This window comes from Daucus carota, chromosome 6 (assembly GCF_001625215.2).
Source record: "Daucus carota subsp. sativus chromosome 6, DH1 v3.0, whole genome shotgun sequence".
In the NCBI taxonomy this organism is placed as follows: domain Eukaryota; kingdom Viridiplantae; phylum Streptophyta; class Magnoliopsida; order Apiales; family Apiaceae; genus Daucus; species Daucus carota.
Window position 1 is genome coordinate 40,517,018 of NC_030386.2, and position 139,201 is coordinate 40,656,218.

Below are 139,201 nucleotides of genomic sequence, written 5' to 3' on the forward strand. Positions count from 1 at the left end.
TATATATATATATATATATGAATTTAAATGATATTATCGCAAGTTATGTGCATTAATATTTTGAAAGTTCAAATAACACATAAAATTTGATAATATTTCTTAAATTAATGAAATTTAGTCGTATATATAACATCAATAATATGAAAAAAATGAATTAAGAGTAATCTAGAGAAAAGTTATTCAATAAGAAAAAGTTGCGCTAAATAACTATTTATTTAGGAGTATATTAATTATTCGATTATAATTATTAATCCCTATATCAGTTTATGTAGTAAATTAAATAATAACTTTTAAAAAAGAATATCATTGAAAATAATTACAATCTGTATTTGACAATATTGTTCTTAGTAAAGCACATGAAGACTCTGTTTATCAACAAAAAACGTAAACAGAATTTAACCAAATCCACGTACATTTTCACTGATATATTTTCCCAAACAACAGTTTCTCTACCCGTAAAAGCAAACCAGCTTAAACCATTTTCCCTAAATTTCCTTCTTGAAAAATTAAAAAACCATGAGATTCTTTAGGTTCCCATATGTGAAAATTTAGCTTAGTTTTTGCAACACAAGGCCTGATAGAAGAACTGTTGTACTAAACATACTGCACTATTAACAGCTGGGATAAACAAGTCCTAAACCCTGCCTAGGTTCTTCTCCCTTCATCTTGCTGGAGGTTCATATATGTGTAACCACCATTGTACATCTGTCCACTTGGTTGCTTCAATCTCTTGGCTGGCCGATCTCCAGGTTCATGAAGAGGGGCTTGATAACTGGCTCCTGGACGATCTACAGCTTCAGGGATCTGATAAGGAGAACCATAGTCTAGCATTCCGAGCTGCAAGTCTGTATTTGCTTCTGGACGTACCCATGTTAATGGCCTCGCTGCAAGAATTGGTGCAAGCAAAGTACTTGGTCAAAAAACATGTAATATTTCTTTCCTTCTTTTTTTTTGCCAAGAACATGTAATATTTCTACTATTACAGTAACTCACTTCTTTTTACCATATTTCCAAATATTCATTTATTACAAAATATTTCCACTTTTTAGACACTGTACTTATCATGTGTACAGTAATAACAATTATCATGTGTGCACTCACGCACCTTGAGAAGATCCGGGAGTCCCCGAAGTACCCCCATCAGGAAAAGCAATACGAGGCGTTCTCTTTTTCACGTAGTTTTCCTGTAAAGGCCTTGGAATTTGAAAAGAAAATTGAGACATGGCCACTCCTTCCGCCTCGTCTGGATGTTCAAGCAAGTACCTGCAAATGAGAAAAACCAATGTTCATATTCACTGTCAAGCACAGGACTCACCAACCCAGAGAATCCATTATTTATTCATTTACTCTAGCACATCGTACAAATAATAAGCGAAGTCAACCATCAATTTTCAAGGAGCAGTTGGCAAACCAGTACTATACACAATTTTCAAATGGGCGCATAAAAGAAGCTCCCACATTATACTTTCAGAAAAAAGAGGCACGATATTCTGAACCTTGAAAATTACAAAAGAAAATTTATATATAAAAACAAAAGACAAGAATACAATTTAGATTATAACTCCACATCTTCAACTTCCTATAAGCCTGAATACCAATTAGTCAGCATTATAATATAATTTGGTGATCATGTTGCAACTATTTTGGACTCCTGTAGTAATATTGAAACGAAGACCTGCACATGAAAGCAAGATTACAACAAGTAGATTAACAACTAGAAAGCAAAATCACCTTTGAACTTCAACCATGGATCGAAGCCTCTTTCCTGATGGTGTGACATAATACCTGAAAGTATGACAAAGCTCAATTTCTAAACTGAAACACGCAAATGGCAAAACCTAAACAATAATTGAAACAGAATGTAAGGTGAAACATACACATCAGCAAATTTGGTTCCTCCGAAACCCCTAATCCTTAGAAGCCGTTCCCACCCCAGAGGGGCTTGGGCAATGTTAGGCCTGTCGATTGCCCATAGCCTGCTGCCATCCTGCCGAATATCAGGGTCATCATCGCATGATATCTCAGGACGCCACTCGCGAGCTGCTTCACATACAAATGGCTGCTCCAAGATGTGTTCACGAATTTCCTCGTATTTCTCCTTTGACGGAATAAGCCTCCATTTAAAACATTTTGCACACTGAACCGTAAAAGCTCCCACCGATGGCAAATTTCTGGAAACGGAATTCTGTAAGGAGTATAGTTGGGATGGTTGAGAGGGATTCATAAAGTTAATAGGTACCGCATCAGGACTAAATTCAACGTCATCAGAAACAGCATCAGGAGGATTGTAAAGAACTAGCTGATTCTGAGCATTGTTGCAATCTTGATCATCGTCGTCATCATCAATATTTGAGCTATTATCCCTTTCTTTTTCCAATGAATTGGCTTTTTCAGGTCTCGGAAGATTGTTTTCCTGCTGATCTTGAGAAGCTGGAGTATTGATGTCAATCCCTTCCTCTCTCTTGCAATTATGGAGAACACTTGCTGTGGTGCCACTGATGACCGCTTGACCACTTAAGCTGCTAGGCATAAGAGGCTCTGAATCATTTCGTTCTCCTTTTATCTTGATAGTAAATTTTGGGAGACTTGGCTGCATTTCAGAATTTTTAATCGCCTGTAACAAAGACAGTGTTAGCAATATATGTACTTACTCTTAAGATAATTGTCAACTAAAGACATAATTTACCTATATGCTATATAAAGAGTAACTACAAGTCCTTGCAAAGAAGAAAACTTACCAAGTTTAATTTAATGTGGAAAGTAAGCTAATTCATGGAACTGACCAATAAGATATCAAAACTAAATTAGATTTGCTGACATTTATGCACAACACTTTCTATCCAATCTCCAAATTAAACCTCAACTTCAGTATCTCCTGCCACATTTTCCCCAATCTAACCTAAATACATCTTTCTCCACCTATAAACTTCTAATTAATCCGTGGCAATATAACCAAAGAAAGTGTTAAAGCGCAAATTATATTGAACCAAAGTTACAAAATAAGAATGTGTATACCTCAAAAAGAATGTTGATCCAGAAGAAGCGGGGGCTGCCAACTGATGATAGATAATATAAAGATTACGCCTTTATTTTGGTAAATTAATGATAGCTTTAGCCTGCACAAAGAATTGAAATTCAAAAAAATCCCACAAACCCTCGTGAAATCCAAGTCAAAAATTACGAGTATACAATTTAGGAAAGGAATATAGGTGGATGAGAACATTGTGCAATGATCAAATACAGATTTTATAAGCTTGATATACAAATCAATCACCGAACAAATATACAGACCACCACATATACAAATTAAACTATCAAAATCTCAAATAAATTCACATATCTAAGCTGCAAGATTGCATTTAAAGCGAAGCTAGAACAAAATCTACCGGGGAGAGAGACTTACAAGATCTGAGGCAGAAGACGAAGAGACCCGATGGAAAAAGCGGGTAGAAGCAAAGGGATTGAGGTGAGGTTAGTAAAAAGTCATTTAATTTTGCCTCGGGAGATGAGATGGAGACGGAGATGAAACTAGTAAAACAATAACCAGATGGGACTTGGGAGGTGATGATAAAACACAACATTCATTTCTACCGGACATACATTTATATACACGCGCCTTAATTACTCTTAAGGAGATTATTTATATTTTCTTTCATGTCCCTTTTGTAGGATTTTTTTTTTGACTAATATGGCTTATAGCCTTACAAAGTGAATATTTGTTCGAAGATATTCTCGGGGTGAGCTAGAGGGACGACAGAGGATAAACCCTTAACCACTGGACTATCCGATCGTCCTCATGTCCCTTTTGTAGGATTTTAATATTATTCATACTATATATGCTCTTTTTATTTATCTTGATTCTAAATCATATTAGAGATTTTATTACAATATTTTATATTTGCTTTCACATGATAAAATGAAAAGTTGAAAATCTAATGGACCAAACATGTTCTAAATATAATTTGATTAATATATAAGTTGCAAATTTAAATATTATTTATAATATATTTTAACAATTATTTGTGCCATTTTCTCTCTAATCAAATGATACTTCATTTTTAAAATCATAACTTAATATTATTAAATTATATAATTATTAATATTTATTAAGAAATATTTACGATGTTATAATATTATATCACGTGTTAGCTTTGTTTTATCGTCATTGTTAAGAGTTAAAAATATGGGTGTGATTCGGGCCGATCTAGCCGAAGTTAATCGAGCCGAGCCGGCTCGTTTAACTAATCGAGCCTAAATCCCTGCCCGAACTTGATTCGTTTAATTTCATGAGTCGAGCCGATTCGTTTAATTAAACGAGACGAAACCTTTGCTCAAGCTCGGCTCATTTGACTAAACAAGCCGAGTCGAGCCTAGTTAAACGAGTTCGAGGCGGGCGAGCTCGCGAGCCGTCCTACTCGAATTACAGCTCAACTTAAAAGAATCTTAAATTTACTAATTAGTACTTAAGTAAAAGTTAGTGGGTGAAATATATCAACATTAACGATCAATGAGCGACGTGAATTTTTTTAATCATGATCAAGACTTCAATAATTTATCCAATTTAATTGTGATCATTTAATTCTTTTTTGAAAATGTAACAATATTTAAAAATTATAAAATAATAGATTTTACGTAATTGTCCATTATAATATATGTTTATGGAAAATATATTTAGCCGGTATTTATGAATATTTATTAGCAATTATTTTTATTTAAATATCAGAATTTTATTGACGAAGATCTTTATACATGATCATTATTTTTGATGAAAGTAGAGTTAATAAAAAGTATTTTACTTAGAGGAAAAAGTGTTTGCCAGTAGAAAAATCATACCAGAGAGCTCTCTATAATTTACATTTCAAAAATATAATTTAGTTGAAATTCACACAACCTGATTCCATAAAAAAGAAAAAGTAGTGTATACTTGTTTAGGGGAGAGAGAAGAAAAGCGGTGGGACGATTAGAAAGGGTGATAAGACCCAGATTAACATTTGTTTCTTCTTGAAGATGGGAGGAGGAATGGAAGCAAACAAGAATAGGTGGATAGAAGAATGGGGTTCTGCTCGCGAGAATCTCGAGCATAACTTTCGTTGGACTCGCCGTAACTTTGCCCTCGTCGGCATCTTCGGCATCGCCATTCCTGTCCTTGTCTACAAGGGCATCGTCAAAGAATTCGTAATCTCTCTCTCTCTCTCCCCTCTCCCTCCCTCCCTCCCTGTTTTACTTTGTAGATCAACACTTCTTAACCCCCCTCCCCGCCCTCCTTAGGATGACCCTATTTACTTTATTTTCATATTCTTTATTTGTTTCCGTTAGATTTCTATCCCCCTTACACCCTCTCGATATCTACTTCTGTAAATATTCTAGTTGTGATTTCCGGTGATTCTTCCTCTTCATATTTTAAATTTGGGGATACTAGTGGAGTGTCCACTTGACAATTTTGAGCATTATTTATGTCATATTTGCTTCTCATCTTTTCATCTGTGTGTTAACATGGTTTAGTTTTTACTTTCTTTGTTCCTACTTACCTGTATAATGTTACAATGATACTATTGTTGCCACAAAAAAGTCACCTGCTTTCGTGAGAATTCTGCTCGATACCCGCAGTAGGTATTTTACTTATCTAGTAATCTTACTGATCATTTTTTTAACGCATTGTCTGCGTATTAATCTTCAGGCTTCTAGAAATTAAAAATTATCAACTTGTTTAGCTTATTTAGGTAGTCAATTTCTATGATTAAGAATTTAAGATTGTAGGAAAAATTGGGGAAGAAATGGAGTGCAAATACCTTCCAAAATTCGGGTTAGAAATTCAAGTTCAACTACTTTGGAATGGGATGAAAGAAGAAATAAAAATTATCAATATTTTCCCCAATCCCCTGAATAAAGTACAGATTTCATTCAGTTCCCTCCACATTCTGTTTCCTCCAAGTGAACATGGCCTTGGTATTGTTTTAAAAATAACACTTGCTGAATATTTTCTAAGTAACACGGTTACTAACATTTTAGCATTCTCTTGCAACAGCATATGCAAGACGAGGATGCTGGGAGGCCCTACAGGAAGTTCATTTGAGAGCGCTGTAGTTATTTAATAATTCTGGGCATTGTAAAATTGGCTCTCTTCCCGATTGTTGGTCATGCTCATCTCTTACTTGCTGAAACTTGTCTTTCAGATCATATCTGTTGAAGCATTTTTAAGGTGTTGATTGTGAGTTTATGATGTGGTTTTTGCACTTAAATATCGATTTGGGTTTTTGATGGACAATAGTGTCTCTCTGCTTTAATAATTACTTGAGTTGGCACACAGTTACGCCTTCTGGTCCTCATAAAACAGTAACCTTACAATGCTATATAGAAATGCATACTTTTAAGTTCTAGCGTTGTTGAAGCTTGAATTGATACTGCAACTGTTTGCTGGGCAGTGTAAAATTTATGCTTCCACAAGTCTAGTGACTGCTGCTCGATTCTTGTGGTGTAGGGGAGATAACGAGAGATGTATTGGATTGCTAATTGAAAGAACAAATTTTTTAAACTATGCAATATCTTATCATAGTTCTGATTTTATCTTCTAGTTTAAGTAAATGATCTGGATGAGCTTTGAAGTAGAACATCGATTCTTTGATTGGAATTGGTACACATTAGCTACTCTATTATGCGGAATAGTCATACATATTGCCTCTTTACTCCACAAGCATGTCGAATCCTATTATTATTCCTTGCCCATCTCTTACTTCATGAAACTTCTCTTTCAGATAATAGTTGAAGATTTTTTTATTGTGCTGATTGTGAGTTTATAATGTGGTTTCTGCACTTGAATATTGATTTGGTTCCAAAGGAAATGGTATAGTGTCTCTCTGCAATAATAGTCACCAGAGTTTGCACACAGTTTTGTGACCTTATAATGCTGTATACAAATGCATGCTTCTAGAAGCGTTGAAGCTTGAGCTGATGTTGCAACTGTTTGCTAGGTAATGTAAAAACTCATGCTACTTTAAACCTCATGATTCAGTGAGTGCTGCTCGACTCTTGTGGTATAGCCGTGTAGGCAAGATAATGCGAGATGTCTTGTGGCTTGGATTGTTAATTGACAGAATAATTTTTCAAACTACAGTCTTATTAGAGTTTTGATTTTATCTACTAGTTGAGTAAATGATGTAGCTGAGCTTTGAATTAGAACATCAATTGTTGGATTGAATTTGGTACACATTATTTACTCTAAAATTTAGAATAGACATATATGTCTCCTCTTTACCCTTCAAGCATGTTAGGGGCCGTTTGGGTGAGTTTAAAATAAGTGCTTCTTGCTTAAAGTAAAAAAAGTGAAGTAGAAGTTAGAAGTTAATTAAGACAATTAAAGTGTTTGGGAAAAAAGTAGAAGTCAGGAAACAAAAGCTAGGAATCCTAACTTTTTATAAGTGTTTCTCGACTTTTTACACAAACGGTATGAATAAGTGTTTCTAACTTAAAACTCCAGAAGCGGGGCTTAAAAGCCTCACCCAAACACCCACTTAGAATCTGTATTATTCCTTGCTTTTGAGATTAATTTTAAGCGCTCTATCTTGGATTATCTTTTAGCTATTCAGTACAGGCTCGAGTTCTAAATTTCTAATATTTGGCCGTGCCCGCTAATATCCCTGCTTCAATATAGGTCGAGGAGAAAGCATGTTTGTCTGTTGAGTTTTGATATTAAGACAGGACACTTGGCTGTGTTCCCCACATACTAATATATAACACAAAAATCTGCTTGACAAACAAAATATTATAGGAACGGATACAGTAAATGCAAGGACAATATATAGAAGAAATTCTTTCTCCTTAAATGTAATTTTTCAGACAAAAAAAAGAAAAGAAAAGAAAAGAAGAAGAGTTAGCTATAAAATAGACCATGTACATGAATATTCTGATTTGGGAATTTCATATGATGATAATGACTTAGAGTGACTAAGGTTTGGGATGATGTCCAACGGCAAGCAATGCAGCATCCATGGCAACAGTGATGACCTTGATAACATCCGCCGCTTTGCAGGTATTCCCCGAAAATGATCTGCCTCTTGCCTTCTTAAAGTTTTGGACACAGTTGAGTAAGTTCTGGTTGCACTCTAGGTTTAGATAATCATCTGCACATGAACCATTACGAAACCACCAACCATGTCTTTATGAGTTAAAGCCACTAAAAATCTAACACACACAAAGATACGAAAAAACGGAAATGGGTAGCCTGGAGTAGAGTTGGAAGCGCTCACTCCGTTTGGATATAATGCAGGCGTCGTGTTTCATACAACAGGCGTCCAGTCCATCACAGGGCTTCTCTCCCGGGCATCCTCCATACAGAAGTCCACAGTACTTGCCATATCTTAAAAGTGGAGCCACTATAACAATAATACAGCCATGTAATGTATTACGATAATAATGAGGGTTAAGTTTTTTTTTAAGATCTGACAGGATTAAAAGATTTAATTGTTTAGTTCACTTTGTTGTACGTATTAGTTGACCTTCAGACACCACACCTTTCTTTGCAGAAATCTTAGGTTCAGTACTAGTGTCACAAATCTTAAATTCCTTCTCATAAACATAACTAATTTTGCGGAGGGGGAACTTCAGATTGGTGATTATAATTTTGTAGCCTTAAATTAAATACATAGCGAAATAAATGGTTTGGCAATGCACGGAAAAGAGGGAGAGCATATTACCACTGCAGAAGGATGATTCGCAAGTTCTACTGCAGTGTTTACCCTGCAGAAGACAATGGTAGATTATAATTATATTAAACACATTGAATGGAATCGCAGAGAAAACTAGCAAGTATTGCTAGATGATCAGAACCTGAAATCTCAACTTACGGAAACAAATAAAAAAGGTAGTCATGAGAGATTAAATTACCAGAGAGAGACGAGCTTTAGCACCAATTCCAATGTCAAGGGCGCAAGCTGGAGCGTAGAAGAAGAGCAGTTGGTGGATCAAGTAAAAGGATACTAGTAGCGACTTGAAGGGAGGCATGATATCGAGTTTTGAAAATTGAATAATATGAAATATAGTGAAGTTTTCTGCTTAAGAAATATAGCTTTCTGCTTCTGTAGACAGAATGCACAGCTAGCTGGTGGGCATGAGGATGCGTAAACGTCTGAGGCTGAAGCGGCACCGGAGGAGGGGGGAGAGAAAGAAGACAGAGTTGGCTAACAGGAGAGCCTTTGTCTTGTAAAGTCTCGTGAGCGGTGACGATGTTTCTTTTGTCTTCTTGTGTTATAATTGCTCATAATAATTCTCATTTTTTAATCTCCCTGGTCCCTCGGCATACCAGAACCGATTCATTACCGGTCTTTTATATCTAGAGTCTAGACATGAATATGTCTTGATCACTTTACGGACTTGCCTGCTTTCTTCTTGTATATCCTCCTCATATTCACATATAACCCACCTTGGTTGTGACTTGTGAGCCTCTATCACACATGAGCGTTTACAAGCAAAATTTGTCTTTTTCTTGACTCACTCTACTAATTCCTCACCGGATTCCTTTGGTAAAAAAATAAAATTACAATCGCGTAAAATGTTGAACTATTGCATTAGTTCTGTATACTCTCCCTTGTAAAATCATCTACTGCAGTCTGCATTGCATTTTGTCCTGTTAAGTGATTACTATATAATAAGATCTCGCTGTGATTAATTTTAGTATTGCAACAGGTAGTATGTTTAGTCCATAAAGGATGCTTAATCTCAATTGATATACAGAACTGATGACCAAGTAACCAACCCATTTCCACTATGAAGACAAATAAACAAGTGCGTGGATCCACGGGAAAAGCACGATAGAAAAATCAGAAGAAATTCAAGTCCAAACATACAAATAATGTTAATGATAGCTGACAGGAATCTAAACCGGAAGAAAAATACAGCGTTTCACAAACATAGACACGGAATTCCTGAATATAAATGCTAAGGAACTAGCTAAATTAGTAAACAAGCTAGTTACCATGACCCTTCTGCTCCAACTGTTGGATTCTGAAAAGCCCCGTATCCCCAGAAAGTCTTCAAGGAGTAAGGCTGGGAAATTGTCATACCCTCTTCAGTAAGTTTTGCTATCTGCACTTCAATATAGTTTCTTTAGGTTCAATACAATATTTAGAATAAAGAATCATGATAACGGATTTCTTGCAGTGCTGATACAAACTCTAAAGAAAAGATGAACTGGAAAAATGGCAAATGGATTATTCCTACTAATTTCAAATAGCCTATCAGCCTCAATTTCTCATTTTACCCTATAATGAGAATGATAAATTAATATTATTATGATTTAAGGAACGAATGCAAAAAGATAATTTTTTCACTTCCAATAGATCTGTAACTATCTCATAGAATTTTCTCATGTTTTCCGCCTCCATCCAACTTATCTTCTATTGTCCATACTATTCCATTCATGCTACACAAAATAAGAGTTAAGCAAAATAAAAGTCTACTTGATGCATTTGAATCTGTTGTGAAAAAGGCTAGTTTCTAAAAATATTGCATTAAATTTTTGAAGACAACAGTAAAAATAAAAAGCATTCAACTTTGTGCAATTATTTTGTCAAAATTAATCGGTGATATGAACATAAAGTACCACCGCACACTTTGTAACACGTCTAGCACAGAACCGTCTACAGGAGATATTACATGTCACATTAATTCCCGGTCTTTAAATATCATTCATATACAGTAGTTTGCTTGAAGACACAAAATATCTTTCTTAATGTAACAATTGCAGGGCATGTAACATTAAAACAACCTTGGGAAAAAAATTACAACCGGCTCATATTAATGTCACATGTAAGAAGTAAGAACATGATAAAAAAAATTTAAAAATGAAACTATGTTCCTGTTTGTAGTAAACTAACCAAGAACAGTCCGTGAAGATATATGAATTTGCAAAAGAAAACCATAAGGGCGCCATAAATTATGCAGAATTGTTTATGAGACTAACTGCATGCATATTAAGTTGCATCTCAGGATTACACTTGTAAATGTTATCAAGTGTGATATAAACAAACCTGAAGCTTGTTGACAGCTGACCTATCACGATACAGAAGAACACGCATGCACTTCTCCAGTAGCTTGACACCCTCTTCAAAACTTAAGTCTTCTTTCCATTCATCACGCAGAATCGGTCGTGCCAGATGATTACCAAAACCAGTGGCCACATGATTATCCTCAAAATGGACACCAATCATACTGACCTGCATTGACATAAGCACCGGTCCAATTGAAGTCTGCAACAAAATAAATATATATGCTCTTAATAAGAATCACATAATGGTTAAGCAAGTTTACCGATCCCAGATACTTTTGCCCATTCTTCACTCCACCAAGAACAAGGGAATTCCATAATGGGTTGAACTTGTTGCGACGATTATACATCAGCCGAGTCAAATAGTTATGCACCTCTTTGGGTCCCAGAGAATTACCATCATCCCACATGTTGTCATGCAAGCTGCATGGGTGATGACACAAATTAAGGTCTGTCAGGACTTATAAAGATACACGGAAGCATTATAAACGGCAATAGTATAGTTTTAAGGTTAAAATAATAACAAAGTAGTCTTCAAATGGTAAGCAATCCTTCAGATAAAGACTAAATACTTACATGAGCTCATCAAGATAACGCAAAATTTCCTGAAAATCACTAATTTCTCCACTAGCGCCTAGAACTGAGTGTTTTCCCACCGACTTCATTCGCTCTACACTCTTGTAACGCAATGTAGAGCCATAGGAGCCTGAAGATGAACGGGATAAATAACATGAAACTCAACCATATCAAATCTTAACTGGGCATGTATATTTCTAGGCTTTTACAGTTTTGGTTTGTATACTCAAATTGATACCATGAGCATTTTGGGGCGCCCTCAAGATATGTTTTCCACGGTATACTGCTATACAATTGCAACCTGTCTTTGCTCAATGGATACAAAACACACATGCTTTGGCACCCAGAGCAACAGCTCTGGGTGCAACAACAAGCACCAGTTTAACTTGGAGGGGGGCGGTGATTTAGTACCCGTGGGTGGTAAAGTGGCTTTGGTATATCACATTCATGCATTTACAATTCATGTGAAGGTATTAATACTTCTGAAGGGTGTTCTATTTACTCGTAGCTCATAATCTAATTACTGTTTTATTAAAAGAAATTTGATTGTACATCATAAACCCATGTAACATCTAATTTAATTGAAACAAACAGTAAATGGTAAAATTCTCTAATACCATTCAGCAATGCAAGTCAAATTAAATAAAAACATTTTTATATATACATTTTTCTTAAAAATAAACAGCATATGTATAACTTCAAATATAATTCCTATTCCTACGATGCTAAGAGGATGTCACCGCTAAGTGTTAAATAGAAATCAAGGAAATCAATTATTAGTCTTCTATCTACCATGTCTCCTACTTTAGGATCCACACGCACACATATCATACCTTAAACCTTTTAGAGCTATGGCCATGTTTGGACTTTGGAAGTTAGAGGTATGAGAAATAATCAGAGGAATGAGGCAAATTAGAGCTTTGACTAGATGAATCCTCTAATATTAGTGTTTGGTGGTTAGCGGATTGAAAAAAGGTCTGGACTCAATCAGCTAACTTTCAAAAAAGCTACTTCAATTAGAGGATTGCCCTGCGTCTAGTTAATATACAAACAACTAGTTCTAGCAACTAAACAGATTTACTCATTCTAAACAGCTTACTCAATATACTAGTCAAAACAACTAATTCCACCAGCTAGTTAAAAACAACACGATCATAACAATCAAACATTTGAGATTTGATGTATCAAGTGAACCTACATTTTAAAGAATGAACCATAAATCCAAGTAAAAAGATACATATGTTTTTTTGGTAGAACCATTATCTTAGGCATGTCAGAATAATATAAAATCGACATATTCATGTACTCCTATGTCACACCGCCATCTTTTTTAATCCAAAACAAGACAGACCTTAAATTCACACACTAGTATGCAATAGATGTGCATGAGAAAATTTGTTTACAAATACAGTATGGGGGAAATTATCCTAATAGTTGAAGCAATTGGGGGTTGTAAAACTAACCTCCCATATCAGCAGCCATGAGAATTCCATCCTTGTATTTGATGGCAACCACAGAAGTACCAGTGACATAAGGGTACCTGTAGGAAGCCGTGAAATAAAAAAGATAGCCAATTCCTAAAAAGTGTTACAAAATGTATACAAATGTATAGTATCTATTAACAGTTATCCGGGGCAACAAGTAGACAAGTAAATCATGATCATTCCAGAGTATCTTCACTATACCGTAAAATGGTACATACATTTATGTTATGAGATAGACGTGTGAGTGGTTAGGGGATAAGGAAAGTACATACAATGTTCTTTGAGACGATGCTTCGGGGTTTGTCAGGTTATTGGTAACTTGAACAGATTCTGACATCTGCAAAGAAGATGAAATTAGACTAAAACACATCTTTTAAGAAAAATGATTCTGATTTACATAAATATATAAGAAAGCTTACATTCATAATTGACACTTGTGAGTGTGCTTTAGTAGGCAGATGAGCCTGAGAAAGATACAAAGAAGAATAAGTTAAAATGAAGATATAAGGACAAATTCACTCAAAAATCGAATAGTATGATCTGTAATACAACAGCTGCTGCATAAATCTAATGAATACAGATATATAGGCGCATATATATACATACCAAAGAGAGGGATAGGGGCAGGGAGAGAGAGGGAGGGAGAGAGAACCTTTATTTTCCGATCGATGACACGGAGAGAGACCGGGAAAAGGAGTGATGAATCGAGTAAGCTTGGACAGGGGGAAACCGGAGTTGCAAAGTTCAACATCCATGGGCCTAGCTAGCCCTTTTCTTTGTCTTTTGGGCCTTGTCTTGGGTCTTCTGTTCGTTTCCCTCTATTTTCTTATTATTATTATTTTTGCTAAATTATTTTTTCTTATTAATTGAATGCAGTATTATTATTATTAGTGCTTACTGCTTAGATAAAACAAAATTATAACTTTAAATTCAGGTATATTTTTACATCCAATAAAAATGTATATTTTTTATATTTTAATTATGTTCAAAAGTCATGATCAGCTAATTATATATATTATATTTAATTTTTAATTGTATTTAATGGTGAAAATGTAAATATATATATGGAATATAATTTTAAGAATAATAGGGAATGTAGTCAACTATAATTGTTAATTGTTTTTATAATTTTAATTTTTTATTGATTCTTGTAGATTTTAATTGACTTCACTTCTAGCGACACGGAATTTATATAAAACTAAAAAAAAAAAACACTGATTTTCTTCATAATTTCATACACTTTAGTCACGCTCCAACATGAATAAAACAAATTAAACAAATTAAAATCCAGTATAACATTTAATCGGAAAATAAAAATATATGAATACCATAGAGTTTTATTTTAGATGATATATTCGGCTTGGTTTGCTAAAAAATTTACTCATTAATAAATATCAATTAAATTCAATTGATTTTAACTCTATAATGACTATTGTGAATCGATATAACAAAGTTTCACTGATAGAACTTTTCGCAAATACTTCAAAATCCACCGTACCTTCCTCCCTCTGTTTTTATGAAATAAATAAAGCGAAATGCATATTATCATTATTATACAATGATTACTGATTAAAAATTCGTATTATATATTCTTTCATACTACATTAATGTATTATCAACTATGGAGTTTTGTCATTTAATTATAATATCTATGAAATAAGCTCGATTTTTTTTTTTTGCAACATGAAATAAGTTCGATTATTTATTTAAATTTCAATTTAACATGTGATCCAAATTTTACTCATTCAGAATTTTTAATTATTCAGAAAATATGACTCAAATTTAATATATTCAAAAAATATGATTCAGATTTAATAAATGATTGTTCAATATCTTTTGGTTCACCCTGTCCGCAACTAAAAAACTTATCATTCAGATTTAATAAATGACTGCTCAATGTCTCGTGGTTCATCCCATCCCGTCCCGTCCGCAGTCCGCAACTAAAACTCATCAAAATTTAATATTTAATATTATATATAATCTCTTAATAATATTTGAATATTACTAAATTTTGATATATTTTATGAAATACCAAGACGGTTGCCGATAACAAAAATCTAAAGATTTCAAAAAATTATTATTGCTTTTTAAATCAAGATTTTATCAACAATTGTGACCAAAAAAAAGATTTATCAATAATTAATCAGGAATTTCGTATTTCAGTTAAAAAAAATTGTATTTCTTAACTTGAAAAAATTTAATGACTCGTCAATTTATATATTTACAAAAAACGGACAACAAATCCAAGGCGTTCTACAAAGCAGCAGAAGCCCGGCGAGCAAAAGCAGCGTCTTGTAAGTTGTATACCCAAGTACCAAAGTAGTGGCTTATTTCTTCTCTGAGGTACGCTTCTCCTGTTTTACTCGATTCCGTCAGATTTTCGTTTATTTCGATTCATCTTTACGTGCTGCCTAGGGTTTTAATTTCGATTCATCTTTACGTGCTGCCTAGGGTTTTAATACACTTTTTATATACTCGTTTACAATCAGTTTTTTATATATATATTATTAATATATTAATATAAATTGTTTGCTTTTTTAGGGTTTCCCCAATTCGTGCTGCTGATACACCTCTGATTAATTGTAATTTCTTTTCGTTATTTTCTCGTGTTTTATGCGAATTTGATGTTGTATCCAGTCGATTGAACTAATTCTGCCTATTTTTGTTTTTCTATATTGGTAAGGTACATCCTCTTTGTATAAACTTGTGATTTTGCACTTGACATGGATCGTGATGACTCTCCTGCTAGAGAGAGATGGGAGGGAGGGCATGATGACTTGGAAGATGGTGGAGAGTTAACACGAGACTCAAGTAGGCATCGAAGCACCAAGGACAGTGGTAAGACTAGTCGGAGAGATGACAAGACTCGTCATAGGAGTAAAGATCCAGAGAGGTCTAAGGAGTTGGAGAAAGAGCGGGTTTCAAGTAGAGATAGGAGGAAGGAGGGTAGAGATGAGTATAGCAAACGAGAGAAACCTAGGGACAAGGATGGTGATGTTGACAAGTACAGGGAGAGGGATCGTGAAAGAGATAGAGACCGCAAAGACTATGGCAAGGACAAAGAGCGGGAGAGGGAAAGGGATTCACTCAAAGACAGTGAACGCGGACATGAAAAGGACAGAGGAAAAGATAGAAGCAAGGACAGGGATAAAGAGAAGGAAAAAGATAGAGATGCAAGGGGTAAGGATCGGGAAAGGGAGAAAGAGAGGGAGAAGCATAAAGGGAGGGAGGACAGAGAGAAAGAGATACTTGATCGGGAAAAAGTAAAAGATCGAGTCAGGGATAAGGAAAGAGAGGTGAATATGGATAAAGAAAGGTCAAGAGAGAGGGATAAAGTAAGCCGCAAACAACGGGATGATGGGCATGAAAGAAGTAAGGACATTGTCACTGATGATAAACTAAACTCGGAAGCTGACGATGTTCACTATAGGGACTCGACCAAGCAGGTGACTGGCTTGCATACCGGAGCGGATGACGCTAGAAATCTGAAGCTGGATAAAAATGCTAGTACTGAACCAGTGGCTTCCCACACAGCAGCATCTGAGATTAAAGAGCGAATTTCAAGGTAAGTAGATTGCTTAATAATATTCACTTTGTTATAAATTGCTTACAGTTTCTCTGTGATCTTGAATCTGCAATCATATCTTAACTAGACTAAAAAAACGGATAGATTTGATGTTCCTTGAACAGCTTCATGACACAATAATGTTTCAATAAACATTTCTACTGTAACTATAACTGAAATAATATTTGAAATTTAAGAAAGACAATTGTTAATCTGCTAAACCTCTTAGTGCAAAGTATTTGGTAAATTTACCAAGTATTCTGGTTTAATATTTTATTTATTTATTTTAGTTTGAGATGAGTTAATACAAACTGTCAATATACATCTTTATTCATGTGCTCGCATTTTTTGTGGGTTACTTTCGTAATAATCTGTTACATAGTGAATGGTTGAGTTTCTGAGTTTCTATATAGTCTGTCCAATTTTTCGGGTTTTTCCTGAAAAATTGTATCATCCTTTTTATACTTATGGGATGAGAATGAATTGGGAGAACACGGTAAATGCCACTTTGCTCTTACACTTTTTTCTTCCATCTGTGTTACCAAATCAGTCTGTTTATACACTGCCACTTTGGGAAGAAGATTACTTTACCGGCTTAGACTTGGGATATTCTAAGTATCTACATACGTGGTTGAATATGAACCTTACTTTTGTAAATAAGAAGGGTCTGATGCCTTGCCCATAAATTGAGTAATGTGCTCCTAAGTTGCTAATGCCTAGCTTTTTCCTTTCTAATATGATTGAATTTGGATAATTATTAAGTGCTCCTCCGAATCGTAGTTATACAGTAAGTTCCCTGTCGAGTTTAGTACAGCAGCATCTTTTAAATGTGCTATCCTCAGGATGAAGGAAGAAAGATTAAAGAAAACGTCTGAAGGCTCTTCTGATATACTATCATGGGTTAACAAGAGCCGTAAGATTGAGGAGAAAAGGAATGCTGAGAAGGAGAGAGCCTTGCAGCTTTCAAGAGTCTTTGAGGAGCAGGTCCAACCCCTAGTCCGTAATAAATTGTTCCTGACATTGATTTATCAATGAAGGATTTGCTTTTGCTCACTTACTGTTGTCTGATTCTTGATTCTCAGGACAATATTAATCAAGGGGACAGTGATGATGAAGCTGCTGCTCAGCATACTTCTCGTACGAATTCTTTGGATATCAGTTTCCCATTGACACAGTATTTTATACAGCTTTATTTTGATGTCCAAAAAGACTATTAAATGAGAACTAACTTGTGATTTGGGGATCTTTTAATAGATGATTTGTCGGGTGTTAAAGTTCTTCATGGGCTTGATAAAGTGATTGAAGGCGGGGCAGTTGTTTTGACACTCAAAGATCAGAGCATACTTGCAAATGGAGATCTTAATGAAGGTGAACCTCATTTAGCTTTTTCTATTTTTTGTTCATTTTACGTGTCCACTATTGCTTTCATAACATTGAGTTGTATTTACCAGATGTTGATATGCTTGAAAATGTTGAAATTGGTGAGCAGAAGCAGAGGGATGATGCTTATAAGGCTGCAAAGAAGAAACCAGGGACTTATGAGGATAAGTAATATAAACATTCTTACTATATTTAAACCTGTTTGTGCTATAGAAATATAACTGATAATCTGAATATTTTTAGGTTTAGTGATGACCTGGGTACAGAGAAGAAAATGCTTCCACAATACGATGATCCAGTTGCAGATGAGGTAAGGAAGCAAGACATATTTTCTGTAAAAAAAAATGTGTGTGTTTGTATGTGTGTAAAGACATGAACTAAATTGTTTATTATTGTCTCTAGGGTGTAACATTGGATGCAGCTGGACGTTTTGGTGGGGAAGCAAAAAAGAAATTGGATGAGGTAACCTTTATTCTCAGCTTTGTAATTTACATATGGTTTTAGCAGCATTTCAGTAAAGTGCACCTTATATATGTACAGCTTCGGAGAAGAATTGAGGGTGTTTCAGCAGCAAGTCATTTTGAAGACCTTGATTCTTCTGCAAAAACATCATCAGATTATTATACTCATGAAGAGATGCTCCGGTTCAAGAAGCCTAAGAAAAAGAAGTCATTGAGAAAGAAAGATAAGCTGGATCTAGATGCTTTAGAAGCCGAAGCTGTTTCTTCTGGGCTTGGTGTTAACGATCTTGGTTCAAGAAGTAATGGGACAAGGCAGGCTCTTAAAGAGGAGCAAGAAAAATCTGAGGCTGAAAAGAGAAGCAGCGCATTCCAATCCGCATATGCTAAAGCAGCAGAAGCATCAAATGCACTTCGCCCGGAACGGCGTGCCACCTCACAGCCAATGGAGGAGGATGACGACACAGTTTTTGGTGATGATGATGATGACCTCCGTAAATCACTAGAAAGAGCAAGAAAATTAGCTTTGGAAAAGCAAGCTGAGTCTGCACCTTCTGGTCCTCAGGCAATTGCCATCATTGCTTCTTCCACAGCGACAAAATCAGGGGCAGACAATGAAAACCCTCTTTCTGGAGATCCACAAGAGAACAAGGTCGTCTTTACAGAAATGGAAGAGTTTGTTTGGGGTCTGCAGCTTGGTGAAGGTATGTTTTTGAGATTCCACTATTTTCCAACAAAAAACAGTCACATTGATTATGTAACAGAATAGGCTATATAGAAATGTCTTGAAAGTTAAATGGAACACGTTTATAGGATGCCCATTTAACCTATAATTCAGTTTCATAGTATGGCATGCATAACTTGTCCATAAACAGAACTTCTTTCCATATGCACGAGATATGTTATGTCAATGGTCTCCTAATCTTAAAGGTTTGATTTATATAGTAGGTCTTTTGGAGCTCTAATGTCTGCATGCATTAGTTAGTATCTGTAGAGTTTGGCTATTTCTTGTAAACAGTTTTGACTTTGATTTGGAGTTATGGTGCCACCCTCTTGCATAGAAGTATTTCGTTGTTTTATACTTGATTATATCATGATATATGCCTCCCATATTCTGGTTCTTCAGAAGCTCACAAACCTGAGGGTGAAGATGTTTTTATGGAAGAAGATGAGGCACCAGAAGCCTCTGTTGGGGAGAAAAAAGCCGAGGACGGTGGCTGGACAGAGATGCAAGATACTGCCAAAGATGAAATTCCGTCAAAGGACAAGCAGGAGGATATAGCGTTAGATGAAACCATACATGAAGTTGCGGTCGGAAAGGGATTGTCAGGAGCATTGAATCTTTTGAAAGATAGAGGTGCACTGAAAGAAAGCGTTGAATGGGGTGGCCGCAACATGGACAAGAAAAAGAGCAAGCTGGTTGGGATCTCTGATAATGATGGTAAAAAGGAAATACGCATCGAGAGGACTGATGAATATGGACGAATTGTAAGTACTCTGTTCTAAGCTATGATTATTGTACCAATTTGGTCTAACGAATATAAAATTCATTTAATTTGTACTATTTTTGGAAGTGAAAGGCAATTCGTGTCACTAATGTCATCTGGTTTAACTTAACATGGAGTTGCGAAGGTTGTTGAGGTTCATATTGATATTTACTGACCTAATGGATAGGAGTTAATCTAGTGCACCGTTGAAATTGGTACAATATATGATTGTTAAGGGTAGTTGTGAGTTACATTGAGAAGGGGAGGTCCTGATGGTAAGGAAAATTTAGGTGATGTCTTAATATGCACCAGTAGTATTCTTGAATTTGAGAAGACCTGCTATCTGTAGTTGATTGAATTGAACTTGTAGTTATCACTGGGCAAAAGATACTTTGTAATATTAATTAAATATCATTATATTTTGTGTGTTTGTCCATGATGAATCTTATACTGAGAACAATCATTTGTTTTGAAATATTGCAAATTATTTCTTGTCGTACCAATTTTTAAGAGGGAGGGAGTTGAGTCGGTGGGACTGGGACTGTTAGCTACTTAGCATTTGTGAAGGGAAAACTTCTAGAAATATTTTTTTGCTGAATTTCGGGTGAAGTAATTAGTACTTAGTAGGATGTTGGAACTGTCTCATGTTTATAGCTATTAAAGTGTATATATATATATATATATTGAAGTTTCAATAATTTAAGTTTGCCCCTGCATCATGTAAATTTTTGTGCAAGTAGTCTCGTTTGCTTTCTCAAAGTTATTCTATTTTTTAATCTGTTACCCTGAGAGTAAAAAAAACACTTTTTGGTTTCGATTAGGAAAATGTTACAGATATCTTCATTCTTGATGTATATAAAGTGAGATTATTTGTAATTACTGAAATAGTTGTCTGTTCTCTTATTAAGTTATTGACAAGTAAAATCCTTTGTTTTCCCCAGTTGACCCCTAAGGAAGCTTTTCGGTTAATTTCCCACAAATTTCATGGAAAAGGCCCTGGCAAGATGAAACAAGAGAAGCGCATGCGGCAATACCAAGAGGAACTTAAGGTGAAAAAAATGAAGAATTCTGATACTCCATCTTTGTCTGTAGAGAGAATGAGGGAAGCTCAAGCTCAGTTAAAGACACCATATCTTGTCCTGAGTGGAAATGTTAAACCAGGGTATGAATCTAGCATCTGCTCAATATGATTATATTGTGTAATCATTACCTAGTTGATATACAAGTCATGAAATTGCATTAGAAGTTCAAATTTTGAGTGTAAGGTATGTGTATTAATGGCAGAAGTGGATGTATAGCTCCCGCTTTAATAATTGGGAAATTTGTAAAAATACCCATGTTTTCAAACTTATCTTCAAAAATATGGTTGAAGTTGCAACTGAGGTTTCAACACAGTTGGGTTACAGTTGATTTTCAGGTTACTGGCATTGCAAAAGAGGTTGTACCGTATTTTTGAAAATAATTTCTGCAACTAGGGTATTTCTGAAAAAAGCTCTTGATATTTTAATATTATTGCCATTTTCCAAAAGAATAAACTAGGTGTAATGTGGTTATAGTATATGCCCTTAAAAATAAAATATTTGCAGAAATCTATTCAGATTTTGTATATTTTTCTTTTATGTCTTTATCTTCTATTTTTATTTATTAATATCGTCTGAATAAGTATTATTATTATTTTAAGTAATTAATATTCTCTTATTTTTTAATATGAATTATGCTCTTTTATATTTTAAGAAAATGACTCGTATATGATAATTCTGTTAAAAACATTTTTGTTTAGATAAAAAAATATAACCCTCACTCACCCGAATTTCTGTGTATGCCCTGGATCTTCGCCTGATATGTTATATACAACCCGCTATCTGGTGGCAGGTTGGTTGGCTGTACACTTGAAGGTACAATATGCTTGTCTGACATGCATATCGCCTATAGGCAATGGGCTTGTCTGACCTGCAAATATGTATTCTTTTCATGCAAAAAGCCCCCTATGTTGCATTGCATTTACTTACAAATTCTCCTTGATTACTTTTTACCAATTCACAAATTTGTAACTATATCAAGTCTGACACTCTCAGGTCGATACAGATACTATATATTAGTGAGTAAAGCGTTATCAAAGTTCCAAAAACAGTGAAAACACCTTGTACTTGAGAAAACCATCTCTGCATGCTGAGCCTCATATGAGCTATGTTAATTCTATTTTTTTTAGGTTGAGAACCTTTGTCGGAAACTCGACACTTGAATAATGTGTTACCTGCACTGCTTGATTCACCTTCAGAACTCTCTATATGTTTACATTAGACCTCAGTGTGGACAATCAACACTTCACAGCACTGACATGCGCAAAATTTGAATAATTTGGATTCATAACTTAACATATCCCTTTTGGACACTTCCAGTATAGTCCAGTAACATAACCAAGCATTAGGGTGTTTCATGTATTTGATTTGCTCCGGTGTAACTTATCCTATAAACATAATATTCGAAACCAAAAAGTCCAGTAAAATTGTCCTACCACACGGGGGAATTGCTGTTTCAAGCATCTTTACAGCTACTTGAGCAATACACTAATTTTCTTTTAATTCTAAGCAAAAGTTTAGATCATCCCCACTTGCAGCTGGGCTCAGGAGACCCAACTATGGCTCTCGGGTTGTAGCCCAGTTCTGCAACCGCCCGCTTTATACTGTCAAGGGTAGGGATCTTTTGATAAGACCTGTACCGGCAGTCTTCCAGCAACCCTATGATTGGGCGGTCTGATTTTGGGCTGCTAGCTCGTGGATCTGTTCCCTGTTTGGTTGTTGTTGTGGATATGTTATAGTTAATACGAAACTATGATTTGATAGAGTTCATGTAGCACTTCAATGCAACAGTTTTAAACGTGTCAAAATTTGCATGTTTTCATATGTATGGTCTTATAAAATATGATTATGTTTATATCACTCTATTATACTTGTGAGAATAGATGCATTAATCATTCACTGGAGTTCTTGTGTGTGTGTGTGTGTGTACCAACAAAATAAATATAATTATGAAACTAAAGTTTAAATTGAATTGTTCTTTAAATGAAATGTTGACAGGGTGACAACTTTGGTGTCAGGGAGCTTGCTAAGTAGCCCGTTTTATAATTGAAGGAGCAATGTTTTTGAACTCTTGATACATCTATTGAGCAATTATTTTAATGTATTTTAATACTTCAAGTATAAACTGTATGTAACAATGGTATCTTTTATGTTTACTACATTTTCCTATATGTGCCTTATATCTTATTCTCTCTGTCTTAGCTCTTATTTCTACTCGTGTTGGAGGACATAATAATTGGAACTCTTTATGTATCATATTAACCTATAATATGGATAATGTGCATCTTATTCAGCAGACAGGTTATTGTTACCATTTTTCGGCATGTTTTCTGAAATTAGCAGTACATTCATTTCTTACTTCATCTGTAAACATTACAAATAATTGGTTGTGGACTCTGTTTTTGTATCAATCTTCTCACTTCATTTCTCTAATTTTGGTCTATTTTATTGTTTGTAGGCAAACAAGTGACCCTAGAAGTGGTTTCGCAACTGTGGAGAAGGACTTGCCAGGAGGCTTGACACCCATGCTTGGAGATAGAAAGGTTTGTATTATACTGGGATTGTAGTTTTTATAAGTGTACTCGAAAAGATTGTGATTTTTTAATGCTAGGAATGTTGACTATAGCCGCCTATATATTGGGCATCATTGTTCTTTGCCACATTTTTAAATTTAAGATAATAGCCTCTTATCCAGGTTGGATAATGTTTGCCTGTTTGGAATTTATCAGCTTGTTACATGGTTAATCAATTAATAGCCATTAGCTCTTGGGAAACTATACTACACAGGCACAAACAATAAAGTATAATTTTGTTAAATGCTCTAAAATTGAACTTCTCGCTTAAGTGTGGACGGAATATATAGTAGCTGCTTATGGCCTTACACTGTTTGTACTACTTTCAAGTTTCATCATCCTATTGTCATGTTCAAATGTTATGCTCATGATTTTTGCTATCTGGGTTTTCTCATTGTCAAAGTTATGTGCACTGTTCTTTTTCATTTCAACTCAGCTGTACACTATTTAATAAAAGTACACATGATATTTTAGGTTGAGCACTTTCTGGGCATTAAGCGCAAATCCGATCCTGGTGATATGGGCCCACCAAAAAGGCCGAAGCCTGAAGGCTGAAAATGAGGCAGGTCCAGTGGTTTTATAGAACAACTGCTTGCCAGCAGGAATGAGTGTTCAGTTGTCTCCATGCTTGAGAAGTTACTGCTGCTCGTGTCGTGGAAGAGTCATTTTTTGTAAAATTGAGAGAGTTATTTGATTTGTCTTAACAATTAACATCGGATAGATAAATGCTTAACTGGCAATACATTTTGGAATATAATGATCAAGTATGGTCTTTATGTAAGCTCATTATGTTGATGGATTTATAAAGCTTTGTAAGTAAATGCTGAATTTGAAGGATGTTAATTTCGCGGGCCTTGTTTTTTTTGTCAAATATCGGGTTTAACTATGAAATTGGGATCAATAGAAGGGGAGAAACAGTGCTAGGGTTTTGTGATTAAACTCTCGCAAATCTGGATAGAAATTGTGCTGCAGTATTTGATGTATTGCTGTATGAAAAATGTTGGAAAACAGGTAATTTAACTATTCTTCGAGCTGTAAGTTGTCTGGAAGGCGAAGGGTAATAGCCTGTTTCTTGGTCTTAAACATTTTCCAGAACTGGGTGCAGTCAAGACCTACACATTGCAGAACCCAATTGAAAAATTATGTACAAATTGATAGCTAGAAATCGCGGCAAGAGCAGGATCCATCTTTAAAATGGTGAAAATAGCTACTGTCCTTTATTATGATCTCTCTGCCTAAAAGTTTGGAGGTGACCTTTGCAAACTGATGACAATTGCGACAAACACGAAGATTTTTTGTCACACGAATTGTTTCACCGGCTTGTGTACTGATCAGTCCGAAAGACATTGCCAGCAATTCACTGTGTCCAATAGGAATACATTCCCTCTCCTCGTCGGCATCATGCAAGCTGAAATCAACATCGGACATAATGCCGCCTTCTATTTTGTTCATCAAACACTTGAGTTCCCAATATATTTTCTCTGACCTTGGGTGAGTTACATCCCCTGTTCCAAATACATGAACTTTGTTCCTAAATTCTATCCAGCTGTAAGCTTTCTTTGTAGTCAAGCCCATGTCTCTGATTGTTTCTTTTAGTTTTTCAACCATATCCTGTTTCCCAACATAAGCATACAAATTAGACAGCAACACATAGTTATCTGCATTAAGAGGTTCCAAATCACAAAGCTGCTCAATGACTCGCTTTCCTACAGTTATATTTCGGTTGACCCTGCACCCATCTAATAATGCTCTCAGCACCTCTGCCTGTCGTGCAATCTGTTTCCTCTCGATAAAACTCCTTGCTTCGTCAAATAATCCAGCCCGAGCAAGAAGAGCAACCATTAAAGCACAGGTGGCTACCTTTGGTGACCTTATGCATTTGAAGACAGATTTACCCTCTTCAACCATAATGGCAGTACAACAAGCATAGAGAACAGCAGTATGTGTAATCCAGTCAATTTCTTTGGTTGAGCTTTTCACTATCTCCTGGAACAAGTTAACTCCAAGTTCTCCTTTTCCGTGTAAACCTAATCCCAGTATCATCACAGTCCACGAAATATTATCCTTCTCACTCATCCGTGAATATATTTCTGAAGCATAATTAATGTGTCCTGATTTCACATACATATCTGTAAGAGCATTCTGCACTCTGAGATTCATGTCAATCCCAGTCCTCAGCAAGTAACCATGAATTTCCTTTCCATTCTTATATGCTGGCATTCTTCCACAAGCTGGAAGAACACTTGAGATAGCGACCGCATCAGGTTTCAAGTATTCAGAAATCATTTGCCTAAACAATTTCAAACCTTCGTTGAACTCTCCCTTCTGCACATAACCACTAATCATGGCAGTCCATGAAATTTTATCCCTTGATTTCATCTGATCAAAAATCAAGCAAGCTTCACGAATACTCCCACAGTCAATATACATCTTTAAAAGTGAATTGCTTACCAGAACATCAAACTCCAGTCCACAACTTTTAGCAATTCGATGAACATTCCGACCCTCTTGCAGCGACTTCAATAGACCACAGGCACCGATAACAGTTGCCAGGGACAAAGAATCAATTTTAGCATCAGACCTCACCATTTCATTAAACAACTCAACAGCCAAGTCGGGTCTACCTTCCTTTACATAAAACTTAGCTAATAGAGTCCAAGACACCGAGCTTTTGGCAACAGGAGATTTATCAAACACCCATTTAGCAGCTTCAGCACAATCAAGTCGTCCATATAATTCAATGAGAGCAGAATGTACATAATGGCATGAAGCTAAGTCGTACTTGATGGCCTGCCCATGTAGCTGTTTGCCTAATCTTAAGCTGCCAAGAAGCCTCGAAACCGATAAAATTCGAGGAAGAGTGTGCTTATCAGGCCTAACACCTCTGACTAACATTTCCTGATAAGTTGTCACAGCGCGATCAAACTGGCCATTGCGAAGATGGGTCTGAATCAAAGAGTTCCAGGCAAAGCTTTGTTTTGAGTCAGGCATTTGGTCGAGCATCTTGTGTGCCATCCTGTGTTGCTGAAATTTAAGTGCAAAGTGATGATTAAGGGATGAAGGTAGCGGCTTAAAGTGGGTAGTGTTTGAAAAGGGTTTGTCCGGATTGGACAAGAAATGAGGTTGTATGTACATGGAGGAGGAATTAGCGTCCATTGTTTCTTCAGAATCAGAATGGTATGGTTATTGTTGGTAGTTGGTGCAAGGAATCTAAGGTCAAGCAGTACGGCAGCGTAACATGTTTGCACTTGCGGATGTGTAGATAAGATTATGTACTTGGATTTTCAACACCCCCGCCCCGTTTTACTCTCCTCTCCTCTCCAACAGGTTTAACGGAATCCGCCAAGTGTCATGTTGGCACCCTCTTATCTCCAGAAATGTTTCATTCGGTCCGGGTCAAGATTTTTTATGAAAAAACGGACACCCCTTTGTTTTGAATAAAAAAATCATTCGTTTTAGAATTTTTCTTATACTGGGAGTCTGGGAGTATGTTTATTTTTTTTTTTTTGAACAAAACGAAACTTTCATTCAACTAGAAACATCGTACATGAGAGTCTCCAACAGAAATCTAGGAGGAGACGTGAAAATATTGTAGCAACCTAACAAACAAGGAAATTTAGCCAATTCATGAGCCACCTTATTTGCCTGCTTTCGAACAAAAGAAATAGAGATTCCTGAAGATGCTTTAAGACGTTGACGACAACTATCAATGACGTTACCCACTTCCAATCTAATGGCTTCAGTTTTGGTGATGGCTTGGACTGTGAGGAGAGAGTCTGTTTCTATCACTGTGCGATGCAGAGGTCGAGAGAGGATCCATGACAGAGCTTCGTCCACACCAATAGCTTCGGCCTCGAACACAGAAACCTGGCCTGGTAGACACAAAGTTTTCCCAGCGACAAAAGAACCCATATGATCTCGTAATACCATTCCCACCTTAAAAGATTGAGCTCCTGGATGAACCGACGCATCCACATTCAGCTTCAAAGAACCTGGCTCAGGCGGCTTCCATTTCTGATCGAAACTTACCCCCCCGCTGCAAGACCTGGTCGTGGCTTTAACATGCTCTTGAGCTGTCCTCCAATCTGACACCTCTTTAGTGCTCCAATCCATCGCTGTAGATGCATGAACCTTCTTGTTTTCCCAAACTCTCTTGTTTCGCCAGAACCAAACACCCCAAAGGACTTTGACGATCTTCATAATCTCATCCGAAGAAGCCGAGCTGAGTTTATATAGCAGCCATTCAGAAGCAGAATTCACACCTTCCATATCATACACCAGACCTGCATAGTGCCAACAACTAGACGCAAACTCACAGTCAAAGAAAACATGGCACATATGTTCATTATCATTTTGACACATGGGACAAGTGATGGGGAGTGATACACCTTTTGAGCTTAAACGTGTTCTAACAGGCACATTGTTCCTACAGAAACGCCAAAGAAAAATCTTAATCTTGTGCGGAATAGGCAACTTCCAGACTTTACTCCAACCCATGCCCTGCGAAACATTTGAAGTGCCCACAACCTGCTCATGCCAGAGGTGATAGCCTGTCTTTACTGTGTAATTTCCATCCGTTGATCGAACCCAGGCCACTCTGTCCTTGACGTCTCTTTGAGGAATCGGAGTGTCCAATATAGCCACTGCATCATCTGGGTGAAAATAATCACACACCTTTCTCTCATCCCATAACTTGGTACCGGGTGTAAACAAAGACGCAACAAACATATTACCCCCTGGAGGTAAAACATCATGCTCAACATGAAAAGTTTCTTTATTGCGAATCCATGGATCTTTAGCAACCTGTATGTCTTTGCCATCACCTAACACCCACCTAAAGCCCTTAAAAAGAGTTTCTTTCGCAGTCCAGATACCTGTCCAGATAAAGCTAGAACCATCACCTTTATTTGCTCTCAGAAAATGAACATTCTCAAAGTATCGAGCTTTATACACACGTGCTACCAGAGTTTGGGGATTCTTAATAAAATTCCAACAATGCTTACCAAGGAGAGCGATGTTGAAACCGTGGAGACTACGAAACCCAGACCACCTTTGCTCTTCATCATGCTCATATTTTCCCATGACAACCAGTTAATCCCTCTTCTATCAGATGCACTCGAACTCCACCAATAGTTATTCATCATTCGTTCTATCTCCTGACAAAGAGACTTAGGAAGAAGAAAACACGACATACAATATGATGGTATAGATTGAGCGGCATTCTTAATTAACACAGTCTTTCCAGCACGCGAAATCTGTTTAGCCTTCCAGCCCTGAATGCGTTTCCACACCTTATCCTTGACGAAGCCGAATACTTTCTTTTTTGACCTTCCAACAAGAGATGGCAGCCCAAGGTAATGGCTATCACTTAAATTTTTATGCACTCCTAGAATATCAGATAGCACACCTTTCAGCTGGGGTTGAACATTTGCACTAAAAAAGATCCCAGATTTCTGGAAATTGACTGATTGCCCCGAGTACCTCTCATAAGTATTCAACAAATCTTTCACTGCCTCAGTTTCAGCCACTGTTGCCTTAAAAAACAGAAAACTGTCGTCTGCAAATAAGAGGTGAGTGATGCTTGGGGCAGATGTAGCAACCCGACACCCATGAACTCTCCCATCTGCAGCTGCCCTGTCTAGAGAGTTCGACAAGCCTTCAACGCAAAGAAGGAATAAATATGGGGACAACGGGTCCCCTTGACGTAACCCTCGTCTCGGAACAATTGGACCTATTGATGAACCATTTAAGCAGACCTCATAAGACACCGTCGTGACACACAACATCATCCATTTTATCCACTTTTGACAAAACCCCATTTCTAGCATCCTTCTTTTCAAATAATTCCAGTCGACTCTGTCATACGCTTTACTAATGTCTAGTTTGAGTGCAACTTCTCCTTCTAGGCCCCTATTCTTTTTCTTCATATGATGAATAACCTCGAAAGCCACAAGGACGTTGTCCGTGATGCTTCTTCCTGGAACAAATGCTGACTGATTTTCTGAAACAATTCCTGGCAGAATTGTTTTGAGACGGTTTGCTAATACTTTGGCCAAAATCTTATACAGAACATTGCAAATCAATTGATGTAAATCATTATCCATATTTCTTATACCCATTTTTTTTATTTTAAATCTAAAAATATCTATAATATGTCAAAGAATATGCTTCTGTCTGTGATGAAAACCATGTTTGTTATGCTGGTTTTTTTATTTTAAATTAAAAGTATTTGTCATAATATGTCTGAAAATATTTAAATCTAAAACTGATATGTATTTTTTATATGGATTTTTTTATTTTTTTTGTCAGGTGGATTGTTTTAATTTTATAATTTCAAATAATAAAATCTTTTACCATTATTATGTAACTTATTAAAATTAGACATTAATTGTGATTTTAATTACCATTTTAGATGCTGATTTAAAATTTTTACTTGTAATTTCTCAATAAATGAATTATAGGTTGTTTTTTTTGCCAAAAGTTTTTTTTTAATTACACCCAAACAAGCTCCGCATTGACACACACATATATGCGTGCGCGTTGATCGATTAATTATCGCTGATATTTTTTTAAGATATTTGTATAACTTATTCAAATTAGAATTGTAATTAACATCTTAATTCATACTTCAAAATATTATTATTCAAGCAGAAATTTATAAAACACGTTAATTTTTTAACATCTTGGATTTTAAAATTATATAAATGTCGGGTATTGATGAAGTGTCTTTTATTTTTTATGCATATTGAAATCTCATATAAATGTTAGAGTATTTTAACGGTTTTTAAAAGAAATAAGTGAAAGTCACAAATATATGAGTTAGAGACGAAATTAACAAATGTATATAATATGGATAAAAAAAATCCCGTCAACATTTTTAAATATTTAATAGAACATACAGAAAAATACTAGTATAAAATTGTTATAAAGTTTTATATTCCTTCAAATTTCAAAATCTATCTATAGCAACTTACCTTTTTTTTATTTTATAGGCCCCAAACCTCTTTTATAAAAGATAAAAATATTTTGGAGAGTTCAAGTGTCATATTTATATAAATATAAAGACTAAAATATAATATAATTTTTAAATTATAATATATGTTTGTCATTATATCGAAAATTCTAGAGGTCATGCCGGCTTCGCCCATCTACCATGGTCCCGGTATAAGTTGTAAGCACCAAAGGTGGAAGACGGATTAAAAATTAACTTAGCTACCCTCCAAGTACAAATTACTACTCCCTCCGTCCTCGCAATTGTATACATATGGATTGGGATTAAAAAAATATATAAAATAATGTAAAAATAGGAAGAAAGAGAAAGAAAAATGAGTGAAGTGGTGGAACCATCAATATATAATTGATAGATTTGGAAAAATAGTTGAAAATAGTGGTGGGGTTTTTATATTATAAAACTTGACTATTTTGGGAAAGGTTTGAAATGTATAGAATTGAATGAGACATAAAAAAAAGTGTATAAAATTAAATGAGACGAAGGAATACTACTTGTTGTAGATTGACACTAGTAAATTAAGGACTGTAATTCACGAAACTCGATGTACATGAGTGACTGATGTGAGAGAAAAGGAAGGTAGTTAAATGTTACTTGACTCACGATGCTGTAACAATCCTTTAACTTGCTCCTAAATTTCTGCCTTCCAATCCACCTCATTATTGTGTTCTACTCATCATTTCTTCATGCTTTCTTTGCATCGCAGGAGTGCAATCTATTTTAAGCAATTGACTTTATCACAAAGTTTACTTATATATATTGCACTTAATTTTCTTTCTATTCACATCTTCACATACTTAAATTTTATTTAAAACATGATATTTTATTCCACTGCTCCGCATTTTCCGGTCATTGTTTGTTTACTTCATTTTCAAATATGTCATTCGATTTCTTGACATGTAATTTTAAGTTTTTTAATCATTAATTAATATTATTATTTTAAATATTTTTTCTTTATATTAAAATATCAATCATACATTTTTAATAACAATCAAACAACCTTATATATATCGTAATCTTGATTCATATTAAACTTGATATTCATTCCTCTCCCCCTTTTTACACAATTTTTTCTCAAATAATTTCATTTTATTTTATTATAATTTTTTGCTCCACATAGATGATTATGCAGCCTGGGCCGAAACATGTGGTTTAAGTGCGATTTATCTTGATTCACGTAATTTTCATGTTATTGTGTGAGCCTGTGGAGTTTATCCAATGTGCGTAGCGACTGTGGATTCCCCATGATTAAAGAAAACACTCTATCTGTCATACGATTATTCATTCAATCAGTTCTATTACTCCCTCCATCTCAAATTAGATGAGCTCGTTGATTTCAAACACGTATTTTAAAGTTCATTGACTGAGTAGCTATATTACTCATTTTTAAAATTTTGTTTTTGTAAATAAAAATTTAAATATGAAATTTTCGCTTACAAAAGAAAATTTTAAAAAATAAATTTCGGAAATAGGCGGTCAATGCACTTTAATTACGTGCCCAAAGTTAACTAACTCATCTAATTTGGGATGTAGGGAGTATTTCAAGTTTTGTTAACCAGGCTTTATTTTATTATGGGCAATGCTAGAGACCCCAAATTTTTTCCCCAAAATTTGTTACCATATGACGTGGATAATAAGTGGCGAAATTTGATTGGGTGATTGATGAATCTGCAGGGGGGTCTCATTATTGTGGGAATGAATGCAACCAATGAAATTTCGCCACGTCATCTGGGAAAAAATTTTGGGATAAATATTTGGGGTCCCTAGCATTTTCCTTTTATTAGAGCATCTCCAACGGCGTTGGCTATAATCGTTGGCTAAACTGGACCTGTAAGACATTATGTAAAATTTGCTGAACCTATAAGATATTTTGCTTCAATGATACTGGCTATATTGGTTGGCTATAATTTAAAAATAGTATGTTATTAATATTTTAAATTGTTAAAATAGAATATATCAGTTCAATATGGTAATAAATGATGTACAATCTTCTTACAGACCTGTAGGGGTTCGACAAATTTAGCCATCCATAAGAGGTTGGCTAAATTTATAGACAACAGGCGAGTATGGTTGGAGTTGAGTTTTTGAAGTTGTTGGCTAAATTTTTTTATTTTAAGCATGCCAACTCACATTTTAGCCAAGGAGTTTATATGGTTAGAAATGCTCTTATACAATGAATTTAAACAAAAAAAATAGTATATTCAACCGAGATATCAATCAAAAATGAATATCAGATCTTTTTGAAAGTAGAATATCAGATCTGAATCAATTAAAATCAATCCTAAAATAAAATACGTGATGCTATTAGTTGGAGTCGAAATAGGAGTAGTAAATTACTTTTTTTTGGTATAAAAGAAGGGAAAGGTAGTAAAAACTAAAAATTACTCGTACAAAGTATAGAAGTCAAAGCGAAATTGACTAGCTACATATTCCGCCTTCCGAGTCACTAATTTGTTCTTTTGTATCTCACTCTTTGTTCTCTCTCGCAGAGCCATCTCTCTATCTCTCCCCGCGTCTCTCTCTCTGAAGAAATAGAAGTCTAGGCTGTGCTCCCGTTCCTCCTCGATGGCGTTTACGATGAAGAATGTGAACAAAATCCGCCAGATCGTCCGCCTGAAACAAGTAATGCAACGCTGGAAAGCCATGAGCCTCACTCGCGGCGGCGGCGGCGCTGCTTTTCAGGACACTCACAAACGCATTCCCTCCGGTTCGCTCGGCGTCTACGTCGGCGTCGAACGCTGTCGTTTCGTGATTCCGACGCGGTACCTGAAGCTGCCGGTGTTCGTGTCGCTTCTGGAGAAGGCGGAGGAAGAGTACGGTTTCCAGAGCGATGGCGGCCTGGTTCTGCCCTGCGAAGTGGAGTTGTTCGAGGCGGTGTTGAAGCTGCTCGGGAGAGACGAGCACCGATACGGCGGAATTGGATTGAACGAGTTCGTGGAATTGTTTTCTCAGGCTTCGTCGTCTGAGTGTGATTTCTCGTGTAAGGATCCCAAAGGTGCGTTTACGCCGCTGCTGCACCACAAAGCTAGGGTTTCAAATTGAGATTCCAATCCCAATTAATAGAGGGGGAATTCAAACAGTCAGGACGTCCTTGAACTCGTTGTTACTATTTGTCATACAATGAGTTTCAGTGTGATGTTTTTTTTTATTTTCCAGTGTTTCTCTTAATTTTATTTAGATGTATTGGGGTTTAGGTGATGATGACGATGAAAATGATTATGAATGTTAGTTTGCTTAATTTATTTGATTAATTAGCTGTTTGATTTTGGATTGCTTGAAATATGGCTTCATTTTGACTGCGTAAAGCAGATTAGCTAATTCCATGTAAAGTACGAGACATGTTTAAATATGTCAAGCTTTGAATCACCATGTCCAAAGGGGAAAAAGGCCGGACTTTATAAAGTGTATGACATTACCTGCTACGACCACATATTTTACAAAATAAAATTTGTAATTTTGATATTTAAACTGTAATTTAAGATAGTGATTTTGGATTAAGAAATGATTCGCGAGTAGTCCTAGTAATTTAATAAGACTTGTTAATTTAGTGATTAGTAAATAAATAAATGGTGGTCGTAGTTGAGGTACAAAAGAAGAGGGGTGATGAATGATCGATATTTATATTGGGTTATCGGAAGCGGAGAAAAAGAAGTGGGCTCATTGGTGGTAGTGGATGGGGTGGGAGAAGGAGAATATTGGGCCGATCCATGAAATGGGGCAAACGGATCCATGTAAGCCGCAGTCTAGAATATTGTAGCAGGGAGTAGAGGATTATTAGGAAATAAGACGTGTCAAAATATGTCAAGTTGGGGGAAGAGAAGAGAAAGGTCTAGAAAAATCGCGGGGAGGCGTATACAATATACATAGCCCACCCACCCGCCAACGCACAAACCACTACAGTCCACCCACACTTTTTGTTTCTAGGGTTTCAAATTGAGAAGACAATTGAAATTTTGAATGATGATGATGATGACTACTCAGAAGAGGAAAGCTGTAGATCAATTCAACCATGATTTCTCCGACTTCTCTCTTTCTTCTCCCGCTACCAAAATCCGGCGACTTGTATGTATCCTCTCTCTCCCTCTCCCTCTCTCCCTCTCTCTTTCTCTCTCCCTCTCCCCCGCCCAGTATTAATTAATTTGAATCCCAGGATCATGTGGAATTGGCACCAATAATAGAGGAAGAGGAAGAGGAACCACTACAACATGAAGATGAAGAACAGAGAATAGCAACAGAAGCAGGTGTAGACGTTGAAAATGAAGAGAGAGCTATTGTTTTGTTCAATCCCGCCAATCCTTTCATTCATTCCCCTCCTCCTACGTTCTCCCTCACTCCTCACATTCTTTCTCGCTTAAAAGGTAATTTTGCTCTCATTTTCATTGCAATTTATTTTGATGCGCCGTCGATTATTGATCCGAGCTAACCCAATTCCACTATTACAGGACAATCGCACCTTTCCAATTTATTCAACAGATCTTCTTCATCAAATCAAGACGAGGAGACAGACACGGCATTGGACGATGGTGTTATCATCTCAAATCAGTGTACGGCGGTTGTTCCTTGGGTCAAGTCTAACCTATCTCCTTGTTTGCCATCCAGTGGATTAGATGCCTCTGAGAGTACGATGATGGAAGCTGATGCAGAAAATCAACAAGAGGAGGTTGCTACGAGTATGGACATTGAACAAGGATATAATGCAGCAGTGAGCAGCGGTAATGCCACTGAATATGAGGGACATTTCCATCAGTGGCAACAACAACACTGTATGGTACCTTCCCAGCTTCCTCCTCCTCCTCCTCCTCACAGTGCTGCTGCTGCTGCAACCCCTGTAGTATGGTTCAATTGACCCGTAATGTAGAAAAATATTGTCCATCATCAAGGCCTTGGTTTCATTGTCTTTAGCATATGTCAAAAGCCTTGGGTTTTGGATATTCTCATCGTTGCCATATCATTCTACCTAGCTGTCTAGTACGGCCGACCAACTCAAGTGTATGGTGTCCAAATTTTTTTTATCCTTTTGTGCCCTATACTCTCTTCTTGCTTGTCTTGTGTTGAATGGTCTTTTAGTTTAAATCCATCCGAATCCCAGTACATTAAGATTTATTCTCAGAGCAATCAAGTTTGAGTTCCATGGTGGTTAATTGTCCTCTCTACTGCTGGATCATCCCTCTGAAAGCTTCAAATAAACTAAATTTTTATCACCAGCTCTGAATGTGAGCATCACTTTATCAGGGATATCATCCACTGCGAAAGAAAAATTCTGGCCTTCGGCATTACATTTTTATTTTAAACAGTAATGTCTCGAATATTAGATTCAAATTTAATTTCAATAATAATGTCGAAAATATTAGATCCAGAAAATATGATCTCAAATCTCATTTTATAATATTACATCGTGTAATGTTGAAAACGTCACTCCACTCGATGTAGTGTCTATGTTTTGTTTTAGTCCAGATAAATATCTGAAAATTCTAAAAAGTTGCATGATGCTGATGCAGAATAATGAGGACCTTTCAACCCAAATTATAACGTTGGGTTCTTTCTCATATTTTCGGATGCTAGACACTGCAGCTCCAGTTTTCACATAACTAAGATTTGGGCCAAATACATTTAAGCGAGCTATCTGGACTCGATTTAAGTAATGAAGTCACTTTTAAGCACATGATATACTAATAATTATATGAAACTGATGGGAGTACTGACTAATAATTATGAAACTTCTTCAACTGGTTGATAACCTGAACAAGATACTTATATCCGGTCACAATTTTATCTCAAATTTTTCAAGGCCGACTAAGTCGGCCATTCTCCGTTACACTTGAACAAAGCAGGAGCTAAAGCCCCCAGGTAAACATAGAGAGGAGCTCAAGCCCCTAGATAAACAAAAGAATTATTCAAGAATTAAATTACTTTACAAAATGAACCATGTGTGTGGTGTGCTGGTAGACTTTACCCATTGTGCCAATGGAATCATAGGAGAATTACAACAAAATTATCTAAAATGCTACCACTAACACACTGTATAGGACATCCTTCTACATCACCTATTTTCTTGCATCTTCTTATCCAGAATTTGACATGGTTGTTTGTGAGTTTCAACTAAAGGTAGGGAATAGCAAATCTGAAAAAGCTAGTTCAGGAGGGGAACTTCTTGGTGGTTTTTCTCAATCCCCAGTGATATATGTCTTCTGTGCATAATATTTTTTCTCGCTTGCTTCCTTCTTGGCATTGCGTTTCTGCACATAGGGTGCATCAGCGCTTGCAGTATGACGGAATATAAAAGAAGAATAACACAAGGGCAGACTACAATATAATCAATATGCTCCGGTAACATTAAGAAATTTAACAAATACATCACATCATCCATCAAAACAAAGTCTATATCAAGCAGCTCCTGTCTACTTCAAATCCAGTGATTATATGAACAAATATCCTAAATGTGTAAACTTCAGAGTACAACAGACTACCAAATCAGTGAGTGTAGCTTTTCAAACTAATTAAATAAAAAACATGCATTACAATTTGTGGACCAGTGGACCACTAATGCCTAATTTGCAGGATAAGGAGTAACATATTAGAGCACTCACATCTGAGTCCCCATCTCTATATTTATAGGGTAATTAATCACTTTGAGTTCAAATGCTTGCTCCATCCGAGTCCCCATTTTGGGGTTTGATTTTAGGGACAAGTTTTGAGTCCCCATGTTTGCAGATTACTGTACAATCCCTTTCCCCATCATCAAATCACCTCTCTCCTCTTTTAAATATATTAAATTGTAGTGGGTGAGTTTTGATAATTAAAATTTAAGTGAAAGAGAGAGAAAGAAGTAATATAAAAAGGAATATAGGGATATCCCGATTAATTTTTATGGGTTTGTCTAGACTCTAGTGTGTGCCCATGGCACATGCTAAGCATTAAAATCTATGAATTTGGATGGTTTTGATTGGTGTGGTTGTTGTAAATGCAAGGGGATCCATCATTATTAAAGGGCGTAAGCCAATCACAACCATCTAAATCATAGATTTTAGTGCTTAGCATGTGCCCATGGGCACACTATAGAAAAACCGAATTTTTATTATATGGAAAGGGAATCACTAGTAAATTTATTACTTAGACCTATTATGCAGAAACAGTTTTATGCTACTATCAAAACCATATTTCGCCTTCATATTCTTTTTTTGCAGATGCTCGAGGTACAGTCGCTGTTGGTTTGGTTAAGTATAGTTGTGGTTGGTTTGGTTAACTTTTCCAACAGAAGTTTAATAAAGTGCACCAATATATGGATGGCAATTATAGTTTCAACAAAGTGAAATATTTCACGAATGCCTATGATATACAGCAAGGCGACTTTACCAACTGCCAAGAAAATCAAATTATGACTGCAGTTATAAATGTTGCAAGACCTTTCCTCCTATGCTCCTGCTATTCTTTTTAGTACTAACCACTCTCTAAAATCAAAACTCAGATTTCTTTTTCGCATGTGAGAAAGCAAGGGTTACAGCTAGTTCATGCAAGAAAGTAAGAAACCCACTTAACTGGCTAGATACCTTGTAGCAAACATGCAATAAAGAAAACAATGAATAAATATATACCTGGTAAATTTCATGATTAACTACGATTCGTTGAGCTACTGAAGTGGTAGTAATATCTTTCGGGCTCTCAATCATCCGGAAAATTCCCATGCTTTTGGGAACCGCATAGGGATCTACTGCACCCTGCATCAATGCATTGATTTAAATTCAGAGAAGAGCTTCTAGATGTACTTCTACCAGTAGCAAGGAATGTCAAATGATACAAACTGATAGTGCAGTAACTTACATTCAGGGTAGAGTTTTTCTCAGAAACTGTTCCATGTACAACCATAGATATGTTGAATGTTGTTATCTGCTTGTTATGAATTTTGTAAACATTATTAGAAATATAAAAAAGAAAAGAAAAGAAAAGTCAACATAATAGATCTAGACATCCCCATTTGGCTAGACTTTTAAAATATTATTAAAATTACTTATGACCTAAAGTTACTGAAAGTCAAAGTGAAAATTTTAATTGTAAGTTATTATTTGCTAGGATTATTCTATTAATTTTATTGTTATGTGCAATTTATGAGTTAATAAAAATAAAATCGGTAAGTTATTACATTTGAATGATGATACTCTATATTATCCAAGAAAGCACGAAACTAAAATAAGTTCAATAAAAATACTTCATTAGCAATGACACATACAATTTTTTGACTTAGTCAAAAATCACTTCAAGTTTTTGGCTTTAAGCCTCGACAATATGCTAATATGTATAAGACACTCCTGTCTCCTTCCGTACAAATCAAGGTTAACAACATTTTTGAAAGAAAAGTTGTTTGTTCAAAATTATCAGCATCAAGGCCATGTTTAAAAGCTAGAGGTTTGGGAGAAAAATAGAGGTCTGGGCTATATTAGACGTATGACTATGGGAATCCGCTAACATTAGTGTTTGGTAGTTAGAGGATTGAAATAGTGGTTTGGACTCAAAAAGCTAATTTTCAAAAAGCTACTTAGAGGAGCTTTTTGAATGAGAGGATTGGCATGTGTCTAGTTAAAGTACCAAAAGCTAATCAAACAGCTATTTACCAAACAGTTTCACACAAAACAACTAATTCAATCCGCCAGTCAAAACAGCTACTTCAATCATCCAGTCAAAAATCTAATTCATTCCGTTAACACTAACTGCTAACAGCTAATTGTCAAACAGGGCCTAAACTTCTTTTGGGTTCTTAAGAGAAGGTTAATCTCGATATTTAATTTTATAGCGAAGTGAATAAGTATTCAGACCCGCACAATGGTATGCTGTATCAATAACACCATCTATTATGCTACCTGGTCCTAACATAAAATAGTTTGTTTAGTCAGTAGTTTCAGTACCAACGTAATGACTATGAGGATTTTTCTCTGAATAAAAAAAACATGCATTTATGCTGAAGTTTATCAAGTAATTTGAGGAAGATATGCAGTGTGTTTCGCTTCTGTTTGATTAGAATAGGATGAGAAAGATTGTAAGATGTCCGTGCCATTGGTTGATACTACTTCCTTTACATTTGTTAATTGTTTAACCCAAAACAAAATGTAAACATTTTCGGGTGAAAAGAATTAAACAAACCATGTCCTTCGTAACTTCCCAAGGTGCACCAATAATGACTTCATCCACATGACGACAGGCTAGTACACTAAGACTGCGTTCATGTAGATGCATAAGGGGAAAATGACTTCCCCTGTGCTCGCTGCATCAAAAACAACAACCTAGTTATTGTCATTAATTAGAAACTATAAATAAATTTCAAAATACTTATTTAATTTCATATGTATCATTAGTATTTCATTGAATTTATACACAAAAAGATATGACATAGTCAGCGGTAGCTCTATAAACATTATACAGGACAAGTAATCAGCAATGAGGCAAAGATTAATATATACCCTTGTTCAGTGATGTTAAAGATATATTGCTTGGCAACATATCACCTCAGTCGTTACTGTAATTGTAATAATTGCACAAAATATACTCCCACTGTTTTTTAATATATGACGTTTGACTTTTTGGCACACGCTTTTAAGTGCTTTGACCGGGTAGTTAAAAGTATTATTTTTAAAATTTTCTTTTTCTGAATAAAAAAATGTAATCAAAATTTTAATTCACAAAAAAAATCAATTGAAAATAACGATTTTTACTATCCGGTCAACCCACCTAAAGATACGTGTCCAAGTCAAAAGTGACATAAAAAAAAAAGAGGGAGTAGTATAGAAAACAGAATGTTACATGCAATTGCTGCTTATACCTGATAGTCTGATCCGCATAGATTCCGACGAGTAGAAAATCCCCAAGTTTCCGAGCATTCTTAAGAATCTGCACAATCGCGGATCGTTAAACGTTTAACAAAAAAGAAGCAATTTAGTATTCTATTTAAATCAAGAGTACTGTTACTATATATTAAAGGCAAATATTACAATAAGATGATACTAATAGTGCTGATTTCCTGTGAAATCTCTGTGCCACCTGATCTTTGTCTCTAGGCAGCAAAACCTAATTTAGAAGACTTGAATTCATGGCTGACTGAGTGTTTGCTAATGTCCACATATATAAAGAAGAGCGCTACACTGATAAAATTATCAAAAGTATTACCAAGTCAGGTCGCCATTTACCAGCCAAACATTCCATGGTTACCAAAAAAGATTTAAGTATATCAACCACTTTAGGGTTGAATATTCTTTTCCTGAGATTTGGCCATATGTGAGGATTTATTGTAGAATATTGAACATTTATACATGCCTATATGTTTATTCAGATATCCTTTATCTATATTTTAAAGTTCATCCAGCACATTAAAAGACTTGATTATATATTAAAATATTAAATGCAGCCCGAATCAATATAACAATATTTTTTTGGGTCAAACACGGATATGATTCATCATAGCTACAAACAAAATATCAAATGAAATTTGAGACCAAAAGACAAACCTCGACATGTCCAGCATGAAAAAGATCAAATGCACCATCAATGTAAACCACGCGAGCATTCGGTCCAGGTCCCTGATACAGTAACAAATAATAAGCTGGAATGACGAACGCGTCAGAGAACAGCAAAAGAATGACACAAACAGTTGGTGACTAAGAGCATCTCCAATAGTGCTCTTAAATCATTCCTTAAAAATAATACTCTCTCCCTCCCAAAAAGATTGAGCTTGTTTGACTTTCACGGAGATTAAGAAAAAGGTAGTAAAAAGGAGTAAATTTAGTTGAAAAGTGGGCAAAGTGGTGGGACCTATCAAAAATTAATAATAGATTTGAGATGGTGGAGGAAAGTAGTGGGTGTAAATTGTAATAGTGTTTATTTAATAAAAAAGATAGTATAAAATAGAGAAGTAGTGGGTGTAATAGTGAAAAGTAGTGTTAAAAATAGTAAGTATACCAGGTTCATTCTTTTTGAGACGTCCCAAAAAGGAATAAGGGTCGTTTAAAATGGGACGGAGGGAGTATAATATATGGCTCCTAACAAGTTAATACATTGAATATCGTGACAACTCCAACCCTACTCTTTATAATTGATCTTTATCCATATTTTGTTATTATTTGATAGAAGTTAGAGAGAAAATGAGAGAGAAGTAAATAGAAATAGAAGTAAGTGAGTATTATATTCAATGATATTAAGTTAAGAGCACCTAGATGCTTTTTAAAAGAGAGGAGAGAGAGTAAGCTCTTATATTTTTAAAGAGCCACTAAGAGCTCATTGGAGCTCTAATGTTTCACATCCTTTTTAAATTTAGAGTTGAGAGATTATTTGAGGAGCCCATTGAAGATGCTCCAGATGGCCCAAAAAAACACTGAAGATGTCAAATCTAGACTAGAATGTAACCATCAATTTAGCAGAGAACAGAACAATTTCCAACCAGTCAAGGCCATAAGATAAAGAAACAAAAGTGACATACCTTGCCATTTGAAAATTGAACAATTCTTCTAGATGTCGGCAGAAAATGAGACATTTGCTGACTGTTAGCAACTTTCTTATCGTTCTCGAGTTTGTTCATATTATCAGTTTCAGTGTGCTGAGATGATATATTGTCATCTTGAGAACTTTTTGAATCCTTATGAGAAGCAAGTATCCTTCCTACAAATAGTTTGCAATATATCGTGAAAAGAAAATTATTCATTAATAAAACATTAAACTCCAATAAAGTTCAAGCTGACAAGCATTGGGTTGTAGGTAACTAATACAAACTGATTTTACCCTGGCGCCAAAAAATTCAAGGGGCAAAGAAAATTTCAACAAAATTAGGCTCCAGGGCGAAAGCTTGAAGTTCCAAGATTTGCAGATTAGCACGTAAGAATTCTTAGACGCAATCTTTGGTACAGAATAAGATAATTGTAGTACCTACAATGTCTGTGCTTGAGACACCTTCAGTGCGTTTGATTTGCTTGTAACGGCCAGCACTTTTTGCAAGTGCATAAGCATCGGTTCCATCAGGAAGTAGGCAAGGATCATCACCATGTATAATATAGTCAATTTTATGATCATTGAAGAGACGTTTCATGAACTCTTCGGTAATCTCGTATGGAGCATCTGCTATAACTTCGTCTACCCACTTTAATCCACTTACAAGAGTGAGCCTGGAAATGAATCTTCATTAGATTAGAGATAAAAGAAGCATCAGCTTGAACTCTTAGTGCTCGTTTGGTTGCATCTCCAATACCCAGGAATTTCAACTTCCTAGGAAGTAACTATAGATGAAGTTGTTTGGTTGACAAAAGTAAGGAAAGAGCAACTTACATGGAAGTATAAATACCCATGATTTGTAGGAAGTTATTAACCCACCCCACCCTTGGTCATTGGAAATTCCCATGATTTTAAATTCCACTGTAACAACCAAACAATTTTTTTCACTTCCTATATATTTTAATTACCAGGAAATTACTACTTCCCATAGGAAGTTAATTCCCGGATGCAACCAAACAAGCACTTATATTTATATTACTGACAATGTCTTTTAATTAACATATTAATAAATAAGGGAACTGTTGACAAGTTCGATATCTGACTTTGGAATATAATAAAATGATCCATTAAGTTGAAGTAAGCAGTTTCACTACTACCTCACTTCCAATACCAACAAAAATTATATTGTCCAGGCTGGAAAATCTGATAATTTGACATATCAAAGTATTATATAGTTCAAATGGCTTATTCATCTTACAGAAAAACAAAACTATAGAAGGTCAGATTAACAGAATTATCTAATTGAACAGGGTTTTTTTTAATAACAAAACTGGGCATCATAGGGAACTCTTATGCTTAGGTCGCGTTTAAGGACATTTTACAGTAGAAACTTGAGAATTTGTTACCTTTCTTCCATAGATAGAACAGGGGGGCCTTTGTTTGCTACGATTTGCTCGTCGCTAACAACACCAACCACCAATTCATCGCCCAATGCTTTTGCTTGTCTCAATGCATTTGCGTGGCCATAATGCATGAGATCAAAACAGCCATCCATGTAAACGCGAACACGTCTTTTCTGATATTTCTTCTTCTGAAAAAGTCGTAAATCAGGGAACACGTATGGCAATTGTGGAACACTGATCCCAGCAAGATAGCTTGTGGACAAGCCAAGTAAAGCGGCAGTGAGCATTAAACCACCAAATAGGTGAGGGTGATAGTATACCCCATCCCAAATCGAATTGACGCCGTCGAAATCCATATGTCCACCCTCTCTTGTTCTTCTTCAGAGTCCCCGACTAAGAAAATTGAGGGGGGGGGGGGGGGGGGGGGGGGGGGTTCAGAAGAGACACAAACCCTGCAAGATAATTACAAGAAAGGTGCAGCACCAATTGGCAGATTAGGGATCTACTCAAAATGACAGCTCATGCAAATAATGACTTAATGTGCAAATTATTAAAAAAAAATATTAACAATGACAGGGAGGAGGTGAGAGAAAGCCAAATCGAGGCACCATCTTACAAAATTCAGAAAAAGAAATAAAAATCTTTAAACAATTCAGAAATAAAAATCAAATCTTGATAAAATTCAGAGATGTATGAGCAAGCAAGCTAATAGAGAAAAAAAAGAGATAAAGAATTTGACAAGCAGCAGGGCAAATCTGAATTGAGTTGGATTTAATTAAAGAAAAAAGAGGGGGATGTGATTAATAAAATATAAGAAGAGAAGATTATAGATAGTATGAAGAAGAAGAAAAACAAGAAATAGGAAGAGTAACCTTTTGTGTTGGTGTTGGTGTCTCCTCTTTCTCTCTGGGTCTCGTCTCTCTCGTTTGCTCTGTGTAAATGATTTCAGACAATTTGAAGCTTGTTGGGTTGTTTATGCATACACATTATACACACGTATTAATTAGTTGTATGTGATATGTACAGGTGTGTCTTCTTCTGCCTCTCAATGCACCACAAAGGAGGACTCCCTCTCGCCCAATCAAACATCTGCCTCTCTTCTTTTTATACAAAAATCCATTCCGTTCCGTTCTTTTATAATTTTTTTCGTGTCGCGTATTATAAAATACATATAAAAAATGTGACTTTAAATATAATTTTTCAATTTCTTTCAATAAATATTTAAATATTTTATTTAAAAAAAAATATTTTAATTAAATAGTAACGTTTTATTCAGGAAAAAATAAAAATAAGATATTATTGTATGCAAGATTTAAAATGTGTTACGAGCACAATTTATTAAGACAAAGAAAGTCTTATTCATGTCCACGATACATGATATTTCCACAATTAAAAAAGAAAGAATAATATAAATTATAGAAAAAGATTAAATTATATTACAAAACTAGTTGAGAAACCGCGCGTTGCGGCGGCCTATAAAAATTATATTAATGATTCAATATTAAAATTTGTAAGATGCAATAATTTTGTGGCTGTTTATAAAAAGTATATTAATGATTCAAAATTAATATTTGTAGGGTAAAATAAATTTTATATTATAAAAAGCTTGATGTAATACCAATACTAATATATAAAATTGCAAAATTGGACTATAATTCATGGTGAAAAAATGAAAATAAATTTCTATACGTAATTAACAATTTAAAGAATGACGGATCTTAATTTTATTTGTGTTTTTTTTATAAAAGTAATCATGTTCTTACATTGTCACATTCCTCCAATTTTTTTGGATTGATTGTGCACAAAAACATCTAACTTAAATCCGTGAGATAGCGGTCCATAACTATCCTTACTTGTAACCACCTTTATTTTTTTAATACTAACAGAGCAAATTTTGATATTTTTCATCTAAAAATTTCAGAAAATTAGAAAAATAGAAAGGAGGGATGTAAGAAGCGTCACCTACACGCCCCTCGCTTCTCCTTCATATAAGTATTTTCCTTGTATAGCGGTCTATAATGCATGAATAATATTTTCATATATACAAAGTAAATCATATAAAAATTAACAACAACAAACATGTTCAATGAACAAAACAAATATTAAAAAATAACCAACACACATACATCACTAATAGTTAATTTATTGATATTATTCATTTATATCATGTTAAGACTATATTCTTCTCCCTTATTTGGATTTGTCGACTCTCACGTAGCGGTCTATAACTACCTTTGCTTGCAACAACCTTTATTTTTTTAATACCGTATAAACAGCATTCAATTATCGTTGCAGAAGAATGACACCACCAAATTAGAAATCGAGCCAGAGAACTACCAGAGATAGGTAGGGTTGTGGTATTGAGAGATTGGAGGTTGTGTTTAGATGATCTAAAATCCTACAACATATAGAGGTATTTACAGGTGCAGAGAGACTTGTGTGCAACTATTTCCCATAATTAAATAATCTGAAACAAAATCAGATTAAAATTTTCAAGCTACTATATTCCATAGATAATCTGAAATAAAATCAGATTCTGAAACTTGCTTCTAATATATCTGAAACTAAAAAAGGTAGAATTCCATAAATAATCTGAAACAAAATCATATTTTAAAACTTACTTCTAATACATCCGAAACTAAAAAAGGTAGTTCCAATTTTTGATATTTTTCATCCAAAAATTACAGAAAATTAGAAAATAGAACGGAGCGATGTGAGAGGCGCCACCAGCTACTATATTCCATAAATAATCTGAAACCAAATCAGATTCTGAAACTTGCTTCTGATATATCCGAAACTAAAAAAGGTAGTATTCCATAAATAAAATCAGATTCTAAAACTTGTTTCCAATATATTTGAAACTAAAAAAAGTAGTTCTAATTTTTGATATTTTTCATACAAAAATTCCAGAAAATTAGAAAAATAGAACGGAGCGATGTGAGAGGCGCCACCTACACGCCCCTCGCTTCTACTTTATATAAGTATATTGATGTGTAGTAATACTCAATTGCAGAAGTGATAATATCAGTAAGTGTAAATAAGCAGAAGACACAGGTCTGAAAGTCTGAATAAGAAGATATGGTGGGAGATTGTATAAGTTTGGGCTTTTTGAGCCGTTGATGAAATTCATTGGCCCCAAATGTATCGACTTGAGCCCGTTTGGTAACAAAGAATGAGGGCTTATTTAGGTGTTTGGAAACCCAACGTTGAAGTGGGCTTACAGTTAACAACAGCCCAGAAGCCGATTAAACCCTATCTATCTCTTGGCGGAGCTGCTCTATAATCCGAAAGCTTCATCGTCATTCAAATTCATATTTCCGTCTCCGATTATCCCACAAGCTGCAGTTGTCTTTCTTTATTAATTATAAGGTACCTTCTCCATCATTCAAATTATATATATATATATAAATATCTTGTTTTGTGTCTTCTACTTTGCATATGTATCCAAGAATCAAATTTTATGGACTACAATGAGAAAGAATAGAAAGGGACAACTCTAGTGGGAATATTTCTTGGTATATGATTTTTTATGCTGTTTAGGAGTGGACTGACCCCAATGATCCTTTTAGTGTTTCAGTCTTCACAGACTTCACACTGATCCTAAGTTTGGATTAGGTACTTCTGAATGCGTCTGCTGGATCATCCTTGCATTGCCGTATACAACTGCTCTTAGTTTGTTAATCTTATTCAATTTAATTTACCATTTTCATCACTATAGAGCACCCATTTAACTTCCATGACTTGCGTATTACTCCTGTCAAGAGCTCTGTATCTGCACAAATTGGCTTGCCATTAACTTGGTTGTAACAACACATAACACTTGCTACATTTGCTTCAGTTACCCAACTCTTGAATGGGGGCTCATATGTATCTTGCTTATAGATTCTTGTATTGTTCTGCAGCGGAACAATAGTGTTCTCACGCTAAAAACTCTTCTCAATACAGCTCTAGAAACTGTTAGATTTAGATATATGTTTTATCACTGTATGTTTGACTGCTCAAGCAACAGGCTATTGGTTATGCACTTACTTGTCTAGTTGGGCCGATCTTTACTCAACTCGATTGGCCATTATTTCTCCATTGTTGTTTTACTGTATACGGACTTTCTGAAGGTTAATCTTTATTATCACTTTGCAATAATTTCAAGACTTAATTGCAGTAAGATGGCCTCAGTTATAATTTTTTTGCACAAAAATACCTAAGCTTTAATAATAGGCACCCGAGTGACTCATGTTTAAATTTTGTAACACCCGATTGCATTCCGTGAGTTATCACTGATGGACGTTAGATATTTCAATTTTTTTAATTAATCAGAGGGTGAAATGGGTAATTCACATGACATAAACCCTTCTTGAAGTTAGAGGTGGCAATCCTGAAGCAACAACTCCAGGCAGGAGTTCAGATTAACTAAGAGAGTGGCAGATTCAACAGAATATAGTGTGTAGCTTCTGCGAAGGTCCTCGAGATTCTATTGAGCATTTATTCTTTGAAATATGGGTTTTGTAGAAATATTCTGCAAGAATTTCAAGGTAGGGGGTATTGTGTTTTATATCGTGGAAACTGGATGGATTTTATCTCAAGAGCTGCTGCAGAGTGTCACTGTGTCAGGGAAAGAGTTTGCACTGTCTTATAAATAAACTAGTCTTGGCTGCTGTGATTTTTCATCTCTGGCAATAAAGGAACAGAAGGTTGTTTCAGAGTAAAGGGAAGCAAGAATGGAAGTTTACGATGATATTTGTAAAAAGCTTATGGGGCTGCAGGTGGTGAACTCGTCTAGGGTAAGGGAGGAGCTGGACAGATGGGGTGTCTGTAGAGGACTTCCGTCGTCGATCCAAAATTTGTAACAATGAAGGATCGATTTGGTATTGGTTTTTTTGGTCGAGGAAGGGGGCTGTTAATGCTTATTTAATCCGGGGCTGTCCTGTTGGTTCGACTGAGTTGAGCTGGAGTATCATGTTTAAAGGGTGATGCTTTTTTTAAGAAATTCCTGCTGGTATGTTATTGATTGGTGGCCAGAATCTGGTACTGTTTATGCTATTCAGCGTTTCTGGTACTTGCATAGGCATGTTCTCTTTTTCTGGTTTGGTTGCATGCATGTGATTTTGTTTGGCTGGCAATCTGTGGGCTGGGGAATGGTGTTAAATTGGTGGTTTTTTATGGGAAAATCAGTTCACTGGGTGCAAGTCTATTGCTGCAGGAGATTTTATTTTGTATTTGGTGGAATTTTGCTTGAATTTAGCTGGGGTGGTCTGTTTGTTGAGATGATGGGGGGCTTCAGGGATGGTGCTGGTCTGTATTTGCTTTTTGCCTATTTGCTGCAGTATGGAGCTTAAGCTTTGCATGTTTATGGCTTGGCCTTGCTTTTTCTGGACTTGGCAGATGTGGAAGGAATGTTGGTGCTCTGTTGTTTTTCTTTGGCTTGTGTTTGTCTTTTTTCTCCGTTGTAGTTTTGCGTCATGTCTGAAAGTACTTCAACTAAAAGAGAAATCACATGAATTCAGTTGGCTATGATGACAAATTTATAGGATGATTTTTTGGCATAGCTTTGAGATCTTAAGAAACATAGAACAAACAGTATATGATCTGATTTAATTGTTCCTCGGTAAGTTAGCAGACCCAGACAAACAATCAGTATGCACTTCCAATGGTCATAACCCAGAAGAGGTGTCTTGTGGTTGGTGTTGGACATTAGAAAAGACATATTGAAATGAAAAAAAATTGAAGAAACAAGTCCTGCCAAAGCTTGAATCAGCGTGTTGGTGTATTGAACAATAAGCTGGAGAAGATAGAAGGCGAGAAAGCAGAACTAGAGAATGCCTTGATTGTGAGTACACAATCTGTTGAAGCTGCAAACACTCAGCTTTTGGTTGGGGATTAGCCGTTAAACTCAGCTGTAATACACAGAAACTTCTCTCTGGGGGACAAATTAGCCGTTTCATATAACTAACAGAATGCAATCGGCTGCTAAAAAATATAAACATGACTCACGCGGGTGCCTATTATTAAAGCTTAAATATTTTTGTGCAAAAAAATTATAACTGACGCCATCTTACTGCAATTAAGTCTAATATCAATACTTAAGTTTCACGACTTCCATACATATCTTGCTCCTTGCTTTTAGTTTTTCTTTTGCCTGCTGATTAAATTTTAATTTGTAAATTCAGGAATATAATCCACAAGACAAGGAACGATGTCGAGGCCAGAACTTCAAGCACCACCAGAGATATTCTATGATGATACTGAAGCTCGCAAATACACATCCTCCTCTCGTATTATGGAGATTCAGGTTATTGTTGTCTAGATTAATAAATGTCATATTGACTTGTATATATTTTTACCACTCACAATTTTTGTATTTTCGTTATTGATCATCATCCTCACTGTGCCTGTAATATATTGAAATAAATAGGCCCAACTTTCAGAGAGGGCAATTGAACTTCTTGCACTGCCTGATGATGATGTTCCGAGATTACTCCTTGATATTGGTAAGTGGTAACTCAGCCTCCCCACTAAGGTCTCTTCCCACCTTCCTTTCTTTGTATGTGGGGATCATTTCATTACATTCATATATCCATACTTGATTGAGATCCCAGAATTTGTATGATCAATAACGGGGAAGCATAGTATTGATAGTCGCAATCATTGTTATCAAGTCGACGACTAGTCGACAAGTCGTTTTATAGGAAAAGTCCAACAACAACTTATTTAGTCTGGCGACTTATTTTCAACATATCAGTGTCTCCCTAATCTTTGTATCATTTCAACTTCACATTATTATTTCCTTCACGTCACTACTTTTTGGCTTCAGGCAATGTAATATATGTATCACTTTCAACATATAAGTATATCCCTAATCTTTGTATCATTTCAACTTCACATTATTATTTCTTTCCTATCACTACTTTCTGGCTTCAATTTATATGTGAACCAACAATCTGCTACGTCGTATACATCTCCCTGTTGCTTATTATCTGTTACTTTTGATTCAAACTATAAACTGATGTGTGCTCAACTATATTTTATATTAAATCTAGTAAAAATATGTATAAGAATGACTTGTCGACTTTTTACGACTAGTCGGGCGACTTGTCGACTAGTCGATTCCAAGGTATTTGGGCGCCGAGGCTCGACTTGGCGCTGTGATAAGCTTGGTCGCGATATGGACAATATGGTGTCCAACTAGAATGGTGTAGTGTCGATGCTGATATAATGTTTAATCATATAAGATGATATGGAGAAGATATTGCACATATCATCTTATATGTCTTGTATGGTCTATGGTCTAGCACTAGAGAGCCAAGGGTTAAAGGTTTCATAGCAGAGTCTGTCTTTGTTTTCACTGGACCTTAAGAGCAAGAACAGGAGGCTTGTCTGAAATGTCTCGTCATTTGATATACTTCTCCTGGTCTTTCCCAGCACGAGACTTGGCTCCCTAACTACAAAAGTACAAGTGCAATCTATTTTGTGCAAATTTATATCCTATTGGCTGTCAAAATCAGTGGAAGCATTAAAAGTACTTCACTGTATTTCAAGATCAATGGTTCAAAGCATGAAATCACGTGGCATTACGGAAGTTGCCCGTGTCTGCATCTGTTTTTAATTTTGATGTTCTTAGTAAGGACTCATATCTTACATTAGCAGGATGTCTTTAGTTATGTTACTTCATTTTAAAGTAAGCTTTCAAGAACCGGGACATGTATTCGGATTTCTTGAAATATAAAATAATCAATTAAAAGCTCCTCATGTTGTATGAAATTGAATAGTTGAGTACTGAATATTTTACTCTTTTTAATATCGGCGAATTCAGTACAATTATGTACAGTACACAACTAAACATTCCAGAAAAACCGAATGTAGTTCTTATGGAAGTGCTAGCATCTAGCTTCTTATTAAAGCAGTTATAATAGTCGTGAAATGTAATGGGTGTTTGCTGGTTAACTTGCGCTCTTTTCACTATTGTATTTGCTTAAAGTTGCAAAGCTAAATGCTGCTATATTGGTCCTTTGTAGGCTGTGGATCAGGGCTTAGCGGGGAAACATTGTCAGAGTACGGACACCAGTGGATCGGGTTAGATATATCAGAATCGATGCTTAGTATGTAAAGCTTTTACGTTGTTATCAATTCAAGTTGTTACTGTTTGTTTTAAGCTTGCATCTTTCTTTTTGGTCGCATGGTTCTGTTCGATAACAATATCCTCTAATATCAGATATAGCGAGGGAGCGTGAAGTCGAGGGGGATCTTATATTAGGTGACATGGGTCAGGTAAAGTAGTTTTCCACACAATTTATTGTAGAAATCTGTTTAAGGTGGCTATGTACAGGGCAGAAAATCCCTCTTGAGGTGAAGCTTGACCCTTGAGTTTAACTCCCTGTTATGCATTGCTGAATTTGAAACAGATATTAGAATACACAACAAGGATTATCCTTTTTTGATATCTTTCCTCTGATTATATTGTGAAAAGTCTAGGGGTTTGATTTATGTTGTGTTTGGTTGAAGCGAATGGAAAGGGGAAGGAGTGGAATAAATAATTGTGATCATTTAAGGAAAGAGTGTGCAAGGAAAATGAGTAGGAAGGAGAGTGGCATTCGGCATTCCTTCTGAAATTGTTGGGTCGAAGCTCTAGTTTAAATAATTTTGGAACGGAGTGGAACTTGATAATATTTACCATGAAATAGTAAAAGTTTTATCCGAGTCCCTCCCAGGTTTATCCACCCCAACGAAAAGCAAAATATAAAATCAGGGTTATGAATTGGGTTCTAGATGACATTCTTCGCTAGACTCCAAACAAATACTAGAATATGCAGCAGATTGAATTGTCCTGTTAGAGCATCTCCAACCATAGAAAACCCTTGGCTAAAAAGTGAGTTGGCATGCCAAAAATAAAAAATATAGCCAACCTCTTGAAAAAAATACTCTCCAACCATACTCATCCCTTGTCTTTAATTTTAGCCAACCACATTGGAGATGCTTTTTAGGATGTCTTTTATGATATACGCATAAGGTTTAGAATTGAGGTCTTATATTGGGGTGTTTAGTTAATCATTCTTTTGCAACTCATGACCAGTAGTACTGCATTAGCAACTTAAGTAAGGGGGGCTAAAAATAACGTGGCACAGGGTGACATATAACATGTCAAGTACTCTTTGGCACATAGGGCTGTTAATGGAGCCAAGCGATTGGCTGAACAATATAAAATGTTAGTTTAATTTGATTTGTCAGTCATATTTACTCGAGCTTATTCTATAGTTCTGATTTTTTATATAGTTCTTATCATTTTATAAAGTAATTATTATTGCATAGTTCTGATTATTTATTTCGTTATATATTCTAGGGTTTAGGACTTCGACCTGGAGTTATTGATGGTGCCATCAGCATATCGGCTGTTCAGGTCTGATTCTATGTTCACCGTGACTGTTGACTTTAATTGTAACTACATTACTCTTTTATGTTCATGACTATCCACTTCCATGCGTGTACGGAATCTTAAATTGTAAACCACCTTCTTCAAATTAAATTGGATGTCTTTTCGTACCTAGTTTTTGGTTTTGATGGCTCTGGTAATTAGCCATGTGTTTTAAATATCAGTTTTCTTGGCATTGAACGTCAAGATGCCCAATTTTTTTATGGCTGATGATGTGACTATGCAGTGGCTTTGCAATGCGGACAAATCCTCTCATGAACCCCGATTAAGACTAAAGTATGCTTTCTCTCTCCTGAATCTAGCGGTGCTTCCTAATCAGATAAAATTAATATGCTTAGTGTTATTCTTGGTTGAGCCTTCAGCCTTCAGGATTTCATTTATTCAAACTTTACATGTTTGCAACAATATCATATTTCAGGGCTTTCTTTGGGTGTTTATATCGATGTTTAGCTAGGGGAGCAAGGGCTGTACTGCAAGTATATCCTGAGAATATTGCTCAGCGTGAATTGATACTTAGTTTTGCTATGCGGGCTGGGTTTGCTGGTGGCGTGGTTGTCGACTACCCTCACAGGTATACATTATAATTGCATTTAATTGCATTTGCTATATCTTTTGTATTCTTTACTTTTTTATGATTTATAGTAAATTTCCTAAAAGCCCTGTGTTTTGCTAAAATCATAGAGAATCGGCTCTTTAAAAATATTGTAATAATACCTCATGTATAGTTAGTGAAATGTACTTTAATACTTTTCTGAGTAATGTATAAAAAAGCTACATGTACGGAAGAGACGGGCATTGGGTTGTAGATTGTAATTGAGCCAGTCAATATAGTCAGGGAATACCCGGGCTTGAGCTTAGAAATTTGTTCAGGAAAATAAATTCTTAGCTTGTTCTCTTATGAGAATTTCTCACAACCCTCTTACAAAGCTTCCCATATATGTTGTTGATGAACAATGTTCAAGAACATTAGTTAGAAAAAAAATAATTGAAATTTAACGAGCATCTTATTTATTTTGTTTGAAAATGGAAAATAATGAATGACTGTTCAGGAGCTCGCTCATGTTTCAGTTAACAATCATAGTGGCTTACCACATGGAAAAGGTTACAATATAAGTGAAATTGCAATATATCTGAATTGAAACAAGGAAGCTCTTGGCTAAATGGTCTTATAAAAGCAGACACGCAAGTAACCATATCCTGAAATTACAGGTAGAAGCATTATTCTTGTTGATAGTAAAGGTCTGATACTTATTTTGATGGAACAGTTCAAAGAGCAGAAAGGAATACCTTGTGCTCACTTGTGGCCCCCCCTCTCTCAGTAGTGCTACACCAAAAGCAAAAGGTGAAGACGGAGAGAGCTGTTCTGAAGATGACAGCAGTGCAGATGAAGAAAATCCAACTGTAAGTCCACATACTGTAATCTGGAGAGATTTTAAATACCAGAGCCCTCTTTTGGAAGTCAACAAAAACCTGTTGTAACCCAGTATTACTAGCCTCTCACCTTTGGTAGCCAACTTTTTCCCTGTAGGTTTGCATTTCCGACAGGCATAGACCAAGGAAGAAGCAAAAGGTCAACAAGAAGGGAAAAGGAAGAAATTGGGTGCTAAAGAAAAAGGAGCAGATGAGGAAAAAAGGAAATGTAGTACCTCCTGATACAAAGTACACTGCACGGAAAAGGAAAGCTCGTTTTTGAAACCCCCCTCCCCCAATGGGTCTTATCTCTATTTATCACATTTGCTTGTACCAGCACATCTGAGAATTGATCGAGGAATTTTGGTTGCATCCTCTATCTTGCCTTTTATTTAAACAAATGTCAGTTGGTGACCCTATATTGATTTCAAGGGAATTAAATCTTTATTGATATTGTTCAGGTCAACTAGATTATCTGTATGATGAAATATGAATGCATGTTAGGAGATAAGAAAGTGCTCCCAAGTACTCTACTTCCTAGTAATATTATAGTTGAAATGTTCGAAAAATCATACGTATTTAAATGCGTGGTCCAATTTTTGTGCTTTTAAATATATTACAATTTAATATTTAAAATTTAGGTCTCAAGAGTCGAGAGGAAAGTGCTAAACAGGTTCGCGGAATTTTTTTATTATAATTACCGAAGATAAATGAGTTGGCTATTATAAAATATAAATATAAAGTTAAAGAGAGATGATGTGGACTGTTACAAATAAATATAAATGGATTAAAAAAAATATGTATATGGGTTAGTTACGTTAGAAGCCCGATGTTTTAATAAAATATACATATACTGGGTTATATGTATTAAATATATTGAATATAAAACAAAAAATAGGAAAAGCATAAGTGTTTTTTATTATGTTATAATTTTGTATAAAAATTTAATTTAATTTAATTATATTTAAAAAGATTATTTTAATTTAGTCAGATAAAATCAAGTACCAAATAGATTTTCAACATATCATTACTTGATGATTTGTAATAAATTAAATTAATAAAATTAAAATACAATTATGAAGAATTAAGTCAAATTAATTAAATACTACTTCTTCCGTTTTTTTCTATTTTTTCCGTTTTGATATTTCGGAACTATTCATAGCATGAGATAAATTATTAATTTACGTCAAATTTATAAAACTAATATAATCGTATTCAATAAGTAGTTTAATACAATGAAAATTTTATATTTGATATTAAAATGAAATTAACAATATTAATGATCAAGAATGTGTGTATTTGGAAACGTGTTAAAGGCAAATATGGAAAGTAATATAACGTGTTAAAGGCAAATATGGAAAGTAACATGGGACGGAGGAGTACAGAGGATAAAAGAATGGTTAGGAGAGAAATTTTAAAAAGAAAGAAAAGAAAGAGGGGGAGAGTAGAGAATTATTGAACAAGAAAGTTGGGTCCTAAAACCCCCCTGAAAAAAGAACCCTAGGGGTTAGCTGCAACTGCAAGGGGAAAATTCAACAAACTTCCGAGCATACAAATTCCACATCAGAGCAGGTAACTGTCTTTGCGTTGTAATTCATTATTTGCCTAATTCGAGTTATAATATCTTCAATTTGATTTCTGCAGGCACGGCAACGGCATGGATGAACAAGAAGGGAAGATGTTGACATTGGTGGCCAGAAAAGCTTGCTTTGGCCTTCCTACTGCTTGCCCTTCTTGTTTGCCTGTTTACGTCTTTCTCAAATTTACGGGCATTCCCTTTCTTTTTAACTATAATCTTGCATATCCCGATTCTGGTACTCTCTCTCTCTCTCTCTCTCTCTCTCTCTCTCTCCCCCCCCCCCCCCTCCCTCCCTCCCTCCCTCCCTCCCTCCTCTGTATATTCTACAGATTTATTTATATTATGTTATCTATACTCAATTTAAGAACTATCTGTACTATCTCTACTAGTTTTTACCCAGTAAATTTTGTATGTTTTTTAATTTTGCCAGTCCAGATTCCTTATGTTGAGACTGGCGAATGCTACGTTGCATATAATAATGAGAATGGCGGGGTTATTGACACTCTTAAGCAAGATGGTATTGCTGATTTGGATTCTGGACTGGATGCTATCCCTGAGTGGATTTCCATGAAGGCTATGATTACTTCCTGGCTTGCTGATGCGGTCATGTATGAACTTTGGATGGGTTCTGATGGAACTTCTGCACGCAAGATTTACTATTCAGATCTCCCTTGGCCTATATCTAAATTCTTGTACTATAAACAAGTAACTATTGCAAAACAACTACTTGGCATTACAAAAGAAAATGCTGATCAAAGAGAGAAAGAGGTATTCTCACCATCTATATTTTTGTCACACCAATTTAACTTGTATTTATGTAGTTGCTATTTTAACTGGGAAGCGAAATATTTTTATGTGGAGCAAACTTGAAATCCTGTTTATTGGGCCACACTGCAGTATATGATCTTATCTTTTGTCTGTTTTTTGCCTTCTAAACCCTTGGTTCCATAGATGCACATGTTTTACAATAATCTCTAAATAAACCACTATATTCTCCTATACAGATTTACAGGAAAGCAACCAAGGCTTACGAGGCTTTGTCTGCCAGGCTAGGTGAAGATTTATACTTCTTTGAAAGCAGGTAATATCTTAATACATAATGTTACCACTATAACAGGTTGCAGATCATCTACTTCTTATATGGATCAAGTCTTGGTCATGGATAAGTGAGTAATTTGAAGTTGTTTTAATACTACCCTTCATTTTGTCTGAAGCAGGCCTACAAGTCTAGATGCTTTACTTCTTGGGCATGTACTCTTTACCCTCCATGCTTTACCGGTGAGTTGTTCTTTGGATTATAATCTTTAAAAGATTATAGAAGCTAATTTAAGGGAATTCATCAGTTTGTTGCTAAGCCTGTCAGTACATTGCAAATTAATTAATAATTTTTTTGGTTACTAGTGGAAATGATTATAGTTATAAGACATGAATTAGTTTTCTTATACTTTGAATGATGGTGCTAATGAGCCAATCTGGTGGAGAAAGCCAAAAAGACCTAATTTTCACAAAGGTAATTTTACTTTATGTGTTAAGTAGTAGCTACAGCAGATGAAACAGTTTTGTACTTTTGTGTGATATGTTGGATGATGGTTAGATATTTTGGTTTATTATGCCACAGGGGTAGAAAGTGTTTATCTATTTGAAACAATGACCATGCGTAGGTGTATATTAACCTAAAAGGAAGAGAAAGAAAAAGGAGAAAAATCCATTCCGCAGCCTTGTTGCAGTTTTTAGTTCAATCACCACAGATGGCAATAGGTCGAATATGGATTTATTTTGACCAAATCTAAATCCGATATATAAAACTTGAAATTAAAACCAGAACCAGATTCGATGGAATTCGGTTTACCTGAAACTTGAAAATGAAGAGGTAAAATCAAAAACCTGAAAAATGAATTAAAAAAATCATTTTGTATAAATGTTGTATAAACAATAAACTCTATGTAATATGAAAAACATGTAATATGTTATGCATGATATATACTGCATATCATATATGAAATATATTACTAGCTTATAAACACATGTGAAGCACATGTAATCTGTAATATTTCATAATTTCTTGTTTATTTAATATAATTTTAATAATTTAATATGATTTTAAATAATTATAATGTAATGATTAACAGTAATTATAATCTTCAATTAAATTAAAATAAAGTATAAAAATGTATCTTTTTTGTAAGTTAGAACTAATGAAATAAATATATAATTTTAATATTTTATTGGCAGGATTCAAATCTTAGACCTTGAACTTTAGTAGCATCAAATATAAATATTAATTTCTATTTGATTAAGTGGCTATAATCAATTTAGACTAAGATATTTGACAGTTATAACTTATAACTCAGCCATACCAAAGTACAAACCAATCGATCAAACTTTTGTATGTCTAACCGTAATTATATAGTATGATAAACTTATACATATGTAGTATAATATAAAAATATTTAATATAATATATAATATATGTTATACACCCACATTATGTTGTCAGCAGAGAAGATGTAACGCCGCTAGCTTTTTTTTTTAAAGGAGTGCAATAGATTGCTTAAAATTAATTGTTCGATCATATTGTGTTAATTTTCTTAATTAAGGCATTTTACTGCTAAAAAAAACTTGTCCACCAAAATGCAATTAAGTCTATATATATATATATATTATATTTATATATATATATTATATTTAGAATATTGTGTTTGGATCAGATGCAGATGAGATTTTGGATTTCAGTTCGGGTTTCGGTTCATGCACACTTCGAATCCAAATCGAAGCTATTTTGGTTTAAAAAAAATAAATTCAAATCCTAAATTTTGGGTTCGGTAAAATCCAATTAGATCGAAACAGATCGGGTATCCTTCAGATTGGATTATTTTGCCATTTCTAGTTATTACTGTGCTTTTTCCTCATCATTGTCTAATTGATAAGATAGTGCTGCCCTTACTGAAAGTAGTAATAAACTACTAAAATATCCGGCAATATTAGTTTTTGACCATGTCATTTTCAGGAAGCTCAAAACAATATACAGTAAAAGTTGAAACACTTATACGATATATGACGTCAATATCCTTGTGATAGAGTGAAGGTTATTGAATATCAATTATTCTTAGGTATTGTTTGGCATTGTTGTTGCGGACAACAAGAACATTTTTTGCTGAAAAGCAGGTTAATAACTGCTTGGTAAATCTGAAAACAGCTTTTTTTAAATGATAGTTTTTAGCTCAAAAGCCGCTTTCAGGAAAAGCAGGTCCTCCCATGCTTTTACAAAAAGCTGTTTTTCACCTTTTGCTGGAAGCAACTATAGATTTTACTGTCAAAGCTCATAAGAAACGTTTTTTTTATATATTATAATCCAAAATATGCAAATACCAAAAAATTTACCAAACAACTATTTGATTTCTGCAACACTTCTTTTTTTTTTTTACCGGCATTTTTTCTGACAGAACAACAATTTTAACAGCACTCACAAACAGACCCTTGATCAATTTTGACTTTTGTTGTGTATGTAATGTTAATGTTTCTTTTAGACATTAAGCTTCACTGATGTCCAGAAGCAATTTAAGATTGTTTATCTTCACGATGGTCCTTCATGGTTAATTAGGAAACGTCTGATCTGAGGAGCAAGCTGTTGAGCCATACAAATCTAGTAAAGTCTGCTGATTGCTTCATGTCAAATTATGTTAATACTAGTAACTCAACATCTGGCTTACAATCCGGGGATCCATTGTCTTCTGGATCAGAATTTCAATCATATCAATCAACATCTAAATTTGGAGGAGGTTCATCAAACTGGCGTAAGTCACTCTTTTTTTAAGTACTTCAACTAGTTTGTAATAATTTTGAATATGGAACGCCCTATTCCTATTAGTTTTCTTGATGGTCGCCATGATTATGATCTCTACGGCGCGTATCATTAAGGTTTAGGGTCTCAATTTTTAGAACAAGTCCATGATAATATCTGTTGCTTAGTATGACTATCTAAAATTTTGAGTTGAATTTGTGGCATAATCTGTTATGAAGGTTAGTCCGTATTCTTTCAAGTAGGATGAGCAACGCAGCTATGCTGGCTCTTTTAAAAGTATCTAACGAGGGGTCAAGGATCCAACTATATGTTTATAGTGTTTTTTGGGAGAGTAGCTACATGTCCTGTACTTAATGTTGAGCATGCAGTGATCATATTGAAAGAGGCTGAAATATAAGCCAAGCCTGACACGGAACAAGAAATAATTGAATTAACTCGTATATATTATACATTATTATTTAGATTTAAAACTACCTATAACTGATTAGGTAATATTGTTATATTAAGTATATTTTATATGAATATTCTAGATTATAGTATACAAGTTAAACAAGGATTTGTTTCCTCTTACTCTTTTTGTCCCGACCATTTCTTTACACTCTCCTTTCTCCCAATTGTTGACATTTCAAACTTATTAAAATTAGTAAAATTTTACAATATAATATTAACTACATTCACTACATTTAGCCAAAAAACAAACAAACTACATTCACCACTTTCCTCCACTATGCTCACTTTATACATTAAATATCTATAGGTCCCACCACATTAACCACTTTTCTTTCTCTTTCCTACTACTTTATACATTTTTCTTGATCTCTGTGCCCAACCCATTTGTAAACAAATGAGAGGGATGGGGGGAGTATTAATTATGGTAGTAGATAATATAAGGATTTATTTTTATAATATTAATTGGCTTTCAAATAGTGATTAATCTATATAAACTCTTGTAACCGTTCATTATTAGGTAGAGTCGAATATGAATTGATATATGTCTAAAAAATCTGTGGATTTACTCGTGACTCCACTCGTTCTCTGTGGAGATAGTTATGTTATTTATCCCCTCCTTTTACCATGCTTGTCCTCATCAAAGCCTCTAGCCTTGACAATAAAATCTCTCTGAAATAGTATGGACGGGACTGCTATACAGGTAAAAAAGGAAAAGAAATTAAAAACTTATGTACAAAAAGGTGTTCTGAGAAGAATCAAGCTTATGTATCTGCCTTGTCTATTTAAGCATGAAATAATGGCATATGTATATGTATATGTATATGTACATATACATATATATATATATATTCACACTCCATGTCATGAGAAATATTTACCATCTGAAAAGAGGAAAAACCAGAGTCTTTTTATAAAGAAATACGTTGAGAAAGGGCAGATGTACACAACCTTTCAGCAAGATAGTGTTTTTTAACTCTCCTAAATGGAATCTATGCCGAACATATATACCATGGTTCCTTACTTAACAGAGCACGAATATCCAAATTGGATATTTTTAGATAATTTTTCAGGCCTATATATAATACATGTATGTGTGTGCGCTCGCCCGCGCATGTGTGAGCAAACATTTGTACATATAAATTAGCACAGGCAGGTTTTAGTCAGTTTAGGTGGGAATTTCTGTTTTGCTTAGCTGGCAGTACTAGTGGTAGTAGTGCTCCAGGTTGATTAATGAATGGATTTGTTCAACATGGGTCTTCTTTTTACAATAAAACCTCTCTAAAATAGTGTGGATGGGACTACTATACAAGCAAATAGGAAATATATTAATGGATTATACATGCACAGGTTTCATGAGCTTCTGTATCTGCATTGTCTATGTACTTATGAAATTAATGGCATAATTATATAGAACTCCCTTGACAAGTGTATTTCATTTGGTTTATGTGCCTTCCAATTTTTGTATAGTCATAAGTTTAGATAATTGAAAAGCATTATATTGGTGAGGTTAACTCGGTGAGTATACAGAAGTTTAGGAGTAATCTCTTGTCATTTGTGGAAGCATTCTCTTACGAAAGTTTGAGTATCTGTACTCAAATTGGCACACTTACCAGCATAGATGTATCAAAAAAAACCTAAATCAAGTAGATTTATCATGTTGCTAAGTTTTGTTTTGGTTTTTTTAATTTGAAGGTCTCTTGTTTGCTTAGCCCACAATCTGGTGAATCTGCTATTGTCCCACCAAATTATTGGTTGGGGAATCAGCTGAAACCTTTTTGGGTGTTGGCCTCTTTTTTTTTTTTTATAGCACAATTTAGGTTAAAATGCCCAAAATAGCACAGATCATATAATTGCCCCCCTCTACTACATAACTTGCGTTAGTATTTTAGTACATAAAATCTTTTTTTAAATTTATTGTAGTTCTTTTCAAATGCAAAATGCCCAAATAGCACAGCTCATATAATTGCCCCCCTCTACTACATAACTTGCGTTAGTATTTTGGTATACAGAAAGCTTTTCTCAAATTCATTGTAGTTCTATTCAACTGCAAAATAAGCACACTTGTTTGCATTGAAACACAAAAGCATTTCTGTTATGCGTTGTACACCTGTTTTCATTCTCTTACACATACAATAAGTAAAGTAAAATAATGATGGTGAATTGTACCAACAGTGATAAGTGATAACCTTGCCTAAATAAAACAATTGTATAAAAAGAGATAATAACGTATTTTATATGCACTTCCTGGTGCTAAGAAGGACCATTTTTTGTGAAGTGCTGTTGGGTCTTTTATCTTCAAATTATTCCGAAAGGCCTTTTCGTGGACACATTCATTTCGGAGTCTCCTTGCAGTAGCGTTCTTGATAAGTGGTTATATGTAGTGTGCAATAATTATGTGTATATATAATATATATTAAGACTTCACTGTGCACTTTGCAGCTGTCTATCATACATTTTCTTGTACTTTCCTTTTTTTCTCCTTGTCTGGCAATTGATTCCTTACAGACTTACTATTGTTCATTCAGGTTCAAATCCTAGGAGCAAACCAAAGAGGGAAAAGACAGAGGAAGAGAAAACTTTTAGAAGAAGGGCGAAATATTTCTTGGTTACCCAGCTTGCTGCTGTTCTTATTTTCCTCTCTCTTATTGGTGGTTCAGAAAACGTTGATATGGAGCTTGACAATGATGATGATGGTTCAATCTATGGATAAACATTATTAGAAAAAACTTTTTTTTTATACGGCCAGCTACTTTAATGGGAACCTATTAGTACTTGATGAGTCATTCAGAATTTTCCAAGACTTGATACTTGTCTTGATTAAAAACATTGTTATGGAACCAGACATGTCTTTGAACATTTTAGATATGAAGTCATTTTGTAATTCTTCATTGTTATCTCAATTTTGGTCTTAATTTGTAAAATTACACTTTATAAATAACATGGATTCGTTATCATGTGTTTCTTTTTGTTGCCAAATCTTGGTTTATTTGCTGTTAATGGGCTATGGGATTAAAGAGCATAGTTACGTCATTATATCTAGATTCTACCTGAAAATAATTGGCTACTTGTGCCTTAATTGAGAAATGCAGCAAACCGTTATATTTAAACCGGCTAGTAGAAGTGTAGAACCAGAACTTGAGGCAATAAAGAATAAGTCTTTATCCAACTTAAAATGCTGTACTCGCTTTTCATAATTGCATCAAATAGATTCTTGTAATTAAAGAAGCAGGGGATCTGGTTTGCTAACATTTTAATGAATGTAAACCTTGTTTGTCCACAAAACTACAACTAGCATCTTTCCCAATTACTTTCTAACCTATATTCTTCTGCCTTGTCAAAACTAGCCAAAAACTAGATCATACTTCCCATTTTTAATATGATAATATACTGTGGCACAAATAATTTACATTATCTTCCTCGCTAATCTACCTACCAACTGCTAAGTACTCTAAATTTGAGTCCCTCCCAAACTTCGCGACCGCTGGGCACTCTCCCATTGCTTCACTACATCAGCATATCCTTCAGCTGAACTTATAGCAAATTCTGTCAAAGAACTTACAACAACCGACATTCCCGCACAGAGAACCCTAATGGCAACTTCTACCATTTTTTCTGTGCTAAATACATCTTCTTCAAAATTCCCCACCTCCACCATCTCCTTCCCACCCGATTCTACTGAAAACCCGCCTCCGTACCTCTTTGAGCCAGTTGGAGTCCTGTGGCGAAAATCTTCTTTCAGCTGCTGTGCATATAGGGAGTCGATACCCGCCACACAAAAATCCATTCCTTCAAGAACTGGAACTTCTCTAACCGCATCGATAAATCTAGACCACTGGATGCAAATACCGTAAATTGGCAGGGACGTTACCATAGATCGACGAGGAGAGAATGGTAAATTTGAAGCATCTGCGTTTGATCTGACACATCGTAGGAGCCATCCTGTTAATGCATGTATGTAGAATCGTTGAGAAGTGATCCATGATTCAAAACAGGCTCTCCAATTTCTAAGCTCGTTTTCAAGGTTGGCAGCTGCACAGGCTAGCCGATGTGGCTCAGTAGGTGACATTAGAGTATATTTCTTTGTTCCAGACAACTTTGACGGAGTTCCTGCCAGTAAAACCTTCGCGTCATCCAATATGCGTTTCTGAGCTAGATGACACTCGGCCATTGCCTTCCACATTCTTGTTAGCCTGTGTATCACCATTGAAATTAACAGGGTGCTTTAGCCAATTGAACATAAGTACGTGCAAGTGCAAGTGCACACACACACACACACACACACACACACACTCTAGCAGCATTCATCATTGAAATAGCATGACCTTGATAAAACATTTTGCAATGTCTTCGAGGAAAAGTTATATATGATCACATCCTTGGTAAAGCAACTTATAGTTTTTTCAAGTGATGATTTATATATATACGACTAATAGTTACATAGTACCTATGTCCACAAATTTTTTTATAATAACCAGTAACAAAGAATTGAAGAACTGTTGAGATGGTCAATCATCTCAAATATTATTCTATTGGACAAATATGCAAAGACAAAACATGCTACAAAGGTGCTTTTGAATTATATAAGATTGAGTGCGCATTTAGACAATACTTGTGCAAACTTAGCAAAAGGAGGGTGAGATACAGCACACCCTTGGTACAACTACTCCACAGGAAAATTTGTATATGACTAGAAGAGGTCACAGCCTTGGTAAAGCAACTTATAGCTTCTTTAAGTTATAGTATGTATCTGACTATATAGTTTACACAGAAATGTTCACAATAATGTGATAATGACAAGCAATAAAATGCTTTTTATAAATGTTCACAATGCCTGATTTGAGATGATTAATCATTGGAATTTTTTGTAGAAGATATATCGGGGGCAAAAAAGAAGCAAAAATATTATTATGGCAGACAAATATTTATGCAGAACAAGACATTTCAGAAAGGTGCTTTCGAGTTATATGTGTTTCAGTGTGCATTATTGACAATACCTGTTTGAAACTTAGCAAAAGGAGGGTGGAGATACTGAGATGAATGGCATCATTTAATTACATTGGAATATGCAAAAATTATGTCAAATGTAAGAACAGAGGACTGGTCATAACTCATACCCTTGTATCAGATCCAATAGCTGCGGTTGCAGCTCTTCATCCCTTAATGTCTCAATCCTCTTTGAGACAGCTTCAACTGAGTGTATTGAAACTTTTATCTGGGTATGCAGATCTCGTATAGCAGCTCTGGTCTTATCTACTGAAGAAGGATCATCTCCTTTTACGTCTTTATTTCGGAGTTGAGAACATTTTTTCTCATAGGTCATACGAAGCCGTTCACCAGCCTGTCAAGGAAAATAACATCAAATGCAATTTCATTTAAATGCCCCTCCACAAGCCTTTTTATCCAAGCTAGATGGTTAAGCGAGGCCAGGCCAATAGGTTGACTGACACAAATACTAACTGCTTAAAAGAAGTTTCTTGAAAAAAGGGATTATTAATGGTTGAAATACTACAATATTTATTTACTAACGTTTTAATAATATATCAACGACAATAAAATAAGTACTCATATAACAGCCAGCTGATGTACACTATTAAGCTGCAGCCTCAACTACTTGTAGACAGACATTAAACCAGCGAATGCATAAATGGCTAAATACATATATGCTAGCCATCTGGTATATATAATGAAACTGAGGTAAATTGGTTTTAATGACATACCCTAACTTCCTGGTAGAGTTTTTTCTCCCAGGCATATAGTTTATCTAGGGTTGTCTGGTGACTACTAGAGAACGTACACGAATCCTCAGAGAAGTCGCTACTGCTTTCATAAGCTTCATCTTTCGAGCTTGAAGAATTGATTGCAAATCTTGATGAAGAAGAGCGTGAAGAAGCTGAACGCAACAAAGCTACAGGATTTAACATTTTCATGGCTGCCAAAAAAAAAAAAATAACAATGCAACTATTATCAGAATTTTAGTAAAATAGACATATACACTTTTTGATGATTAATTGATGCTAGCAAGAACAATCTTTATACATAAGAAGACAGCAGCATTCTTGTTCATTTGATTGATTGACTCATAAACTTGTTGAGTCAATTGTGATAGCTTGTTGAGTCAATTGTTGATCAATTGTGATAGCTTGTTGAGTTAGCATCAAGCAAGCGAACCATTAACATAAGTACATAAGTGACTTTGACGTTGACGAGTACAGAGTAGAATTTCAATGGAAGCGTTGATCGTAAGATGGGTTAATGGGTTTATTAGGTTAACAATATATTTAAAAAAAACCTTGAGGCTGTTTTCAGACCTGTGAGTTCATTCGATGTTGATGAATACTGAGATTTGCTGGCTTCTAATATAGCTGACACCTCAAGAGCAGAATTGCAAATGATCTTGAACTGAGCTTCAAGATCTTTAACAACCTCTGTCATGCTAGTGGGCCTTCGGTTTACGTAAACAGTAAAACCTGGGGTTTCCACATGAGCATCCCTGTTATCACCAACTGCTGTTTCTTGGTTGCTAACTTGCCCGGAATTCTGCGATTTTGAAACTTCTAGCTTTTGACTTCCTCGAGACTTTTTCACTTCTAGCTCGGCCTTAACAGGTCCTATTACTTCATGTTCAGACTCATGTCCACTGTCTGTTACATAATCATCATCGTCATCATCATCACTGTCATCATCTTCGACGAGAACTTCTTCTCTGGCACTGTTAAGCACAACTCTAGCTTGCTCATTCTTCACGTGAACCCTAGGTTCAAGGTCTTCTTGTTCGGTCTCCTCCTCCAACTCAGGAATCCCTTCTTCTTCTCGAACTTGTCTCAGCCCAGACATGTCATCATCTAAAACAGTATGATCAATACTGGTTCTTGTAGGATAGCCATAGTTATCCAATGATGAAAATGGGTTCCAAAAGAAATCCCATTGGGAGGTACGTGGTGAAGGGGGAGGAAAACTTGGTCGATGGATGGGGGAGTAATTGAAAAATGAGTTGTTCATTGTTGGAGACTGCATTGCAAAAAATCCATCCATCTCATACTGGTGAATGGGTGAATAAGCTTCAACCCTAACTGTTTCCGGGGAGTTTGGTCTCTCCTCAACAGAAACCGAAGGAGTTCCGCCAGATCTTAAATAACTTACTTTAATGGTTGAGTTGGGTGTGGACTGTATAGGTGCTGCAGTAAAAGATTTTGGTGATATAGAGATGAATCCGGAGCTCGATTTCTTCATTGGTGTGAAGGCTGGGGTTATGAATGCATCTAGATCATGTGACTCATCTCCTTCAATATAATCTCGGAGAGCAGCAGAAACTCTTCGTAAAGATTGGATATAAGCAGCATGCGCGGAGGCGAATCGCATTCTATGCTCGACAGCTTGTTTAATGAAGTTCTTTCTATCTTTGCAAATCTGAACTGCCTCTTCATCATCCAATTTAGACGTAGAACATCCCATCCCCCCACTTCTCTCTTACTGACTGACTCTCCAGTCTCTGTGATTTTTCCAGCCGTAACTTAAAATGCAAATCACAAGGGAGTGCTTTTACAGTCTTCACAAGTTATTCTGCAAGCTGTTCATAAGAAGCAGAGTTGTTCATATGAATAAGTTTGTACATGTAGAAGTGCAAAAAAGAAAGAGATCATGAAACTGTAAAAGAAAAGTTTCTATCAAACATATAATTCACTTGGTACTGAAATATGTGTGAAAAGAAGTATACATCTATATAAACAAAGAACTATATAAACCACAGTTTGCAAGTCATCAGATGATTACCTATGATAAATTCTTCTCAAAGTTCAAACACCGAAAATTTATATCATATAATACATAAAGAACAAGTAGAAAGAAATTGATTGCACACAAATATTAAAGAAAAAGAGGAAAATAATATACGATCATGATAAACAAAGAAAAGATCAATTATTGGAACTTAATTGAAATTCGAGAAAAAGAAACAGATTTTGAGGGGGAGTGTTATGATTGAAATACATAAAAGGTAAAGGAGAAAGCAGAAATGGATACAAATTGGGTTTATATAATTTGAATTGCCTGTAAAAGTAGTGATACAAGAGGGGCTACAAGTCACATAAAAGAATAGAAGAAACTAAAGTTGTAAAGCATATCAATGTCACATGATGAAGTCTGCATACATTACATATATAAACACTAAAAAATTCCATAGATACACAAAATTGAAAATGAAGATGAGGAAATAGGCGTGAGCCAAGAACCCTTATTAAACAAAGCTAATTAAACAGGAAGCTAAATACAGACAATGCTAATTCTAAAATTCATTGAAGAATATAAAAAGAGGGTTCAAAATTGCAGAAAATCCAATTAGAACAATAATACAATTTCATGGGGTTGAAGTTAGAGGGAATGAAGAAAACCCACATCTGAAAATCAAGACTTCAAAACACAGACTGAATATAAAAGTCAAGATTATATGCAAAAAAAACTTTAAAAAAAGTACATACATGATAGCTAAATGAAAGCTTAGGGGATTATACAAAATAGGGAATAGATACAAGAAAGAGTTAGAGAAAAAATGGTACCTGGCGGGGAAGAAGGGAAACGAAATAGCATAAGGATGATGAGATAGAAGAGGAGAGTGCAGAGGAGGGGAGAGAGAGAGAGAGAGAGGGAGAGAGAAAGCAACGGTCAAAAACACTGCTTCTAATCTTTTTTAAAGGAGGGGGAACCAAACTAAAGTCCAGCAAAACACCGGTACCCACCCAACACAACAAAAGCAGGTTAATAATCTATACATGTGGGCATATAATTTAGAGGATAGAATAATATAATCAAATATTTTAAATATTTGTTCATTTTTAAAATATATATATGTAGGCCAACATTCCAGAGAGGGACTCCTTATATGGAGTTACATAGTGCGCCACTATAAATCATCAATTTTATTACAAATTCTGTTATAAAATACATATAAAACGTGATTCTAATATAGAATACTATAAAATATATCTATTTTAAGTAATTTAACACTTAAAATTTGATGAAAAAACTATATTTTCGAAACTGATTCTACAACAGAATAATTCTGGATGATTATTATTCTGTTATAGAATCATGTTGAGATATTGCATGATTTTAGATGATCTTTGGAATAAATAAATTGTATAACTTCATTTTCGGTTTAATAATCAAAATTTGCAATTATATTTCATAAAAGATATAATAAAATATATAATATGTGTATATTTATAATGGTGTGCTACGTAACTCCATATAAGAGGGTATGCTACGGAGTGCTACCCTATATATGTATTTATAATTGATATTTATGATGAGAATTATTTGAATTTATCACTTAAGTTTTAACTTGAAAGCTAAAAATATTATTGTTACGGTTAAAATCGTAAATCATTCATTCAAGTCATATGAAATGTGTACACGTGAATATTGCAACAAGATTGAAGAAAAGAATAAGCACAATCGAATAAAATGTACCGGCTATCTGCATTCCTTGACTTATTCTGAATTCAGCGGTATTGGTTATGAAATATGATTCCATGTTTAGATGTAAGAGTAATAACAAAAATATTGAATGCAGCGTGGAATATCTGTTTATGGAGGTGACGAGAAAATAATATAATAATAAATTGCGGGAGGAGCTAGCAATATGTAGACATGTAAATTTGATTGAAAAATATAGGGACGCGTTATATGAGGTATTTGAAATTGCAAAGAAGAATAAAGAAGCTTGCTTGGGTGTTTGTTTGTTTGTCTAAAAAGCAGAAAAAAGAGGGGGGGAAGAGAAAAAGCGGCAGGGGCAGTGGCAGGATGAAATGGATGACTAGTTTCCCATCCATTGCACTTTTGGTGTATGATGAATGTCCAACATGACCTACTTTATATTTATAAAAACTGATGATAATATATGATAAACACAATGTGGAACTGAAATGGAGAAATGATTAATTAATTTTGTATAAAAAAAAAAGAAAGTGTTTGATATACATAATTGTGTATAAAAATTTATACACAGTGGGTTTTAATTGGAACGAGCCTCCTGTGTTTACATCAACAATCTAATTAAACTCACCGTATCAATTGAAAGAGAATTGCATCGCAAATTGTTGAATTGTTAAGAGAGAGTATGGGTGATTTGTACAAGGAAGATGAACGCTAGGCGTAGAAAGAAACCAAGTGAATGAATTGGAATTCATCATTTATGGACTCCAAAACCAGATGCGTTGATATGAGAATGACACAGACAAGTATTAGTGTATGATTTTGTGTAGACCAGCAGAAAGCAGCCATCTTCTTTTCTATCTATTATACTTATCAAACATCATCTAACCATCAACCTTGTATTGCGAAAAAACACATCAAGTTTCCATGTTACATTATTATTATTGTTATTTTAATTTATTCGATCACGATTTCTGATAACCCCCCTCCAAAGACTGGAGCCTTGCCGCAACACTCCTTGCTCAAACTCTTACAGCAACCCCTAACATGTCTCACTTGTATATTTGAATACACAGCGCTGCTAGGAGTAGGTGATGATGCCCAATCAGTGTGCCCACAACTCTTCACCATGTTCCGCACTTGATACTCACTAATGTTGTGCTCATTTTCACAACTTTTCATATGGCAATGCTTATTGGCCCTTAAAATCGCGGCCTGTTGCTCTGCACCTGGACAACTCAAAGATCGATCATCAGCATCTTCTTCTAAACGTTCATGGCTAATTATGCTACTGGACTTTTCATGGTGACAGTGACTTGTGTCATAAATTGGGCTACACGACTTGGGCTCATACTCAGACTGGCAGCTTGTTGAGCAGCATCCATGTCCTTTGGCAACCAAATCAACACCTTCTTCTTCTCCTTCTTCTTCTTCTTCATGTGAATGGACTATGTCACATATACCATGATGGTTCACGTGTTTTGCCTCTTTAAACTTGTCACTCTCTTCACAACCACCATGATTAGCATGCTTTGTGTGTTTCACCTTTTCGAGCTTGTTATCATCATATTCACAGCAGCCAGCAGTTTCGGTAGATTTGCGGAGTGGCTCAATCTCCCCACATGATTTTGGACTCACAGATTCACATGGATGCTTTGGAGAATGGAAATGAGAAATACACTTTGTCTCAACTTTGTTGGCAGAGCAACAACGCTGGTGACAATGAGATTTTGAATTCGAAATGGCTATGTTGTGCTGTACTCCTTTAGCTTCATCATCATCAACTTCACAACAACCTTGACCTTTAGCCAAGCCCGTCCTCTTGGAGTGACTCTGCACACAGCATGTCCTGAAAGAACATCTTTTTTGTTTGTGTTTCTTCACTGTTTGAGTACCCGAGCAGCAATGCTTGTGGCTGTGAGCAGCTCTGCTGAAAATTCGTTTACCATGGTTGTGCTCATGTGCTAAGAGTAGCATACTGTTGCAAATAACTAGTAAGCATGTCCCTGCGTCTGCAAGAACAGCAGCCCAAACAAGTGGATGCCCCATGATAGCCAGAACCACTATAGCAGTCTTGGTGACAATTGACAGAAATATATTTTCCAGGATTTTTTGTTTCGTTTTCCTTGCTAGTCGAACAGCTTGTGGTATCTTTCTAATATCATTTGACATGAGAATTATGTTCCCAGTTTCCATGGCTAGTGCTGAACCAGAAATTCCCATGGAAATACCAATATCAGCAGTGGCTAATGCTGCAGCATCATTTAGGCCATCGCCGATCATTGCAGTGGCCGATTCACGCTGAAAATCCTTGATTATTCTTGCCTTGTCTTCGGGCAGAAGTTCTGCATGGACAAGTTCCAGAGCACCCCCGATCTGAAAATGAGTACAACGCTACTCTTTGTTAGTATATTAAATAGAGTAAAACACTGTGCTACACACTAGGAAGCAAGCTGTTAGAAATTTTTAACTTTTTTTGCAGATTGTAATAAATTAACTAGTGTAAGCTGATGACTTGGCAATTTTCAGAAGGTGCCGCATTCGGACAACCTGATTTTGTGCGTGCTTTGCTGCCGCTTGATGATCTCCTGTAAGCATAGCTGTTTTTATGCCCATTGATTTAAGCTCTTGGATGGCCTCTTTGACTCCAGTTCGACAAACATCAGACAGGCTGAAAATTCCAGCAGGAACAGACCCTGAGAATATGTATCCAATGGACTTTCCTTCCATTTCATCATCTTCTATGATTGGTACTGAAATGTTGAAAGCTCAACCAGGATTATGACTAGACAAGAATAGGGTGTTGTGGAAGAATCGACAAATATACTATCAAGTCAAAGTTACATATAATGCGAAACTTCCTTACATGTTGCACATCCTGCTCGAACCGCGATTTTTTTGTTCCCAACATATATGTCTTTTCCATCAATTTTTCCACAAATTCCTTCACCTGGAAAGTTATAGAACTCCTCAACGTCATCTGGCTTGGGCTCAACAGTATAAGACTTTGCATATTTAACTAGCGCTTCTGCCATTGGGTGACTTGACTTGCTCTCGATGCTTGCAACCCTAGACAATAAGTAGTAAGGATTGATCAGTTTTGAGTATTATTTCATGAGAAACAGTGAATCTGGTTTGTGCTTGTTGCATCTAATCTATTTATGAAACACTGAGACGGTGAAATGTGTTTAGAGTTACCAGTATAGTAGCTTGTGCAAGGTCATATGATCATCCTGTACAAGTGGTCTGAAATCTGCAACAACAAACTCCCCTGTGGTAATTGTACCCGTTTTATCAAACGCCATGATCTTAACTTTAGCCAGAGTCTCGAGATGCTCTGCTCCTTTGACAAGAAGACCTGATTTAGCTGCATTTGAAAGCGCACAGAAGGCAGCCACTGGGGTGGACAGGACAAGTGCACAAGGACATGCGCTCACCAAAACAACCAATGCCAAGCGATACCACTCACTTAAATTATGCGCTCTTATTGCAGAGGGAATGATGGCTAAGCAGAGAGCCACCGCTATAATTACTGCCAAAAAACATGAATGAGCATGCAGATGTATGCATTCGAGAATATTAAGTTGCAGCTAATTAAAATAAAGTTGAAGAAACTAACAGGGGGTGTAATATTTTGTGCATTTGTCAACGATTCTTTGCGTTTTTGATTTATTCTTTTGAGCCTCTTCAACAAGGTTTGCCATCCTAGCCACCACACAATCTTGAGCTAGAGCCGTGGTGTTAACACTCAGATAACCTAAAATAATCATCCAGTTGTTTAGATGAAGAGGAGAGAAAAGCAAAATGCTTCTAGTTGTCACATAATCACAGTTACATGAATGGGGTTTACCGTTTAGATTGATGGTGCCCGCCCAGACAGTGGAGCCAGTTTGTTTAGAAACGGGAAAAGATTCGCCAGTTAAAGTCTTCTCGTCGACGTCACAATTTCCCTGCACAACAACTCCGTCAATGGGGATAACCTCACCGGGCTTAATGGAGAGAATGGTGTTGAGCTGGACTTGATCAGCATTGAGGCGTTCCCCGGTTTCAGCGATGAGTGCAGTTTGAGGGACTATGTTTGCCAGTGATGACATGGCAGAAGTGGCCTTGTGACTTGCCTTGGACTCCAGCCATTGAGCAAATGTGAATAAGAAAACGATGGTCCCGGCTTCTACATAATCTTTTAGCACAATGGATCCGGCAACTGCATAGATTCCATTTCTGTGTCATTTCTTCTTCACATAAAAGAAATTAAAAAAAGAAAAGAAGAAAAGAGTGAAATATGATGAAGAAAGAGAAGAAGAATGTTAGGCTTAAAAGTAGGAGGGGGTACCTGTGATAAGGACAAGAATGTTGATGTTGGAGAGGTTAAAGTTGCGTAGTGCAGCAACGGCTTTGAGGAAAATGGGGAAGATAGCAAGTGCAACGGCAAGCAGGCCCAGGTAACGGAGAGGATGATAGACGTGCTGGAGTATAAGAGCTGAGAGAACCAAGAATCCTGAAGCTATTACAAAGGGGCTTGGCCATCTATTCTTCTTCTTCTTCTTGTTATGGTTGTTATTCACATGATCCCCTGCTCCACCTCTGCCTTTCACACTGGCTCCCAATCCTGCTTTATTCAGCGCGTTCACTGCAATCACACGCATTCGCACTAGTTATACTAGTAGTAACAAACATGCTTGGGAAATTGTGCTAGATCCCGAATTCCATACTCCAAAACAGAATTGTATAGTGGTTGTTTTACAATTATAAAACCCATTCTAATCTAGACCGGTGGGATTGTGGGAAGGTGGTTTGTGTCATTTTAACAAGCCAAGTCTATTAGAAAGAAAAGAGAAAAGAATTTTAGCAGTAGAAAAAGTGAGTGAATGCGTGAGGATTCAGAAGGCACTAACTACGGGCCCACGTAATGAATTTGAGTATGAAAGCTGCTAAGCTGTAGTCTGTCATCAATCCCTTTCACTTTACAAATGTGTATTTCCATCATCAATTCAATTTCAGCTTTACTTGATGATGAGATACTAGTGTACTATCAAACATGGATCACTCACCCATCTGGAGCTGGTTTATAAGCAGGGAGTGGTGGAGAACGATCACGGTTCTGGACGGAACGATGACGGTCACCTCCAATACTCCCTCCAGCGGCTTCAATATCCTCTCTATCAACGGAATCTCTGAACTGCAGCATATTCCCGACACTTCCAAATAACTTTTATTCACCGACGACGACTGCGATGATCTCTTTTCTGTTTCCATCTTCTTCCTTTTCTTCCTCTGCATCAACACCAAAACCAAAATCAAAATTTATATATATCAATAAACCATGGTAAATAATAGCTAGCTACCTAGCTCGGTAGTGTGTGTACCCTAGCTATTATGCCTATATGCAGCAGCAACAACAACATATGATGTGAGCAACCAGCTGAATGAATAATTCATATTACAACCAGAGAAGCCCAACCTATATATATATAAATTAAAACGTACACTTCTCAGCTTTTAGCTTGCTGGAGAAGAATAAAATAACATCAGGGCTCCCTGATTATATAGCCCATGCAACTAACACAGACGTGAGGGAGATGGAGGAGCAGGAGTAGGAGGAGGATCTACTTACCTTACATAATACATACACGCACACGTTGTGAATACTGAGAGAATGATCAACAATAATATAACCTCCTTAAATAATCTCTTTGCACCCACTTTTCCTATATCTTTATTATCTTATGCTCTCTTTCAGTTATATATCTTTTTTGTGTTTCATAGCTCAAGTGGTTAAGATCGTCCCAAAAAAAATTACTCTTGCAAACATCAAATTATATTGTATTCTATGTTATTTTTTATCTCTTTCTAAAATAAATTATTTAGTTTTATATTGTTCTCTTATCATTATTATTCATTTATATATAGTATAGATGTATGTTATCTATTTCTATTTAATATTATTTAGTTTTATATTTTTGGTCATTAAGGTCAGATAATAATGTTTTATCATCACTTTTCTGACCCAATAAAAACTATACAATTTTTATATCGAATCATTTTCACCCAATAGATCATCAAAAATTAAAATTAGGTATTTAGATCTTTCACGCCAGATAAAAATCTGTCATGCACAAAAAAGACAAATTAAAAACCAACGGCGTATGGTATGGTAAGAGAGATGAGGGCTACAAAATGGAAACTTAGTTAGATAACGGTCCGTGTTATTGCCCCTAGTATGTATATTCGTATACGGTACTTTCCAAGTTATTTATAGTATTCATTATTAATTTTTTTTTTTAAAAAGGAAGTTGCAATCATTTTATATGAATTATTATAGATATAAAATAAATAAGTTTAAGCTTTGATCATTAAACTACATAAAAGAGTCTAATTACCGGTGTTTTCTGCTTAATTAAAAATTTCCCCATGATTCTTACCTTCAAATGCAAGACTATGTTTAGTATTTAATTACATATTCTTTTTATTAATTTATACTATTTTGTAACCCATGACATGCACGAATACCTTTTAAATATTTGAATTTATTTCAATAATTCATATCATGTTTGGATTATAATATATATTCGTAATAATATATAATATATTATATTATTATTTATTTTACTTTATGAATTATGTTACTAATAATTTATACATTGATTTATAAGCTATTAGAGTCAAGATTTTCTAATGAGTGAAAATAAAAAAAAATTATTGATGAGCATAGAGAAATGGGATAGCTATGAATTTTAGAATAAAAATAATATTCTACTAATTAGTTTCAAAAAAAAATATTCTACTTACAAAATCTTGTTTTGTTTGGTTTTAAATATAAAAAGAATAAAAGTTACATTCTAATTACAAAACTTCTTGTTTTTTATTTTTACAAACTACCCATATTTTGTTGACAACACACAAAGAATAAGGGACATAACAACACCTTCTACAAATTGATTAGATCATTGAAAATATGAATTATTTTTCATATTCAAATAGCATATATAAATATTTTTTATTATTATGAATATAGTGAGATCAAATGATCTGTATTTATATTGTTGTATTTACATATAAATATATTTTATAAGGCATGATTTTTTACAAAATCTATTTCTATTTATTATAGGATATTGATGTATAAATTTTGTTCAATAGTTAAATTTTATACATAAATATCTTTTATGATTATATAATTTCAACTATATATCAAATAATATCTTCATTTTTGTTACCGTGAATGAATTATATTAACATCCTATATCCATCATGATTAATTTGATGGCATAAGAAATAGGTCTGTACGAAGCAACATCAGTGTTGGATGCTTATTCAACTTGATTTTAGAAAAGAAAGAAAAAAGTATGTTCGTAAATGGAGTTAACAAGTTTTATTTATTCATAAACTAGTACTTTTAATTCATAATTCATACACGGGCACTAGAGCGGTAGAGCCCAGTACCTATATTAAATGTGAAATATTAGTATATATATCTGGTCAATTGAAATAAATTGTTAAAATTTTAAATGAATATTATGATAAATTGAACATAGCTTAGTATTTATATTAAATGTGAAAATTTATTATATATCTGGTCAATTGAAATAAACTGTTAAAATTTTAAATGAATTAATATGATAAATTGAACATAAAATACTCAAAAATATACATTCTATCCATATCTTTTTAAAACGAAATTTTGAATCTTAAAGGACAAATTATAATAAAAATTATTTCATTTAAAATCGATTAGTTATAAATCACTTGAAGCTTACATAAACACTTCTAAATTATTATTTAATTTGAAGAATACACTTTGGGTGAGCGATATGAAAGCCGAGGTGAAACTTCACAGCAGCAATCTTCATGTGATGAGTTTTTAAAGGGTAAAATTTTAGCTGCAGACCACGTCTTTTGCGTTTTACTTTTGGAAGATAAAAACTTAATTTTTTTTTTTTGACAAACAAAGGATTTATTAATATGAATCGTAAACCCAGCCGGGACAAACCCCCGAACTGTCAACTACAATCTGATTGTGAAACAAAAAACGAACTAAACAAATAGTCGTTTTGTTTTCAGATCGCTTAACAAATAGAATATTCATATTCTTTGATCTAAAAAGTGTTACAACGATATCTCGAGCAATCCAACCTACATCAGTTATGAAACTAGTAGTCTCGCAATTGACCTTCACGTAAGCATCATCTGTAGCCCAATGTTCAGAACTATCAGTCAAATCAACTGATCCTGGAGCACCAAACGTCCCCAAAACATGAACAATTATTTGTTGTGAAAGGTGAGCTCTTGCGGTATCCACCATCGTTCCGAAATCGATGCGAGTCTTACCGATCTCCCAAAATACCGTATAAATCCTTTTCAGATTGATAATTGAACGACACATCAAGACACATAAAAATACGAAAACATAACAAACTGACATCCCAAAAAGATGGGCACACACTGACATCCCAAAACAATGGGCACACAACCTTGATAACAAGGTACTCAAACAAGATTAGATCTTGGTTTTATTGAAAAACTAGTAAAATAATAGAGGGGATGAGAGAACGAAGAGGTTAATTGATGAGAAGATGAAGATCTGGGAGGCGGAGAAGTTACGGCTGAAACCCTAATACGGGAGTCGACTCTCAAAACGAGAGAAAAAAGATATCGTCACGTAGCTTACTGAAGATAAAAACTTAATTAATTAAAAACTTTACAACACAAACTCTCCGGAAACTCACCGGTCATGGATTAGTGGTTTTGTCATATACAAGTTAACAAGTTGATCTATCTTAAAAGAAGACGCGATTGGTATTTCTGCGTAATGAAATAAAAGTTTCAGCACCAAGAAAAATCGGGATACATGTGTAATCATTCTCTCGTATTTAGGTAACCTTCCTGTATTAAGAAATAAATACTAGGAATATTATTCCTTTCAATAATTTATTAATATATGACAATATTAGGAGAGTAATATTTATATTTAAGTATGAAGAACACAGACATAGACTATATGGAGCCATTAAGATTTATAGGTGATTAAAGAAGTGTTTGGAAAATAAGAAGAAGCATTGAAACAAAAAATAGCATTCCTAACTTTGTTTTTTACAAGTATTTTTTTTATTTTTTATCCAAACTGTACAAATAAATACTTTTTATGCTTTTAATTTATAAATCATAAGCCTGATTTTTAAGCTGGAAACAAACACCCTCTCTGTGTATCACACAACATGTGCTTATTGGTACTACAATAATAATATTGGTTTAAATTAATAAATGTCTTGCTTATTGCTTCTTTGGTAGTAAAGAGTTGACGATATAGTAAAAGTTGTGTTTTCGATTATTTTCTCGTAAACTGAAGTTTTGGTTATGTATTTTTATTTGGAAAAAAATTATATAAAAATAATTTTTTCACCTGATCAAAATATTTTATTTGTCAAAAATCAAAACGTTAAATTAAAAAAAAACAGAAAGAATAGTAATCTATTTGTCATGATGATTGATATGTTAATAAAATTTTAATTTAAAATATCAATTTTACTTCACATGTCTACAACTCTTTATAAGTTTTATACATTTTATTAAAACAAAAAAATATTTTTGATATACATTCGTATAATTTATTTCGTATTTCATAGATTTCACAATCTTATCATCATGTACTTGTGATTTTCGTTGTGTTATGGTTGAAAATTCATCAATTGACCAAATGTTATATGATGTTTTGATTAGGAGATTCTTAATACACAAATATATTACTCCTTCCGTCCCAAAATACATGTCATTTTGATTTTTTGCACACGTAATTTGATGTGCAAATAAAACATACTTTTATACATTATTTTTCAATTTTTTTTTCTGAATAAAAATATAACATCCATATTTTTATTCAGAAAAAAAAATTGAAAAATAATATATAGAAGTATGTTTTATTTGCACCTCAAATTATGTATTGTGGGACGGAGGGAGTAGTATATGATTTGAAAATTTAGATCTCATACATGTGATATGTGTTAGAAATTTTTTATATTGAGATACATCACCAATAATTGATTCCTTAATTAATATCCAGTTAAATTAAGAGGTTATATTCATATGTTCTCACGTTATCATAATATTAAATTAAAAATTCAGTAATATTGAGAAATTTAATATGAAAGAGAAGAAATAGGTATGAAGAAAATGAAGTAAAATATTCTAATATTGAAAAGTACTATGAAAAATGGTTCCTCTTAAAACATTCTCAAAATGATAAATTCTAAGTAGGCATTCCACTTGCCTATATAGTATATATTCAAAGTGTACCCGAAAGTTTTTAAAAAGTAAAGTACCCCTTCTAGAAAGAAAGGGTCTTGCCAAATAAGTTTAGCATGCACATAATGTAAGGGGCCGTTTGGTTTGACTGATGGAAACGGAAAGGAATTTAGATAGGGAAACGAAGAGAAAAGAAAAGAATGGTGCTGAATCTACCTGTTTGGTTCTATCCGGAAATGAAATTAAAAATTATATGATTATTTTTATATTTGATTTTTCAGAGATTAAATAATATCAAAAGACTCAAATATATTTATGTTTATAATAATATAGTTTATTTATATTTTTCATATTTTTATACAATTTATTATTTAAAAATGTCATTAATGTTTTAAATACCTTGACTTATAAATTATATCAAAATTATATTTAATATATAAATACTAAATTAATTCTTTTTTGTTTTTTTAATATATTTTACATATTAGTTATAATTTTAATGAATTCTGAAATAAATTATAAATGAAAATGAAAAAAACATAATCAAAGGGAAAAGAAATACCTGGTGGGGGGTGGGGGGTGGGGTATGGGATATGGAGGATTTTGGGTAAACCTAAAACTAAAAATAGGGAAAGGGAATGATACATTTTACAAAACAAACACCAATTAAGGGAAACAGATTTCGTGTTTCCCTTTCCCTTTCTTAACTACCCCCAACCAAACGACCCCTGAGTGTGACACCGTGAAGCTGTTATTCACACTTGCATTAATGAATTTGAAAGTACACGCATAAAACTTTCCAACTACTCCTATGCAAAAACGACCAACACCAACGGGATATACATAAGAAGTATGTATACTCCAAAAAAATTCTACAAGTGATAACCAAGTCCACATAAGAGAGTGAGAGTATTAGTAATTGTGTGCACTTTTCATTGCAGGTATGATGTTAATATGTATAACAGAGCATTTTGATGAACGGTTTTTCTAGTGTGTGACCTCTAAGTTTGGTGTATTTTTATTATCATCTAATCATAGATAAAGATGACCCCTGCATTTACACAAGTCAACCAATTAGATACCACTAGTGTATAATGTGTGCCCACGGGCACACACTAGAAAGACCTTTTGATGAAGGATAAAATAATGGCACACGAATGCAGTTGGAGATAATAATGGAAAATGTAATAAGAAGCACTAAATAAAAGAAAAAAATCATGGCAGTACGTGAAATTGTACTACGAGCATTACTTGTACTTGAATATAAGGAAATTGGGTTTGATGGTAATGGATTCTGATTGGAAGGCCGGAGGTGTTGTAATTAACAAATGCAGATGAATGATTGCTGCTCCTCCGGCCCACTAGATATTCCACTCTGTCTATCCCATGCCCGCCGCTACGTCCATTATAAGATTTAGTTAATTAGTTAATGCTGATTCAGTTTCCAATATTACTAGGACTACTACTATTTTCCCTGCCCATGAATCTTATCGGATCTCTATATGTTTTATTTGATTTTGATTTTATTCCAACCAAGATTTTGTTCCAAGTTCCAAACTCGTTGCGCTTTCTTGTTATTATTTTATATACACATCAAAAAATCAAACCCCAAATTCCCGATATCAACCATGCACTAGGGATGGTTATGGGTTCATCTCGGAGTGGAAGAGTGCCATCTCCATCCCCTAATTCTCGAATTCGAGTTGGTGGATTGGTACTACTAACTACGTTCCCGTCATTTAGAAAACTACTTGGAGTACTCGATACACAGAGTGAATGAAAAGAAGTTATCCAATATAATAAAGAGATATTTTAGAATAAATATTCATTTTTCTGTTTTCTGATAAAATATTTTGATTTTATTTGAAAATTATGAAAATCTTATATTTTAATTTATTTTTTTTCAAATTTACAGTGCTACAACGGTATACAACTAAAATAAACATACAATGCAACTAAAATTACTCAAGTTTTTCGAAAAATACTCACTTTAGGTTGCCCATCATGAAAAAGATAGTTGTAAAAATAATTTCATAAATATTTTTAAAAGACATGGTATTTTTGATAAATTTTCTAAAATAAATAGGAGAAAAAGTCCCTATATTACATTTTTTGAGAAATAATGTTCAAAGTATTATGTCCTAAAAATACTCGGAAAGAAAGAAAACATCCATATGAGAAACGATTTTTATATCGCATTTTTGAAAATAATGTTGCAAATATTATATTTAAATCTATACGCTCAAATATCATTATTTCAATCCAAAATGCTAAACGTATAACTTTATTTCTATTCTATTCCTTTTCTTTAAAATCTGATTTAAAGTTCATGTTGAACATCCAACTTAATAGTAGCATCTTAGCGCTTTTCCAAAAAAATTATGGTAACGACTAACGTGTTTCTACTCTTAAATTTTTAGATACGGATAACATAAATTAAAATAATATTTAAGATTTTTCATAATTTAATATTTGAAATAATTTTTGATTCGATCGATACGTGATTCAATATTATATAGAAATATTAACAAATTTGATAGAAATATATAAATGAGTTTTAAGACGAAAGGTTGACTAACTAAATAATAGTAATATTATATTATATCATCCAAAATTTATAGAGTACGCGAAATATTGAAATATTAGAGTTCAAATCGGATAAAATATAATTTATTTATTTTGAATATAATTTGTTTCTTACAATATTTGCAAAAAGCGTTAGGCAACATAATTATTATAGTCAAAAAATAAAATAATTGTTATGATTACAATATACTTTTATAAACAGAATAATGATCATATTCATCAAAAAGTTTTGGCCCATAACAACTGATTGGCGTGGAGTTATTATCTAACACACAACTCCATTACCATCAAATTAAAACTTCGTAGACCCTTGACCGACGGCTGTGGAAATGTGTGTTAAATAATCTGTACTAAAAAAATTAGAAGATGTAAATGATTAATTTATATTATAATAAAATTATTTATCAATAATAAATTATATATATAATTGGATAATGAAAAATCTTTTTATGACCGAAGTCCGAACTAAGAAATATTCCGACACTCCAATTTAACTGAACGTACGTATTTTATTTATAAAATTTCCTCCCGATTGTTTATTATTTGCACACGTTTCTGTAATAAATTATCCTACCGGAACAGAGTAGAATTGAACAGTTTAAAGGAAAAAAACATAACCCCGCCTATGTCCATCTCCATCTCCATCTCTGGGTGAAGTTGCATCGTCAGATCTGGAGCATACTTATTACTTACCGGCTACTACTCTAATAGATTTGGCAGCTCCACATTTATCCTTCCTTCCGTTGTATATGATGTAAGCAATCTTCTTCTGCTCAGTCTTCTTCTGTTCTGTTGTGTAGTACAGTAGAGTAATTGTGTTTTTATCTTGGAGTATTTGTTAGTATATGTTTTCAACTTTGACTAGCATTGCTGTGTCAACTTGATTTTGGAATTGGATATTTGAATTTCTTATTCCAATTTCTGATTTGTATTTACAAATCTTGTCTATTTCTCACCCTTGTTAATTTATATTCCCAATCAGATCACTCATTCTCAAACATTTGGACTTGTGCTTCATTTTCTGATTCACTTCTGAATTATTTTCAAATGCTAATGCATACATCTTAGATCAACACAGCTCACGCGTGGCGTCTAGGCATCAAATACCTCCACATGATGTCTGCGCCTCGCCACCGTGCTCATTTCAAGAAGCCAACTTGGGTTTTTCTCTTCATTTTCTTGGTCAGCTTGTTCCTAGTTTGTGCCTATGTCTACCCTCCACGCAATACGGCTGCATGTTATGTATTCTCATCTGCCAGTTGCAAAGCCTTGACAGACTGGTTACCACCTGCTCCTGCAAGAGACCTTACAGATGAAGAGGTTGCTTCTCGTGTTGTAATTAGAGATATTCTTAATACACCACCAGCAATATCAAAACCCCCCAAAATTGCTTTTATGTTCTTAATCCCCGGTGCATTGCCTTTTGAGAAGTTGTGGGACAAGTTCTTTCAGGTGATTTTCTTCCAATACATGACTTTCAGATGCTATTACTTCTCATACATATATCTGCTTTATTGCTTAAGAATACATGGTTTAAATATGTTGTTGATATAATGAAAAATAAAAAAAACTCTTCTGTTGAAAGATAGTACAAAATGGAAGTTGGGAAGTCTTCCCTGTAAAAGATCAAAATAAAAAATGTAGGGTGGATACATGGAGAAGCTTATAGAAATGAAGGTGTGAAGTTGTAGAATAGGAGATCATTCAGTATTCATTTTTGGGTGGAACCTGATGTGCCTTGAAACCGTTGAAGTTGTAATCTTGTGATCCTGATTTCAAATAGATGTTAAGAGAGGAAGTAAGAATCTTAAGTAATAGAAAATAGTATTAAGAGACTTGAGATGTTTTCATATACATTACGAGGATAACCTATCCAGAATTTAATTTATCAAAATTTAAACTAAAGACACCGCTCTTCTGTTGATGGTCGCTAAGTGACATGATTGACCTTGGCAAGATACTTGCTGCTTAATTTGCAACAGGAGGTGCTTGTTTTTATCTCTACCAATTCAAAATTGAGCATATACTTACAGTTTTTTTCAAAAGGGATTTGGTTTAAGCAGCTTTTTCTCAGAAGGGATTTGGTTTAAGCATGCTTTCGTTTTTGAATTATATTTTATATTATACACTGCTTTCAGTATTTCTCTACCATTATCTTTAAATATGCCATTCATATATGTAAATTTTCCTACAAATTCAGCTGTATCCATGTCGAGACATCAAATACTCAGAAATTCAGACCTTCAAGACAGTATACAGACCCTGTATCTTAATTTTTATTTTCTATTATATTTATAGTTCGATGTTTGGGAGCGGGGGAGGGGGAGAAACCATACTTGGCAAACTATCTAATACTAATACTCATTATCTAATACATTACTTATGAGGTAATGCATTCTCTAATTTTTCAACTAATTTTATAGCTGATACTGACAATTATGTGCTTTAAAAAAAATATGGCAGGGGCATGAAGATAGATTCTCTGTCTATGTTCATGCATCAAAGGAAAAGCCAGTACATACTAGTCGTTTCTTTCTTGATCGAGAGATCCGCAGTGAAAAGGTTTGTAGTCCCTGTGTATTACTTTTAAATTTATATTATTGTATACTTTATATTGTTTTTTTATTATAAAATGCCCGCTGGTCTCTTTATCAGTTTCCAGATAAGTTATTCTTTCAACGTTCGAAGATGCTTGATAATTGAGATATGTTGACTTCTATAATGACTCTAAATCACCTACATCAAACAATTTTGGCTGAATGTTATGGTTTCCTTCCGTATTCCTATATTTTTCTTAATTTTTTTTGAGAAAACACCAAGATGAGAGAACATCTTAGTTTCGCTTTCTATATGGCCGCTTATTATTTGCTAGCAAGTTGTTAATCTTTGTTCTCCCAGTGTGCTAAACCCTCACAGTTAACCTAAAGGCTTGTCTTAGTTAACCAACAGCATGTAGCTATGCATTCTGTTTACTTATTGGCTCTTTCTGATATTTAATTGCTGCGGCATGTTATTCTCTGGGTTGCATGCATTATTTGATTTGCATCCTAATTTTAGTACATGTCACATATGAAACACAATGTTTTGTTTTTGTTATATGTTTCGTATCTTACCCTCATAATGATATGCAATTGTTCAGAGACTTACTCACACCTGTACAAGAACATCCAATCATGTTCTCTTTAGAAAAGATAAAATCAAAGTATGGAGAACACGGCCTAGAGCCTCAAATATCCTGCCACTGGCTCATGGTGCATATATACAGGACAACTTTGGGGAATGTGGATAATCAGTACTTGTTCAATTATCAATGTACATCATACAAAAACTTCCTGTCCATTTTGTTATATTCCTTATGGACTTATTGTTGTGTCCTTTTGGTGTCATATAAAGTGTTAAAAATCTTGTGAAATTGTATTTAAGGAATATAATCAGTTGCTATGCTAATTTTCTGTGCAGGTAGTTTGGGGTGGTATATCAATGATTGATGCAGAACGACGACTTTTAGCAAATGCACTTAAAGACCCAGATAACCAGCATTTTGTGTTACTTTCTGACAGGTTTGGATAGTTTACTCTTATGTTTAAATATTATGCTGAAGTATGATGATTTGTGTTAGTATTAAGTTTGTTGTATATTCTTATATACCTATTTGTTATATTATTAAGTCTGTTGGATATTCTTATTTTGCAGCTGTGTGCCATTGCATGATTTCGACTATGTGCACAACTATTTGATCTACACAAATGTCAGCTACATTGACAAGTAAGAGAGTGATCGTGGATCTATTTTCTTTTTCACTCAGAGTTTGTTTAAAGAGATATTTTTCTGGAATTGTTGCTAACTTGTGCGCTTTTCTAACCACTCAATGTAATTTGATCTTTGATAGTACTACTAAATGGAAAGAGTAATTGTAATCAATTTTTGTTATGGCATCATGATGTTTGCAATGCACCTTCTTTTAATTTCCAGGTTTAGGGATCCTGGTCCACATGGGAGTGGCAGGTATTCAGAACGTATGTTACCTGAAGTCGAAAAGAAAGACTTTCACAAAGGTGCCCAGGTATATAGTACGATCCCTTTCCTGTCTTTAACCATCTGTGTCAATGTTCAAATGATAGCGTGTGTTTATGTTTCATTTTGCAATAGCAATGGCTGAGTTATACACAAGCTTTCATTACTAGGACTTAGTTTTCTGTTTTTTCGTATTTTGAATTGTCATCCATGTAATCATTACTTGCTGACTCAAAAATAATGTGTTCTCTGTTATTATATGGAAGTGAAATTTGGATGATAGGGTGGATTTTAGTCGATTTTATAGCAGGTGCTAATTTTTCTTAAATAGACTTCTATAGTATTTATATGTTTTCCCATTTTTATTCTACAGTGGTTTACAATGAAGCGCCAGCATGCTCTAATCATTACTGCGGATAGTCTATATTATACACTGTTCAGAGATTTCTGCAAGGTGCTTTGTATTCTTAGCATCTTTGTGTTTCTTTTATAATGAATTGAAGTTCTATATAATATATATGTAAAGTTATTTGAGCATAATTTGTCATCAACTGTATATACATCTACATAGTTTGCGTTGGCTACTTGTGTAATAGTTGCTAAATCGCCATGCCCCGCGCCTATATATAATATTACATTTTTAATAGTTGCTTAAAAGGATAGTGACTTTTTTCTTGAAATTTAATAAAAATATACAATACATGTATACTAGAAATACGTACATGTCCTTTAGCCAAAAAATAAATAAATACATGCATGTCAAATTCGGATAACAATATAACCATGTAAAATAATTTTAATATTAGATATAATAAAATATATTATAATAAATAATATTATACACACACACACGGGGCGGGCGGGGAGTCCCTGCGGGGATTAGGCATATACCATACTTGCCTAGATATCGGTGGGGCGGAAAATTACTCCTCATCAATACCCCCATTCCCATTTCCCCGTATTAACGGGGCAGGTCTGCCCCATTCGGAGCGGGTTCTCCATTTCCCCCACCCCCTTTTGAACCCTATGCTTGTGAGTGTTTGTCCTTTTGCATGTACAGTAGTGTATTACTGTAATAACATAAATCATAAGTTGAAATCTTGAAATCTTCATATATTTTTTTGCAGTCAAATTTTCTGTTATGTTTTTTTGACGTATAGATACTGTAGTTTGGTATAAGCTGTTACGGCTTGTTCTGGATCTGAAAACAGGAAGGAAACATACGATTATGAAGACTATCTAAAAGACAAAACTATATATAATAATTTATCATAATGTTTTTTTGAATTTACTCATGCGTAATTTATATATCCGTCTGAGTATATATTAAAAGATTACGTCGAAATGGAAGGCAAGCAAGCAGTAACATGCGCTGTTGGCCCTTTATGAATGGTAAAAACCAATCCTCCATGATACCACGTCAATAGACCCGAGAGTCATTGTTAGGGATCAGCCCAATACAATGGTAACATGGACTTTGGTGATCCAAAATATATAAGGATAATAATTGTATGTTTAAACAATTATTATAAAAGATATGTTTTGGTCACAAAGTTAGAAGAGGATTGTTGGGTATTAACCCAGTTGGAATTGGATTCTGATTTGAGTTGAAGATTTCAGAATAGGATTCCAATTGCAGTTAGGTATTTCAGATACTTGAGTAGTAGGCTTGAGTATCCAAGTTTGGTTGATTGTATTATTGATAATGGTTTTGATTAATAATACAAGTTGGGACGTGGGTTTTCCACGTCAAATATATTGTTTTGTGTGTGCTTTGCATTATAAGATTGAATCTCGTTTTTTATCGTAACAGTCATAACAGTATTATGCATGACTGTTTGCACTCTGCTGGGAAGATCCCCACGTCTGTTGCTAGAAAATTTCGAATGAAAAATTATCTCTTGTTATAGGATATTTTTGATCAGAACTTGTGCAATGTATATTTTATTAGGTTCTACAAATATTGGTTTAGCAAAACTCTACCAGTGTCAGAGTTATGGCACCGGTCCCAAGCCCGGGTAAAGGAAGAGGATGTAAGGTATTCTGTAGTGGCTTTACAATATTATCTATCGGATCCAATCTTAATCTGATGAACCACTTAGTTTCTAAGCAATTGTCTGGGAGAAGTGTTGAACAGAGAAAATTAATAGATTTAATCGAGTTTATACAACTCAGCTCCATGTGTATTTTGTTAGCTCTTGAATAAGTATCCTGGGTCAGATCTTAGTTTGTGAGGTAGTTTGGTTATGGTGTTTTGAAGTTTGAACAGCGATAATTCACAAAGGACTGCTTTTGTGCAAGTTATTGTCAGCTATTTTTTGATGGTACGACTAACTTTTCCTGGTTTTGGTCAAACATCCACTTTCTTAGGCTGTTTTCTGATGGGAATGTTGAAGTAAATGCTAGTCTTAAGCACATGCACTACTTTTTAGGATTTATTTGCCTGTAAAAATGACTAACTTGAATTACGCTGCTCGCCTTTTATGTTCTTTCCTTTGATCCCCTCTTTATAAGTCTTCATTATTACATCTTGTAATTTAATTGTCTTGCATTCATTTAGCAAAAAATAAACAAAAATTGTGTTGCATTTTTATATTCTGAACTTTAATTGCTGCCACATATCACTGATGTTATATTTTCTGTTTTACAGCCAGGTATGGAAGGGAACAAGAATTGCTATCCTGATGAACACTATCTGCCCACTTTTTTCCATGTGAGAATATAAAATATCTACTCCCATTATAAGCCCCTGCAGTTCTCTGTATGCCATCTCGTGTTAAATGACTATCTCTCTTTTTCTTCAGATGCTTAATCCACTTGGCATAGCGAATTGGTCAGTCACACATGTCGATTGGTCTGAAGGGAAGTGGCATCCGAAGTCGTACAAAGCTGCAGATGTCAGCATGGAACTCGTAAAAAATATTACTGTAAGGGTCTTGTTTGTGCATCATTGAACCCACCAACCAAATAGACATGCACTACTGGATTCTGTGAAATCGTCTTTTTAAAATATGATTTTAAATGACACTTGTGTGATCTTGCAGTCTCTTACCGAAAATGTTCACGTGACAAGTGATGAAAGGGTAAATACTTTACTTAGTAGCCGTGGCATAAACCAATTTTATCGAAGTCTAAATATTTACATTTTGTTTTTGCAGAAAGAAATCCAGATCAGACCTTGCCTGTGGAATGGAGAGAAACGGCCCTGTTACCTGTTTGCACGAAAGTTCTTACCAGAAACTCTAGACAAAATGGTGCTTCTTTTCTCCAACTACACAACATATACGTGAGGATGATGATATTTAGGTGGGGATCGGTTTTGTTTTTAGCCGATTCATCTTAGTTACTCATGTAGCTTACATTGTTGTAAATTTTGCAAAAGGACTAAAGCAGAAGGTATATACGGTGTCAGGTTTTTCTGACTTGGGGATCAGGGATAAGTTAGTAATCAGCATCTTTTTCTCTATATACTTGAGTTTCTGGTACAGAAATTTTGTGCAGTGGCATTTATATTCAGTACAATATAGATTGGTTATGTGAGGTCACAGTGGTGACGTCAACACGTAATGAATTTGATTTTTGAAGTATAGTTTCTTAATCTTAATGTAAAAATGAGGGATTGATTTAGATTCAAGATTATCAACTCCTCCTGGCTGTATTGAGTAGATTGTTTTAATACGTATGCCGGGTGGTGGAGGGAGGCCTGATCACAGGAGTAAAAAGGTGATCGGGTATAAGTAACCCCCCAACACCTGGGCAAGCAATTGATGGCCCATGCAGATACCAAAGACAGGAGGAAGAATTCAGCTAATTTTTTGACTGATTCAACTGCGGAAGAGGGCCATTGCCGAAAAGAACTCCATGAGGTTCCATATTTTAAAGTTGCAGATGCCGGCGGCAGACTATTATCTTACAACCATTTGATGCCAATTGCCAAGCGACTGGGTAATTTAGATGCCAAATGTGAGTATGCAAGGGTATTTCTGGTAGTCAATTAGTACAAACACATGAGAGAGCTGTAGAGTTGATGACAACGCATATTAAATCCACACGACCACACCTGCAGAGAGTTGTAGAGACTATACACCAGTACAGTAGTACCCAAGGTAAAATTTTACTTTCAGATGGCTTCCATCTGGTCTTAATCTACGTGTGAATACTAAAATTAGGCGTAGCACAATTTAACAATTCCAGTGTGTCAAGAGCAACCTATAAATAAACACGGTGTTGATCATCTTTCTCCTGTTTACACATCTATGATAATTCATTTCATTTACCAGACGCCACCATTCGTTTCAATTTATGATCAATCATCATATTATACGCTCTACTTACTACTTGGGTTGCCACTTGCTCCCACTTTTATCACTACTCATAATCTATTTGGACTCTAAAATTGGTTTTAGTCGGCGGGAAAGGAATTTAACAATATATACCAAAAAAATGTTTGTAAATTTGTTATTTTTCCTTTAAATTGTTTCTCTTGAAAATTAAATATTTTAACTTTTTATTCTTCCATTATTATCCAATATTGTTCCTGCTTAGTTCCTCCTTTTAATATCCAAAATAAGCATCTATTTTTAGGAGAGAATATACACATATATATTCTAGGGTGTTTAGCATGAAGTATTCTTAATAAATAAATGTTTAATTTCAAAAATATAAATATTTGGCCATATAATATATAGAAAAAAGTGAGTCATTCTGAAAATAAAGTGAAGTTGCTGGTATTGAAACTGAAATGGGGGCACAAGTGAATAAATTTGGTTGGTAGAATATGAATAGATGAAATGGGTGCGCCGGCTGAATTGGTTTGATACACGTTAATTGCAAGTTAGAATAATAATATACTACGAGTCGTGGTGTATGAGCAAGAGAAGAATGAAATTGGCGTCGAAAGATAACATGTCTTGTCGCCACACAAAATGGTGAAAACTTTAATGCTTTCTCATGTTTTCCAACGCCCGGCCGGCCGACGAATTATGATTTTGTTTTGTTTTTTTTATTAAATGTATATAAGAAACCATCATTGTCAAGAATTGCAGTGATAAAATGATCAAGAGTGCTGAGTTGTGATGATGGACATTTGATTTGAATACAGAGCGCATGTGAATGGAATGGGGAGTTGTATGTCATCCAAGCTGGCGGAGGAGGAGGAGGAGGAGGAGGAGGTGATGAAAATAAGGCTCGTGCATTTAAATGGTTGGACGGAGGAGTTTGAAGATGCGATGACAGTAGCCCAAGTCACAGGAGGTGACAAGCAGCAGCATTTCGTGTTTGCGCAGGCCCAGCTGGCGACTCTTCTCAACTCCAAGCCCAAGCCCCTGGACTCTGCCACCCAGCTTCAGAAGGGAAGCATTTACTTCTTGTTGCCTCATTCCCTTTTTAACACAGAGATGTCACCTATCGACTTGGCTACTATATCCAAACGCCTCACTCTTGCAGCGGCTGCACACAAGCCCAGCAGGATTGACAAGAAGAAGAAGAAGAAGAAGAAGAAGAAGCAGAGCAAACTTGAAATTAGAAATCGTTACGCGGACAGGTATGTGCCACCAAGGATTAATGAGGCGCTCGGAGATGTTGATATTAATAATCATAAACAAAATACTAGTTGGAAACCCATCCTGGAATCTATTACAGAAAGATCATTCACTCGTGCTGAATCAGATTCTTCACACCAAGATCAGGATCATCGCTACTAGTTCCGTAATCCTTTTCACTAGTATATGCATGGCTGGCCTGATTTGCATCGCTTGCACTTGCTCATCACGAAATACATACTTCACAATCATTTTTCATCACCTTATACCTTTATCTCTTTTATTTTCAGCTCCCTCCCTCCGTTTCTTCTCCCCTCACTTTTCTACACATCCATTCTTCTAAAAATATCACCAACTTATAACCTAATCCTTCCATCACATTTTTTTTAAATAATTCGATGCATCTGGTGATTTGATTCCGTTACATGAACATCATCAAGGGTTTAAACTTTAAACCCAAACCATGAGGCCAAATAAATCTCAAAGGAAACTAGGCACAAGGCTACAGCCGACACGGACATATCCAAGCTCGGCCTGCTCATCCAAATCACAAACTCTTAACTTGCCTCACCACATTTTATTCTAGCCTTGGACCATGAAAATGCCAAATTCTAAACGTGATTTCTCATGTACTGTATGTAGACTTTGTCCACTTTCATGGCTTTTTTCACATATAGGCAGTTTAGTTCAACTTAAAAAAAGTGTTTTTTACTTAAAGTAAAGAATGAGATTAGAAGTGAGAGGTAAGTTAGGACTTTCGGTTAAGGTGTTTGGAAAAAAAGTAGAAGTCTTGAAACAAAATCTAGCATTCTCAACTTCTAAGAGTTTTTGGCTTTTCACCTATAACATTCTCAGTTTCTTATAAATACTTCTGGCGTTTTACACAGGTTAAGAAAAGAGAAGCAACTTTTTAAAAAAGAAGTGCTTTTTTTTTTTTCGTTCCCAGACACCATCACAGTCTTTTTCTTATTATGGTCGCAAACTTAAGAGTCCAGTAAACTAAGCTAACTCGAGTACTAACAATCTCTTTAGCAATAAACTTACCTAGCTAGCCGTCATTTACGGATAATGAAATAGCAAATCACCCATTCCAATTCTAAAATGATTTTTTATATTTATAGATTTAAATTATGTGCATCCCACGTGTCAAACCCTACTGCGAATTTGTCATTCCGTCTAAACTTCCGTTACTTTTTTAACGGGAGTGATGAGTTTAAAATCATTAAGCGAGTTTAGTGAGCCATTTGAGACCCATCAGTGATGAAGTTGATATCATTTATCCACTTCAGTGATAAGTTTGATAATTAACCCATAATTAAAACGGTTAAACGTTAGCTCGGGCCAAAGTGCACATACTCTCCAAAGTCCAAACTATCCCGTTTGGCTCACTACTTAGGACTTAAACATGACGTCAGAATTTATTTATTTTGAATAATTTTGATTTATTAATTATTAAAAATACAATAATTAAAATAAAAGGATTTATGTGTAATTTATAACTTGTGGAATAGTTTTTATAAAAAAAATCAAAAAAATATAAGTTACTGAAAAAAGTATCTCAAACTGACTTTAAGTCGACTTGTGATTTATTGTACAAAGATATATTTTTCAGTTTAAAACTAAAAACAAGCCCGATTTTTAGTTTAAACAAACAGAGAAATATTATTGTTGAGGCCTTTAGATTGTGACGTCTTGTTTAGACAAGAGAATAAGAGAACGGTTTTTTTAATGTCTCTATAGAAAATGAGACGAATATTGAATTATATACCACTTGAGGTCATATAAAAAAAATTATTTATTAGTTACATATAATAAGTTACTTGTAAGAAAGATAGAATAAAATTTAAAAAGATAGTTTCTTTCAAATATCAAAATATAATGAAAATGAAATTATAGATTATTTGACTTAACTTAAAAAGGTCAATTATATTGGTAGATAAATTATTTGTAAGTTAAAAATAATTATTAATTTATCCTCTCAGATAAATTTATTGATATTTATAACTTCTTAGTTGGAAAAATTAGGAATATGAAATAAAGTAACTATTTTTTCTAAATGATCTTATATAATTTATGAAGTCAAATTTCAAATTCAAAATAAGTTGCCGAGAAAGAGGCTTAGATATTCAACTTATCAGTTCTAGCACTAATTTAGATATTATTATATAAATAATACGAATAATTTAAATCCTTATTTATAAGTTTGAAGTTGCGTAAGGAAACTTACCAAGCATGCACCGCAGAGGGGGTAGTCGTGTTGGTGCAGTCCGCGTTACCTTTGGCTCGATTTTTCAAACCCAATATTTGATTAATAAGTGAGAATTAATTTTTTCTTTTCTTTTTTTGTTACAAGATTTTAATAACTAATGTTAATAAATTGTATCAAAATATAATATCTTCTATTTGACTCAGTTTTTTTAAACTCGTCTTCAGATTTATAAATGAGAATTCGTTTTTCTTAGAAGACTTCATCTTAAGTAATAAATTTTACAGAAATACAATATCAAAAGAAAAAAGAGATTTTTTTCCCATAAATATCTAAGTCCAAAATTGTTTTTGCAAAAATACTACATCTTTTTTAAATATTTTGCAAAAATACCATACTTTTGAAAATATTTGCAAAAAATACTGTATGCAACTCGTTGCAACCACATGCAATCATACTTGCAACCAGATGCAACTATATTTGCAACCCCTGCGGACCAATTAACAAAAGTTATACCTGGTTTCATTTAGTTGCAGATCGTATTTTTGCAAATATTTTTTAAAAAAAATTAATAATTTTGCAATTTTTTTCACAAGCAATCACAAAAAAAGTTAGAAAAAGTGATATTTTTGATAAATTCTCAAGAAAAAAATTTCTTTATAGATGAAGGTCTTTCATGTAATTTAAGCAGCTTTTTTCATCTAAAATGACACGACGATCCTTGTTAAACAACCAAAGTACTCTAACAAAGCAATCTCATGTGTTGGTTGAGTAGCTATGAATGACTCCTACAATCAATGAATTTGGTAAAGCATTGAATTCGTACAGGGAGCTGCAAGTGACACTGGGTTTTTTCACTAGTCAAGCAGTGGCATCGAGTAGAACTGACAGTCTGACATGCATAAATACGTGTAGGTAGAGCATGAAATTAAGGGGGTACAGCAATGGGGGCCGGGGGGACCCACCTCTGGATTGGTGAGCAGTCCCAGCTGCCAGTCTCGTTGGAGTAGGAAAGATTGAAATGCTTGGGGCGCCAGGGCTTGGCCGACGAGGCTCTGAGTTTGACAAGTTCCCTCTCCTTTTCCTCTATCAAACATTTAGCCTCTCTTGCCTTATCCCAGCTCTTGCTCAGTATTCCCTTGTTAACCTCACCCCACACCACTGCTGATTCACTTGCCCACAATCCCTATAGGAGTAGGACTATTTTTATTTTATCTAGGACTAGTCAATAAACATACATTTGCAGAGGCATTATTTACAAGATGATTCATCCATTCATTACCTTGGGATTCCTAACTACAGGTGTCTTTAGTCCACCAATGGCTTCCTTCGCGTTGTATATAATTCGGAGCTTACCACTCATAGGATCTTTAGCTGTGACCGTCCTGCATATATAAATACAATGGACTTGAAATTCATTCCCCAAAAAACTAGAATGGCTAGCAAACAGGCACGTGGTTGTAAAAAAGTACTTGTCCCAGTGGCCTGCAATTTCGTACAGAGTCTTCGTGGATGATGACTTGTAGATTCTTCCCTGAATAGCCCTGTGAGTAGATGATCGACGACCAAAAACAGCGCTGCCCTTATACATTAAGTTTGCTTCAAGACCAGTTTCTTCACACCGAATCATAACATTGCCGAGGCACTCAACCCCTTGCACAGGAAATAATCTCATCACAAGATTGGGAGAGTTCATTACATAAGTTTCACTGTGGTTTAGGAGCTTTAGCACTTTGCTTCCGAGCACCTTGCCTTCTATGCAAGTACCTGACATTTTCGATTATAATCAAATCAACCACACTAGTGAATCTAATAATAAATACCGAGACAATATCAAAATTTTAAATTAAAAAGCCCCAAATATCATAACTCAAAAAAATAAAATAAGATCCAAACCCAAATCCAAAAAAATCAGGTTCGGGTAGATCCAATCGATTTCGAACGGATCGGGTATCCAGCGGGTCAGGTAAAATTGTCATCCCTGCTTACAGTACTGTTTTAAACCCAAAACACCACTTCAAGAGTTTAAGTTGAGTTTTTAATTTAAAAAAAATTGCCCAAAACACTACATGATGTGCTGTTTTGTATAAACACAACTTAAAGTTGCGTTTTGAAGTGATATTTAGAGTCATTTTTACTGGAAGTGACATTTGGGTCATTATTTGTTAAAATTATGATAGAGAGGGCAACACCCGTAAATACTAGAAACACATGTTATGTACTTATGTTACCAAATTGAGTGATTAGAGCGGAAATTAATACCATGAAATGTAGGAATGACATAGTGACACCATATAGTTTCAATATTTTGCATTTGGTCTGTTGCGTGAAGAGCTGAGACGGGCGGATGATGAGAAACCTAGAAAGAATGAAACAAACAAGTCTGAATGAAGTCTCATCGATCTCCTTGAAGTAATTAGTCATAAGAATATATACCTGTTCCAAGAGGACATTGAGATTGGCAGTGGAGACGTGATGAGTCTCGCCAAGAATGGGGTTATAGGGGGTGACACCGAAAGCAAGAGGGCGAACAGCAGAGATGCTCCAGGCCACAACACAAACAAACCTTTCTAATGCACTAATGCTGCTGGCGCCACACTTGCTCAGCAGATGATTGTTGTTGCTGTAAACTAATTCTCCATAACACTGCAGTTGCGACTTTGGAATATTGAAAAGTGGCGGAAGCTGATTTGAATTCAACATATATCATAAATCAACTGTTAATAGATAGATCATAGATATATACTTGAATATAATTAATGTATACAATTGGGAGGGACTGGGACTGGCCTGTAAACGGGTGAGATCGGAACCCGGACGGATATTGGTGAAGAGACTGAGAATACGCTTAACAAGATTCGGAGCTCTGTACTTGTTATTATTTGTATCTTGTTCGTCATCTAGAGATAAAGGTGCTGATAGTACAGCTTCCTTCTCTCCACCTATATCTCCTGTGTCCTCCACCTCTTCCCTTTCCTGCAATTGCAATATATATATATGTAATACTGCCGATTGACCCAACTAGCTTTGTATCCTCAACTGAATTACTAATATTTTGGTTAACACTGTAGCACTAACAAATTGCACACTACTACAACATACTCTATAAAACTAGGCTTTTGACATAAATATTGTTATTACAGGCTCGCTATTCTTCATGATTGAAAAAATATTGTATGCCCGGTGGATATAATTTATGACTGAATATGTACTAAAACATGAAATTTGTCAATATCTCTAGGTAATCGAGTCGTCCAAAAATATTACTCCCTCCGTTTCAAATTAGATGTCCACTTAAAAAAATCACATAGTTTAAGAAACGTGGTTGTTCAAGAATTAATTGCATTAAATGATCAAAATATGTGGAGTGAGATTTATCTAGGAAATAGTATAAATAAGATATATGTGGAGTAGAATTGACTTTGGAAATATGATTTTGCATTGGAAGTTGAAGTGGACAAGTAATTTGAAACAAATTTTTTTTGAAAGTGAACATGTAAATTGAAACGGAGAGAATATTATATTGGTGGTACGTGAAAGAAATGAATAATATGATATAGTCCTCAATTGATTAGACCAACAAGAATAGATACTCTTGACAAACACTATCGATCATAGAGTCAATCATATACTAGCACGATGGATATATGTACACAAATCAAAGCATACCAATCAACCAAGATACCATCGTCCGATCATATATATACATATTATTAGTTAGAGCATATTAATATGATTAATATATATATATATATATAGAGAGAGAGAGAGAGGGGGAGAGAGAGTACCATCAGAGCTTAGAAGAGATTGGTGGGAGTGCAGGACTGCAGGTGCAGCACGTTGGAGGGAGAATATCAGAATATGGGGAGGTGGTGGTGCTATTCTCTCTGTAAAAGACAGGGAGGTGCATATAGGAGGTAGAAATTTATATTGAGTGGCCTTATTTATAGCCATTTTCCATTTCCTCTTCTTTTTCTACGTCTCCTCTTTTCTGTCTGTTTCCAACATTATTTTTGGACAGCTAATCCCAAACATACAAATAATATTAAAATATATTTGCCGTATTATATATAGTAGTTATTTTATTGAAAAAAGTATTTCAAAAATATCAATTATTTAACAAAATTCAAAAATATATTTTTTAACTGCAACCAATCATCCAAAACCAATCACGAAATACAACTTTAAAATTTTAATAGTTAAAATCATATATGATTACGTAAATTCAGATACTAAATCATTTTCAACCCAAATCTTGCATTGCTTGTTAGATTATGTTATCATCTGCTCTAAAACGGCATACATTCACACACGGTGTAGTGTAATTTGCTTTCTTCCAAATATTTTTTTCGACAATACAAGCTTACAAATTAGTATCTGTTCTGAGTCAAAGTCGAACCTAAGTCTCCGCAACAACATCGATAGCCTAGCGGATCACCTCATCTCTGTTAACACCATCACTTCCCACATTTTCATTTTTGTTCGAATACGAGGGAAGCGTGACCTTCAAAATACGAGGGTAACGTGACCTTCAAGTAGCGAATTTAGCAAACAAATCATCTTCATATATTCGTCAAAAAAAGAAGAAGTCATCTTCATATTCAAATCATTTTCATTAATTAACAACAGATTCATATTCTTTATTCAATTTGGCGGCAGGTGTTCTCAAAATATCCCACTTCTATAAATCAATTTTTCAAAAATGAAATCATAATTACATTTTCAATTACAAAAATTGTATATCATATTTTCCAAAATAAAACTTAAAAATTAGTAATTTTGAAAATAAATTTCAAAGCAATTGTATTTTTCAAAATACTTCTAAAAGGATAGTATTTTGAGTAATTTTCCTAAATACTAATGCCGTAAACAATTTTTTGATAATATAAATCATCATTATTTTATTATATATTATAAAAGTAAAATAAAATTTGTGTTAAAGCCTACTCTTGCACTATGTTTGAGAGTTTATTTGTGATAGAAAAGAAAAGAAAGAAGAAGAAATAATTTCTTGAACTTGTTCTTGAATGATGTTTAGGGGATGAAATGGAAAACTAATCTAAAAATTCAGAAAGAAATATCTTATATATTCTTTAGAAGAAAAATTCTTCTCACTTCAAAAAAGTTTGGAGAAAGTAGAGAATTATCAATTTTTCATTTTTCTCTTTACTTTTCCCAACTCGCACACAACTTTATATCTAATATAAATAAACTTCTACCAAGATAGTATGAATGCCTATTCCGTGGACTTTGAATAAATTGAAAAGAATGAACTTTTATCAATAAAAATTAGTTTAGAGCTCTTAAAAGAAGAGGGTTGAGCTCTTTAATTTGTAAAAGAGTCTAGAAGAATCTTTTAGAACTTTATTTATTTAAAATAGTATTCTTTATTTTCCAATTTTCGGGCTTTAAGATCCCGTTCTAACATAACTTTGTTTTTTGATTTAGGGTTTGTCTAGTGTGTGCCCATGGGCACATGCTAAGCACGGAAACTCATAAATTTGGTGTGTTTTGATTGGTGTGGTTGGTGTGAATGCAGGGGGGCCATCATTATTAAATGGGTGTAAGCCAATCAAAACAAGGAAAAGATATCAAATTTTGTGCTTATTGTGTGCCCATGGGCACACCATAGAAAAACCGTTTGATTTAATATGAATGTCTTTTGTTTCTTGTATGGCATTAGGCATGGCCGGAATTGACTTGCACCACTTAATTGAAAATTTGCACCTGGGGAGTGGGGAGTAAAAGGAGCTTAAGAATAAAAGTAAAGAGTAGGGCTTAATTGCAAAAGGCTGGCTAAAATAAACACACAGCAGTATGAAGAAGAAAGCAGCCGCTAGCTTTGTTTGTGTATTATCAATTAAAACATGCCAAACTGTTCGCTTCACATTGTCATTTCCACAATACTCTGAGCATATATTCCAAGCTTCTCCTCTAATAAGTCATCTTTTCTCCTTTCCAGCCTATTGAGAGCCTTTACATACCATTACTATTAGTAGTCTGCTTTTGACAGATACTGATAACAAATCGTTTGTGCTATTACTACTATAATTACTATTGTTATTATCCGTGGCATGCTTTGACAGACGCTGATAACAAAACATGGTCCCTTTTCTTTTGTGTGAACCCAACTACTGTATTCGGCGATGACAATTTGCTATGCTCCCCTCACTTTCTTGCTTCCTTTTCTCCAAGTTTTAAATCATTGAATCTCCGCTCTTTCATGACGCCGGCTGCTAAAATCACATAAAGCATAGATGCATGCATATAACGTAGCGAGATATCATCATATCAATATATACTACAAATAAATGACACCTCGAGGGGGGGCACAAATCCTTGTTATTACTACACGAACAAGACGTTTGAACTTTAAAGAATACAATAACAGGCTAAGCAGCTCTTGTTCATATGATACACACAATCCAACAGTCTAACAGCTTCTCGCATAACATAACCCAGTACCTAGCTAGAGTGCAACCCCAAAGGCTACTGTTTTCATCATATCAATATATACTACAAATAAATGACACCTCGAGGGGGGGCACAAATCCTTGTTATTACTACACGAACAAGACGTTTGAACTTTAAAGAATACAATAACAGGCTAAGCAGCTCTTGTTCATATGATACACACAATCCAACAGTCTAACAGCTTCTTGCATAACATAACCCAGTACCTAGCTAGAGTGCAACCCCAAAGGCTACTGTTTTATAAATTCTGTAATGGGGAAAATACAAGGCTGTCCACCATATTACAAATCCACTTGTCAAAACTTAATAGGATAAACGTAAAGTTCTCCCCACTTGACTACTAATTTTTACATTTTCATATTATATATGTATATCATCATTATTTAAAAACATTTATTGTAAAATACCTTATTGCCACATATTACAAAGAATATCACATCCATAATAAGTGAGATCCCCACCCCCGGAACTACCGCTCATAACCCATAGCTACTACAGGGATCCTGACCTTGTGTCCCCTGCTTCCTTTTAACAAGACCTCTCCAAAGCTGTATGTACCGGTCAAGGATCTAGCTGTAAGGGTGACCGAGAATTTCCTTGATGCACCAGGTCTAAGAGTCATAGCGGAAGGGTTAGTAGCAATAGCCACGGCTGGCTCCATTCTAGCTGTTATTACATAAGTTTCTTCCTCAGCAACATTTGTCACCGTACGTGTGACAGTACGAGTTCCAACAAGATGGGAAATTGTTATAGATGGAGAGTTTAGGTTAGATGGATGGCCAAGCGTGTAGTTGCACGGCGAGCTCGTGTAATTCTGTATCTCATGAGAATCAATTCCAGGTGTAGTGCATAAGAAGCCTAGATAATCTTGATAACCTGCAAAAAAAATTAAAAACACAAAATTGGTATTATCCAACTTTGACAATTTCACAAAAACCTGGGAAACTGCATTCCATAATATATAATTGAGCATTAAGTTATGCAAGTACTAATAACTTATTCCTCGCGTAATCTACCAATATACTTGTAGTTCCCTGTAGAGTCTGCAAAAACCCTTAGCGGCAATCATATCAAAACATGTCTCATATATGCTCTCTACAAGATAATACACGTAATATACTCAAGTTTGCACATGGCTCACAAAGGTGTCTATGCGCAATTTCCATATCATTTAATTGAGTTGTAAAAATTTACCAGGCATAAAGGAAATCTACACAGCCGGTCACTTTGGGGCATCACAAAAAGCACATTTGTGTTGCCCTACTCCATCAGTACTGACCAAACAAGGCCAAACATACCAAGTCTCTCCCACTTGTAAGTAGAGTAGGGTCTGAACGGCCTAAAATGTATACAGACCTTAAATCTACTCTTAGTAGGATTCCTAAGAGTAATAGAAGTTAGAGAGGTTGTGTTGGAGACTTGGATACAAATATTCAACCCATTCAATCACTTAGGAGTTGCGACTTACCAGATAAAACAAAGCCCAATGAGCTAATTGGTCCTGGGTATGGGCGTTGGCAATGAGACCAAATGGCATGGGCCTTGGTGATGAGAACAAATTTCGATAGAGTTACTAATTGATCGGGAAGTCAATTGGGAAAGAACACAGAGAACTTTTTTTTACCACAGATATCCTGCTAGGCTAAGCTAATCATGTAAAATCAGTTTGGAACAAACATAAGACTACTTTTTTATGAGTTAAGTTCCATGTAGTCCACATATTTACTATAGTACCGTAGACCACGTATGTTTTTATGTCATTCTATAGTTGCAGAACATATGTGGTCTACGGTACTACAGTAAATATGTGGACTACATGGAACTTTGTTCACTTTTTTATATAGGTGGGAAGTATAACCATATCAGCAAATAGTCTAAAATATTCTCAGATCGGGACGAACAAATGAAGTGACTATAAAAACAAGGTCTCCGAGTTTGAGAACCATAACCAGTGGCTTTGCCACAGTCAACAGTCAAACTCCCATTTGAGTTTTGCATTTAACAAGAAGTAGGTAGTCTATTCACTATAGATGGATATAGATGAAATTTAAGAAAAAAAACGTATATTACCAGCATCAAATATGAGCCCGGGATCCAAAGCAGCTCTGGGATTTACATGGCCACTTCCATAATCAAAAGGTGTAGCTGGGACAAGTGACACGGTTTGGGAACCAGAATATTGTTGGGCTTGAAGAGGCCTCCCTGCCCTGTCAAGAGTAGTTGATGTTGTCATCAAGGCTGATTTGATGGCTGCAGGACTCCAGTGAAAGTGCTTCTGCTTTACGAGAGCAGCAATTCCTGCTATATGTGGTGCAGCCATGCTAGTCCCAGATATCATAGCAAATCCAGCACCTGCTCCAAGGAAAATAGTTCTTTGAGTTGGCCTGAGTCATGCATGATATTACCGGTTTGACTCCAATAATTATATAGCATCTTATATCGGTATCTCTGTACAGCTTTCTTCCACTCGATCAAATTTCAGTTTTACCAATATGTCAATAGATTACAAAAATATTTAGTAATTTGTTCCAAATGCACATCTAACTGGCAAACTAGCTTGACCCCCCCCCCCCCCCCCCCCCCCCCCCCCCCAAAAAAAAAAAACAGAGAAAGCAAAAAAAAAGTGACCCGTGTTGGAACTCATAAAATGATTTGTACCACTTCCTGAAAGCCACATATGTATTAAGAGAAGTGTTGGCGGCTATGTTACCCGGACTCTCCATTTTTGTGCCTATACCCGTGTCTACCGGATATGACATGGGTGTGGATATGGGATCTGTGTCGGATCCTTCTTATTACAACCGGACACCTCACCTTGTAACATTCCAGGTCAAAATGAAAACTTAGGTCTTGTTTCAACCTGTTTATAGAGATCAAGATCCATGAATGACTTGTTTCTATGTTGTTTTATTGATTTTATGCTTCAATTTTCAGCGTATGTCATTTATGTGCAGTAGACACTATTTTTATGAATGTACCATAAATCAGGGTATATAAAGTCTTACTTGCGTGGAGCTTAAGTATCAAGTCCCCGTACCCGAGTCTAATTCCGGATCCATGTCCACGAATCCTAATTATCCTAAAACTACGAATCTGACTCTTGGATCTGTACCCATGTCCGATACCCATACCCGTGTCCGGGTAACTTAGGTTGGCGGAATTATATGACGTCAAAACGTTGTTCTGAAAGCAATTTTCTTGAGAAAATGTAACTGCATATATATATTATCATATTCCAGGTTAGGTAAGAGAGAAAAAATACCCATCAGAAAGATAACTTTCAAACCGAAGAAACGAGTAACTTTAATAGCAAGAATAAATATATATTTACCGATGTAATTTGCTTCATCAGTCCCATTTGGTGACCAAGCAGCCCAAATTAAAGAACCAGGAGCTAGAATATCTGGTTTAAGAAGATCTGCTTCCTGAAAGCTATAATCTTTGATATTGGGTCCTCGGCCTGAGAACAATGCTACTTGTGGTGCAGATTTATGGAGTATCGGCCTCATGCCATCTCCTATGCTTCCTACTGCTTTGAAACTCCTTACTCGTCCAGTCCAATCTCTTGATGTAGAGATATTATAGTAGTTTATAAGCTCCTAAATATTCCAAAGCAAACAAAATATTAGAAATAAAGATTCTGAAACACATGGAAAATCCTGTATATGGAATAAATATAATTTACAGTTTTTTTTATTGACAAATAAAATTTACAGCTTTATGTATGATAGAAATTAAGAAAGAAAAAGGAATCACGGTATATACCATTGACTTGCTAACATCTGCGATGAGTATCCCTGGAAGACCAACAGGAACTGGATCGTATTTTGTTCCTGGTGAAGAATTTTCAACAGCAATAACAAACCCAATTGCACCAAGACTCTTGGCGGTTTCCGAGACTTTTTTAATTGATGCAGTACCAACAACAAAGTTGAAGGAATAACCGCAAAGAAGAATGTTTCCCTCTACCAAGTTCTTGTTTAACACCTCCGGCTTCTGGCAATCTGAAGGGCTGTACTTGAATGCTGAGGAATCCAAGAGAACATCATTTGCTGCAACCAAGGTATATGTTCTATCGGCATGAGTAGCAGCTGCATAAAGTCACAAGACATGTATAGCATAAAAAAGTCAATGGCTTGTTAGATAGAACTTGCTGTTACAGCATAGTAACATGTGAAAGATTTTAAAACATTAACACATTGAATCACCCCAGAACTTGTTGGTTAATTTGTCAGAACATAAGCACCACAAACAGAAGCGAAAATCTTGTTCCACAACGAGCTGGGGCAAAGGAATACACCGGTGGTGTGTTTATCTTTACGTGGAAATTTAATAGGACTGCTAACTTGAGGCCATTTCACATTTACTATTACAACCAATAAAGGTGGGGGAGTTAGTTATTTGACAACTTGTACTATTCCTTTAAACGTATCGACCATAGTCAGTATATTGTGCCCTTAAATATTAATAAAAAGAAAAACAAGGTAATGTGTTGTGTGTCCTAGAGAATTCTGGGTAATGTAGGTTAGATACTGCCCCTTTCTAAAGAAAACAGACATATGTGAACAGCAGTCCAAAGGGATCCATTAATGAGAAACAACCTTCGAAAACACTGAAAGAATTATACAAGTACATCTAGTTCCTGTCACAGTGATGCTCTTTTAGAAAGAACTGTTGAAAGTATATTTCTTTGATGATTCTACTACAGCTGAAACTAAGATCAGGGATAACTATGTAATTATGCAATAAAAACACATTGTTACACAGATCTGGTCACGTATACATACACGCTTTACCAAATCAGATAAAGCAAAATAAATATGCATAAACTTACGTGACAGGCCTATTCCAGGAAGTATCTTCTTATTTCCCAGGGTCAAATGATTTTTATATGTACGATCATCAACTGCAGCAGCTACAGATGCTATCCATGGACTGTAGGACAACACTGTTTTTGGGAAAGGGCCCCCATTTCCAGCTGCCTGTGCAACAAAAACTCCAGCTTTCACGGCAGAAAGAAGTACAGCATCAAAAGGATTTAAAAATGTGGTCTTTGTGGTAGCTGGAGGACCATTCGGGCCCACAGAGAGATTAAGAATGTCCACACCATCATGAACAGCCTATCAAAAGATACATTGTGTATTAGCATTAATTAAAGTTACTACCTATTAGTAACTAGAATAAGTTTAATGCCATAAGGTAAATAAGCGAAAATTTAAATATTCAACCGACTCTCATCGTATTGTGTTATTAACAAACATGAAAGAAAAAGTCCAATTTACCCTCTCTTTTTCGATTTTATTTATTAAGTGCAAGTTTAGCAAGTTCTGTAAGGCAACTATATTAATAGTTTGGAAAAATACTGTGAATTGCTTGATCTCTAAATTTCTGCTTTCTGGACAACAAACTTATCTCTCATCTCTCTTCCATTCTTATCAACAAACATTTAAACCCCCACAAGTACAAAATTGTACGCAATTCTATTTAGTGATTGTTCACTTGCAGATGCCTAGATGTCGAATTCGATATCCGTTTAACTTGTTATTATGCTATATATGAAAATCCTGCACTTGTAGAAACCCCTCACCTCTACAGATTAAAAGAATCAGAATTGACTGGTGAATCCATTTTATATATGTAAGGAAACAACTTTTATAGCATGCTTTATGATTGATAACCCTCAGTAAGAGGTTAATATAGCTTCTTAGCATAGAGAAGTTATAAGCAGCTGGATCTCAACCACGAGACCTACATAGTAACATCTTGTAAATCCAGTAATAAAAAACTCAGCATATAAAGACAAGTAAATGTTGTTAGAAAATAAAACAAAAGTTTTACAATAACACCTATGATGATCACTGTCAGAACCAAAAGACGAAGAAACACTAGATGAAATATCATAGCAAGTTGTTCTTATCTCTAGAACCATAAGCAAATTGATAAATACTGGGACAAATAAGAACAGTCAGTCTAACTCATGCAGTCGAATGGATGGAATAATTCAATACAGACAATGTTCACAACTTATGGAGTGAGCAAAGTTGGCCATGAATGCAAAGCTTTATAAAGTGAAATTTATTTATGACTTAAATTTGCAAATAGACTCAAATTTAAGCATCATGTATATATCCAGTAGCAGGGTAGCATATAGGCTCACCTGCTCAATGGCAGCTACTACGTCGGAGACAAACCCCCCAAAAAGCCTGTAGAGTGCTTTGTACACAGCAATCCTGCATATAGTCAAAAAAACTATCCGTTGTTCTTACCTGTTTGTTTGCTAAACATTTAGAAAGATAACATGTATCAATAAGGTGAAGGTGTTCAAAACGAACCTTGCACGAGGAGCCATCCCACTTGCTTTACCGACTTCATAGCCATGCATATTCACAGGAATCCCATTATTTCCAGCGGCAATAGCGGCAGTATGACTTTAATGCATCAAGTCACATGTTAATAGACAAACAGCAGACGGAACCAAATATAATATTCCACAGGCTTACAGCAATTAAAATAAATGACAACATTTTGATCAGCATCTTTATACTCCCTCCGTCCCATCAGGTTCTTTACGTTACTTTTTGGCACGCATTTTAATGCTCCTATAAAGTATACTTATATTATATATTTATTTTTGAAAAAAATCCCGAAAAAAAGTTTGATGTTTAAACTTTTATTCAAAAAAAGAAAAAATTAAAAATGCGTTATAGAACTATACTTTACGAGAGCCTCGAAATGCGTGCAAACAGTGTACGTAAGCATCCTGGTGGGACGGAGGGAGTAGTTACTTAAGCTATCTAGTGGTATAGTCACTAACCTTCCATGTCCATCACCATCCAGTGGAGAAGCAAAATCAATCGCAGGATTAAATACACCAGCTGCAATTGCAGCTTCAGCAAAGTGTTGGGCTCCAATAATCTTCCCATTACAGAACTCCATCTTTGTATCTGGATCAACTTCACATTTTCCTCTGTACTTTGGAAGAGGGCCAAAGGTGTTGTGGCTTCCAAAGCTTGGATGGCGGGGGAAGATTCCAGAATCCACAAATCCTATCACAATGTCCTCTCCTGCCCTATCAAAGCCACCCCCAGTAGGCCATACTCCAGTTGGGAGCCCCAAGAATTGAGGAGTGTGTGTGGTCAGTCTCCTGACCTTCCAATCCCGGTGAACAGACTTCACGCCAGGAGCTTGTCTAAGAGCTTCTGCCTACTAATGCAGGAGAGAAAATGAGCAGTTAAGTGGTTGTTTCAACCCTCAATTACTTCTTTCATAAATTATAATTACTCTAGCTTTTCGCAGATAGTTACAAAATTACGTTGAATAAGAAATATTATTATAACGTATATTAAGTTTTAAGTGTTTTAAAGATATAGAAATACACAATCTGCATTTTCAAAAATGAACAGAAATATTCAGAAACTATCATGTTTAAGTATGTTTTTATACATTTTGAGGCATGTGCAGGCTGGATGTCAGAATTGATCCGTATTTGGGTAATGAGGTAGTGAACTAGTAAATTTTTTAGGAGATAATAAGAAAGAAGTACAGCCTGTCACCTGTTCAGGAGAAATATGGACTGAAAATCCATTGATTAAATGTCGATAACTGTAGAGCTTCTTGTACGTCCCATGGTCAAAAAGTGTTCCAAGAAGCATGTCATGTTTCTGCTCAAGATGGTGCCGGTAGGAAGTAACCAAGTCACTGGAAGTAAAAAACAAGGCAAAATATAAGGGTGAAGAGGAAATCGAGATAGATCAAACTTGACTTTTCCTATAAGGTGTAATATAAATCTGTCTTAAAAATCACAAACTACGGTAAAATCAAAGACTGATAGCTAAAAAAAAAATTTTTAGCACTAGAACAGATAGCCAGCAGATTTTCTTGTTAGCCAGGCAATGTGAATGTTAACACAACATGCTGGATTTTTGTACAGACTTGTGAAGTTGCATGTCACAACAGCCAACTCGAAACCAATTAGTATAAAACAAAGTAAATTTTATACAGTGCCTAACCAGTTATCATGACTCAGTTTGACTGATGCATGCCAAATATAATCTCAACAAGCCTCCTCAGTGTAGAGTTGGCGTATCTTTTTTACTGATAAGACATGAATCCTATAGCTTATGTAGCTTATTTCAGTTAAAAGAAAGAATGACGAGGAACCTGGTGACATCAAGCTCCTCATCCGATTCCACGGCAGTGGCTGCAAAACCATCAATGCCACCTCTGTAACTTATTACAGGCTCCCCTTCAACAGTTACTATGTATATCTCTGCCTTCGCGGTAATTAAATAAGCAAATAACATAAGAAGCACAAAACAAATTTGTATCTTCCCCATTTAGCCGGTTAACTGCAAATGTACATGAAGCTGTGTTATGAGTTAGGTATAGGACATTAACCAGAAATGAGTTGAACATTGTGCAGAAAAATAAAGTATAGAATGAGGCAAATGAGAAATATGGGTGAAATAAAATTTGGAAAAGCCAATGTTGAGCACTTTGGGTATGTTGATATTCAGTCTGTGCACAGCATTTGATTCTCACAGTTATCTGATCCTCACAGAACATACACAAATTAAGATTGTTATTATTATTAAGAATAGAAACACAAAACCTGGCCTTAAAACCAAGCAGTTGAAGAGGAAGATCAAGTGAAGTTGGCATCCAGCAGCACACACGAGAGAAGGGGGTGAAGAAATGAAAAGGGTAAAAGGGTAATTAAATCTAAAGAAAATTGCTTGATCTGATCTAGCTAGCTAGGTAGCTACAAATTTCTCAGTCACAAAACAAGGGGGGGGGGGGCTTAAGAATTATATAAGATGAAGATATCCAGTAAGATGCGTGTATATAAGAAAAGCAAGCAAGTGAGCTAGTGAAGTAAGGAATCCGATAAAATAATAATAAAAATAAAAATACTAGTAAATGGTGAATATGAGTAGAGTATGAGAAAAGGGGGAAACTTTATTACTCACATTGAATTGATGGGGGCAAGAAAGGAATCCACGGTGGAGACTGAAGAAAGCAGCACCTACATTATACAAGAAGAAGAAGAAAAAGAAGAAGAAGATCGAGTGAGAGACAAGGGTGAAGATAGGAGACTAGTAGTAGTTGTTGGTACTCGGCGTTAGGGTTTTCATTTACTCGTGAGATATTTATATAGCATGTACTGTAATGGCGCCAGGCAGACAAAGGGAGCGAAGATTGAGGAGATGAAACATCTTTTTACTGCTCTTTTACTTTCCACGGACGGTAACTACTTGTAGTAATTACACTACTGCTCCACCTCAGTCCTCAAAGGTCCGCCTCTTTTCAGTAAAACATAGATGGCGTCTGGATTAGTTTAAAATAAGTGATTTTTGATTAAAATAAAAAAGTTGAATAGAAATCATAGGCAAATTAAAATTTATAGGTGATTAAAGTGTTTGGAAAATAAGCAAAAGATGTGAGAGAAAAGCTAACATTTGTGACTCAAAAAAGTGCTTGCTTGTTTACACAAACGGGTTAAGAAAATGATAAGTCAGCTTCTTCGAAAAAGAAGTACATCTCCCTTGTTCCAAACAGGCACATATTCCTTTCATCACTCTCATTTTTTTATATATTTTTTTCATTACTCGACACGTATTTTAAAGCGTATATAAAATATAATTTCATAATTTTTTCTTGAATTATATATATATATATATAATTTTAGATGGTAAATTTTATTTTAAAAAAAATTAAAAATAATTTATCAAATTATATTTTATAAAGGTATTAGAATGCGTGGACGGAGGGAGCAATTATATACTATATACTTATATATAATAAGCGTAAGGGAGATAATTTGGTTGCATGGTCCTCTGGTCCAAAAGCTTATCATCCGTTGGATCTTATATTGAACAAATAAGCACAGTTAGATTGGAACAAAATTAAATTCTGTTCTAGAAGGCAACTGATATCTACTTGCATGTTTATAATTCCTTTTCTGAATCCAAAACAAATTCTGTCTTTCACATGTATATGCTTTTTTTTAATCCTAAATAAATATTTCCTACCAGTTTTATTCGTAGAATCATATAAATCTCACCGTCACAATTTTTTTATAATATATTTTAAAATTAATAAGCCGGATTTATGTGAGGAACAGATAAAAAACTTTTTCTTAATCCAAAATAGATTCTACCTTCTTATTGCATTTTATGATTCCTTTTCTTAATTCAAAACAAATTATATTTATCAATTTTAATTTAGAACCATATAAATTTTTTGAAAAATATTTAAATCACATTATAATAATTTTAATATAAAATACATTTATTAATATAATCTAATAGGAGCTGGCATAACGTATTCCACTCAAAATATATTAAAATTTAATAAATAAAATTTAATACTTTGGCATGATACATACGAGAAAAGGAATTGCTTGATTAAAATAATTTATTTGAAACCATTAATGGCTGTGATGATGTATTTACCAAAGTTCTAACTTACAAACAAATCATAATTTCGAATTTTATTTTATTGAAAATTTTAATTTATTATTTATAAATTAAATTTTTTCACACCATTTAAAATATATTTAAAAAGTTTATAAATAATTAAAAAGCTCCCGTGCCTTGCACGGGCTATAAGCTAGTAGAGGTAAAGTGCAGAGTTGTGGATAACAGATTTCAAAAGAGTGATTCCGCAATTAAGCATTGTAACAATCAGTTTTCAATTAAATAATTAATTTTTATTAATTTGTCTCTTTAATAATATCCTTGCCGAACAAAAATATTACTGTTGAGAAAAATACGGTTGTTATTACGTGGCCATCGGCACTGGGTTGGTATTATTTATTTATTTATTTTGGTGACAAAGGGTTGGTATTTTTTCTTTAAAGACCCACGCAACAGTTGAGAAGACCCAAAACCAAAAGAATTTGCACTTTGCACTAGCACTCCTCTGAGCAGCGATGGTGTCGCGTGTGGCGGCGACCGGCGCAATTGAATTCAAGCTGTGTCAGACTGCTAACACTGCTTCCATCTTGAAGATCCAGAAGGGGGACATCACTCGATGGTTTGTGGATGCCTCTTCAGATGCTATTGTACTCTCTCTCTCTCTATATATAGTACTATTATTCTAGCTATTGCTACCAACGTATGTATATGTTCCTTGCTAGATTATACAAATATTTATCCTTAATTACCTTGAGAATGAGAATGGGGGTTAATGGCCATGGGAATGGGAATGATATGAAATTTGTGATGCATCCACCCGGTCCAATTTTGAAAACATAAGCCAGGCGCATACCCAAGGAGAAATTGTCAATTACAGCAAAGCCCAAGGATAGAAAAGTCATTTTAACTGCAGGAGAACACCAAAGTGGCTAAATAGGGTTTGGTGGAAAGGAAGGAGGCAGGCAATTAGTATCGTTTTTAATCATCATTTTGTCTGAGTAGTTTGTAACCAAAACAATATTGAGTTCCTTAATATCTAGTACTCTAATTCGGCGTTGTTTGAGTTTATTGTGTAATTCAGCTAAAACCATTTTAAAACCCCAAGGTCTAGTTAAGGAATGATTTACCCAACTAATGAGAACGAGGTTCCCATTCCAAACAAGGAAACAACTAAAATTTCTAATTCAAACATTAACACATGTGATAAAGGTTCCAATTCCCATTAACCGCGTTCATCAACCATGAACCAAATGCACCCAATAGTATCAAATAGTTAACAACTAGTTTAAGTATTTTATGCTTCGTTTCATTCTCCTCTCTTTCAAACCAAAATCCACCTCGAGTTTCAAAGTGAATAGTATTTATAAGGCTCAAATTAGATTCCATATAAAAGGAGAATATTCTTACCTTGAATAATTCGGTGGTGCCGGATCATTGCATAGCCTTGCTGAATGCATCTTAGCCTTTTGAAAGTGATCATACTTGATATTTTAATAATGGCTTTTATAATCTCAACCATGTAGATAAGATCATTTAAGCCTTTAAATCATGAAGTGGCCTATCAAGTTGCAATTTTGAGACTTGAATAAGGATTATGGTTAGCATATCTGTTATTAGAGTGTAGAGAACAAGTTTAGGTGAACATTAGTCCGTTAAACAGTAGTTGTTTAGCTGTTAGGTGGTACCAATGCCTCTCCATGGAACAAAATCAAGTATCATAACAAAAAAGTTCCTTTGTCTTCTGAAATCAAAGGACAATGTTATGAGAAGGGTTGAAAACAGGGGACAAAACCTATCTCGAGAATCGGCAGAGGCGCATGGTTTTTTTGATTAATGAAATATTCATTTTGTAAGTTAGTGATGATTACAACAATGTATCACTAAAATAGAAATCGTAAGTTTGAACGATAAGTAAAATTATGGAGAAAGGGAATTCAATCTAAATTGGTCCACACTAACTGATGCTATATATACTAGCTTATATATAGAATGTATAATATTCTTGATTAGATGATACACATAATTAATTACAAGAAATGCGCTTATATCAAGCTAATAATATAAAATAGTTACAATTAATATAGTTCTTTTCCATTCTGGCATCAAAATCTCTACCTCACTTTCCAATTCTTCATCAATTGCTCTAAAATTCATGATCCATGAGATCTTAGTGGTAAATTATGACAAGATTAGGGGTATGATATGATAAAAGATTAGGATGTCTAGGCCTGTGATAATTTTTTGTTTCTATTTAGTAAGGGCACTGGTAATAAAACAAAATAATAACTTGGGTTGCTTGTATATACATTATGATCTGGTAAGGTCAAAAGTTCATGATTGTATGTGAAAAAAGTGTGGCGAGGGTGGGGGTATATGCCCTTCTTTTTATAATTTGACGTGCGATGTGTCTCTGTGTGTAGGTTAATCCTGCCAATGAGCGAATGCTTGGTGGTGGTGGTGCTGATGGCGGTAATGACTTCACTGATTTTTCTGTTGGAACTTGTATTTTCAAATCTTGCTATTGAGACCCGTCCTTTATTTTCTTAGCTATTCATAGAGCTGCTGGTCCAGAACTCCGAGAAGCATGCTATAATGTGCCTGAAGTTCGGCCTGGAGTCCGCTGCCCTACAGGGGAAGCAAGGATCACCCCGTATGTATTCATGATTGATGCCGATTGGTGTTACTATATCTAGGGGGTGTTGTACTGAATTTATGAAATCATTTTCTCTTTCTAAATATATTTTAGCATTAGATTATTGCACAGAATATCAATAATCATCACTTATATGAGTACCTTGTAACTAGGAAGACACTATGTCAATTTTAAGATTAACAATAATTTAATAGAACAAAGCAAGTGTTAGGGATGTAGATGTTGTATATATTCATCATTGCACCAACTTGCAATAATTATTGGGTCTTTGCAGAGGATTTCGGTTGCCAGCCTCTCATGTTATTCACACTGTTGGGCCGATATATGATATTGATAGCAACCCTGCAGCCTCTTTAAGGGGCTCATACAGGTTTGGTTTCAAGTTCACAAAAAATTGGTACATTTACAGTTATACCAACTAATATATTTCTCTTATTTTTGTACAGAAACAGTTTGCGTGTTGCTAAAGACAACAACATTAAATATATCGCATTTCCTGCCATATCTTGCGGCGTATATGGGTGAGTTCACTCTAAATGGTCATCAATGATGAAAAGTTTATCTTGCAAGAAATATGATTTGCTCTTGTAGTTTATTTTGGGGAACTGTAGTTTCACACTTCCAATGGGTACAATATTTATAAATGCCACATGAAATGATCAGGAAAAGGTACAGATTTGGTCTTTGGGATTACCTTAAAGGATATAGTGAGAATGCAGTATATTAATACCTCATGAAATAAATCAAATAATGTTTAGATTTAGTCCTTATGATTACTTTAAAGGACTTTGGTCATTTGAAGAAGCTAAAGGTTCACTACTTCACTGCTTGACCAAAAACACTTTGGTTGACCTTTTAAGTTATTTTTCGGCCATTAGATGAATATCTAGTGGCCAAGATTATATCATTTTTTTTAACATGTCCAACGCTTTTTCACTGCTGGACGGGGACTCGTCTAGCACTTTTTAACTAAATATAATCTTGGCCGCTGGATATTCATCTAACGGCCATAAAACAACTTGCCACTAAAAGAGTCCACGACAATCGATTGCCAGGGACCAGGTTCCATTTATTAATAGCTATATGCCTATATGTACAAGAAGAGATGCCCATACATACACTCAATAGTTGTTAGTTCTGTAAGGTCAAAGATAGGTTTATTGCAGGAAGTTGTATTCACATATGAATTAATGCTAAATTTACTCATGAGTCTCAGATATCCTTATGGCGAAGCTGCAACTCTGGCTATATCAACTGTTAAAGAGTACGCAGATGCCCTCAGTGAGGTACTTAAGCTCCAAAGATGTTTGTGATTTTCTTTCAATATCTTCATTGTCTTTAGCACGTCCCTGTATGCACATTTATTATGCTCTCATTTGTTCATATTATTATGTGCAAACATTGTATGCTTCTATCAGCTTTTTCATGTTCTTTGATCATGTTATAATGTTCAATAGTTAGAACCAGGGGTGTCAAACGGATAATTCGGCACGGATTTGTCTGTATCCGGATCCGAAAATTCATATTCGTATCCGAATCCGAATTTCAATAAGAATTTTTATTTTTATATTAAAATTAAAAAAAAATAAATTAATTTTTAAAAATTAATTTAAGAGTTAAAGTTATTAAAGACTATTTATATTTATTCAAAAATTAATTTTTATTTATCTTTCAATATAATTTTGTTATCTTTAATATATAAAACTCAAATGATATTATGATATATGTCTATAATATTTTTACAATTATATAAAATTTGTATAAATATGTTATTTTATGAATACATATATAAACACACACACTATAACAAATACACTATAAAATTTATAGAATAAATATTATATATATAAATATATATAATATTTAACATATCTATTTAATTTCAGATTCGGATATTATCGGATACGAATATGCATATATCCTTATCCGTATCTGGGTTGTCGGATTCGGATGCGAAAAATATCCACTTTGTCTCGGATAGGGATGATATCCGTTTTATCTCGGATACGATGCAAATATTTAATATCGGGTCTTTCCGAATTTTTTGACAGCCCTAGTTAGAACTAGGATAGTATGTTATGGAAACTACCAATTTGAATAGTCAAGGACCACATAAAATTTCCACAAATTTTGTTACGAAATAATATTGTCCCTTCTGTGCTAGCAATTTGTGTAGTCGACAGAACTTGTTTCTATCACTGTTCCTCCTGAGAGTATGATGATAGATAACTTGCACATAAAATATAAGCATTCTGATCACATCTTTTTTGCTGAATTTTGAGGTGCAGGTGCATTTCGTCTTGCTTGAGGATTCTGTTTACAATGTTTGGTTAAGCAAGGCAAATGAATTGCTCCAAACTTAGTGCTCACTTTTTGCATTCATTATGACATTAATCTGCCTAGATTTTTTCTGGATCATACAATGCAAAAAAATGGAGTTAGATTTTGTGGTAGTATGTCTGCTCGACTTTCTGGTTCTCTAAATGGATATATGGCAAAGGTGGTAGGCGGTAGCCCTGTAGATTTCGTTGGACAAAGGCTTCCATATATAAACTTATAGTTAACCTTGGTGTATGTTTCTGGGTGGTATACTTGATTGCCCACTATCTAACAGAATTGTGTAGAGTTGACATGAGTAATATGGCTATAAATTATTTTAATGCACTTTTGGTAGTCCTGCTTCGCTGGGTCAGAAATTCACAGTGCCACTAATGCCTGTCCGAGTAGAACGTTAATGAGAATTTAATGCACAGATTATAATGCAACGTCAGTATCTAGAATAGGGGTTAATGCTTACACTTCGATTCTTCGAACCTCAAAAGTGTGATGATTAATCTTTATAAAGAACTCAGCACATAGGGTTTGAAAAGAACTTACCGGCCTCAACTAGTATGTAAAGTGTAAACATAAAAAACATTTTTATTCCTGAAAATATATTGAATCGTATACTATGCTTACAGAAACTAGATGTTGCGTGTTTGAATAAAATTTGCAGTAATCTTCTTGCTTTTATTGGTTTTGGAAAAGGTTCACCTTCTTTTGGTATTGAGTCTTTTGGTATCGAGTTTTAGAGGGGTGTATTGAATTGGGATTTTAAAGCATTTTTTTCATTCATGAAATCTAAGGGTATTCGATTGAGATTGTTTGAAATTCATTGAAATTTTGAGATATTCAATTGGGGTTTTAAATTATACTACAAAATCTGTTGGTATTCAATCGAGATTTTAAATTATGCTTTAAAATCTGATGGTATTCAATTGTAATTGTTTAAAATCCATTAAAAACTGATGATATTCAAAAATTGATGGATTTTTCTCGATTTCATAAAATGATGGATTTTGTGGCATTCTTCAGTGTATTTTAAGTTTTTTGAAATCCCACCAAAATCAATGGGATTTTGAAGCATTGTGCTTACATCCTATCAACTCTATGACATTTTATCAAGAATCCGCACACAATCAAAATCATATACAATTCATTAAAATCCATGCACACAATCAAAATCATATACAATTCATTAAAATCCATACACTAAAAACAATACATTAAAATCTTAATCGAATAAACCTCCGTTAATATTGAGTGGTGTTAGAGATCCTAGTATCAGGTCAAAATAATCTATACTTGAATTTATATATATGTATAATTTTTTAGAAAATAATATTATTTTATAAGTTCTTTGAATTTAATTAACTATAGATGCTCTATTTATAATATTAAATGAAATATATAATAAATCATATTTCTTTTTTATCAAATATTACATAACGATCTATTCGAGCATCACCGAACGCAATCCACGCTACCAATTTCGGAACCCAAAATGTGAACAGTTGGGGTTTCAGTTTCATCTTGAAACCTAAATTTGAGATTCAGTTTCATCTTGAAACCTAAATTTGGACAGATGTCGATATTTTATTAGTTTGTTTGTCAATCCTTGTTCGAATAAAAAATAAAGATCCCTTCAAAAATTTGCAAAAAAATCCTGAATATTTTAAAATTAATAAATATGTTATTAGAATATAATATAAAACTAATTAATTAATTATTCGATATGAATCAACTTTTAATTATGAGTTAATTAAAAATCAAACATAAAATTAATAAACTATATTATAATATGAAATAATAAAATCTAAAAAGGGAATAATAAAAATATATTTAAAATTATAATATATTTCATAATTTATGTAATAGTTATGTTTATATCTTTTTATAGTATATATGAGGATTGAGGAGCCGAATAAAGAATGGGTAGGGGAGCGGGGCGAGGAATTTCAGAATCATGTATTCTAAGAAAAGTCATTTCTCCAAATTAAGCACACGAGAACCTGGTTTTCTATAAAAGGGAATAACAATACTAATTTTGATAGTTTTAATTTCACAATCCCTTCCAACCAAGAAAAACCTGAATTTTATACTAGGAATTAATTATTAGGTAGATCATATATACATTTATCACGAAGGGTTGATACTTCTGAAATCTGAATACGCACTTCACATAAGTTGCATTTTAAGTTACGTGAGTAAGTACAGAAACTTTTTAAAGTAAACGCAGGAGGGACATTTGTGTGGTTTAAATGACTGGATTAAGTTATTACAAAATTGAGTTAATTATCAAATTGGTCATTGAAGTGGACTTAATGTATCAAATTGGTCACTGAACTCAAAACGGTATCTAACAGTGGCGGAGCCAGACAAAATATTCAAAGGGGCACTTTTAATTTTTCGATTTTCTCAAAATATATTACTTAATTAGTTTTACAAATTTGAACATCAACTACTACAAACTGGAACAAACAGACCTGACTAAACATCCTACCCTTCAAATCTTATTTAAAAACCAACCTACATGCTGAAACTACTGCTAGAACTTAGAACTACTGAAATAGACTGAAGCTGAGATGATTTCATGGAGAGATTTAGTAATTTATCCGGAACACAAATGACAAAACATACGAGTATTACTAATATGTGGGGCCCACAAAGGGAAACCTGTGGGAGCATGTGTCCACCCAGGCCCCAGTGTGGCACCGCCACTGGGTATCAAAATGGTCACTGAAGTGGCCTTAAATATCAAACAGGTATCTTGAAATATAAGTTCAAGCAGTAAAAATATTATTTATAAAGATTTACACATTATTTTTGAATGTTACCAAAACCAAGTAAAAGGTTATGACTTTTAATATTTATGATAATATATTTAGATTTTATCAAGTTTATTTATTATTTATTTTTAATTAAAACGAAGAAAATAAATAACTTCAACAAATTTTACCTAACAAATATTATATATTATTTTAGTCAACTATTTTTGCTACTACCCTTGGATATGCTCACCATCAAACTATAGCTCATGTTTATCTTACCTGGCTTGCCACAGATTTTCCGCCTGTAGTTTTCATTTTTCTTTATCTACAGAGCAAATCTAGTAAATAACCAAGGAACCGGCTTTGCAATATTAACAATAACAACAATATTGACTACTATTTTACAGTAATAAACAATTGTGCTTCAAACCTTCAGCATCAATTCCAGATCTATGAGTCTTTAACCTTGGGTAAATTCTGAGGAATTCTGCTGATCATATTATCATCAACAATTTTATAGTGCCTGGAAAGTTTTTGTTGGATGAAACCAGCATATCTGTCAACTTTTTGTTCATATCTGCTGTACAAGGCAGGAACCGTTATTGCTATTATTGTTCCTGTCATAATTCCAAATTTGCAAAATGTAAGCTAGAAGCTCTAACTGAGGTTAAGAGAAAATCTGTCAGGCGAATGAAACATATAATTACATGTCCTAAAATCAATTTTCCAATAGGAGCTTTAATTTAAACAGGCTCAACAAGTCAGCTTGCTGTGTATAACATAAAAAGAGAAGTGAAGTACAATCTAAACCCCTGAAGACTTTGGTTTCTTGAAAAACAACTAAAAGCACAATATTCTGAAGTCATGAAATATTCCAGACATCGCCAGCACTGATCGCCTTAATATAGACAGTATACAAATACAGCTTATGTTTATATACAGATTGACTTTCTCGACTATCTACACCGAATATTCAAGAGAACACCAACCTACAAATTTATAGAAAATCCAGCTTTACGTTCATAGATTGCTTTTTCGGATTCAAACTCAACATATACTTTCCATATCCTATATTAAGAACTTCTATCTACGCATGACAAAGGACCGGATAAGATCGGGTTTTTCAATATTCAAATCCAAATTTTCGGACAAGATCCGGACCCCAAAAAACCCCGAAAATTGGGGCCTGAATCCGTTCCAACGGATTTCGGGTCAAATTAGATTTTATATAAAACCCGAAATTTTGGATCGGTTCGGATTTTACCTGAAACCCGCACCCAAATTATGCATGCCAGAGAGGAGAGGGAGATTACACTACATTTATATATATTAACATATATCCTGAAATATATCTTCTACAAACCCTTTACCCTATGATGCATATTAAAAAGCATTGCTGCTATTACTAATAATATTGCATTACTAGTGTCTCGACGAGTCGAAACATCTATATTAGCTTAAATGTAAGGATACATGATATATTGTTTTATCATATGATACACCGTAGATCTATTTATAATAAGAACTTCTTAATTACGTATGTGAATTATGTATCATGGTTACAATATGAAGTGTGTGTGTGTGTGTGTGTGTGTGTTATATCAGGTTTCGGTTCGGGATATCCAAGATCCAAATCCAAAAAATCTTCTTTGTTTGATAAATGCGCAGTGGAAATCAGGTTCGGAAAAATCCAAACTGATCGGAACGGGTAAGGTATCCGTCAAGTCGAATAAAACTGTCATTTCTAATACTATCCTTAATAACTGAAAAGAAACCATCAAATAATATATTCTCCATGTGCCCACATTGGTAGACGGATCTCCTAATAGTGCAAAGCTGTTGGATTTGTGGAGAAAATGGTGATCTGTAACCATACAAAGTTTTTTTTTTTAAAAATAAAGAAGAGAAAAAAGAAAAGGGCTGTATGTAAATCTCCTGGTTACATCAATTTAATTGCAGTCCATAAAGAGGACACTGAGCACTACTTGACTTTGAGGTAAATGGATCAGATAAACAGTTTATTAGGAATATTTTAGATATAAGTATTCGAATAAGATTTGTTTCCTTGTTACTAGTTTCTTTGTTATTAGTATTTTACTCGGTCATGTACATTGTCCCATCACATAAATGGGATGGTGCTTATTTCGACTTCTTGGGCTAAAAGCTATAAATGAGTACAACTACTTAATGCGCAAAAAATGACCTTTAAAGTTTAGCTTCTCAGCTTCATAGGTCATTATTTCTAATGTGTGCACAAAATCTAACCTCGGTGTACAGAATATAAGTACAGGCTAAAATCAATTTTTTTTCTTATCCTTTTTCTTTAATTACTTTGTACAAATATTTGAATGTTTGATCTGAATTCTATTTTTTATTATTTTATATATAACAGAACCCCGAGCGAGAAAAAGCCGATGGCTGAGGAAACTATTGAGACCTATTCAGGATATCAGTATGTACCATACTGATGCAACATTCATATAACTGTGCAAAAATTGTTCCCAATCTTATCGCAAAAGATGCAAACATGGCATACTAGGCTAATACCCTGTACAAATTAATATATACATCACACATTTTTATAACGAGAGTATAACAAATTTATTCTGATTAGAAAAACCTAAAAACTAAGAAAATTATATTAAAAGCATCTTAAGTTTGGTGGTTGCTTCAGTAGTGTTTACCAATATATGCGAGAGTGAAGAAAGAAAGATAGCTACCAGTTACGGACATAAGCCAAAGTACCACCACCACCTGCAAAGTAAGAAAATCACGAAACAATGGTGATGTCAATACCATTTGACTGCTTTCATACCTACATAGTATACTTGTTATTTTTTATTATACAAGCAAAATCTTGTGTAGTTTACAGTGGATGCAAACTCTATCCATATACCATATAAGTATATTACTTGAGTTTTAGTACCCAGTGTAATAAGGATATTATTATTGTACACAGTGCACGATGCTTGCATAATCGTAGGTCAGGATGTGTACAGTAAAGAAGCAAGATATACTATAATCAACCCCGGCGGGGAAAATTAAGGGACATAGTTTTTCCATAACAGAGGATGCTGAACAAGAAATTTATAAATTAATTTGTATATATTAAGATTAATTATTTGATTAGTTATTTTAGTTATATTAAGAAGTAAGTAGTAATGTTCTAGATTAAAATAGAAGAATAATAAAGGAATTTGTTTCCTTTAAGTAATTTTGGTCTTTACTTGGATTTATCCTGTGTTTTGTTGATTCTCTGCAGACATAAGCCATATTCCCTTATTTTTACCCTTTTCCTACATCAAATAGTATCAAGAGCCCATCGTTCCTCCACCCAAATACCATAAACCCCTACCCAGCACCATCAGCTGCCAACAGCCAACCACCAACACCCGTATTCAATCACTAAAGCCCCTAAACATTCTGAAACACTGAACACCCCGTGAATCTGCAACAATACCAAATCAGCCCACATAGTTTGTCAGAATCTACGATCATGTCTTCTAATATTGATCCTCAAGTTCCACCTCGTGCTATTAAAGGCATCCTTAAACAATCATATCCACATGACTCTGTATATTGGGCAGCCGTTGACAGATGCAAAGAATGAGGATAGAATGTGAACAATTTTATAAAGGGGTTAAATCTCAAAGTGCTCACTGAAGTGAAGGGCTGGTATCAAATTAGTCATCAAACTTAACGGGGTATCACTTGAATCACTAAAGTCAAATTAAATATCAAACAGGTACCTCATATATGTGCTCGAGAACTAAAAATTATATGTATGGGGTTCTATACATTTTTCCTGAATGCTACCACAACCAAATGAAAAGTTATAAATTCTAGTATTTTAAATAATATAGTGAGATTTTTAAAATTTGATCTACTAATTTTTTTCTATTAACTAAAAAAATAAAAATAAATAGTAGATAAAATTTAAAAAATGTCATTGTATTATCCAAAATACTAGAATTCATAGCTTTTCATTTGGTTGTAGTAGCATTCAAGAAAAATGTATAGAACTCCGTAGATATAATTTTTAATTCTCGAGCACATATTTGAGGTATCTATTTGCTATTTATTTTGACTTTAGTGATTCAAGTGATACCCCGTTAAGTTTGATGACTAATTTGATACCAGCCCTTCACTTCAGTGAGCACTTTGAGATTTAACCCTTTTATAAAGTGTCCAAAAAAAGTTATGAGGAATCAAACAAAGCTCTTTGAAGAGCATCAAATTGACAAAGCCCATAAAATCTATATCCTAGAAGAATCAAATGTGACAACTCTAAGTATTATTATAGATAAGAACACTTATGGAGATGATTCAGATGTGCAAGTTGATGATAAAGAACTTGTTTGTCCTCAAATTTGTATAACAATATTTGAGGTACAGGATGATATGAAGATAAAAAATGAGGACAATAATGATTCAAAGTCACTCCTTGAACTCCTTAAAGATGTAATTAAGAGTTTTGTAACAACTCACGTTGACTTTATTATTCTACAATAACCTTCTTAGAGTATAAACTACAAACTTAAATTATAAAATCTCTAAATCAAATTGAAATATAGCACATATGTTATTGAAATTGATTATTGGGATATGAATAAAAATACAGTGAAGTCGGATTTCAAAAAAAGTTCACCGATTGATAGGAAAATTCAAATTAAAAACAGAAGGAATTTTGTGGATCATGTGTGGGAGGGTGTATATTAATTGGTGTGTGGTTGCCCCTGCGGGGCCATTGGATTAGATTCATCCAAGGACTTATATTAAGTTTGTAGTTTGTACACTAATTTAGTTTGTATTTGACCACTTCCCTGTATACATGTGTGTGTGTGTGTCTATATATATAGTGATGGCTTCCAAAAGTTTATGTTCAACGTTGTGTGGAGTCGTGTTCGGAGATTCTGAATTTCTGTTCACTGTAAAATTCGTGGTTTAAAAGAGGTAAATGGTGGAGAACAAAGAATTAACCAATTAAATAATCTTCTTAATCACACTTCGGGCAGGATTATAAAAATATTTTTCATTATTACTTGTCAAGTATAGGCCAATTTTTGTCGTTTGACAAATGTTGAATAAATAATTACTACAAAATAATAACAATTTTTATAATAAAACCAAATGAAAATTTTATGAGTTTCAGCAAGAAATATATAATATGTAACTTGTTGGGTAAAAAACTCGCATTTTATATAAAATTAATAAAAATATGTATAAATCTTACATTTATAGCTTATTCTAAAATTATACTCCCTCCGTCCCACTCCATTTTTTACACTTTACACTGGGGTTGGTAAAGTAATGTGGAAGAGTAAAAAATATGGATCAATCCTCTAATATTTAATTGATAAATTGGAAAAGGGGGGTGAAAGAAATGGGTGAGATTAGTTTTTATATTATAAGAGTTTACTATTTTAATAAGTTTTTAAATATAAGGAACTGGGAGGGACATCAAAAAGGAACGTCTTAAGAAATGAATGAGGAGTAATTTTTTTTAGTAAGCAACCTTACAAAAAATTATATAATTTATTTGAGTCACACTCTCGTTAGACGATATCCTCTTCTTGTTATCCATATTATGTAGCTTTATTTTGAAAAAGTTATATCTACTTTTCTAAATATATATAATGATACTAAACGTTATTAATCACATTATAAATATTATATTTAAGAGATGATAATATCCATTTTAAATATGTTTCGATTAGCCTTAATTCTCTTTATCAAAAACTCTCTGCGTTCTTGTAAAAATTAGATTTGCATCCCATGCAAAACACCGACATCTTCCAGATAAAATGTAAATGTTGTGATTGTACTATCTTTGGTTCTTGTTTGGGTTGAGGCTCAACAACTTTCTCATTTCTTTCCATCAGAGGTTCTGGTACCGCTTCCTAAAGATTTACCTAAAGAGAGGATTCTTAATGGTTAACCGAACCGAATGCTCACCTCTACAAACAGAGACAAATATACTTTCATTTTCTTTGTTTTAGCACTTTCCAAAAAATTACAGTCAAAAGCGATAGCAGTTTTCTTTTCTATCGGTTGACTATCCAAGATCTCTTTCTGGAGGTAGGCAGGCAGAGTTCTGATAAGCTTTCAGCTTAGTTTCTAGGTCAACTTTGGAGACATAAGGGAGTCCTCTATTTCTGCATTACACTTTTTCTGATTCTCAAGATATTCAATTCCATCCTTATACAATTTTGAACCTGCGTTTGTATTTTATTATTTGATTATCTACTTTAAATAGACACAAGCTTATCTAAGTTACAAATGAGCTATTTAAACTTAAACAGAAATAACATTTGAGATTTTATTAGGTTGTGCGTGTGATCATTTTGTGACGTGACCTTTTGTAATTATTACAAAAAAAATATGTCAGAGATTCATATAAAATCAATTAAAATATAAGTAATTGCAACAAATTTTAATATTCCTAAGTTTATAGATAAACTAAAATAAAACTTACATACAATAAATAACATATGTAGATATATCAAATAAGAGATTATAAACATAATAAATAGATATACATGCAGTTATTGGTTACAAGAATAATATATATATATTAATGAACATTAGACATTGATATTTGATAATTATGTTTTAAAACACCCGAACACAATAAAAATCGGGCCGAACTTCCGCCCGCACCACTTTGAAAATACAAAATATATAAAGTTAGTATGTGTATACAAGACTTATAAGACCTTTTAAATGAATTGATTTGCTCAGAAAAACCTTTGTTGTATAAAATCTATAAAATAATACTCCCTCCGTCCCAATGAATTATATACATTGGGTGTGGACACGGAGACCAAGAAAAAGTGTAAAAAATGAGTAAAGTTAGATGAAAAACGGGTAAAGTGGTGGGACACATTTATATTTAATTATAGATTTGAGATAGTGGAGGAAAGTAGTGGCTGTAATAGTGTTTAAATTATTATCGAATGAAGAAACTAAAGATCACACACGAAAGAGATACAAATAACAATAAAACAAAGTACTTGTGATCATCTAAAATACATAATATATAAGAAATAACAATTGCATGATACTCTAATGTGATCTAATTTGTAATTAAGTATGGTACCGATAGTGCAGCTGTGCAGTGCACAAATAATCTATATAGTATGCAGAATTAATTATGCACCAGATTATAGGGAAAAAAAGAATAATACGCACAAAAATATAGCAGAGATATGCAAAATGCAAAACTGAAAAATGCAACAATTAAAACGGTGGCTCGACTTGTGCACGATGCAGATCGCAGCAAAATAGAGCAGAGACGAGAAATAATCTGCAGAAAAATATAGCAAAAATCTAAAAAAATGCAGAAATTAAAACTGTAGCTCGACTAGTCGCCCGCTTAGTCGATCAGGCGACCAAAATATCGACGTTCACCTAGTCGACATTCCTTTACAACTTAATCGGCTAGTCGACTAGTCAGTCACCGACTACTAAACCGACATGACAACAATGCTTTATACAATTTTCTTAACCTCCGATTGGTGCAATGGAGGGAGTAATAATTATGTATTAATGAACCTTATACATTAATCTATAATAAGTATAGTTATGTAGTGACCAAAATAAACCTTTAAAATATTAATATATATAATTAGTAAAGGTAAATTAGACTTTTTAAATAAATAATTTGCTTAAACAAACCCTTGTCATGTGTTTTGCTGTGATAGATATATGATAGATTCTTGTGAGATGCTCAACATGAATGCTTTTTCATCAATAATCTTTTAATTTCTTACGAATATAAATATGTTATTATTTTTAAAAAATACTAAATAATTAAATATAGTCGAGATTAAATCATGGCCAAATCTTATATATTCCCATAGTCAAATATATTTTTATTTAAAAATAATAGAAAATTTCTTATATTTTTTCTTATATACAGACATATACATATGTGTGTGTGTGTGTGTGTTATTATCTTAAATTTAACAAATCATTTTATCCCTCGTTTAATAGTTTACAAGATTTAATGTCATGAACTGCATTCGATCACAATTATATTTTATATTCGTGATGCCATAAGTTAATTATAGACAATACTAAGACTTCTAAAAATAAAATAATTACTTTAAATTTTAGGAAAAATTTGTTAATAGACTACCTCTTTTTTTTTATATATATTAACATATTTAGTCAATTAACATATTGCTCCATCAAATTTGGAAAACGATAGACGTCACATTATAAAAGTTATGGCTTGGAAATAAATATGATGATACAATATCTTTAAAAAGTCGAGCAGAAAGAATTGTGAATGAATATACTATAAATGTGGAAACAGACTTATATTCCCTTAAAAGTATGTTACTAATTTCCTGTAAAGCTTTCCCAAGTAATAAAAATATTTTAGACGAATTCAAAGATAAAAGAGATTAAATTAAAAGTATGAAATATACAATATCAAGGAAAATAAATTAATCAATTTCCTAATTTAAATATGACTAAAGAATTTTGTGAATAACCCTTGTCCCAGCAATTTGCTTACATTTAGGTTGTGCACAGAGGTTAAGAAAATTGTATAAAATTTTGGAAAAGAGGGAGGAAAGTAGTCGTGAGATTAAGTTTTATATAGTAAAAGTTTACTACTTTAAAAAGTTTAAGAAAGTAAAGAACTAAATGAGACATCCAAAAAAACGAAAGGTTGATTTATTTATACTCTTATCACAACTTAAATGCAATTTACCAAACAATATGATGAGATATAGAGATATAAGACTTCCAATTGGGCTATTAAAAAAACTTCTAATCACCTTGAGCATGGTTACCAAAAACGTGCGGCTCAAGCGAAAAGCGCCACCTGGCGGGCTTTGCTTTTCTGAAGCGTAGAGTAAATACAAATGCGCCGCAAAAAGCGCGCTTTTTGCTAAAGCCCATAGCTCAAAAAAACTACAAAAACGCGCTTTTGTGTAAATAATTTTTTTTAGATGATGTCAGATTTTAAGAGGTGGTCAATATTTTGTTTTATTGGGCTTGTTTTAATGCCTAATAAAACCTTTACTGGATATACGTACTACACTTTTAATCAAACATACACCCAGAAACCGTAGCTACGTCAATTATCCTCTCACATCCTCAACAAGTAGCAGTTCCAAACTTCTTATCTAAAAGGCAGCTAATTGATGAGATTGAGGAAGAGGATGTTAAGTACGAGAGAAGGGGGAGATCGAATTTCAGCAGAATAGGCGTCTCAAATCTCGATCCTGATTTTCATGATGATTTAGATTATCTTGAAAGCAAAAAAGATGTTGATGCAGAAATATAAATTTAATCCACTATTCCACTTTTTAATTTCTTACTTAGTATGTTCGAGTACTAAGTGTCTAGTTTTTTCTTTTGAGTTGATAGCCAGTAACTACTAACTAGTATGTCCAGCTATGTTAATCTATAACAATATATAAATTAATTAATTAATATAGTGTGTTTTTCTTTACAAAAGCCCACGCTTCGCTCTGCACATCATGCTTAAGCTATAAGAGACCCCTTACGCTTCGCTGCATTTTTTGGCTTTAACAACATTTACTTGAGGCCATGAAATGTATGCTTAACTTAATGATAAGTGTTGCCATGGGAATCAATCATATGCACATGTGCCTGAATCATGCATGAAGACCTTCGTCTCTCAAAAAGCTAGAAATAATGTTGAAAATTCTTTTAGGCCACCACATCACCACTCCACCTTTCTGGTTTTATATATATACACAGATTTGTACATATTATATATTAATATTTTGGAATAAGATTAATTATAATTGATTAGTTTTTCTAAATAAGTATGTTAGTGGTAATGTTATAGATTGTAACAGCCGAACAACAAAAGGATTTGTTTCCTTTTAAATAATTATGATAATTACTTGGATTCCAAGTAATAAGTTATTAGTACATTAATATCTAGGAATAAGATTAACTATAATTGATTAGTTATATTAAGTAAATTAGTGGTAGTGTTTTAGATTATAATAGATTACTAATTTATTTCCTTCAATTAATATGGTAATTATGTAATCTTCCATCACGGGATAGAGATGGATCATATGAATTGCCTTTATTGGATAGATCTGAGAATCTATTTGTAATCTCCAAGAAAATAGGTATTAATCCCCTTGTTTTGCCCTTTCTCTTAACCTCTATCCAGCATCAATAAAGATCATTTCTTCTTTTAAGTAGCTGCAAATTTGAATATTACATACATAGAGAGTGGGAAACTAATGCTGGTAGTGCGACATTCATGTTTATTTACAACCAGATACATTATGGTAACCTGATCAGTTATAAACCGGTCTGTGAATAGAACAAACTGTGTTGTTTACAGAATGACTTGTGCGAGATTTATAAAAGTAGTTCTTTATAAAAATCAAGTACAGCTAGTAAAAATATCAAAAGCATAAGGTATTTAGATGGGTTAATTAACAAATAGAAAAGTTTTTTATAAGTAGATAAGCAACTAGGACGGTGACTTGACTTGTCCAACTCCTAGGTGATTTCCACACCATCATACAGATTACCACTCCTTTGTAATTATCTTCAGGTCTCGGATGTCAAACTAATTCAGCAATGACTATATTAAGAAGCTTGAACTTAAAAAATCGGTGTGTAAACAATATCACTAACCTTAAAAAAGAGACGGAAGTCTTTGCCAAGGGTAATATCATGTGCCATTAGCAGCACATAATTGATTTTTACACGAAATGAAGCTGCAACATTATTGACCATTTCCTCAGACAAAACTAATTCTGGCAATGATTGAAGGTGCCTGCAAAAAGAGCAAATAAAAGTGCTGCAAATGAGTTAACAAACTAATATGTGTGCCTATGAAAAAGATGAATAATAGGTTCAAGCACATACATATTTCTAAATTCAGCATAGTTAGCACGAAGAAAAAGCAGCACAATCAAAATGAGCAAGACATCTGACGAAATGGTTAAGAATGATAAACCAGCACGCTCAAAGAGTAGCCAAGCAACAGTAGCAACCAGTACAATTGCAGATGAAACATATCGACGCTTCCACAACATAACATCAGCCGCTATCAAATAATCAAACAAGAAAATGTAATCACATAACTCATAGCCTAATTGAATGGACATCTAAGAAAAACAAAGTGTGGGCTATAATAAAAACAGTAATAATTAGATTGTATATACCTTTACCTCCACCCATCATCTGGTGAATTGTAGTTTGGCGACCAAATAATCGATATGGAGACGACAACGACGAAGCAACTGTTCCCGCATCACACCTTTCTTCTCCATCTGGCACTGTCTGGGGACCTCCATTGTCCATCAATTCCGCATAAACTACAAACAATTAAGCGTTTAAGTATATAGCGAAGGATACATAATTACACTATGATAATAATGATACTACGAAACAGCGCGATGCATAGGCCCTAAAAGGAGAGTGTAGACTGAACAAACCAAGATTATTGTGCCGTGGCCGCTCAACGAATTTTTTCCCCCCGATTTCAACAAAACTCAATTAATTTACCAAAGATACAGATAGCAGACCCAGTTGCTTGACTTGCTTCACCAACATGACAATCGTACTCTTACAGGGCATTCCAGATCTAAATAAAGATGAATTTTGCCCTTTATTTTTTTGACTAATATAGCTTATAACCATATAATTTGAGTATATGTTATAAAATATTCTCGAGCTGAGCCAGAGTCGAACCCCGACCTGGGCCAACGGACTTAACCGCCTATCTAATAGTGCTCAATTTTTTTGCCCTTTATTTTGTAATGAATAATTTTGAACAATTTTGTCAAAGGTCAAGGTCCACATCTGAGCTGTTAAAAAACATACACGTTTCTGGTTGTTGGATGCATTATTTTTGTTTTAATATGTCTGCATTTTTTTAGCGCTCTCCAGCGTTAAAAAAACACCGTACGTGAGAAAAATTAGGCTTTCCCCGTCGAAAAGAAATATATCGAGATCTTATATTTATTTAGATTTGTGTTGCAAGTATTAAACTCGAAAGAAGCTCTTTAACATAATATATTTTATATTTAAATATTTGATTATCTCCTAAAATAAATTATTTTAAATATGTTTAGGAAATTGATAAATAAACTTTGTAATTTACTATTTAAGTTCTAATTCTAATTTTTATACCAAATTTACCCATGTCTCTGCATATGTTTCATCCATATTAGTGGTGATAATGCAATTTGGATCAATAAAAAAAATAGAATTAGAGTTTAAATAGTAAAATTTAGAGCTTATTTATCAATTTTCGTTGTTTATACCTACATCTTTCAATTTTAAAGATGTTAACCATCCAATAAAAAAAATTAATATCTCAATATAATAATATAAATTTTAAAATATTTATATCTAATTTACATCTCTAATCTTTCAAATTTATTACTTTTCGAAAAAAATATCTTCAATATTTTGAAAAGGTTTTCAGCTTATCAAAATCTATAATGGCCCATATTTCAGTTTATGAGCGATACTCCTTTTAATATTCTAAGATATATCCCTAAATGTTATATTTGGTTAAAGAGGATGGAATGAAATAAATATATCTCGAGAAATTTTAATGAAAACTGAATAACTGTAAAATTATTATAGTGAAGAGTTGTATTCAATTGGGATTTTAATGGATTAATTTTAGTCTATGAATATTATTGAATTGTATGTGATTTTGATTTTGTACGAATTCTTAATAAAATGTTATAAAATTGATTCTTTAGAAATTAGACATAATGTTTCAAAATCTATTTTGATTAGATTTCTAAAAACTTATAATATACTAAACAATCTTACAAAATCCATAATTTAGTGAAATTCAAAGAAATTCATCAACTTTTAAATATCATCAGATTTTTAAATTTTAAACAATCCTCAGACTTTAAACATACCATCAGATTTTAATGAATTTTAAACAATCTCAATTGAATATCATCAGATTTTTAAGCATAATTTAAAATCGTGATTGAATACCACTAAATTTCATAGCATAATTTGAAATCTCAATTGATATCCAAACATTTTAAATCAGCCCAATTGAATACTCTCGAATTTTATTAATGAAAAAAATCTTTAAAATCTCAATCGAATACACCCCTCTAATGATAAAATCTAACAAGAAGGGTTCTTTATCAATATAAAATTAATATATTAATATAAGATGAATGAATGGAACGGAAAGAAAATGAAATTTTTAAATAATTTTATTCATAATATAATTCAAATTTCATTTCGCTTAAAACACAAACACAAGTGAATAACAAGCAATCTAATACTTAATAAGCTTAATACAAAGTCCCAGCGTCTATGCTTGCAAGTTGCAATTGTAGTCATTTACAGCTTAAATTTTGTCAATCCTCATGAAGTCTAAAGACAAAACACAAATATCAATACAAGCCAACCTCAAAAAGAATAATCCTTTAAATCTGCCCTTGAGTCGCTAATCTCCATGTCGCCTACGCATTCTTCAGCACTGACTGGAGGTAGTTGCTTAGTCTTTCGCTTCAAGTTGTGTTTGTGCCATTCACTCTTAAAGTGCTCCCTGTATTGCTTTGAATCACCTACATATGCATTGCATGTACTGCATTTGCTCTGCTGCTTTACATCTCCAATAGCATCTGCTTTTTTCTCAGAGATTGTTTGTTTGTTCAACTTTTCACTCAGCTGGACGTCATAACCAGTTGATGCCTTGGGTAAGTTTGATGAAGGTTCCTCCTGATCATCATAGTGATCAACATTTGTGTCTCCTTCTGCATGCACAGAGATAGCGAGTATTTCCAACCTACCCTGAAAATTCCTTACCATGGCATCACAATCTCGGAAAAAGCCTGGCTCCATCTCACAGATCTGCACAGCCATTGGATAATATAATTATAAAAATAGTACTAGATCTAATATCACAGAGTAGCTCTAGGAAGAAGCCCTACACCCTGACAGCACTTTAAACTAGCTGGAAATGCTGAGTACATCATACCATGAACCTTGGGGAAAATAATATCTGAAGCTGCAAAAGAGATAATTCTTACAAGAAAGTATGTTCCCTTCAACGATAATATAATGACCATGACCCTGGTATCTATGTTGGGATTTCTAATATTTCCCAAAACCAGATAGAACATGATGCATCACATACCTTAATATTAAAGATTACAAAATACATAGTCTTTTTTTATAAAAAAAAAAACAGGTCAAGTCCAAAATGTAAACACTTAATGATCTGGTCAGGAATTGATGAATTCCTGGGCTATTTGCGATTATTTTTGGCATTTTCAATTGATAAAATGCAGGAATAACAAATGAAGTAAAATTAACAGGACAGAGTTTAAAGAGAATTCAGAGAGAAATGCGAGATAATTCAGAGAGAAACGAGAGATATAGAGGCAGAGATAGACAGAATTAATAAGATGAGAGATAAAAAACCTGGAGAGAGAAAGTAACAGAATCAGTTAGAGATAGAGAAAGAGAAAGAGAAGGCTGGTGGAAATACATCTGCTTTCATATCATAATTGCGTTAACTGCAATGTACAATGCTATTATGCTACTGGTATTTATACTACTAGTACATATATGTAACTAATCCTCCTGAAATGACCTTTATACCCTTACAACTCTACTATCATCACAATAATATGCTAAGACACACATATCCCGACAAGACTCCAATGTGGTGTTTGGTTGGGATGAATCGTGTAATACCCCGAATCTATTTTATTTGAATAATACATAATGTGTATTTTAATGTGGTGTAGTACAACTTCTATATTGAATAGAAAACTCCCAACTGACATTGATAAAAGAAAAGAGCAAGAATAAGAATATATAGCAAGAGTCGAGGCAAGGTTTAACAAAAACTTGTTGATTTTGGCCATGCACCCTGGAGCGCCTTGCTAGCGCCCTAGGAGCGCCTTGACAGCGCCCGTAAGCCAGCAGCGCCCTGGAGCGCCTTGACAGCGCCCGTAAGCCGGCAGCGCCCTGGAGCGCCTTGATAGCGCCCTTGGAGCGCCTTGCCCTATTTTTGTACCACATCGATTACAATACGTTATAATGTTATGAATATAAGGAATGACTTGGTTTATGAGTTTGTAAATATAAGCCAGGTTGGCGCCACCCCCGTCGCTCCCCGTGTCTTGGCGCCACCCTGTCGCCAGTGCAATTCTATTTTCTTTGAACCATCTTTGTACCACATCGAGAACATAATGGTATATTCTTATGAATATAACCAGTGATCTACCACATCGAGAACATAATGGTATATTCTTGTGAATATAACCAGTGATCTAATTATTCAACAAACTATGTAAGCCAAGCGCCACCCCTGTCGCCAGCACATAGGCGCCGCCCCTGTCGCCGTTCAAATGTTATTTTCTTAAACCAATTTCTTCGTACCACATCGAGAAGGAGTAAAAGGAGGGTCACTCCTTTCCTTATATATACACAACACATGCTAGCTTATTAAAATTAGGAAGCGCCGCTGCTAAATTTGGTACGTCTACTTATTTATTCCTAATTAATGATTTATTTTTATAGTTTTGTTAGCTCAGTTATTAGGTTAGCTGTGATTTTAGAATTAATATAGGTTTGACTTATAATTAATAAATGTGTGAACATTCGAGGGAATGAAGTTGTAGGACTCGAGAACGTATACAGTACCCTTCGCTGTGATATTTTATGATGTTTCGGTGAACATTTTATTGATGACTTTCTGATGAGAAATGAGTACTCTTACATTTGTTCTATGTGTGATGCTTCCTTTGTGAAGTAAAGTATGATACTTCCTTCGGGAAGGAAAGCTAAACCAATTGTTTAGCTGGCCGGGATCCCCAACAGTAGAACGTGTGAACTTGTGAACGTGTCTGAATACTCATACTCATCTTGATGTGTGAAACTGTTTTGATGACTCTGATGAAATATTGATTTGGTTCACCAAGTTTTGTGAATAAAACTCAGTTGAAATGTACGTATATGCTTGCTGAGCTTTATAAGCTCATCCTTTTTTATGTATTAACTTTACAGGGAAAAATTTCGGAAAAGGATATTAAGGCTAATGCTAGGTGAAGAGTATGAGCTGTTAAGTATCCAATAGTCAAGAGAGATATTCAGGGAAATGTTCAAGGTTGGTCTTAGATGGAATTGTGTAATTGAGATTCAGTTGTAAACTATAGTTGTAGTAGATTAACAGTGATTCTTCTTATCGAAGTTGATCCGATAATGGTAGTAGTTGATTCTAATTTCAATACTGTAACCTGGATGCGATCCTGTTGTTTTAGAGGGTTAAAATGTTCTCTTTTAAATCTTTTATTAATGCTTTCAGGTTTTAAATTCCTCACATAGTCAAGAGAGATATTCAGGGAAATGTTCAAGGTTGGTCTTAGATGGAATTGTGTAATTGAGATTCAGTTGTAGACTATAGTTGTAGTAGATTAACAGTGATTCTTCTTATCGAAGTTGATCCGATAATGGTAGTAGTTGTATCTAATTTCAATACTGTAACCTGGATGCGATCCTGTTGTTTTAGGGGGTTAAATGTTCTCTTTTAAATCTTTTATTAATGCTTTCAGGTTTTAAATTATTTGGTTTTCAGAAATACAGTTTTTCAAAAGTGTTTTAAAAGATTTTGTGTGGTGACGTCAGGATCCAGGCCCCCAGATTTCTGGGGCGTCACAAATCGGACTGGAGGGAATGGAATGAAATTTGATATATATCTTGAGTAAATGTTTAAAATTCTCTTTAGCAAAAAAATAAATAAAAAATCAACTTACTAGTAAAAAAACCTCAAAATCTTTATATTTTCCTCCATTCCTTTCCTAGCCTCCTACACTAGAGCTTAAACCCTCAATTTGAGAAAGAAAACTCCACTCCTTCCTACATGCCTAGTTTCTTCACAAATCTCAACATCAAAAATTTACACTCGCTCGATTGTTTTTTTCAAATCTTCCATCCTACCTTTTACTGCTTCCATTCAATTTTAATCATTACATACCATCATCCCCAACCAAACACAACAACACATTCCATTCAATTTTAATCATTACATACCATCATCCCCAACCAAACACAACAACACAAGAATAATTCTTAAATACCTTCAGGTGGAAGCACAGGTTAGTTCGCACAGCTAAACAACTAATTAGCTATGATTCATAAATTACACATAAGCTGCCTTCCGCTGCAAGAACAAATATTTTGAGTAAACATAACCCAGGAGCATAGTGAATCACAGGCTCACAGCTATTAAAAGTTCAAATAATTAAGCCCTGAAGAATTACCAACACATGCAAGGGGAAGTGAAAGATGGGAAACCCAAGGCACAGATAAATGATAGTGGAATCTCATTAAGGCCAGCTCAAAGCCTAGGTATATAAGTCAAACTTTCCTTTATATTGCTATGCTGTTTTCTTTTCTTCTTCTTGTGTTGGTATTTTACACTTCAAAGGATATTTTAATTGTTACCACAGTCTCAAGTTACGGATTATCTACTCTACCAGCTCTGGTATTACTCTCAAACAGTTAGATTGTGCTCTGTATCAGCATAATAAATTATCACCCCTAGGCAATATTCACACTACTGATAAGAAGATCAAGGGCAATGAGGGTAACATAAATGCACTTAGGCATTAGTGAAACAATTTGGACGAATAAAGCTTCGCAGTCCAACTGTAACAATTTCATAGACCTTATTTAGCCAAAAAAAAATAAATTCCTAGAACTCAAAAAATAAAAAATAGAAATCTTACAACAGATAGCTTATTTCCAGATTCTTCTTTCGAAACAACGCTGGATTTCCATTCATTTAATTTCTCGGAAACAGAAGAAAAGGCCTGTCCAGGCACAGTCAGTCGTAATCTCATAGGAGATCGTTTTATGGGGAAGTGTTTCTGAAGCTCGCGAATGACTTCAAGGGCCTGCAGAGAGAATACATTAGGATTTAAGAGCCAAACTCTGTCACCCCGCAAAACAAACAAAGGCACCACAGAAACAATTTAATTACAAGACATAGACTACATAGAGTTTAAATTAACCAGTGATATACTAAATCAGGATGAACATACTATAAAATAGAACTTGTTCTGGTTTTGCAAGACAAATAATTTACAATAAAATGAAAACAAGATTCAACTTCAGAATGGCTAAAAAATTATAAATGGTGTCGATTTGTTTTATAAATTCAGGGCAATGTTTATCATTATAGCTGGTAGTTTCTCATATATAAGCAGGAACAACTGACACACCTGTTTCTTCGAGCTGTTGTGCGGATCAACTGCAAAATGTATTTCATGCATTAAACGTTCAATCATGCTAATCGTATACGGGCGATGAGTTTCAGGGTTTATGGTCTTCTGCATGACAATAGTTGCAATATCCCTAAACTGACTTGATAACTGCGATTCCCGTTCCTTTCCAGCAACTTGTAGCTCTCCCTTTTCCAAAATCTGTCAGAGAAAAAAACTATTTTGCTCATTTTAGGCCTACAGATGATGACTGAGAGACATCAAAATGTCTAGACATGGGGTATTACAAACCTCTAGACAAATTTTTTCATGATCAATCTTTTCATCATCATCATATTCGTCCTGCCCGAAAGCTATTTTTAAATCCCTGGATTTGGCAAGAACTCCTTTTGATACATTAGAATACACGGTATGTGATTGCAAGACTTCATCCAAATCTTTCTCTCTATATAAAAAAACATCAGAATTTTATAAGTACATAGCATGATGAAGAGCCTTTCTACAGGCTTAAACAGTATAGAGATAAGTAGATAGGGGAAGTTAGTTTACATATTGGAAATATATGAAAGACAAGATATATTTTCATAATAGTCTACAACATGGAAAAACAAAGACAAATTTACTGGTAAAAGGATTAGCATAGATTGACAGAAAAGGATTAACACACATGTATGTGATAAAAAAAATTGTATACCTATTACCTAGTGATTTATCAAAGTAAAGGTTCCCCAAAAATGTAAAAGTATGCACATGCACTGCAATCAACATCTAAATCCTCATACAGAGCTTTAGAATAAGGTTGCAGCGATTAATTTTCGAAAAAAAGAATAATCCATAAGAAAATTAATTAAAGATTAGTATATAACACTATAAGAGCATCTTCTGTGACTCCGGCCTAGTTTGAGTACCAAGTTAAATAACATATAAGCTTATGTAAAAAAAATGGGCTAATAATTACAGATGATATGAAAGCCAACATCAGGTATATATGCATCACAGATTACACTTGGCAGTATTAACATGAATACCAACAGTGTATTTAAAACATACAAACATCCGGTTGAAATCAATTAATGAATCAACAATTAACAAGTATAGCATAATTATTGATAAAAACAAAAATAGAAAAGCATGAAAAGAAAGGAGTACATACATGCCGGAGCGCCAGGAGAGGACTTTGTTCTTGTAACAAGCAATTTCAAAGCGACAACCGTGTTTCTTGAGACGCACCACAGCTACGTTGGTCAGCCTTTTCTGCCCTACAGGTTGTACAATCGTCTTTGACATCTATCTAATTCTTTATATTCTATGTTGTCTGCACCAGTAAATTGTTGTTAATATCTGCAACTTCAATTGCTCAATAAATATAAACTATATACTCTTGTCCATGATTATCAGACTTTAATTAATTGGGCAACAGGAAAAAACAAAAAGTAAACTATGTTTGTGTTGACAACTGATTAGGATAACAGTATGTCCAAACTAACTTATAATTGTAACCAAATTCCTCAACTAGACTTGTAGCCTTGTAGCATGACCACTTGGTTATTAACAGATAAGAGACCATGAACACTAGGAAATAACTTGCCCTTTGTTATCCCAACTCTTCATTTTGCCTGGCCCTGGAGTATACTCCAGACCAGTCAGTCAATATGATTATCACAGAAAGATTAAGCACAGAACTCGAATCAATGAGTCCAAAACTGTGCTGAAAAGACAGACCAGCAGCAGTCTAAGTTTCATGGAAGAAGAAAATCGGATTCTATTTGGGAGATTGAAAACCCGCTGCAAGAACCCTAGTTGCAGCTCTTCCTCTTTCTTCGCTCAATCGCAAGAAAATTTCCCACCGCCTCTGTTTCTTTGAAATATTAATATCATATATTTGGTCCATATTTTGGATAAAAAAGATAATTTCAAAACCAACCAAATCCAAATTTAATATGTTACTTTTTGTTGGGTCAAATTTTAAAAATTAGTTTGGTTTAGTATTCAATCAGGGTGTAGACTCCGGGACATATGTTATGCCATTACCCAATTTACTTTTTCACCGAATTAACTAAATTAATCCTTACGAGTTCAAATTAATTTACAACACAAGTATATATATACATACATAACTGAAAGAGGAGACGGTAT

General features: G+C 34.4%; 19 protein-coding genes and 1 long non-coding RNA gene across 37 annotated transcripts in view; 8 read left to right on the forward strand and 12 right to left on the reverse strand.

Moving 5' to 3' along the window:
* Positions 1-284: 284 nt before the first annotated feature.
* On the reverse strand, positions 285-3,634 carry LOC108224445 (methyl-CpG-binding domain-containing protein 2). The gene is made up of 6 exons (XM_017399080.2): positions 3,404-3,634; positions 3,016-3,116; positions 1,878-2,614; positions 1,732-1,785; positions 1,106-1,263; positions 285-884 (listed from the first exon to the last, which is right to left on the reverse strand). The coding sequence occupies exons 3-6, from the start codon at positions 2,594-2,596 to the stop codon at positions 646-648; spliced, it is 1,170 nt and encodes a 389-aa protein (XP_017254569.1). The 5' UTR covers positions 2,597-2,614; positions 3,016-3,116; positions 3,404-3,634; the 3' UTR covers positions 285-645.
* Positions 3,635-4,888: 1,254 nt separating this feature from the next.
* On the forward strand, positions 4,889-6,265 carry LOC108225366 (hypothetical protein). Its single transcript, XM_017400212.2, has 2 exons — positions 4,889-5,175; positions 6,026-6,265. The coding sequence occupies exons 1-2, from the start codon at positions 5,008-5,010 to the stop codon at positions 6,071-6,073; spliced, it is 216 nt and encodes a 71-aa protein (XP_017255701.1). The 5' UTR covers positions 4,889-5,007; the 3' UTR covers positions 6,074-6,265.
* A 1,507-nt stretch (positions 6,266-7,772) lies between these two features.
* Positions 7,773-9,214, reverse strand: LOC108192977 (phospholipase A2-alpha). The gene is made up of 4 exons (XM_017359526.2): positions 8,881-9,214; positions 8,691-8,733; positions 8,244-8,369; positions 7,773-8,117 (listed from the first exon to the last, which is right to left on the reverse strand). The coding sequence occupies exons 1-4, from the start codon at positions 8,995-8,997 to the stop codon at positions 7,942-7,944; spliced, it is 462 nt and encodes a 153-aa protein (XP_017215015.1). The 5' UTR covers positions 8,998-9,214; the 3' UTR covers positions 7,773-7,941.
* Positions 9,215-9,784: 570 nt separating this feature from the next.
* LOC108192975 (proteasome subunit beta type-4) lies at positions 9,785-13,879 on the reverse strand. Of its 2 annotated transcripts, none has more exons than XM_017359524.2 (8): positions 13,751-13,879; positions 13,518-13,562; positions 13,371-13,435; positions 13,078-13,154; positions 11,615-11,744; positions 11,302-11,461; positions 11,022-11,207; positions 9,785-10,077 (listed from the first exon to the last, which is right to left on the reverse strand). In XM_017359524.2, exons 1-8 carry the CDS (start codon positions 13,847-13,849, stop codon positions 9,964-9,966), a joined length of 876 nt encoding a protein of 291 aa, XP_017215013.1. In that variant the 5' UTR covers positions 13,850-13,879; the 3' UTR covers positions 9,785-9,963. The 2 variants fall into 2 exon arrangements, with proteins under 2 accessions (XP_017215013.1, XP_017215014.1); XM_017359525.2 differs by having other exon boundaries at positions 13,705-13,796.
* A 1,436-nt stretch (positions 13,880-15,315) lies between these two features.
* On the forward strand, positions 15,316-24,495 carry LOC108227270 (SART-1 family protein DOT2). Of its 2 annotated transcripts, XM_017402326.2 has the most exons (14): positions 15,316-15,441; positions 15,640-15,680; positions 15,782-16,663; positions 17,506-17,647; positions 17,746-17,800; positions 17,918-18,031; positions 18,115-18,211; positions 18,287-18,353; positions 18,446-18,505; positions 18,584-19,205; positions 19,628-19,989; positions 20,930-21,150; positions 23,526-23,610; positions 24,115-24,495. In XM_017402326.2, the coding sequence occupies exons 3-14, from the start codon at positions 15,822-15,824 to the stop codon at positions 24,193-24,195; spliced, it is 2,748 nt and encodes a 915-aa protein (XP_017257815.1). In that variant the 5' UTR covers positions 15,316-15,441; positions 15,640-15,680; positions 15,782-15,821; the 3' UTR covers positions 24,196-24,495. The 2 variants fall into 2 exon arrangements, with proteins under 2 accessions (XP_017257815.1, XP_017257816.1); XM_017402327.2 differs by lacking the exon at positions 15,640-15,680 and having other exon boundaries at positions 15,323-15,441.
* Positions 24,496-24,591: 96 nt separating this feature from the next.
* LOC108227271 (pentatricopeptide repeat-containing protein DOT4, chloroplastic) lies at positions 24,592-27,007 on the reverse strand. Its single transcript, XM_064079843.1, has one exon. It carries the CDS (start codon positions 26,794-26,796, stop codon positions 24,799-24,801), a length of 1,998 nt encoding a protein of 665 aa, XP_063935913.1. The 5' UTR covers positions 26,797-27,007; the 3' UTR covers positions 24,592-24,798.
* A 6,207-nt stretch (positions 27,008-33,214) lies between these two features.
* LOC108226382 (auxin-responsive protein SAUR50) lies at positions 33,215-33,691 on the forward strand. The gene has a single exon (XM_017401323.1). The coding sequence runs from the start codon at positions 33,215-33,217 to the stop codon at positions 33,689-33,691; it is 477 nt and encodes a 158-aa protein (XP_017256812.1).
* Positions 33,692-34,455: 764 nt separating this feature from the next.
* On the forward strand, positions 34,456-35,678 carry LOC108225373 (uncharacterized). Its single transcript, XM_017400218.2, has 3 exons — positions 34,456-34,711; positions 34,800-35,007; positions 35,092-35,678. The coding sequence occupies exons 1-3, from the start codon at positions 34,607-34,609 to the stop codon at positions 35,493-35,495; spliced, it is 717 nt and encodes a 238-aa protein (XP_017255707.1). The 5' UTR covers positions 34,456-34,606; the 3' UTR covers positions 35,496-35,678.
* Positions 35,679-36,397: 719 nt separating this feature from the next.
* Positions 36,398-44,594, reverse strand: LOC108228092 (ethanolamine-phosphate cytidylyltransferase). The gene is made up of 10 exons (XM_064079245.1): positions 44,388-44,594; positions 43,519-43,967; positions 42,551-42,786; positions 42,108-42,286; positions 41,140-41,211; positions 40,458-40,525; positions 39,782-39,902; positions 38,468-38,533; positions 38,242-38,364; positions 36,398-36,885 (listed from the first exon to the last, which is right to left on the reverse strand). Exons 2-10 carry the CDS (start codon positions 43,869-43,871, stop codon positions 36,814-36,816), a joined length of 1,290 nt encoding a protein of 429 aa, XP_063935315.1. The 5' UTR covers positions 43,872-43,967; positions 44,388-44,594; the 3' UTR covers positions 36,398-36,813.
* A 2,131-nt stretch (positions 44,595-46,725) lies between these two features.
* On the forward strand, positions 46,726-54,812 carry LOC108228065 (18S rRNA (guanine-N(7))-methyltransferase RID2). Its single transcript, XM_017403540.2, has 10 exons — positions 46,726-46,884; positions 49,680-49,801; positions 49,925-50,000; positions 51,525-51,608; positions 51,722-51,777; positions 52,847-52,903; positions 53,163-53,212; positions 53,355-53,507; positions 54,202-54,337; positions 54,465-54,812. Exons 2-10 carry the CDS (start codon positions 49,706-49,708, stop codon positions 54,627-54,629), a joined length of 873 nt encoding a protein of 290 aa, XP_017259029.1. The 5' UTR covers positions 46,726-46,884; positions 49,680-49,705; the 3' UTR covers positions 54,630-54,812.
* On the reverse strand, positions 53,922-54,720 carry LOC135147113 (uncharacterized). Its single transcript, XR_010284604.1, has 2 exons — positions 54,583-54,720; positions 53,922-54,458 (listed from the first exon to the last, which is right to left on the reverse strand). It is a non-coding gene; the product is annotated as an uncharacterized LOC135147113 (long non-coding RNA).
* Positions 54,813-55,729: 917 nt separating the features above from the next.
* LOC108192902 (mitochondrial outer membrane import complex protein METAXIN) lies at positions 55,730-63,137 on the forward strand. 2 transcript variants are annotated; one of them, XM_017359434.2, is made up of 7 exons: positions 55,730-55,918; positions 55,991-56,160; positions 56,356-56,693; positions 56,930-57,006; positions 57,143-57,203; positions 59,527-59,719; positions 62,703-63,137. In XM_017359434.2, the coding sequence occupies exons 2-7, from the start codon at positions 56,004-56,006 to the stop codon at positions 62,885-62,887; spliced, it is 1,011 nt and encodes a 336-aa protein (XP_017214923.2). In that variant the 5' UTR covers positions 55,730-55,918; positions 55,991-56,003; the 3' UTR covers positions 62,888-63,137. The 2 variants fall into 2 exon arrangements, with proteins under 2 accessions (XP_017214923.2, XP_063935088.1); XM_064079018.1 differs by lacking the exon at positions 59,527-59,719 and having other exon boundaries at positions 55,773-55,918.
* A 381-nt stretch (positions 63,138-63,518) lies between these two features.
* On the reverse strand, positions 63,519-68,889 carry LOC108224287 (nitrate regulatory gene2 protein). Of its 2 annotated transcripts, none has more exons than XM_017398818.2 (5): positions 68,730-68,889; positions 66,486-67,744; positions 65,895-66,106; positions 65,292-65,515; positions 63,519-64,367 (listed from the first exon to the last, which is right to left on the reverse strand). In XM_017398818.2, exons 2-5 carry the CDS (start codon positions 67,627-67,629, stop codon positions 63,626-63,628), a joined length of 2,322 nt encoding a protein of 773 aa, XP_017254307.1. In that variant the 5' UTR covers positions 67,630-67,744; positions 68,730-68,889; the 3' UTR covers positions 63,519-63,625. The 2 variants fall into 2 exon arrangements, with proteins under 2 accessions (XP_017254307.1, XP_017254308.1); XM_017398819.2 differs by lacking the exon at positions 68,730-68,889 and adding an exon at positions 67,948-68,089.
* Positions 68,890-70,342: 1,453 nt separating this feature from the next.
* On the reverse strand, positions 70,343-75,394 carry LOC108227717 (putative inactive cadmium/zinc-transporting ATPase HMA3). Of its 3 annotated transcripts, none has more exons than XM_064079399.1 (9): positions 75,221-75,394; positions 74,658-74,880; positions 73,940-74,236; positions 73,457-73,810; positions 73,226-73,363; positions 72,805-73,138; positions 72,473-72,675; positions 72,157-72,359; positions 70,343-71,982 (listed from the first exon to the last, which is right to left on the reverse strand). In XM_064079399.1, exons 2-9 carry the CDS (start codon positions 74,860-74,862, stop codon positions 70,564-70,566), a joined length of 3,153 nt encoding a protein of 1,050 aa, XP_063935469.1. In that variant the 5' UTR covers positions 74,863-74,880; positions 75,221-75,394; the 3' UTR covers positions 70,343-70,563. The 3 variants fall into 3 exon arrangements, with proteins under 3 accessions (XP_063935469.1, XP_063935470.1, XP_017258511.1); XM_064079400.1 differs by having other exon boundaries at positions 75,094-75,232; XM_017403022.2 differs by lacking the exon at positions 75,221-75,394 and adding an exon at positions 74,973-75,090.
* Positions 75,395-82,981: 7,587 nt separating this feature from the next.
* On the forward strand, positions 82,982-90,079 carry LOC108224314 (glycosyltransferase BC10). 6 transcript variants are annotated; one of them, XM_017398869.2, is made up of 11 exons: positions 82,982-83,185; positions 83,619-83,883; positions 84,895-84,993; positions 85,891-85,991; positions 86,125-86,196; positions 86,404-86,494; positions 86,819-86,899; positions 89,096-89,158; positions 89,250-89,372; positions 89,490-89,528; positions 89,604-90,079. In XM_017398869.2, exons 1-11 carry the CDS (start codon positions 83,181-83,183, stop codon positions 89,733-89,735), a joined length of 1,071 nt encoding a protein of 356 aa, XP_017254358.1. In that variant the 5' UTR covers positions 82,982-83,180; the 3' UTR covers positions 89,736-90,079. The 6 variants fall into 6 exon arrangements, with proteins under 6 accessions (XP_017254358.1, XP_063935996.1, XP_017254356.1 ...); XM_017398867.2 differs by having other exon boundaries at positions 82,991-83,185; positions 83,500-83,883; XM_017398866.2 differs by having other exon boundaries at positions 82,992-83,185; positions 83,414-83,883.
* Positions 90,080-94,852: 4,773 nt separating this feature from the next.
* LOC108225581 (oxysterol-binding protein-related protein 4C) lies at positions 94,853-98,176 on the reverse strand. 2 transcript variants are annotated; one of them, XM_017400483.2, is made up of 7 exons: positions 97,980-98,171; positions 96,982-97,167; positions 96,628-96,876; positions 96,454-96,550; positions 95,664-95,958; positions 95,474-95,576; positions 94,853-95,377 (listed from the first exon to the last, which is right to left on the reverse strand). In XM_017400483.2, the coding sequence occupies exons 1-7, from the start codon at positions 97,980-97,982 to the stop codon at positions 95,120-95,122; spliced, it is 1,191 nt and encodes a 396-aa protein (XP_017255972.1). In that variant the 5' UTR covers positions 97,983-98,171; the 3' UTR covers positions 94,853-95,119. The 2 variants fall into 2 exon arrangements, with proteins under 2 accessions (XP_017255972.1, XP_017255973.1); XM_017400484.2 differs by having other exon boundaries at positions 95,316-95,391; positions 97,980-98,176.
* A 2,700-nt stretch (positions 98,177-100,876) lies between these two features.
* Positions 100,877-109,843, reverse strand: LOC108227539 (subtilisin-like protease SBT2.6). 4 transcript variants are annotated; one of them, XM_017402738.2, is made up of 12 exons: positions 109,635-109,840; positions 108,826-109,013; positions 108,219-108,363; positions 107,480-107,868; positions 106,998-107,093; positions 106,823-106,895; positions 105,500-105,785; positions 104,431-104,756; positions 103,997-104,264; positions 103,671-103,877; positions 102,736-103,017; positions 100,877-101,541 (listed from the first exon to the last, which is right to left on the reverse strand). In XM_017402738.2, the coding sequence occupies exons 2-12, from the start codon at positions 108,999-109,001 to the stop codon at positions 101,135-101,137; spliced, it is 2,655 nt and encodes an 884-aa protein (XP_017258227.1). In that variant the 5' UTR covers positions 109,002-109,013; positions 109,635-109,840; the 3' UTR covers positions 100,877-101,134. The 4 variants fall into 4 exon arrangements, with proteins under 4 accessions (XP_017258227.1, XP_017258228.1, XP_017258230.1 ...); XM_017402739.2 differs by lacking the exon at positions 109,635-109,840 and adding an exon at positions 109,277-109,507; XM_017402740.2 differs by having other exon boundaries at positions 100,999-101,541; positions 108,826-109,031; positions 109,635-109,776.
* Positions 109,844-111,481: 1,638 nt separating this feature from the next.
* LOC108224968 (uncharacterized) lies at positions 111,482-116,400 on the forward strand. 2 transcript variants are annotated; one of them, XM_017399743.2, is made up of 7 exons: positions 111,482-111,730; positions 113,504-113,552; positions 113,631-113,733; positions 114,011-114,106; positions 114,183-114,257; positions 114,953-115,022; positions 116,025-116,400. In XM_017399743.2, the coding sequence occupies exons 1-7, from the start codon at positions 111,599-111,601 to the stop codon at positions 116,097-116,099; spliced, it is 600 nt and encodes a 199-aa protein (XP_017255232.1). In that variant the 5' UTR covers positions 111,482-111,598; the 3' UTR covers positions 116,100-116,400. The 2 variants fall into 2 exon arrangements, with proteins under 2 accessions (XP_017255232.1, XP_017255231.1); XM_017399742.2 differs by having other exon boundaries at positions 111,514-111,730; positions 116,019-116,189.
* Positions 116,401-119,069: 2,669 nt separating this feature from the next.
* Positions 119,070-130,471, reverse strand: LOC108224928 (reticulon-like protein B16). Its single transcript, XM_017399691.2, has 6 exons — positions 130,280-130,471; positions 130,007-130,159; positions 129,708-129,888; positions 129,474-129,615; positions 121,511-121,580; positions 119,070-119,443 (listed from the first exon to the last, which is right to left on the reverse strand). The coding sequence occupies exons 2-6, from the start codon at positions 130,143-130,145 to the stop codon at positions 119,277-119,279; spliced, it is 699 nt and encodes a 232-aa protein (XP_017255180.1). The 5' UTR covers positions 130,146-130,159; positions 130,280-130,471; the 3' UTR covers positions 119,070-119,276.
* A 1,619-nt stretch (positions 130,472-132,090) lies between these two features.
* Positions 132,091-139,201, reverse strand: part of LOC108228074 (uncharacterized) — a 7,510-nt gene continuing 399 nt past the window's right edge. The window contains exons 1-6 of one of the 2 annotated variants that reach the window (XM_017403550.2): positions 138,654-139,168; positions 138,219-138,380; positions 137,357-137,510; positions 137,066-137,266; positions 136,571-136,738; positions 132,091-132,683 (exon numbers count right to left, since the gene is read on the reverse strand). In XM_017403550.2, the coding sequence (XP_017259039.1) occupies positions 132,240-132,683; positions 136,571-136,738; positions 137,066-137,266; positions 137,357-137,510; positions 138,219-138,352 (1,101 nt within the window). In that variant the 5' untranslated portion in view covers positions 138,353-138,380; positions 138,654-139,168 and the 3' untranslated portion in view covers positions 132,091-132,239. Of the gene's footprint in view, positions 132,684-136,570; positions 136,739-137,065; positions 137,267-137,356; positions 137,511-138,218; positions 138,381-138,653; positions 139,169-139,201 lie in introns of those variants that run through there. The other variant, XM_017403549.2, reaches the window with a different exon arrangement.

Coding starts and splice junctions, on each gene's coding strand:
- LOC108224445 (XM_017399080.2), bottom strand. CDS start 2,596: ATGCAGCCAAGTCTCCCAAAATTTACTATCAAGATAAAAGGAGAACGA. Junction 1,786..1,877: donor GGAACCAAATTTGCTGATGT/GTATGTTTCACC, acceptor TCATACTTTCAG/GTATTATGTCACACCATCAG. Junction 885..1,105: donor GACTCCCGGATCTTCTCAAG/GTGCGTGAGTGC, acceptor CAATTCTTGCAG/CGAGGCCATTAACATGGGTA.
- LOC108225366 (XM_017400212.2), top strand. CDS start 5,008: ATGGGAGGAGGAATGGAAGCAAACAAGAATAGGTGGATAGAAGAATGG. Junction 5,176..6,025: donor AGGGCATCGTCAAAGAATTC/GTAATCTCTCTC, acceptor CTCTTGCAACAG/CATATGCAAGACGAGGATGC.
- LOC108192977 (XM_017359526.2), bottom strand. CDS start 8,997: ATGCCTCCCTTCAAGTCGCTACTAGTATCCTTTTACTTGATCCACCAA. Junction 8,734..8,880: donor CTAAAGCTCGTCTCTCTCTG/GTAATTTAATCT, acceptor TGTCTTCTGCAG/GGTAAACACTGCAGTAGAAC. Junction 8,118..8,243: donor CTGCATTATATCCAAACGGA/GTGAGCGCTTCC, acceptor GTTCATGTGCAG/ATGATTATCTAAACCTAGAG.
- LOC108192975 (XM_017359524.2), bottom strand. CDS start 13,849: ATGTTGAACTTTGCAACTCCGGTTTCCCCCTGTCCAAGCTTACTCGAT. Junction 13,563..13,750: donor TCATCGATCGGAAAATAAAG/GTTCTCTCTCCC, acceptor TATCTTTCTCAG/GCTCATCTGCCTACTAAAGC. Junction 11,745..13,077: donor CATGGCTGCTGATATGGGAG/GTTAGTTTTACA, acceptor GTTCATCTTCAG/GCTCCTATGGCTCTACATTG.
- LOC108227270 (XM_017402326.2), top strand. CDS start 15,822: ATGGATCGTGATGACTCTCCTGCTAGAGAGAGATGGGAGGGAGGGCAT. Junction 17,648..17,745: donor CAAGAGTCTTTGAGGAGCAG/GTCCAACCCCTA, acceptor CTTGATTCTCAG/GACAATATTAATCAAGGGGA. Junction 18,212..18,286: donor CCAGGGACTTATGAGGATAA/GTAATATAAACA, acceptor GAATATTTTTAG/GTTTAGTGATGACCTGGGTA.
- LOC108227271 (XM_064079843.1), bottom strand. CDS start 26,796: ATGGACGCTAATTCCTCCTCCATGTACATACAACCTCATTTCTTGTCC.
- LOC108226382 (XM_017401323.1), top strand. CDS start 33,215: ATGGCGTTTACGATGAAGAATGTGAACAAAATCCGCCAGATCGTCCGC.
- LOC108225373 (XM_017400218.2), top strand. CDS start 34,607: ATGATGATGATGATGACTACTCAGAAGAGGAAAGCTGTAGATCAATTC. Junction 34,712..34,799: donor CTACCAAAATCCGGCGACTT/GTATGTATCCTC, acceptor TTTGAATCCCAG/GATCATGTGGAATTGGCACC. Junction 35,008..35,091: donor CATTCTTTCTCGCTTAAAAG/GTAATTTTGCTC, acceptor CCACTATTACAG/GACAATCGCACCTTTCCAAT.
- LOC108228092 (XM_064079245.1), bottom strand. CDS start 43,871: ATGGATTTCGACGGCGTCAATTCGATTTGGGATGGGGTATACTATCAC. Junction 42,287..42,550: donor CTCAAGCACAGACATTGTAG/GTACTACAATTA, acceptor AACTATTTGTAG/GAAGGATACTTGCTTCTCAT. Junction 36,886..38,241: donor TTAATCATGAAATTTACCAG/GTATATATTTAT, acceptor CCCTATGTGCAG/AAACGCAATGCCAAGAAGGA.
- LOC108228065 (XM_017403540.2), top strand. CDS start 49,706: ATGTCGAGGCCAGAACTTCAAGCACCACCAGAGATATTCTATGATGAT. Junction 49,802..49,924: donor CTCGTATTATGGAGATTCAG/GTTATTGTTGTC, acceptor TGAAATAAATAG/GCCCAACTTTCAGAGAGGGC. Junction 50,001..51,524: donor GAGATTACTCCTTGATATTG/GTAAGTGGTAAC, acceptor GGTCCTTTGTAG/GCTGTGGATCAGGGCTTAGC.
- LOC108192902 (XM_017359434.2), top strand. CDS start 56,004: ATGGATGAACAAGAAGGGAAGATGTTGACATTGGTGGCCAGAAAAGCT. Junction 56,161..56,355: donor TCTTGCATATCCCGATTCTG/GTACTCTCTCTC, acceptor TAATTTTGCCAG/TCCAGATTCCTTATGTTGAG. Junction 57,007..57,142: donor TTATACTTCTTTGAAAGCAG/GTAATATCTTAA, acceptor TGTCTGAAGCAG/GCCTACAAGTCTAGATGCTT.
- LOC108224287 (XM_017398818.2), bottom strand. CDS start 67,629: ATGGGATGTTCTACGTCTAAATTGGATGATGAAGAGGCAGTTCAGATT. Junction 66,107..66,485: donor AACATCGAATGAACTCACAG/GTCTGAAAACAG, acceptor TTTTTTTGGCAG/CCATGAAAATGTTAAATCCT. Junction 64,368..65,291: donor CTATTGGATCTGATACAAGG/GTATGAGTTATG, acceptor GGTGATACACAG/GCTAACAAGAATGTGGAAGG.
- LOC108227717 (XM_017403022.2), bottom strand. CDS start 75,011: ATGTTGTTGTTGCTGCTGCATATAGGCATAATAGCTAGG. Junction 74,237..74,657: donor TATAAACCAGCTCCAGATGG/GTGAGTGATCCA, acceptor GTGTGATTGCAG/TGAACGCGCTGAATAAAGCA. Junction 73,139..73,225: donor CACAAAATATTACACCCCCT/GTTAGTTTCTTC, acceptor GTTTTTTGGCAG/TAATTATAGCGGTGGCTCTC.
- LOC108224314 (XM_017398867.2), top strand. CDS start 83,545: ATGATGTCTGCGCCTCGCCACCGTGCTCATTTCAAGAAGCCAACTTGG. Junction 83,884..84,894: donor TGTGGGACAAGTTCTTTCAG/GTGATTTTCTTC, acceptor AAAATATGGCAG/GGGCATGAAGATAGATTCTC. Junction 86,900..89,095: donor TGTTCAGAGATTTCTGCAAG/GTGCTTTGTATT, acceptor TCTGTTTTACAG/CCAGGTATGGAAGGGAACAA.
- LOC108225581 (XM_017400483.2), bottom strand. Junction 96,551..96,627: donor TCAATGTCCTCTTGGAACAG/GTATATATTCTT, acceptor CATTCTTTCTAG/GTTTCTCATCATCCGCCCGT. Junction 95,959..96,453: donor TGTCATTCCTACATTTCATG/GTATTAATTTCC, acceptor CGAAAATGTCAG/GTACTTGCATAGAAGGCAAG.
- LOC108227539 (XM_017402738.2), bottom strand. CDS start 109,001: ATGGGGAAGATACAAATTTGTTTTGTGCTTCTTATGTTATTTGCTTAT. Junction 103,878..103,996: donor TGATGAAGCAAATTACATCG/GTAAATATATAT, acceptor ATATATATGCAG/TTACATTTTCTCAAGAAAAT. Junction 101,542..102,735: donor CGGGCTCATATTTGATGCTG/GTAATATACGTT, acceptor TTTTTTTTGCAG/GTTATCAAGATTATCTAGGC.
- LOC108224968 (XM_017399742.2), top strand. CDS start 111,599: ATGGTGTCGCGTGTGGCGGCGACCGGCGCAATTGAATTCAAGCTGTGT. Junction 113,734..114,010: donor GGGGAAGCAAGGATCACCCC/GTATGTATTCAT, acceptor GGGTCTTTGCAG/AGGATTTCGGTTGCCAGCCT. Junction 114,258..114,952: donor ATATCTTGCGGCGTATATGG/GTGAGTTCACTC, acceptor CATGAGTCTCAG/ATATCCTTATGGCGAAGCTG.
- LOC108224928 (XM_017399691.2), bottom strand. CDS start 130,145: ATGGACAATGGAGGTCCCCAGACAGTGCCAGATGGAGAAGAAAGGTGT. Junction 129,889..130,006: donor GATGATGGGTGGAGGTAAAG/GTATATACAATC, acceptor ATTATTTGATAG/CGGCTGATGTTATGTTGTGG. Junction 121,581..129,473: donor ACTTCCGTCTCTTTTTTAAG/GTTAGTGATATT, acceptor CTTACTTTGCAG/GTGGTGGTGGTACTTTGGCT.